Source organism: Loxodonta africana, chromosome 5 (genome assembly GCF_030014295.1).
Source record: "Loxodonta africana isolate mLoxAfr1 chromosome 5, mLoxAfr1.hap2, whole genome shotgun sequence".
NCBI lineage: Eukaryota > Metazoa > Chordata > Mammalia > Proboscidea > Elephantidae > Loxodonta > Loxodonta africana.
The window spans coordinates 15,819,324-15,947,516 of NC_087346.1; the positions used below are offsets into that span (position 1 = coordinate 15,819,324).

The following is a 128,193-nucleotide window of genomic DNA, read 5'->3' on the forward strand; positions in this document are numbered from 1 at the left end:
CTCTTCCAGTCAGTTGGCCAGGTAGCTGTCTTCCAAATTTCTTGGCATAGACGATTGAGCACTTTCGAGCACTGCATCTGTTTGTTGAAACATCTCAATTGATACTCCATCAATTCCTGGAGTCTTGTTTTTCACCAACGCCTTCAGTGCAGCTTGGACTTCTTCCTTCAGTATCATTGGTTCCTGATTATATGCTACCTCCTGAAATGATTGAACATTGACCAATTCTTTTTGGTATAATGACTGTGTATTCCTTCCATCTTCTTTTGGTGCTTTTCTGCGTCATTTAATGTTTTCCCCATAGAATCTTTCACTATTGCAACTTGAGGCTTGAATTTTTCCTTCAGTTCTTTCAGCTTGAGAAATGCCAAGCGTGTTCTTCTCCCATGTGTCTGTCAGTTTTTCATACTGTGGGGGTTTGCTTGTAGCTCTGATGCTAGAAGCTATGCTACTGGTATTCACCTATGGCAGATAGGTTTCAGCTGAGCTTCCAGACTAAGACAGACTAGGAAGAAGGACCCAGTGGTCTACTTCTGAAAATAATTAGCCAGTGAAAACCTTATGAATAGTAGTGGAACATTGTCTGATATAGTGCCAGAAGATGAGCCCCTCAGGTTGGAAGGCACTCAAAATACGGCTGGGAAAGAGCTGCCTCCTCAAAGTAGAGTCAACGTTAATGACATGGATGGAGTCAAACTTTCAGACCCTTCATTTGCTGATGTGGCATGACTCAAAATGAGAAGAAACAGCTGCAAACATCCATTAATAATCAGAACCTGGAATGTGTTAAGTATGCATCTAGGTAGATTGGAAATCATCAAAAATGGAAAACATAAAGATCAATATCCTAGGCATTAGTAAGCTGAAATGGACTGCTATGGGTCATTTTGAATTGGACAATCATATGGTCTACTATGCTGGGAACGACAACTTGAAGAGGAATGGCGTTGCATTCATCACAAAAAAAAATTTCAAGATCTATCCTGATGTACAACACTGTCAGTGATAGGATATCCATACACCTACAAGGAAAACCAGTTCATACGACTATTATTCAAATTTACCCACCAACCACTAAAGCCAAGGATAAAGAAATTGAAGATTTTTACCAGCTTCTGCAGTCTGAAACTGGTGGAATGTGCAATCAGGATGCAGTGATAGTTACTGCTGATTGGAATGCGAAAGTTGGAAACAAAGAAGAAGGATCGGTAGTTAGAAAATACGGCCATGGTGATAGAAATGATGCTGGAAATGGCATGATTGAATTTTGCAAGACCAGTGACTTCTTCATTGAAAATACCTTTTTTTCACCAACATAAATGGTAGCTATACACATGGACCTTGCCAGATGAACGCACAAAGATCAAATCGACTATATCTGTGGAAAGAGACAGTGGAAAACTCAATATCATCTGTCAGAACAAGGCTAGGGGCTGATTGCTGATCAGACCATCTGCAAGTTCAAGTTGAAACTGAGGAAAATTAGAACAAGTCCATGAGAGCCAAAATACAACCTTGAGTATATCCCAACTCAATTTAGAGACCATTTCAAGAATAGGTTTGACATGTTGAACACTAATGACGTAAGACAGACAAGTTGTGGAATAACATCAAGGACATCATACGTGAAGAAAGCAAGAAGTCATTGAAAAGACAGGAAAAAAGAAAAGACCAAAATGGATGACAGAAGAGACTATGAAACTTGCTATTGAACGTCAAGTAGCTAAACCAAAAGGAAGAAATGATAAAGTAAAAGAGCTGAACAGAAGATTTCACAGGACAGCTCAAGTAGACAAAGTATTATGATGGCATGTGCAAAGACCTGGAGATAGAAAAGCAAAAGGAAAGAAGACGCTCAGCATTTCTCAAGCTGAACTGAAGAAAACATTCAAACCTTGAGTTTCAATACTGAAAGATTTTATGGGGAAAATATTTAATGACACAGGAAGCATCAAAAGAAGATGGGAGGAATACACAGAGTCACTATACCAAAAAGAAGTGATGAACATTCAACCATTTCAGGAGGTAACGTATGATCAGGAACCGATGGTACTGAAGGAAGAAGTCCAAGCTGCTCTGAAGGCATTGGTGAAAAACGAGGCTCTAAGAATTGACGGAATATCAATTGAGATGTTTCAACAAACGGATGCAGCACTGGAAGTGCTCACTCATCTATGCCAAGAAATTTGGAAGACAGCTACCTGGCCAACCAGCTGGAAGAGATCCAGATACATGCTGCATTCCCAAGAAAGGTGATCCAACCAAATGCAGAAATTATTGAACAATATCATTAATATCAAATGCAAGCAAAATTTTGCTGACGATCATTCAAAAGCAGCTGCGGCAGTATATTGACAGGGAACTACCAGAAATTCAAGTCGAATTTAGAAGAAGTCTGGGAACCAGGGATATAATTGGTGATGTCAGATGGATCCTGGCTGAAAGCAGAAAATACCAGAAAGATGTTTACCTCTGTTTTATTGACTGTGCTAAGACATTCAACTGTGTGGAAAAAAGGATCATAACAAATTATGGATAACATTTCCGAGGATGGGAATTCCAGAATACTTAACTGTGCTCATGAGGAATCTGTACACGGATCAAGAGGCAGTTATTCAAAGAGAACAAGGGGATACTGCATGGTTTAAAGTCAGGAAAAGTGTGCATCAGGGTTGTATCCTTTCACTATATCTATTCAATCTGTATGCTGAGCAAATAGTCCAAGAAGCTGGACTATCTGAAGAACGGGGCATCAGGATTGGAGGAAGACTCATTAAAAACCTGCAGTATGCAGATGATACAACCTTGCTTGCTGAAAGTGAAGAAGACTTGAAGCACTTACTGATGAAGATCAAAGATCACAGCCTTCAGTATGGGTTACACCTCAACATAAAGAAAACAAAAATCCTCACAACTGGACCAATAAGCAACATCAGGATAAACAGTGAAAAGATTGAGGTTGTCAAGGATTTCATTTTACTTGTATCCGCAATTAATGCCCACAGAAGCAGCAGTAAAGAAATCAAAAGATGCATTGCGTTGGGCAAATCAGCTGCAAAAGACCTCTTTAAATTGCTGAAAAGCAAAGATGTCATCTTAAAGACTAAGGTGCACTTGACCCAGCCTGTGATGTTTTCAATTGCCTCGTATGCATGTGAAAGCTGGACAATGAATAAGGAAGATTGAAGAATTGATGCCTCTGAATTATAGCATTCGTGAAGAATATTGAACACACCATGGACTGCCAAAGAATGAACAAATCTGTCTTGGAAGAAGCACAAATGTTTAACATCTGCTTAATCCCAGTGATGGGTTCATGAGTGCCTATTATATTATTTAATATATATTTGAATTATAATTAAAGAAGGAAGATGTAAATGAATCTCCTCATGTAATTTCAGAACACAAAGAGAAAACTATATTAAAAGAGAAAAGGATAAGTCATGCACAAAAGAACTGGAATTAAAATGACATTGGAGTTTTTATCAGTAACTTTGAATGCTAGCAGACCGTGGACTATTGCCTTTAAAATTCTGAGGGAAATATGTTTCAATGTAGCAAATACTCTATCAAACTATCAATGAAAAATGAGAACAAATATTTTTTCAGATATGCAAGCTTCAAAATTACCTGTTATCCCATTCCTTTCTCGGGGGGCTACTGAAGGATGTGCTGCTTGCTCCTAGACTAGGGAGAAAGCCATGAAAAAGGCAGTCAGAGCAACCAGAAAACAGGGGAGCCAACACAAGGGAAGGATATAAGAAGTCCTAGTACCAGAGGAAAGAATGTTGGGAGAGAATGGGGAGAAGGAGGTTGCTGGGAGTAAAAATAGAACTGGTATATTATTTGAAAATCTGAAAAAATTATTGCTAAGCTTTCTGACCATTCTCTTTACAGCATTCAGGTAAAAGTAAAGTTTTAAGTGCATGTTGTTGTTGTTGGGTGCCTTTGAGACAATTCTGATTCATAGCAACCCCATGTGACAGAGTAGAACTGCTCTATAGAGTTTTCTCGGCTGTAGTCTTTACAGAAGATCTCCGGGTCTTTCTCCAGCAGGGTGGAGCAGCTGGGTGGATTCAAGCCACCAGCCTTTAGGTTAGCAGCCAAGCACTTAACCATTGTGCTACCAGGGTTCTTTTTTAAGTGTATATGAAACCATAATATACTTAGCAGTGAACGGCACTTACTTAGTCATAGTAATGTAAATGTTATATATTTATTTAACAAAAAACTAGTATAATTTCATTAGGATGATGAGGGTGAAGGAGAATATAGTCTGTAGTGTGTGAGGGCTAAATCTTCAAATACAATAACAAAATCAGTGTCTACAATTGATGTCAAATATAAGCATATTTGACATTATTTAGAATTATAGGGATAAATATGAAACGAACCAGCTAAAATTATGGAAAGGCTACATTTAAAGAACAAGACTGGGGTGGGGAAGGACGATGAGGTAAGGAAGCCTGTGGGACTGTTGCTGCCTTTTGATTTAGAGAGCGAGTGTAGCACATTGGGTAACAACATGGCCTGTGGAACCAGACTGCCTGGTTTCAAGTCCCATCTAAAATTGTTCCTGCCTCTCAGGGATTATTGCAAAGAGTAAATGAGCTGATATATATAAAGTGCTGAGAAGAATGCTAGATGAATAGCGTGTTGTGTGTGTGTTAGCTAGTATCTGTAGTAATGCTATTTATTTTAACTATCTATGTATATCACATTGCTAAATTTTTTAAAATTGATTTGGAAGGAAGGTATGGCAGTCATTCAGAGAAAAAGATAATGAAATTCTGAATTAAGGCAGTGGCAACGAGTTTGGAAAGAAACAGCAGATGACTGAGAAATGAAATCAGCAAGACTTGGGAAGTGAATATAGGGAGAGAAGGAAAGTGAAGAAAAAGGATGTTTCAAAGTTTTTTTTAGCATTTTTTTATTGTACTTTGGATGAAGGTTTACAGAACAAACTAGCTTCTCATTAAAAAAATAGTACACATATTGTTTGTGACATTGGTTACCAATCCCACAGCATGTCAACACTCTTCCTTCTTGATCCTGGGTTCCCTATTACCAGCTTTCCTGTCCCCTCCTACATTCTAATCTTTGCCCCTGGGTTGTTGTGCCCATTTAGTCTCATTTTGTTTCATGGGCCTGTCTAATCTTTGGCTGAAGGGTGAACCTCAGGAGTGACTTCATTACTGAGCTAAAAGGGTGTTCAGGGGCCATACTCTTGGGGTTTCTCCAGTCTCTGTCAGGCTAATAAGTCTGGTCTTTTTTTGTGAGTTAGAATTTTGTTCTACATTTTTCTCCAGCTCTGTCCCAGACCCCCTATTGTGATCCCTATCAGAGCAGTCAGTGGTAGTAGCCAGGCACCATCTAGTTTTGCTGGACTCAGTCTGGTGGAGGCCATGGTAGTTGTGGTCTGTTAGTCTTTTGGACTAATCTTTCCCTTGTTTCTTTGCTTTTCTTCATTCTCCCTTGCTCCAGATGGCGTGGGACCAGCAGACATATCTTAGATGGCCGCTCACAAGCTTTCAAGACTCCAACTTTTTTGAGGGGAGGCTTGGGTGACTGGATAGGTGGTGCTATCAAAAAAACAGGAAAGGAAGCGGGGCCAAGATGCCAGAATAGTCAGACGCTTCCTGTAGTCCTTCTTATAACAAAGACCCGAAAAAAAAAAAAAAAGCAAGTGAATCGATTATATATGACAATCTAAGAGCCCTGGACGTCAAAGGCAAAGTCGAGGAATCAGATTGAGTGGCAGAGGGAGGGAGAGACAGTTCAGAAGCAGTGAGGAGTTGTCAGACCTGACCCAGTGGGAACCAACACCCCACAGGCCAGATCCCCTGGTGCAAGCGCACTGAGGCAAGCAGTGGCATTTGAGACTCATTTTCCACATTGGGAGAGACTGAGCAGCTGAGAGTCCATTCATACCACCAAAATTAGCGAAAAGCGGCACCCTTGGCAAAAGATAAATACTTGTGTCTAATCTTTTACGTGAAGCAAAAAACACCCCTTTGGGAAAAAACTCTCTCCCATTTACCTGACTCCCCCTCGCTCTGCACCAGGTCCGGGGTTGGCTTCAGGGATAGCCGCTTTCCCTGGGTTGGAAGTAGGACGTGTCACATGCCCCAAGCCATTCTCCCGGCCTCGGAGAAGGAACGAATTAACGAATGGGAAAAAATAATCTGCCGGCTCCCCTAAGCCAAGAACTCAAGGCAGAATCAGCTCCTTTGCTAGGTACAGGCATAATGGGTCCACAGACTTTGAGTGCCTTTCAACCCTGCGTAGACCTGTGTGGGCCCATTTCAACTGCATAGGCCCTCGTTAGCACAGTACAACAGGATATATACCTGAAGTCTAACTTCAACTGTTTCAGCTATATGGTGAAGATTCAGGTTTGTGACATTTGACACTGCTCTGCCTATTAAACAGGGTCCTCACCTACCCATGTCAGGGGCCAGAGAACTGGTGGCTCCATGCCACCTAGCCACTTGCAACAGGGATCCAGGAATAAGTGGTGCCTCCCAGTCCTTACAGCCAACAGCATTGGGTACCTATAGCCTAGCTGCAAAACCCACCCACCTACACACTCTTGGGAAAAGGGACATGCTTTCCTCACACACTCTCAGGGGCAGCTGTCAGCCCTCTGCCTTGCTCAGCATGTAACCCCCTACTGCAGCCAGATACCTTTGCCTACACCAATCACCCCTGCTCATCTAAGACTGTAGGTGAGAGCCTGCACCACACACTTGGTGAATGACTACCTGGACACCTAAGCTGAATCCATTCAAGAAAAGTAAATGGACTCCTGGGCTCATATACTTAGTAGCAGCTCTAACTACCTGGTGACAGGACATTAGAGCTTCAAAGGTACCAATTATCAAACTAGCTCACTCAAGCAGCCTATTTGAGTATATCAAAACAAAACAAGAAGCTAGGACACAATAAGCAAACATGAAATAAATAAATACAATAACTTATTGATGACTCAGAGACAACAGTCAATATCAAATTACATAAAGAGGTAGACCATGATGGCTTCAGCAAGCCCCCAAAACAAAGATTCAAGGAATCTTCCAAATGAAGATAATTTCCTGGAATTACCAGAGGTAGAATACAAAAGATTAATATACAGAAATGTTCAAGAGATCAGGAAGGAGATCAAGCAAAACACAGAACAAGCCAAGCAGCACACAGACAAAGCATTAAAGGAACTTAAGAAGATAAGAGAAGAGCATAATGAAGAGCAAAATTAATAGGCTACAAGAATCCACAGAGAGACAACAAACAGAAATCCAGAAGATAAACAATAAAATTTCAGAATTAGACAACTCAATAGAAAGTCACAGGAGCAGAATTGAGGTAATGGAAGTCAGAATAAGTGAGATTGAAGGTAAAGCACTTGATACCAACATATTTGAGAAAAAATCAGATTAAAAAAATTTTTTAAATGAAGAAATCCTAAGAATTATGTAGGACTCTATCATGAGGAATAACCTATGAGTGTTTGGAGTACCAGAACAGGGGGGAATAACAGAAAATACAGACAGAACTGTCGAAGATTTGTTGGCAGAAAACTTCCCTGATATCGTGAAAGATGAGAAGATATCTATCCAAGTTGCGATCAAAACCCACACAAGGTAGATCACAAAAGAAAGGTCACCAGGACATATTATAATCAAACTTGCCAAAACCAAAGATAGAGAACTTTAAGGGATAAACAAAAAGTCACCTACAAAGGAGAGTCAGTAGGACTAAGCTTCAACTACTCAGCAGAAGCCATACAGGCAAGAAAGCAATGGGATGACGTATGTAAATCCTTGAAGGAAAAAAATTGCCAACCAAGAATTATATATCCAGGAAAACTGTCTCTCAAATATAAGACAAAATTAGGACATTTGCAGATAAACAGAATTTTAGGGAATTTGCAGAAACCAAACCAAAATTATGAGAAATACTAAAGGAAGTCCTCCGGTTAGAAAATCAATAACATCGGATAGCAACCCAAGACTAGAACACAGGACAGCAATCAGATATCAATCCAGATAGGGAAATCACAAAAATAAATCAAAGCTAAAATGCTCAAAACAGGGAAACAGAGACATCATTAGGTAAAAGATGAAACATTAAAATGAAAAAGAGGGACTAAAAAATGTAGTCATAGATCTTTCATATGGAGAGGAAGTCAAGGTGATATAAAGAAATAATAGATTGGTTTAAACTTAGAAAAACAGGGGCAAATATTAAGGTAACCACAAAAAACCAGGAAAATGGGACCAACAACCCAAATATAAGAGCCCAAACCATAAAACTCTTAGAAGAAAACATAGGGGTAACTATTCAGGACCTTGTATTTGGCAGTTGATTCTTAGATATAACACCAAAAGCAGGAGCAATGGAAGAAAAAGTAAAGTGAACTTTATTAAAATAAGAAACTTTGTGCATTAAAGAACATTATCAAGTGTTATGGACTGAATTATGACCCCCCATACTAAGTGTTCTAAATCATAATCTCTATGCCTGTGGTTGTAATCCCATTTGGGAATGGGTTTTCTTTGATATGTTAATGGACAGGATTAGTATAGGGTGTATCTTGAGTCAACTTCTTTTGAGATATAAATGACATTAAACAAGGGAGAAGAGCAGAGATGGGGGAAGAGATATGTTAAGCCACATGAAGGTTGCCCAGGAGCAGAAGCTCAAATAAACAAGGACCTTTCTCCAGAGCCAAAAGATAAAGAAAGCCTTCCCCTAGAGCTGGCACCCTGATGTCAGATTTCTAGTTTCCTAAACTGTGAGAAAATAGATTTGTTTTTTAAAGCCACCCACTTGTAATATTTCTGTTATAGCAGCCCTAGATATCAAGACACCAAGAAAGTAAAAAGACAACCTACAGAATGGAAGAAATAATTGGAAACTATGTATCTGATAAGAACTTAACACACAGAACATATTAATAACTCCTACAACTCAAGAACAAAAAAACAATGCAATCAAAAATGGGCAAAGAACTTGAAGAGACATTTCATCAAAGAAGATACACAAATGGCGGATAAGCACATGCTCAACATCATTAGTCATTGGGAAATGCAAATGAAAACCACAATGAGGTACACAGTAATGTTCTTTAATGCACAAAGTTTCTTATTTTAATAAAGTTCACTTTGCTTTTTCTTTCGTTGCTCCCGCTTTTGGTGTCATATCTAAGAATCCACTGCCAAATACATTAGTATGGCTATGATTAGAAAAATGGAAAACAACAAGTGTTGGTGAGAATGTGGAAAAATTGGAACACTTATCCATTGCTGGTGGAATTGTAAAATGGTGCAGCTGCTGTGGAAAACAGTTTGGTGGTTCCTCAAAAAGTTAAACAGTATTACGATATGACCCAACACTTCTATTCCTAGGTGTATTCCAGAAAGACTTGAAAGCAAGAACTCAGATACTTGTATACCAATGTTCATTGCAGCATTATTCACAATCTCAAAAAGGTAGAAACAACCAAAGTGTCCATCATCACATGAATGGGTGCCTTTTTCCTCTAGTGCTGCTATAACAGAAATACCACAAGTGGATGGCTTTAACAAAGAGAAATTTACTTCTTCACAGCAAAGTAGGCCAAAAGTCCAAATTCAGGGCTTCAGCTCCAGGGGAAGGCATTCTTTCTCTGTCTGCCTTCTTGGCCTTCTTATCAATCTTCCCCTGCACTAGGAGCTTCTCCACACAGGGACTCCAGGTCCAAAGGACCCGCTCTGCTCCCAGCACTGCTTTCTTCGTGGTATGAGGTCTCCCTGCCTCTCTGCTCGCTTCTTTCTTTTCTGTCTCAGGAGATTGCGTCAAGACACAATCCAATCTTGTAGATTGAGTCCTGCCTCACTAACAGAACTGCCACCCATTCTCCCTCATTTTACAACATAGAGGCAGGATTTACAACATATAGGAAAACCACACAATACCGGGAATCATGGCCCAGCCAAACTGATACACTTTTGGGGAGACATAATTCAATCCATGGGTAAACAAAATGTGGTATATACATACAATAGAATATTATCTAGCCATAGAAAGGAATGAAGTTCTAGTACATACTATGGCATGGATGAACCTTGCTAACATTATATTAAGTGAAATAAGCCAGGTACACAGGACAAATAGTGTATGATCCTATTTATATGAAATATCTAGAATAGAAAAATGCATAGAGACCAAAGTTTATTAGTGGTTACTATGGGTTTTTTTTTTTTTTTTTCCCATGGGTTAAGAAGAGGGGGACACAAGTTATTGGTTAATGGGTACAAAGTTCCTATTTGGGGTAACGGAAAAGTTTTGTAAGCTAATAGCGGTGACCATTGTACAACATTGTGTGATTAATGCCACTGGATTGTACACCTGAAAATGGTCAAAATAGCAAATTTTGTGTTGTGTATATCATACCACAATTAAAAAAAAAAAAAGTAAAATGAATAAAGAACAGATTGGGAGAAGCTGGGTAAATTCTGAATGGTAGAAATACTTTGATTTCATAATTTTGAGTTTTTAGATACTCCTAAATTGAACAAGGCCAGGGGGGCTGACTGTGGAACAGACCATCAATTGCTCATATGCAAGTTCAAGCTGAAACTGAAGAAAATCAGAGCAAGTCCACGAGAGCCAAAATATGACCTTGAGTATATCCCAACTGAATTTAGAGACCATCTCAAGAATAGATTTGACGCATTGAACACTAGAGACCGAAGACCAGACGAGTTGTGGAATGACATCAAGGAAATCATCCATGAAGAAAGCAAGAGGTCACTGAAAAGACAGGAAAAAAAGAAAAGGCCAAGATGGATGTCAGAGGAGACTCTGAAACTTGCTCTTGAGCATTAAGCAGCTAAAGCAAAAGGAAGAATTGATGAAGTAAAAGAACTGAAGATTTCAAAGGGCCTCTCGAGAAGACAAAGTAAAGTATTACAATGATATGTGCAAAGAGCTGGAGATGGAAAACCAAAAGGGAAGAACACACTTGGCATTTCTCAAGCTGAAAGAACTGAAGAAAAAATTCAAGCCTCAAGTTGCAATAGTGAAGGATTCCATGGGGAAAATATTAAACGACGCAGAAAGCATCAACAGAAGATGGAAGTAATACACAGAGTCATTATACCAAAAAGATATCCAGCCATTTCAAGAGGTGGCATATGATCAGGAACCGATGGTACTGAAGGAAGAAGTCCAACCTGCTCTGAAGGCATTGGTGAAAAAAAAGGCTCCAGGAATTGATGGAATATCAATTGAGATGTTTCAACAAACAGATGCAGTGCTGGAGGTGCTCACTCATCTATGCCAAGAAATATGGAAGACAGCTTCCTGGCGAACTGACTGGAAGAGATCCATATTTATGCCTATTCCCAAGAAAGGTGATCTAACCAAATATGGACATTATATAACGATATCAAAATTTTGCTGAAGATCATTCAAAACCGGCTGCAGCAGTATATCGACAGGGAACTGCCAGAAGTTCAGGCCAGTTTCAGAAGAGGACATGGAACCAGGGATATCATTGCTGATGTCAGATGGATCCTGGCTGAAGGCAGAGAATACCAGAAGGGTGTTTACCGGTGTTTTATGGACTATGGAAAGGCATTCCACTGCATGGATCATAACAAAGTATGGATAACATTGCAAAGAATGGGAATTCCAGAACACTTAATTGTGCTCATGAGGAGCCTTTACATAGATCAAGAGGCAGTTGTTCGGACAAAACAAGGAGATACTGATTGGTATAAAGTCAGGAAAGCTGTGCGTCAGGATTGTATTCTTTCACCATACCTATTTAATCTGTATGCTGAACAAATAATACGAGAAGCTGGACTATATAAAGAAGACCGGGGCATCAGGATTGGAGGCAGACTCATTAACAACCTGCGTTATGCAGATGACACAACCTTGCTTGCTGAAAGGGAAGAGGACTTGAAGCACTTACTAATGAAGATCAAAGACCACATCCTTCAGTATGGATTACACCTCAACATAAAGAAAACAAAAATCCTCACAACCGGACCAATGAGCAACATCATGATAAACGGAGAAAAGATTGAAGTTGTCAAGGATTTCATTTTACTTGGATCCACAATCAATAGCCATGGAAGCAGCAGTCAAGAAATCAAAAGACACATTGCATTGGGCAAATTTGCTGCAAAGGACCTCTTCAAAGTGCTGAAGAGCAAAGGTGTCACCCTGAAGACTAAGATGCGCCTGACCCAAGCCATGGTATTTTCAATCGCATCATATGCATGTGAAAGCTGGACAATGAACAAGGAAGAGTGAAGAAGAATTGATGCCTTTGAATTGTGGTGTTGGTGAAGAATATTGAATATGCCATGGACTGCCAAAAGAATGAACAAATCTTTCTTGGAAGAAGTACAACAAGAATGCTCCTTAGAAGCAAGTATGGCAAGACTGCGTCTTACATACTTTGGACATGTTGTCAGGAGGGATGAGTCCCTGAAGAAGGACATCATGCTTGGCAGAGTACAGGGGTCAGTGGAAAAGAGGAAGACCCTCAACGAGGTGGACTGACAGTGGCTGCAACAATGAGCTCAAGGATAACAACTATTGTAAGGATGGCACGGGACTGGGCAGTGTTTCGTTCTGTTGTGCACAACAGGGTCACTATGGGTCGGAACTGACTCGACAGCACCTAACGACAACAACAAAATTGAATTTAGCAGCCATTGAATTAAGTTACTCGTCAAAGTCAGCAAAGCTGAGAAGATACATCTCTGTTCTAAAAGTTGTAGCTACAGAATTTATTTTTTTAAGAAACACCTAGAGAGCTTTAAAAAAAAAAAAAAAAAAAAAAAACCTCAGCCAATTGAATCTGAATCGCTGAGGACTAAGCTTCTCTTAAAAAAAAAAACAAAAAAAAACTCCCCAGGTGATTTTATTGTTCTGCTGGGCTTGAGATCCAACCAGAGCAGTGAAGTGGGTCTCAAAGTGTGGGTGACCCATGGATACATAGGAAACTTGTTAGAAATGCAAATTCCCTGGCCCTACCCCCAGACTTATTGAATCAGAAACTCTGGGGCATGGTGTCCAGATCTGTTTTAACGGGACTTCAGGTGATTCTGATACAGTTTGAGAAGCACTGACTCTAGAGGAGTCATTTTCGAAATTTAATATTTGAATCATCTGGAGATTTGTTCAAGTGTGGATTCACTCAGTAAGTTTGGGATGGGACCTGAGATTCTGCATTTCTAACAAGCTCCCAGAGGATGCTGCCAATTCACTGACCACACTTTGAGTAGTAAGGTGCTGCAATAAACTTCTTTATTTCTTGGTGAAATTATTCAGGTACTGTACATAGAAAAACTATTTTACCTCAGTTGGGTCACAGGTTTATACGCAGATTAGGCTTTTACAGTTATTTACAATTTCTTCTCCTGATTGACACAATCTTGGTCTCTTGGTCCTGAGGAAAATCTTTTTGAGTTTTTGGTCTAGTATTTTCTAGTGAAAACTGTTTTCAAAGTCCTTCAAATAATTACGGGTGTCCTAGGATTCTGCCTGTGTGAATATTCCTAGAATTAGGTTACCCGACTCCTGTAAGATGCCCAAAGTATCCTTTTTTCCCCCTTTGTGTTATCTGCCATCTTTCCATATATTTTCAAACCTAGTTTCTACTGCAACCTCCACCCAGCCTCCCACCCCCCTATCTGCAGGTCTACCGCATCCTACGGTTAAGTTCACATCTCTAGACTTTAATTGTCACAGTGCATTAGTATAGATATAATCATATCCAATGTTGAGTTATACAAATTTCAGATAATTATGGTCTGTCAGAATATTGAATATACCATGGACTGCGAAAAGAACAAACAAATCTGTCTTGGAATAAGTGCAGCCAGAATGCTCCTTAGAGGCAAGGATGGCGAGACTGCGTCTTACATACTTTGGACATGTTGTCAGGAGAGATCAGTCCCTGGAGAAGGACATCATGCTTGGCAGAGCACAGGGTCAGAGGAAAAGAGGAAGACCCTCGACGAGGTGGATTGACACACTGGCTGCAACAATGGGCTCAAGCATAACTATGATTGCGAGGGTGGCGCAGGACTAGGCAGTGTTTTGTTCTGTTATGCATAGGGTCGCTATGGGTCGGAACCGACTCGACGGCACCTAACAACAACACGATCTGTCAGAATGCTTGTTTTCCTTTAGATCACACATATTTGGGGAAACCTGGGTTCTTGTTATAGATACTGATACTGTTCTCCTAAAGCCTACCTTGCTTATCTTCGGCCTTGTTTGGGGCATACACTCAAGTTTGGGTACATTAATCAAATGTGACATGTTTTCTGTACTTAGAATAATACATCTTGAAAAACCAAATAACTCTTTAAACAGACTTTTATTGTGAAGTATAAAATATTTGGAAATGATTTTTAAAATTTCAGTCACACTGTTAAGAATTCAATACTCTTTGAGAAAGCACCACATTAATTACATTCATAAAAAAAAAACCTAAAATGCATATGTTGAAATGATTTAGTAGTGATTATGGCATCAGCAAATCATGAAATTCAGAAAATTTTTCTAACTACAGATATAAATCAGGGATCTCAAACTCAGGTATCTTCAGGGGCTGGGTAGGAAATACAAAGTCATAAAGCAGTCCGAGATAAGAGGAAGTCTAGGAGACTGTGGAGGGCAAACTGGGGAATGCATGCCCAATCGAAAGTCTTTTCAAAATCGAAATTTTTGGAAACCTTACACTCACCAAATAAAACACAACTGACTGTGGGCCAAACTACTTACATGGACTGCCACTTTGCAACTCTGGTCTAAATGAATTTCTAGCAGGTTACGTACCTAATTCTCAAAACGGCAGACGAATCATCACTTATTTGACATATATATATCTTAAAGCTTAAGCCACTGTTTTGGGAGGGGTTAATTAAAAAAAAAAATTTAAGGTATTTTGCACTTTGAATTTTAGGCAGTCGTGTGGATATATTTTTAAAGCATCTGGTTAGGAGACGAAATTTTTATTTTAACAAGATCTTTCACACTTATTTGTGAAAAATTAATTATGCCTAAGCGTTAATTACAACTAAATGAAATTTTATTCTTTTAATATTAGAAACGCACACACCTTGGTATGTTATTGCTTAGTAAGAAATGTTTATGTGAAAAATAGTACTGGCATTACTAAAGCCATTGATTTAGGCAAAGTATTCAATCATATCACCTCAGTAAATACATAATATAGGAAAATACTTGTCAACCATTTGACAATAAATTTTACATTATCTTTCAAAAGTATTTTGTGGAAAAACTTTAGCAGATTTTGTACTTTCAGTTAAAACTAAAGGTTCTAGGCAACACATATATTTGCAGAGTAGTTCAAATGGCTGTACTGTGTTGGTGTGTTTATGCCAACGCAGTTTTAAAGAAGGTACTATACTTTGCCACCAAGGGCTTCACATTAATAATTCTTAATTGTTTCAAAAGAAAGTTAGATGATAGAGGCATTAGAGTGATAAAATTTCCTTCAAAAAGGCTGCAAAGGAATATTATTATTCAAATATCCTTACTAGAATGAGGATACATATTTAAAAATAATTTATAGACAAAACAGATTTCAAAAAATGAAACTCAAATACATTCACTCCAAGTCTTCACAAGATACCAAAAAATATTTTCTACTTTTTTTTTTTAAAAACATTTTAACTTGCTGGTTGAGAAGTTAAACATAAAAAGAAAGCACCAAATACAGCTGTATGCTCTCTCATTTTAAAAAGCTAGTAGTTATTACATAAAACTTTGCCTTTTCTGTAAAATAAAGTTAATATGGGACAAACCAACTTTATATGTGGCTATTATATTCTGAAACTAAAAAGCCAAAGTTGTTAAGTACCTGGCCTAAAGTTAGATGTTTAACACACCCAGAGTAAGTACGCAAGAAAATATTAGACACAGTATCCATCCATTATGCAGTAGGTTTCCTATTATTTCTATTTTGCCTGAATTGAAACTTTTCAAGTAGGGGAAATACGTTTGGCATTTTGTTTTAAGCTAATATTTGGCAAAGTTTTAAACTCTGGTCAAGTCTTACGTATTTTCTCTGCACTTCAGCACTCTATTAAAAGCACTTACAATCAGGACTTTTTAGAATTCAAAGTTAACACTGATTTTACACATCACAAGTATTTTCATAGCAGAATATTAACCAATGTTGAAAACAACATTATAATTTTACCATGAATCCAAAAAAGAAACAAACATCTTTCTCAAATCAAGTCAGTAACAGAAATTTCTTACAGAGTATACAATTCAGGCTGAAGTGTTACAAACTCTGTTTAATTTAGCAGTTTATTAAAACCTGTAGGAAATCAACAGAAACAGAACAAAGAGAATGGAAATAATGAAAATGGTAAAAACTGTAACCAATGGCATGGAACAATATATATATAAAATTGCTAAAGGGGAACCTAATTTGCTATGTAAATTTTCATCTAAAACACAATAAACCAAAACCAAACCCATTGCCATCGAGTCGATTTGACTCATAGCGACCCTATAGGACAGAGTAGTGCTGTTCCCATAGGGTTTCCAAGGAGCAGCTGGTGGATTTGAACTGCCAACTTTTTGGTTAACAGTCAAGCTCTTAACCACCGTGCCACCAGGGCTCCCAAATCACAGTATTATTTAAAAAAGAAAAAAGGCAGGGTTTCTGAGCAAATCTATTTAAAACTAATAAATTATTCATAATTAAAAATTTAAAGGTTTCATAAATAGTAACAATAGGCTAGATACTGGGTATATGAGATCCCACAAACAAAAGCAAAGTACTTCAACATTATCCAATCCAAATATTGGTTTAAAATGATTCAGTTATATTTAACATTTATAGCTAACTGATCTGTAACACTGAATTCCAGATTATATTGATAACAACCAGATGTATGGTGCTGTCTTGTTCTTCACATCAGAGGATGAAAACTCTTTTCTGTGAGACACATGATTGCCACGCTGGTAACATACAGTGATCCAATTAGTGAGCATATTTATGGAGAAAGCGTTCAAATGCATCATAGATGGCTTGTCTAAAAATTAAATATGAAAGAAAAACTGTAAGTAATTAGCAAAAACAAAAAAGGGACAGTGCCTTTACTACGATTTCCAAATTCCCTATAGCTTGTTCTCTGACCTCCTTTTAGTTATCAAAAGGGCAGTTACCTGAGGGTGGGTGTTCGGATCCATGCAACTTCACTACCACTACTGGAAAACCTCAAATTATTTCCAGCTGGTGAAGCACTTTTTTGTGCCTTAGAAATTTATATGCTTATATATAAAATAGATATAAGAAACCAAACCCGTTGCTGTCAAGTTGATTTTGACTCACGGCAACCCCACTACAGAACAGAGCTGCCCCAGAGGGTTTTCTTGGCTGTAATCTTTATGGAAGCAGGTTGCCAGGCCTTTCTTCCATGGCACTGCTAGGAGGATCTGAGCTGCCAACTTTTAGGTTAGTAGTCAAGCGTAAACAACCTGCACAGCCCAGGGATGGATGTCGATTTCAACGCATGGAGACTGCATGTGTGTCAGAGTAGAACTGTGTTCCGTATGGTTTTCAATGGCTTGTTTTTTTAATAACAGCTTTATTGAGATATAACTCCCATACCATGAAATTTACCCCTTTGAATTATACAATTAAATGATTTTTAGAATATTCAGAGTTGTGCAGCCATCACCACTATCTAATTCCAGAACATCTTCATCACCCTCGGATCCATCAGCAGTTTTCCCTACCTTCGGCCACGGGCAACCACTAACCTACTTTCTATTTGTGTGGATTTATCAGTGGCTTATCTTTGAGAAGTTAATTGCCAGGACTTTCTTCCAAGGCACTTCTGGGTAGACCTGAACTGCCAAACTTTTGGTTAGCAGCGGAGCACATTACCCATTTGTACCACCCAGGGACTATATATACGTGTTGCTGTGCACCATGCAGTTGATTCTACCTCACGGCAGCCCTTTGGGAGAGAGGAGAGCTGCCTCATAGGGTTTCCTAAGCTCTCATCTCTACAGGAGACATGAGCAGATCATCAGATCTTTTCTCCCAGAGTGGTTGGTGGGTTTGAACCACTGACCTTTCAGTTAGTAGCTGAGCACATAGGTATGTGTACACACACACACACACACACCCACACACAGCTATCCCCCTGCCTTTTGAAAATTCGCTTTGCCACTATGCTTTTACAAAAGACCTACATTAGTACCTGTTTTTGCTAACTGTAAGAAATCCGAGGAGGATTTCAGCTTTTACGAAAAAAGACGAATAGTGGAAACGCATTCAGTGTTTGCTCTGCAGCTAGCCATCAAAAAGGCAGCACGCATCCTGGGCAGCGAGGAGTGTCCTTGCCAAGCTTCTTCCTCTGGAACAACACTCAGCGTCTCAGCATCAAGCCGCCATACCTTTTGCTTTGTTAGTGTTACTTTAGGTTGTGTGTGTGATTTGGTGTGATTTGGTAGATCACCTTTTGGGTCTGTGAATGCTCAAAAAAATTTTCCCATATAAATTAATGGTACTTGCTTCTTTGCTTTATGCTATTTTGGCTTACGAAAGGTTTCACAGGAACGCTCTACTTTTGGATAGCGGGGGACGCCTGTATCTATACACACACATTTGATATATATAATGATAAATGAATGGAACTGCTTCTTTTACTGTCATTATTTTATCCCTTTGCTAAAAACTAAATGACTATGTAACTTCAGAATGTGGTATTCAATCTGTTTCACACCTTATGATATAGATGCTGTTAGTTTATTAAAAACATGTTCTAAGCAGTTGAATTTAAGATCAAAAGCCTTAGCTTCCTACATTAACTTCACCAGGTATTTTAACATTTCAATTAAAAAAGAATTAGACAAACTGATCTGGCATAGGTCCAAAAGAATTTTTTTTAAAGCTCATTTTGATTTTTCTATTGTACGATGTTTCATTGTAGAATATTTAGAAAGAAAAAAAATAGAACGGAAAAAGTCATAATCCTATTGCCCTAAAGCATCCACTGTTAATCTTTTCATAGACTTCCTCCCAGGCTTTTTTTTTTTTTTTTAAATGCATATGTCTGTATCTTCACTCTGTTTAAATAATAACCAAGAGATAATATTACTTTTGAATACTACTTGTTTGACTAAGCATTTCTCCACATCCTTAAAACAATTTTAAGATGATCCTTAAGACTGACGGCCTGCCAATAGACTATGATTTCCAGTATGTTGGGAAAATATTGCCTTCTGTCATGCATGCATTTCTTTGGCTCACGAATTTGCCCCATTAAAATGCAATAAACTGTGAGATGGGAAACAAACTGGTCTAAACACATAAAGAGATTCTCTTTTGAGGGCAGGTGTAAGCCCTCAATATTTGAATGCAGGTGAGAAGGAGAGAGGGCCTGAGATGTTTACCTATTGGACAATTTTTCCTCTGGGCACTTGATCTGGTGATAAATGGAGAAAATATTGAAGTTGTTAACAATTTCATTTTACTTGGATCCACAATCAATACCCAAGGAAGCAGCAGTCAAGAAATCAAATGACATATTGCATTGTGCAAATCTGCTACAAAAGACCTCTTTAAAGTGTTAAAAAGCAAAGATGTCACTTTAAGGACTAAGGTGCGCCTGACCCGAGCCACGTCAATCTCCTCACAGTCATGCGAAAGCTGGACGATGAATAAGGAAGGCCAAAGAATTGATGCCTTTGAATTATGGTGTTTGTGAAAAATACTGAATACACCATGGACTGCCAGAAGAACAAACAAATCTGTCTTAGAAGAAGTGCAGCCAGAATGTTCCTTAGAAGCAAGGATGGCGAGACTGCGTCTTACATACTTTGGACATGTTATCAGGAAGGACCAGTCCCTGGAGAAGAACATCACGCTTGGTAAAGCAGAATGTCAGTGAAAAGAGGAAGACCTTCAATGAGATGGACTGACACAGTGGCTGCAACAATGAGCTCAAACATAACAATTGTGAAGATGGTGCAGGACCAGGCAGTGTTTCGTTCTGTTGTACATACAGGATCGCTATGAGTCAGAATCGACTCAATGGCACCTAACAACACGATAATAAACATGATAATGATAAATATATGCTAGTAAGATCTGGCTAGAAGTAGAAATAATGCAGGATATCAGAAAACTGAAGATACAGCATAAAAGTTATTGTAAGTTCTAACTAAAATACTGAGGTCATATAAAATTGTTTATATTAAAACCAATATTTCACTTCTGATTTAAGGGTCAATATTCTCTAGCTAACTGAGAAACACTACTAGATTATTCCACAGATGCTCAGGCCAGTTTGAGAGAAGAACACCAGAGTGGAGTGAAAAACTCTTGATGCAAAGCAAGTTTTACAAACTGTAATGTCCTTCCTCACACCTGGCCATTAATGTATGAAGTGGGTAAAAGCATACAATAAAGTATGACTATGATATGCTATTTCCTCAGTTCTCTTGAAGAAAAAAAGATAGGATGACATAGAAAAGAGAAAAAGTACGATGAGATTTGAGGGAGGCAGGGGGGAAATAAGAGGACTAAAACATAAAATAAAAATACCTGATCTTTTATATTTGAGGCAAGAAACATAAAAAAAATCCAAAAAACTAACCAAACAACTAAACACCTATTTAGACCAATCGTCTTACCTAAAGAGTCCTTGTTTAAAAAGATAAGCACTAATATGACCCCCTTCCAGATATCGGACTTCACAACCAGGCCAAATTTCTTGCAGACTTCGAACTCCCGTTCGTGGAATATAGGCATCTTCTTTGGCTTGAACCACTATAATTAGGCTTGGGTCCACTGGAACTAGGTATAGGATTTAAAAAAAAGGCAACACACATACTTTTAAAACTTCTAAGATTTTTATACAAATACTATTATTATATGAGAAAATAAAACACATTATACAGTGTAGTGAAACATTTTAACCTAAAATTTTGATTATTACATTAAAAAATCAACTGTAATATATCATAATGTTCATCTCTAATAAAATGAGATGAATATTCTAAAGAAGATACAAAATCCAATGTGTGTTTTTTTCAATGTGCTTTTTAATAAACTAATCAATAATCTTAGATTTTCACAGATAAAATATGATACAGTTAAGTAACCAAATTGGAGAACACATTCTGGAGTCTATCATATAAAAAAAAAAATATGAAACATCCTTAAAAATATTTCACAAATATTTACATTATCAGCAAATATTCTCAATTTCATATAAAATTAGTACCTGAGAAATTTGCTACATGAGTACATTCATCCATGACTCCTTTCATAAATTTCAAAGATTCTTTCTGGAGATTATTTCTTCTTTGTTCTTTACCGAGTAGATCGTATGACTGACTACTGGAACCCCTGTAACTACTTTTGCTGGTTGGAAGTGGCTGATTGAAGCACTCCATCTTAGAGGTATCTTGCAACAAAAGTCCTTCCGATGGGGCACTGAGAGATGTTTTATTAGAACCATGGCACTCAGCAGATTTCCGGAACACAACTTGGTCTGTCAAATCTAACTTTAAAGTTCTAGAAACCAGATTAAGGTTAGTTAGCTTGTCTTCACTGCTAGGAAAACGTTTCACAAACTCTTGTCCCATTTTGAAAGAATCCGTCTGAATATATGAAAAACAAAACAAAAAAATCATTTAATATAAAATAGGATTTTATTTAACAACTTTGTTAAGGACTACAATAAATGACATATTTTATTGCTAAATGTTTCCTACTAAAGGGTATCATTTAGTCTGTATCATGTTTTTATTGCCGTTTTGAAATCTATGTTCTGCCTTAGCCTTAGAACGTAAATTCATGCACAACAGAAAATATTTCATTTTCATATTGACATCAAACCCAAAACCAAACTTGCTGCTGTCAAGTTGATTCCAATTCACAGTAACCCTATGGGACAGAGCAGAAATGCCCAGTAGGATTTCCAAAGCTGTAATCTTTAAGGAAGCAGACTGCCACTGCAGCATCAGGATTGGAGGAAGGCTCATTAACAACCTGCCATATGCAGATGACACAACCTTGCTTGCTGAAAGTGAAGACTTGAAGACTTACTGACAAAAATCAAAGACTACAGCCTTCAGTATGGATTAAACCTCAACATATAAAAAAAAAAAAAAATTGGGGAAAACAAAAATCCTCACAACTGGACCAATAAATAACATCATGATAAATGAAGAAAAGGTTGAAGATGTCAAGGATTTCATTTTACTTGGATCCACAATCAATGCCCACGGAAGCAGCAGTAAGAAAACAAACAACATAGTACACTGGGCAAATCTGCTGCAAAAGGCCTCTCTCTTTCAAGTGTTAAAAAGCAAAGATTTCACTTTGAGGACTAAGGTACATCGATCCAACTCACAATATTTTCAGTCGCCTCATATCTGAGTTTTTTTCATATGCATGGGAAAGCTGGACAGTGATTAAGGAAGACCGAAGAATAACTGATGTCTTTGAAGTATGGTGATGGTGAAGAACGCTGAATATACCCTGGACTGCCAGAAGAACAAACAAATCTGTCTTGGAAGAAGTACAACCAGAAAGCTCCTCAGAAGCAAAGATGGCAAGTCTTCATCTCACGTACTTTGGACATGTTATCAGGAGAGACCAGTCCCTGGAGAAGGACATCATGCTTGGTAGAGGTTCAGTTAAAAAGAAGGAGACCCTCAAAGAGACAGATTGACACAGTGGCTACAATGATGGGGTAAAACAGCAATGATTGTGAAGATGGCGCAGGGCTGGGCAGTGTTTCATTCTGTTGTATACAAGGTTGCTATGAGTCGGAACCTACTCAACAGAACCTAACAACAACAACAACAGTGTTTAGGGATACATATTTGGATAATAAAATTATTTTAAAAGACATAGGAAATAATTATAAATATCAAGATAATGATTACTAATTGGTGGAAGGGACTTGCAAATAAGAAACATGGAAAGGAATTATGGGGTAAGTGGCCAAGTTCTATGTCTTGACCTACATGTAGTTATAAGTATGCTTACCTTTTAATAAATTGACTAAGTCATGCATCTGGTTTGTATTACTCTCTGTATCTGTTTTATTTAAAATGCTTTTAAAAATGAAAAAAGTTTAGACAACTGATTTAAAAATTTTTTACTATTTTCTTTAAAAGCTTAAATCTTTTTTTTTTAATTAATTTTTATTGTGCTTTAAGTCAAAGTTTACAAATCATGTCAGTCTCTCATACAAAAATTTACATACACCTTGCTATACACTCCTAATTGCTTTCCCTCTAATGAGATAGCACAGTTCTTCCCTCCACTCTCTCTCCTCGTGTCCATTTGGGTAGCTTTTGGCCCGCTCTGCCCTCTCATGTTCCCTCCAGACAGGAGATGCCAACATAGTCTCATGTGTCTACTTGATCCAAGAAGCTCGTTCTTCACCACTAACATTTTCCATCCCATATTCCAGTCAAGAGTTGGTTTTGGGAATGGTTCCTGTCTTGGGCTAACAGAAGGTCTGGGGACAATGGCCTCCGGAGTCCTTCTAGTCCCAGTTTCACCATTAAGTCTGGTCTTTTTACAAGAATTTGGGGTCTACATCTCCTGTTCCCTCAGGGGTTCTCTGTTAGGTTCCCTGTCAGGGCAGTCATCAGTTGTGGCCAGGCACCATCTAGTTCTTCTGGTCTCAGGCTGATGTAGTCTCTGGTTTATGTGGCCCTTTCTGTCTCTCAGGCTCGTAATTACCTGTGTTTTTGGTGTTCTTCATTCTTCCTTGCTCCAGTTGGGCTGAGACCAATTGATGCATCTTAGATGGCCGTTTGCTAGCATTTAAGACCCCAGATGCCACTCTCCAAAGTGGGATGCAGAATGTTTTAATAGATTTTATTATGCCAATTGACTTAGATGTCCCCTGAAACCACGGTCCTCAAACCCTGCCCCTGTTACGTTGCCCTGTTACGTTGGCCTTTGAAGAGCTCAGTTTATTCAGGAAACTTCTTTGTTTTTGGTTTAGTTCACTTGTGTTGACCTCTCCCGTATTGTGTATTATCTTTCCCTTCACCTAAAATAAAACTTATCTACTATCTAATTAGAGAATCTCTCTCTCCTTCCCTCCCTCCCTCCCCCCCTCATAACCATCAAGGAATATTTTCTTCTCTGTTTAAACTATTTCTCCAGTTCTTGTAATAGTGATCTTATACAATATTTGTCCTTTTGCAAATAATTTCACTCAGCATCATGTCTTCCAGATTTCTCCATGTTATGAAATGTTTCATGGATTCATCATTGTTATTTATCGATGCATGGAATTCCATTGTGTGAATATACCATAATTTATTTATCCATTCATCTGTTGATGGGCACCTTGGTTGCTTTCAACTTTTTGCTAATGTAAACAGTGTTGCAATGAACATGGGTGTGCATATATCTGTTCGTGTAAAGGCTCTTATTTCTCTAGGATATATTCCAAGGAGTGGGGCTGCTGGATCGTATGGTAGTTCTATTTCTAGTTAAAAGCTTAAATCTTTCACACAATCAAATTTTTTCCCTAATATAGTGCAGAAATTAAAAATACTTACTCCACAATATTCAAGCATGTGAATAATTTCTTCTTCATAAACTGTTTGTGTATAATATTGCTTTTCCAGCTCCCTCCAATTAACTGATTTACTCAGTACACCCTGAAATAATAAGCCAAATTAAGATCAAATCACATCATAAAGTATTTGTCTAATATTTTTATTACTATTACTCTGCAGAAAAGAGTTATCATAGCAGGCCTGACATTACCTATCCTTAGAAGGGACTGCTTAAAAGGTTGGCCCTTGGCTACGTGCGGAAACTTGATTGGTAAACAGTTCCCTTACATTGATATAAAACGTTCCCTAGTAAGAGTAGGTCACTATGCCTAAACTCTTTGTAAAAACAATGTAGTTCCTGCTGAATATTTGCTTTCTTTCCTTCTGGATTTTGGAATATGCTAGGCCAAGAGTGCCTAAGTAACTAACCTCTGATAAAAACCCTGGACTTCCAGCCTTAGGAGAGCTTCCTTAGTAGGCAACTTCTGTAAATGTTGTCACAACTCATTGCTGGAGGAATTAAATGTGTGGTGTTAGATTCCACTGGGAGAGGACTCTTGGAAGCTTGTGTCTGGTTTCCTCTGGACTTCACACATTGTGCCTTTCCCTTTGCTGAGTTTGCTTTGTATCAGTTTTCTGTAATAAATCTTAGCCGTGAGTATGAATATATGCTGAGTCCTATGATCCTTCCAACAATCCCCAAATCTGAGGGTGGCTATAGGGACCCTGAAACATAATCTTAAATTATATATAGCTACCTAAATATTAGCTGCAATTAAATTACCGTAGTGAAGACCCCAGATGCTGTGGACCAAGACAGACAAGGAATCAATGGCATGGGCTTAGGCCAGTTGGATACTGCTAAGGAAGCCATCTGTAATACAATAATAGTTTAGAGAGTTTCTGTTTAAAGTTTCCATTCATTAACACAGAAAAAAAATGTAATATTACAAAATACTTTGTGCAGTAGTTGGTGATATAAAACATGAACACAGTTGCTGAACACTTGTGAGAATGTCTAGCAACCTCTTCAAACTGCCAAAATCATAAATTCGATGATAACATATAATCTCCCCCTTAAAAAGTAATAAAGTATAATAGAAAATTTATGTGACCCCCTTAAGACCCTTCACTGAGAGCAACTTTCTACTGGGTAAGTATAGAGCAAATGAGCTGAGATGCAGATGCTAGGCTGTAGAATTAGCACTCGTTACCTAAATGACTTGCTCATGTTCAACAAAACTACAACTATAAAACCTCAGACCTCTGAGGTTGACTGGAGTATGCCAAAAATTTGGTGAATTCCAGAAAGACTTTATAACTGGCATAAAATAATGTAATGTGTGTGTTCAGAACAAGGCTTTGAACTGGTTCTTCCCGGTCCAGTCATGGCCCAAGGAAGCGAAACCAGAACAGACCTGAATTTTTAAAATTTGGGTGTACCAGAACAATAACTGGAACGGGAAAAATTACGAGTCAAAGCACTGCTAGAAACCTAATCTCCCTCTTAGAAAACAAGGGCAACGTATGTGGTGCAAGCAACCAAATCCCTTGCCCGTTGGATTTTGATCAGAGTCACATTTTGAACAGAGTTGGAAACAGCAGTGCCCCACTCAAAGATGGCACCTGACCACCATTTTGAATGTTGCTCTCTGCAGTCCTGCCAATAATCCAATTTCACACATCAGGCTCCTAAAAGGGCTTACTACACCTTTTTGAGGTCTCCCATTCCAGAGATTTGACCCATAATTTTTCCTGTTTTGGTTACTACTCTGGTTCACCCAAATTGTAAAAATTCGGGTCTGTTCTGGTTTCTCTTCAACAGCCATGACTGAACCAATTCAAACTGGGTCAAAGCCCTGGTTTAAGGAAGGAGGGTTACTTTTGACTGGAGGAGTCAGAGAAGGCTTCATAAAATGGCTGAGTCTTTCAGGGAGAATGAAAGATAGGGGCTTTGTCTTCCATATAAAGTATGATCAAAGGCGAGATGGTGAGAAAGTATAGGGTATGGTAGGGGAACAGCCAATATACTTCAGTTTGGCTAGTCAATAAGGCACATGTGGCTAAGGGAATAGGGGATAGGTAATGCTGGAAAGACTTATCAGGATCAGATTAGAGGTCCCTTTGTTTTGAAGTTAATGAGGAAGTAATAAAGAGGTCTGAGTAATGGAATGGCATGATCAATCAAGTTATTTAAGGAAGCTAAAATGATAGTAATTTACAGGAGTGGTTACAGAGGGTGAGATTTTGAGACCAGTTAATAGGCAGTAGTCCAGGTGAAAGTAGAAGAACTTGACACAGGTCCTAACAATGGAAACACTAAACCCAAACCAAACACGTCACTGTAGGGTTGATTCCGACCCACAGTGACCCTACAGGACAGAGCAGAACTGCCCCATAGGATTTTCAAGGCTGTAGTCTGTACAGAAGTGGACTGCCACATCTTTTTCCTGTAGAGCTGCTGTGTGGTGAGTGGGTTCCAATCGCTGACCTTTAGGTTAGCAGGCAAATACTTTAACCACTGCACCACCAGAGCTCCTTATGGAAATGCTACTCATACCCCTTGCCATCGAGTGGATTCTAACTCATAGCGACCCTACAGAACAGAGTAGAAATGTTCCATAGGGCTTCCAAGGAGTGCCTGGTGGATTCGAACTGCTGACCTTTTGGTTAACAGCTGAACTCTTAACCACTACGCCACCAGGTTTCCCATGGAAACATTATTAGGTAGTAAAATAAATCCTTTTCCATCCTTCATTTCACTATCTGGTAGTTCTTTTGAATTTGAATAAAATTTTAGACTTAATTTTAAAATTCAAATGATCTACAGAGACTTCATATACTTATTTTTAAAAAAGTACTCTGTGACTAATATGTGCCAGGTAATGAAGCATATGGGCATATGCCTGGCCCTCATAAAACCTATGGCTTCACGGAGAAAACAGACTGCTAAACAAGTAATTACAGTACAATGAAATAAGCACTAATGAGAGATGAAGTGTAGTCTGGGGAAAGGATGGCAGTTAGGAAGAGCCCATAGGAAGGGGGCTGTAAACTGTGACTTGAAGGGCAGGCTGTTTTCCGGTTAGGTGAAAAAGGGATGAGGGGGGTACTAGAGGGATGCTAGCACATGGCAAAGGGAGAGCCCAATGTAACAGCAAATCTTTGGTGGGTTTTAAACAAGTGAGAGCAGAGACCAGATTTAGATCACTCTAGCTTTTTTTAGCTATGGGGTGGAGAAAAAATTGTTGAGAAAAAAATTAACGAGAGAAAAGACTAGAGGCAGAGAAACAAATCAGGACATAGTTTCAGTATACTCTAGAAGACAGATGAGGGTGAAACAGGTTGGTGGCACTAGGGGTGGGGCTAAGAGATAAATGAACAGTATTTTCCAAATTAGCTATCTTGACCAATTTAACAGTAAAATAAGGCATTTACACTTGAGATTTGAAAATTTAAATCTTATAATAAGTTTTTAATAAAATATTAAATGCAATATCTAAGGTTTAACTATGGAGTAGTACCATCAATTTATACATAAATCATTACTTCATAGTTGGAATGAAAGTTTAGAGTTTGTTTCTGCTTCCCACTTTCACCAAAACTAACAATAGTTCTATACTTAAAGCAAATCTTTAAAATAACAGATTCCCGAGCTATTATAAACATAATATAAATTGAAATAAAAGGCTTACATGTCCTCCCATGGATATTCCGGTCATTCCCAGAGGTCCATAACCCTCCCTCTCCAGCCAGTGCAGGAGAGCTGCAGATTCTAAAACAAGAGCTCCTCCCATCACAAAAAGGTCAGACACGTTTTTTAAGCTGGATCTTCTAGCTCACAAAACAAAATAGAAAATGATTTATTTGGTGCATTTACATTTCAATATATGCAAATTTACAACAGGCAGCCAGACTTCATGCTTTTCTTTTAAAGGGCCAGACAACTAAAGTAAAACAATAGAAAAAATTGATGAAATCAGAGTGCTGCTAACATTGTACTACATGTTAACCACTTAAAATGTTTTAAATAAATGTGTATCTGCTCTATAACATATAATCTTTATTGAATCTCTATAACAATAATAGCTTAATTGAATTTCACCTATTTAAATAACTATTTTAAAGTCCAGAAAAAAAATATTTATGATACCATTTAAAAACTGTTAAAATAGTTATGAGAAAATAATATTTCTTTATTGCTAATTTTTTTTAGTGAAATTATCAGTCAATAAAAGGAAAAACAAATTTACAGATTTTCCCCTTAGAAATCATTACAATAAAACTTACACCATAAAATTTAAAGAAAAAATGCAATGTAAAGGAATTTACTTAATGGAATACTGGGCTGACACACTACTAAAATCTTAAACAAGTTATTTTCATAAAATAAACAATTTATGAATATAATACTGGAAAAGTAAAATTTTAAAGACGTATCCTTTCAATAAATTTAAATAAAGGCCAATTCAACTGGTATTTTCTGTTTTAGAAAATGATTTATTTTACATAGAAATAATTTCCTTGTAAGGAGTACTAAATACCTCTTTTTAGATCCCAGAATCATCCTCATATAGTGATAAAAACTTATAATTATTATTATGTGCAAAGAACCATGTGCCATAAAGAACACCAAGTTGTGAAAAACAGAATCCCAGCCTTGAAGGAGCTTGTGTCCATTGTCCTACAAAGTCCCTCTCAGAGTTCCAAGTCCCAGGAACATTGCTTTTCTTTATGAAAACTATGTTATCTTTTTCTTTACTGTTGTTATCCTTTGTAAAATCAGACATACTCATGTTTCATCAGAAAAGAGCCCATTTATCCTTATCTCTGTTTTCTATCCTCAAGCTATTTTTCTATTTGTGATTGCATATTCCCCTGACTATTTTAGCTTGGTATGGAAGTCTTGAACTCTCAGGTTCATTCCAGTTTGCTCTTTTATACAGAAGTTACTGATATGAGACTCTGAACCGTGGTTATTTATGATGATGGATCCAGTCTCCACTTTTGATGAAAATAGACATTTTTTTTTTAAGAGAAAAGTAACTGCTTACGGTTTAAATTGCAAGCTGCTTCTTATGATGAATTAGTTTTAAAAAATTATATAAAATTCACATTCTATAAATGAGGTAACTGATAATCAGAGGCCAAGGTCACACAGCCAGTAAATGGCAAGTTACAATTCCAACCTATGTCTGTATGACTCCAAAGTTAGAATCTTTCTATTAAACCCCTGAAGCCTCTCACAACTTAACAAATTCTTTTTGCGTTTTAGCCACCTATAACCCAAAAAACCCAGTGCCGTCGAGTCGATGGATAGGGTAAATATCAACAAACCTAATTCTGAATTCAGGACTTGGTTCCAGAGTGAGAATTCTTGAACTATTTAGCTGAACTTTAATTTTTCACAAGGTTTCACAAAGTTCATTCTAAACTATCCTCTACACCACATAGGTGTGCCTCCCATCCACTTCAAATCTATACCTCTTCCATGTCATTACCACATAGAACATGTGAATTCCAAATCCATGTCTAAAGCACTTTCAAACTCCCTACCTGACTTCTCCACTTGAAGGTCTAACAGACATCACAACTTTAATATATCCAAATCAGAACTTTTGATTTCCCACCCACAATATCTAATTCATCAACAAGTCTTGTCCTTTCAACTTCCAAATTATATCCCAAATCCCTTAAAAATTGTCTCCATTTCCACTGTTACCAACCTAGAGTCTTCATTATCTCATTCCTGCATTACTGCAGTAGCTTCCTACCTGGTTTCTCTGCTGCTATTCTTGTGCCCCTAAGCCAAAATAACCTTTTAAAAACATAAACCAGACCACTCCTCTACATTTACAGTAAAATCCAATCCATGGTGGCCCTTCATAATCTGGCCCTTATTTACCTCTCTGACCTTACCTGTACTACTCTCCCACCTCATGCTTACTTTTCACTTGCTGTTCCTTCTCTTCCGCTGACCTTCCTCCAGGTCTTCACCTTACCTGTCACATCCTCTTATCTAATATTGCTCCTGCCCCATACCCTCATTATTCCCTAAGCCATTGCCTGGCTTTATTTTCTTCACATCATTGAAAAATATCTGAAATTATCTTACGGTTTTATCTATCTCCCATACTAGAAAATAAGCTCTGTGAGGTTAAGGACCATGTCTTATTGTTGCTATACTCCCAGTGTCCAGGCTCAAATATTTATTGAATGAACCAAAACCAAACACAATATAGATTGTGGAAATGCAAAAAAAAAAAGCCTTCAAAGTTCATTATAAAAGACCAGAAAGGGAAAGTTTATCCTCAGATTTTCTATACTATGCATTACAAGAGAAAGAGTAGAGTGTTTAACTTCATAAAGCAAGTAAAATGTACTTTACAAAGGAAAGTTTTATCATTTCTTCAGTTAGTCTTACAAATGAAGTATATTGTAAATTAGTCTACTAACATTTGTTACTGTATCTACTTGTCAGACATTAAAATACAAAGATCTTAAACTGAAAATTTAAGTAATTTCTACTACAGTTTTATAATAGATTTATCCCTCAACAACTCTAGGATATTAAACTTAGAAACGGTTAACTGAAAGGCTACCAAAATTTTACTATTGCTGGAAATTTGGTAAAATGACTAGGAAAATGAAGGTGATACTATACTTACACTTGGTCTTTGGGTTTCCTGCAGCCATTTAAGAATGTGTGTCAAAGAGAAAGTTTTAAAATAATTAAATATACTCTATATCTCAAAACATATTAATCAAAGTAATTAAATTGAAAGACTTTAATACTAAATATAATTTAAATACAAAAATAACCTTTCTAGTTATTTCAAGTAGGCTGTTTAGAAGGTTTTAAGTCATTCAACTTATTTTTCTTTTCCTAAATGCTTTAGTGAGATACTAGTACCTACCATACACTTCACCCATTTAAAGTATGCAATTCAATTTTTTTAGTATACTCACAGGATTGTGCAACCTTCAACCCAATTTTAAAATGTTTATTGGTTTGGTTTCTTTCATTTTATATAGTCATGTTTATTATAAAAAATATGAAAATACAGAAAGGTAGATTGAATAAAGACTATACAATCATTTTGATGTATACAGTTTGTTTTGGATTTTCTGTTTATAGATTTTTATGCATAACTATGTCATGTCATAGTTTCATACCCCATTTTTTGCATCATAATTACTTTTTGTACATTATTATAAACTTTTAAATAATAACTAACAATTAAATCTTACTGAATGCTTACTATTTACCAGACACTGTTCTAGGCAGTATTAACCATTTAATCCTCTGAATAATTTAAGAGTTTATTTCCATTTACCAACGAGAAAACTGAGGTACTAAAAGGTTAAATAACAAGTCCAAGGTCATATGGGTAGTAAGTGACAGGCCAATAAACGTAGCATTGTTAAACATTTAGCTATTTCTAAGCTATTTCTAGAGTTTAAGTATTTTAAGTAAAGCGATATAAATATCTTTAAGTTTTCTCTTTTCTCAGTATCTTATCCTTAGAATAAATATCCCAGAATCAAAATTACTCTGTGAAGGGATATGAGATTTTTTAAGGCTCTGGATACCTATGGTAAAAATGCTTTCCCAAAGGATTTTCAGTCAACAGTAATAAGAGTATCCATTTCACAACAGCCTCACGAGTACTCTGTTTTATTTTTAAAACTTTTTGCTAATTGTTGCTTTAATTTTACATTTTTTATTACCATCATTGTTGAACTTTTCTTTATATCTGTGTATCAGTTTCGTTTCTTCGTCTGTGAAAAGTCTGACGTCATCTTGAAAATTAAGTTAAGAACTGTTCTAAACCTTACTGATACTGTAAATGCATTTAAGACATAAGGGTTTCCTTAAATAATAAACATTTGACTTATTGATATTAAAATCTAGCATAACTCTTAGTGGAAACAAGTACAATTTATTTTTTTATAATCTTTGTTCATTTATAAAAGTCATGAAACATTTTTTCACTCTTAAGTATTTTCCGAACCAACCACTAAATTTAACTGGTTTAGAAATGTTGTTTACTATGTATCCTATCTTTTGATGATTAAGTAAATAAATAAACAAGAGAAAACATTTCTTAGTTATCACAAAAGGATATAATAAGGGTTTTCTAATAACAAAGAAGCCATCCGGGCTTCTTTAATCATAGGACGAGCCATTAGTGTTCTTCGCCTCCAATAATGCTAAGGAAAGAAAAGATGACATAAGTAAAGAATATAATAACCACGTCTGATAAAGAGGGTATGTTAACAAATTATTTGGGAATTACGGTGTTATAATGAAGTCTTACATGATCTCCTGTTCCAGCAAGATGAATACATACAGGTCTGTATTTGCTATTCCATTCTTTAGGCACAATAAATTGGAACCTATTTAAAAAAAAAAAAAACAGTGAGATTATCTTTATTAAGGCTTTCAACACAATGTTTGAAATGTTTTATAATGAAATTATTTGAGAGAAAAGATTATTCAGAATTTGAACACTCAAATTACAACTGACTAATTAAACTAATGTTTGACTAGAGGCTTCAAAGATATTGTACATTTGCTGATTAAGAAACTAGATTATATAAATGTTAATGTAAAGACATATAATACCACTTCCACTGCCATCAACTCGATTCTCTCTCATAGTGACCCTAAAGGGTAGAGTGGACTACCCCACAGGGTTTCCAAGGCTGTAATCTTATAGAAGCAGACTACCACATCCTTCTCCCAAGGAGAGGCTGGTGGGTTCGAACCACCGACTTTTTGGTTAGCAGCCAAGTGCTTTTAACCACTGCGCCACCATGGCTCCTTTGAAGACATATAATAGTCATTTAAAAAATTATAAGATGTTACCCTTTTATCTGTTTCTGCGCCGTCCCATTTTTTGTTATTTTTATTATCCTTCAGTACTTCTGGTTTAGTGACAAAGAATTATAACCCCCTATGAATGCATTTTGCCAAGGGCATATTTCTTAAACTTCATAATATTCTAAATTTGATTGATTTTCAACACTTAGATTCAAAATACAAAGCATGTAAAAACTATCATAAAATAAAAACCACAATAAATACTATTCATAGTATTTATTATGAGCCAAATACTGTTTTATGTGCTTTGGGTATACTGACTTATTTAATTCTCACAACCATCCCATGAGGGAGGTACTGTTATTATTACCAGTTTACAGATGATGAAACTGAAATACAGAAGGTTAAGTAAGTTGGCCAAGGTCTTAGCCAGAAATAGTGGAGCCAGAATTCAAACCTTGGCAGTCTGGTTCCAAAGCATAGCTCTTAAACACCATGATATCTATCTATCTATCTAGATATAGTCTCTTGTAATTACAGAGTAGAACGTAAACACTACAAACATCAACAATGTAAAGGTAATTTATAAAAAGGATGAGAAGTGAGTTAGGTGGAAGAAGGGCAGAGGAAGATGTAGGAGCACTAATTTTCTCATTCTAAACATGAGAAACAAAAGAGCCTGTCCAAAAACTAAAGGATCGGGAAATAAAGTATATTACTGATAGTCATAAAGATAACCAATAAAAGAAATAATTAAAAAATCTGACTGGCAGGATCTGAGAAGTGAGTGGGCTAAATTCCTTATCAAAGCAGAAATCAACTGATACTGTGTAACACTGGTAAAATGAGAACTAGAAGAAAGAAGTCCTGTATATTTCTAGAGTTATGAGTTGAATACCAAAAGAACTATAAGTTACTAGTTATAAGTGGTTACCTCCAGGGAAGTATTTAAAGCTCTGTTTTTTGATGTATTACATTTAGGACTGTCATATATTCTTGATGAATTGACCCTTTTATCATAATGAAATGTCTATTTCTGGTAACACTTTGTCAAGCTTTGTTATATTAAGCATGAAATCATAATATGAATTCTATGCATTTTGTTAGTAAAGTAATAATTTACTCTTCTTTGGTACAATTTGGAATGTCAAATAAAAATGACACTGATAGCACCTTAATGCTGACAACAAGGAAAGCTGGTTTTGTTATACACACACACACATACACATGCATACACATATTTCTATAAATGGAGTAAAATTTCATTAATGCCAGAAGCATTTTATTTGAAAATATGCATAATTTAAAATGAGTGACTTATCCCTAGTCATTAATAAAATTTTCAAAAATCTAAATCCAATTATTTAAAAATTACTTTTGACCTATAACATTGGAAAAATTAAAATTCTCATAGAAGATACGTTCCCTACAGAAATATTAATATTTCACCAGAAGACAAACATTAAATTTGCTTTAAATTTGAGCATTAAACTATATCATGTTAGTATAAATTTATTTAAAATTATTAAATAATTTACAAATTAGTGTTATGCTTAAAAATATCATAATTTAAAATTTTGGCTTAAGTATATTTCCAAAATGGAGTATCTACAAACACACGATAGCTAATCAGATATTTCACAATAAAAAAATTTTTAAAAATACACAGGGAAATTCATGTACCATGGTCTATATGCCCTGTATCACTACATGTGGATTTTCAACAGAATTAAACCACCAAGTAAGGAAAAAAGGAGCCCTGGTGGCACAGTGGTTAAAACATTTGGCTGCTAAACAAAAGGTCAGCAGTTCAAACCCACCTGCTGCTCCACAGGAGAAAGACGTGGCAGTCTGCCTCCACAGATTTACAGCCTTGGAAACCAGATGGGGCAGTTCTACTCTGTTCTACAGGCTAGCTTTGAGTAGGAACTGATTCAACAGCAATGTTTTTTTTTTTTTTTTAAGTAAGGAAAGAGAATGCTTGAATACGCTTGTTTTGTTTGCTTGGTGGCACAATGCTTAAGCACTCAGACGCTAACTGAAAGGTTCCGCAGGAGGAAGACCTGGTAATCTGCTCCCATAAAGATTACAACCAAGAAAACTCCACGGAGCAGTTCTACCTTGTCACGGAGGGTCACTATCTGAGTCTCGACTCCTTGGCACTTAACGACAATAAAAGCAGAAACTCTACCAGAAGCAGAGACAGGGTTATGGGTAAAAGACAAACGACAAAAGGACAAACAGGCTTCTCCCTGTGGATTAATCCAAGCTTTAGCATTTCTGCCTTTACTAACACTTTTCCTGCTTATACTTAAAAATGCCTGTTCTACTGGCAAAGATTTAAAAGACGCCAATACTCAGTGTCGGTGAAGGAACTGGGCGCTCTCTGAACCTCTGCTGTACGTAAATTAAACACATCTGTCATTTCACAAGTCTTAAAATCTGTGGAAATCTTATAAACCCAGAAACACTACTTCCAGAAATTTATGGCAAGAAAATAATCAGATAGTAGATGAAGAGGTGTATATAAAGATGTTCAGTGTGATACTGTTTATAATAATGAAAAATAATGCACTTTAAATGTCCACTATAAAGAATTAGTAAATTATAGTAGCCACAGCATGGAATACCAACTAGCCATTGGCATGGTGATAGACTACACAGTCACTGATTAATTATTAGGTCAAAAAGAAAGAGAAAACAAACAAATTTGTATGTGAATACATAAGAAAAAGACTAGAAGGCAATACATGAAGTGGGAGTTATCCCTTCTTGTTAGAAATACCAAATAATTTTATTCCTTTTCTATTTTCTAATTTTTTAATGCAATGAAAAAAATAATAGTAATACCCAAAAATGATAAGGGAAAAAATAGTTGCCATCTGCATGATTTGGAAATTTACAGAATTTCAACAAAATAAGCTATGCTGTAAAAATATGCCACTGCAGAGACAGGAAGTCACATGTTTTCCCATTCTTGTCACCGGCTAAAAAGAACCCTTCCTTAATGCCCAGTAGATGTTCAAGATTATTTAATAGTCTGGTTAAAGAACACAATTTTCCTCCTTTCTTTATGCTAGTAACATGTTTGGCTTTCCATATAAGGTGGAGGAGAATCCATAAGAATGGGATTTAAGTGATGACATCTAGAAATCTAAAATTTCTTTTCCTTCTACATCCTGTAGCTTTAGGCTACATCTAAGAGAAGAGCTACCATTTATTTACCGCTTTTTAGATTGCCCGCACACTATTTTCATTCCTTATCTCCTTTATTCATTTCAACAACCATACAAGTGTTTTTATTTCTACTTTATAAAGCCTGGTTCAGAGATTATGTAACTGACCAAAAGTCATTAGGCATACAAGTAGTGGATTCAAGGTTCAGTCCCAGTTCTGTTTAATTCCAAAGTTCTAGTTCTTTCCAGTACACGATACTGCTTGCTGACCTTTCATTCTGAATTCATTAATAGAAAGAAGTACAAATTTAAAATAATACCTTAGAGATAACAAAATAATAGGCAGCTGACTACCATAGCTGAAAATCAGGTCTATCAAATTGCTATTCTGTTATTTCACACTTAATAGGCTGAATAATTCAGAATTCCAAAGCACTCATATAAAAGTTTAGGTATGTTCCCACTACAAAATAATCTCTTCTTGACTAAAGGATTTTTCACATGCACATATATGTATCATTATTTTATCATCGCTTTTTCAAACAAAAGTCTTAAAAAGAGAAACCACTTGCTTACGAGAAGCAGCAAATGGCTTATTATCAACAATGCAGAGAAAAAAGTATCTTGTTCCTTTTAAATAAACAGAATTAGAAAAAAGCATAAAATAGAAAACCACAGAAAGACCTAACACTGATTTAGAACTAAAAAGAGTTAAAAAGCCCTACTAACAACAAGATGGGGCTAAAACTGACCTCTGTACTATTTGTGATGAATGTTTCAACAAAAGTACCCAAAACCCCAAGTTTCAACCCCCATATAATTAACTACTTAAGAAACTCAGATATTTTAGTATATCCACTTATATTCACAAACTCATGTGCTGATTAGAAATCATCCGGAGAAGCTCTACTTAGTAAAACTATGTAGTCTGTTTAGTGTAAATTACACGTTCTTTAGTTTCTTCAATTAAAAACAGCTTTTTTTCCCACTATAAAAGCAACACATTCTCATTGTAGAAAAATTTAAAACTGAAAATATAAGAGTCATAATCCCTCCACTCAGAGATAATCAGGATTAGCACATTCATAAATATCTTTTGGAAACTTTTCTGTGTTTGTGAGTATATGCTGTGTCTGACAAAAATAGAACTAAACAATCTTTTGTAATATCTTCTTAAACTTTCATATATTGTGACCACATTTCCATGTGAATAACAGTATCCATGGTATGGACAAGTAACCTCTCCCTTATTGGTGCAATTATAAACAATACTTCAGTGAACATCCTTGTACAGACACTACTATATGTTCTCAGAAGAAATATCTTGTAATTCTGCCTTTTCAATAGTTTAGGCCTGCTAATTTGGAAAAGAGCCTTGGTGGCACAGTGGTTAAGCGCTCAGCTGCCAACCAAAGGTTGGCGGTTTGAACCCACCAGCCACTCTATGGAAGATGTGGCAGTCTATTTCCGTAAAGATACAGCCTTGGAAACCCTATGGGGTAGCTCTACTCTGTCCTATGGGATTCCTATGAGTCAGAATCGACTTGACAGCAATGTTTTATTTATTTATTTTTTAGGTAATTTGAAATAACATGGAACTGCTATTATATTTTTAAAAGAACACAAATAACTTACTACTTTACCTTTCTGAACAAAAATTCTTACCTTGCAGTAACAGATTCAACTGGCATGATATCAGGCACATAATGGGCCATGGGAGAAACAAAGTGTCCGTCTAGGATCTTACAGTCTGACTGTTCCTCAATCTAAAAGAAAAGCAAAATCAAGACATATGGATTGGTCTATTATAGATGTTTACCTGGCTTCTCCCCATACACATTCTTTTCCTTCTACATTCTTTACTACAGTCTAGCTAGGAAAATAAACTACAAATGAATTTCATTTATACATTGAGGTGCAATAACAAAAAATGAAATACTAGTTAGAAGAATTCAACAATGTGCAATATAAAAAAATAATAAGAACAATTTATAAACAAATTATAAGAATAATTTACCACAATCAAGTAAGAGTTGACATTAATATTTAAAATGGTTCAATATCAGGCAATCAATTGATATAATAATGAATCATGTTAACAGATTAAAGAAAAATGAAACATTTACATAATATAGAAAAGGCATTTACTAACATTCAATATCTAAACTTACTTCCTCTCAAATAGTTATTCTTTAAAATAAAGTATATTTCGGGCCAATAGTCAAAATTAAATTGGCAATAAAACACCAGACATATTTATCAAAATTAGAAACAAATTACAAAAAAAAAAAACAAAACATTAAACATCTAGATTTTTTTTTTTAACCCAAATTGCTAGCTAGTTGTGCCAGCACCATTTATTGGATAATCCATATTTTCCAACTGACTTAAAGGTTGCCTTTATCATGTACTAAATTTCCATATTTGGTTTTATTAGCTTATCTTTTATTTCTGTTCATAACTGCAGTTTTATAATATCCATTGATATATGACTGAACTAATCTTTCCTTATTACTTTCTTTTTCAGAGTATTCCTGATCTGATTATACTTTCATATATTTTTCCAAAATAACTTAAGATCCTTTTAGGAAATTCAAAATTGAATCTTCTGATTGGGACTGTGCTGTATTTTTAAAAATGCTCAAGAAGTCTTAACATTTATATGATACTAAATTTTTAATCTAAGAAGTCCTTCCATTTTAGCCACTTCATGCCTCTTAAGGAGACCCAGTGGCACCGTGGTTAAGGGCTACCAAAGGGGGGCAGTCTGATTTCACCGGCCGCTCCTCGGCAACACTGTGGGGCAGTGCTACTCTGTCCTATAGGATTGCTTTGAGTCGGAATTAACTTGATGGCAGCAGGTTTGGGTTTTTTTGGCTTATGGCTCTTAAAATACTTTTAAAATTTATATATTATTTTGCAAGTAACTCCTCATGTGGTGACTTTCCAACTAGATTAAAAAAAAAAAAAAAACAGTTGTTGTGGAGTATATTCTGATTCACGATGACCCCATGTGTGTCAGAACAGATCTGTGTGCCATAGGGTTTTTTTTTTTTTTAACCATAGGGTTTTCAACAGCTGATTTTTTTTTGGAAACAGATTGCCAGGCCTTTCTTCTGAGGTGCCTATAGGTGAACTCAAACCACCAATCTTTGGTTAGCCAAGCACTTACCCACTTGCACCACTAACTTGATTATTCTCCTTTAATATTAACAAATCTTCTGTAATGCTGAATAATTTAACTCTCCTGAGCCTAAAGAGGAAACCCTGGTGGTATAGTGCTTAGGTGCTACAGTTGCTAACCAAAAGGTTGACAGTTCAAGTCCACCAGGTGCTCCTTGGAAACCCTATGGGGCAGTTCTACTCTGTCCTATAGGGTCGCTATGAGTCGGAATCCACTTGACGGCAACGGGTTTGATTTTGGGCCTAAAGAGAGAGGAACCCTGGTGGCATGGTGATTAACCCTCAAGGCTCAGCTGCTAACCAAAAGGTCAGCCATTCAAACACACCGGCTGCACTGCAGGAGAAATATGTGGCAGTCTGCTTCCATAAAGATTTACAGCCTTAAAAACCCTATGGGGCAGTTCTACGGCAATTGCTTGGGTATTTTTGGTTTCAAGCTTAAAGATACAAAATGATGTTCAGAAATACCCAGCTCTAAATACTTTCTTGTATATACCTAGGAGTTAAATTGCTGGGTCATATGGTAGTTCTATTTTTAGTTTTTTGAGGAACTGCCACACTATTTTCTATGACGGCTGTACCATTTGGCATTCCCACCAGCAACGGGTAAGGGTTCCAACCTCCTCACATCCTCACTAACATTTGTTACTTTCCTTTTTTTTTTTTTTTAATCTTAGCCATCTAGTGGGAGTGAAGTGGTATCTCGTGGTTTTGATTTGCATCTTTCTGATGAACACACATGTTTTAATATTTATTGCTGTTTTACTCCAACATTCAATCTATTTTTGCCATATATTTATGTTTAGCCAGAATTTCCATAACTCCATTTCTTTCTTTTGAATACCTTATCAATGTATACTGGATAATCACTTGAAACCAGATGCTGGCATCTTTCTCGATTTCCAATCAACTTTCTGAATTCAAATAGTCTATTGTGGGAAAGGAGGAAAAAAGGAAAAAAATTCGCCTTTTATACCCATTATGTTAAGACTGATGAAAAACGATAAACATTAGCAAATACAGTTTATAAATCATGTTCAAATTTAATTTTAATCACTAATAAAAAAGATTAGGTTTTTTTTCCCCCCAAACTGCACAGTCTGCCTCAGAAAATTGTGGGAAGTAACATTGTTCAGGAAGTAATTAACACATAAAATACTCAAAATTAAAGGAACCAATCCTGAAAATTCATCTTCTTAGATCTAGATTTTCCCATGAATACTGACTGCAGTGTGTCCCAGTTTTATAGCCATTTACAAATTCAGGTTACTACAGATAACTCAGTCTCTGGAAATTACATGCAACTCAAATCAGCTTAATTTTTGAAGTTAAAAATCTAGTTGACATTTCTGAGAGCTTTTTGCTTTAAAATCTGAATTATTTAAAAACAGTCCAACTTATGATTATATGTGCTAAAACTTAAGAGAAATAATTAAAAAGAGAAAAGGAAATAATTTCTTTTTATATAGTTTAATGCTTTACCTGCAGAATAATCTCTCTATTTGAGAATGAAGGACTTTATAACTAAAATAAAATTTTAAATATTTACTAACACAACAAAATCAGGACAAGTACTCAGGAAGAAAAAAAAAAAAAAAAAGCGTACCTTTTGAGGTCCTCTGGCCTTCCCCATCCTCTGATAAAAAGTTTTGTGAGGAGAAGTCTCCGGTATAGAACATCTAACTTGCTCACACCCATCAGTAGTAATCAAACATCTATGAAACAAAATTTTAAATGGCTTTAAAATATTTTATTTTTATCAATGCTGCAAGTCAACTTTCCAACCAATTCTTTAAATATCAGATCCATTTAAAGATTGAGAATAAACTATAAACTTTGAATTTATTCCCTTAGAAATAAGAGATGCGGAAAAAAAGAACCAAGATCTAAGTAGAGAAGTAGAACCCTGAGTTTCACTAAATGTCTTTAGGGCAACATCTTATCCTCAGCACACTGACTGACAGTACGTACCCAATTATTTGCTGGTTAACAATAGTAGTGGCTAATACTTATTATTATTATTGTACTTTACTTGAAGGTTTACAGAGCAAACTAGGTTCTCATTAAACAATTAATACACATTGTTTTGTGGCATTGGTTTCCAGCCCCACCACATGTTAATACTCCCACTTCTCGACCTTGGGTTCCCCATTACCAGCTTTCCTGTCACCTCCTGCCTCTCATCCTTGCCCCTGGGCTGGTGTGCCCACCTAGTCTCGTTTTGTTTTATGGGCCTTTCTAATCTTTGGCTGAAGGGTGAACCTCACAAGTAACTTTGTTAGTGAGTTAAAAGGGTGTCCAGAGGCCATATTCTTGGGTTTCTCCAGTCTCTGTCAGACCAGTAAGCTTGGTCTTTTTTTCTTTTTGTGAGTTAGAATTTTTCTCCAGCCCTGTCTGGGACCCTTTATTGTGATCCCTGTCACAGGAGTACGTGGTGGTAGCCAGGCACCATTTAGTTGTGCTGGACTTAGTCTGATGGAGGCAGTAATGCGATAAAACCTGCGAAAGCTGGAATCTGCCTAAGGCGGAAACCTGTCCAAGAAGGAAAACTCAAGTATTTTCCACTAAAACGAGGGACAGGGAAGTGGTAGACTATACTCTGTCAAAGGTGGAAAACTTGCGAGACCTGGAAAAAGAGGTTTCAATGTACAGTACTATGTTATCTGCCAGGCACCAGGCATTATTATTATTATTTTTTTTTAACTTTTATTGAGCTTCAAGTGAACATTTACAAATCAAGTCAGTCTGTCACATATAAGTTAATATACATCTTACTTCTTACTCCCACTTGCTCTCCCCCTAATGAGTCAGCCCTTCCAGTCTCTCCTTTCGTGAAAACTTTGGCAGCCTCCAACTCTCTCTATCCTCCCATCCCCCCTCCAGACAGGAGATGCCAACACAGTCTCAAGTGTCCACCTGATATAATTAGCTCACTCTTCATCAGCATCTCTCTCCCACCCACTGTCCAGTCCCTTTCATGTCTGATGAGTTGTCTTCGGGGATGGTTCCCGTCCTGTGCCAACAGAAGGTTTGGGGACCATGACTCCCGGGATTCCTCTCGTCACATCCAGACCATTAAGTATGGTCTTTTTATGAGAATTTGGGGTCTGCATCCCACTGATCTCCTGCTCCCTCAGGGGTTCTCTATTGTGCTCCCTGTCAGGGCAGTCATCGATTGTGGCCGGGCACCAACTAGTTCTTCTGGTCTCAGGATAATGTAGGTCTCTGGTTCATGTGGCCCTCTCTGTCTCTTGGGCTCTTAGTTGTCGTGTGACCTTGGTGTTCTTCATTCTCCTTTGCTCCAGGTGGGTTGAGACCAATTGATGCATCTTAGATGGCCGCTTGTTAGCTTTTAAGACCCCAGATGCCACATTTCAAAGTGGGATGCAGAATGTTTTCATAATAGAATTATTTTGCCAATTGACTTAGAAGTCCCCTTAAACCATGGTTCCCAAATCCCCGCCCTTGCTCCTCTGACCTTTAGAAGTATTCCGTTTATCCCAGGAACTTCTTTGCTTTTGGTCCAGTCCAGTCCCGTCCAGTTGAGCTGACCTTCCATGTATTGAGTGTTGTCCTTCCCTTCACCTAAAGCAGTTCTTATCAGCTAATTAATCAGTAAAAAACCCTCTCCCTCCCTCCCTCCCTCCCCCCCTCGTAACCACAAAAGTCTGTGTTCTTCTCAGTTTATACTATTTCTCAAGATCTTATAATAGTGGTCTTATACAGTATTTGTCCTTTTGCCTCTGACTGATTTCGCTCAGCATAATGCCTTCCAGGTTCCTCCACGTTATGAAATGTTTCACAGATTCGTCACTGTTCTTTATCGATGCGTAGTATTCCATTGTGTGAATATACCACAATTTATTTACCCATTCATCCGTTGATGGACACCTTGGTTGCTTCCAGCTTTTTGCTATTGTAAACAGAGCTGCAATAAACATGGGTGTGCATATATCAGTTTGTGTGAAGGCTCTTGTTTCTCTAGGGTATATTCCGAGGAGTGGGATTTCTGGGTTGTATGGTAGTTCTATTTCTAACTGTTTAAGATATCGCCAGATAGATTTCCAAAGTGGTTGTACCATTTTACATTCCCACCAGCAGTGTATAAGAGTTCCAATCTCTCCACAGCCTCTCCAACATTTATTATTTTGTGTTTTTTGGATTAATGCCAGCCTTGGTGGAGTGAGATGGAATCTCATCGTAGTTTTAATCTGCATTTCTCTAATGGCTAATGATCGGGAGCATTTTCTCATGTATTTGTTAGCTGCCTGAATATCTTCTTTAGTGAAGTGTGTGTTCATATTCTTTGCCCACTTCTTGATTGGGTTGTTTGTCTTTTTGTGGTTGAGTTTTGACAGAATCATATAGATTTTAGAGATCAGGCGCTGGTCGGAGATGTCATAGCTGAAAATTCTTTCCCAGTCTGTAGGTGGTCTTTTTACTCTTTTGGTGAAGTCTTTAGATGAGCATAGGTGTTTGATTTTTAGGAGCTCCCAGTTATCGGGTTTCTCTTCGTCATTTTTGGTAATGTTTTGTATTCTGTTTATGCCTTGTATTAGGGCTCCTAGGGTTGTCCCTATTTTTTCTTCCATGATCTTTATCGTTTTAGTCTTTATGTTTAGGTCTTTGATCCACTTGGAGTTAGTTTTTGTGCATGGTGTGAGGTATGGGTCCTGTTTCATTTTTTTGCAAATGAATATCCAGTTATGCCAGCACAGGCACTATTTTTTTTTAAATACACACACACACGTTCTCGTTTAAGTCTTCTAACAACTTTATGAAGCAAGATCTATTATTCCAATTTTACCAGTGCAGAAACTGAGGCACGGGATAGGTGATTTATTTACCCAAGGCCACAAAGCCAGTGGGGGCAGAGCTAAGATTTAATCCTAGGCACAGGGCTCAAGGACTCTTGGCTACTATATGATACTTCCTATCTACTACAGTATAGAAGTCCCTGGGTGGCACAAACACTGGTACTCTAGTTAGTGGCACAAACAGTTAATACTTGCCTGCTAACCAAAAGGCTGGAGGTTCGAGCCCATCTAGAGGTGCCACGGAAAGGTCTGGTGATCTGCTTCCAAAAAAAACGACCACTGAAAACTCTATGGAGCACAGATCTATTCTGACACACGTGGGGTCGCCATGAGTTGGAAATGACTCAAAGGCAACTGTCTTTTTACATTACACTACAGTGAATGAAAAGTAGTAGTTAACCAGTGCTACCACTTGTATACCACTTATCTTTTCCACAGATTCCTGATTTTTTAATATCTACATTGAATGCTATTGTTTTGATATGGGCATAAAATTTGATTCGGGTCATTTTACTTACATAACAGAAATTGGAAATTTGTATTTCCATCATTAAGCTTTAATAGGTACTTATCCACTGCATCAATTTTTTTTTTCGTAACCACAACTTATGTATTATATTTTTGCTCTTAAATCACAAGTCTAACTTAATGCTATTTTTTGTTTGCATAGGTGTACAATCTAACCCACCAACAACTGCGCTCGCACTTTTAATTTGTTTTTATACCTGGGTCAGGAAAACCAAGTCAATCATACTGCCTGTCACAATTATTAGGACTAAGAATAAGTATTTACTTGATCATATACTTGTGAGGTAATATAGTCAGAGTACAGTATCATTTTCTAATACCACTTTACCCCCAATTTCCATGTTTTATTCAATTACTTTTTTTGTTTTCTTTTTAAAATTTTTATTTCGTAAAACATATATGATAAAACATTTGCAATTTCAACCATTCTTTAAAAAAAATTTTATTGTGCTTTAAGTGAAAGTTTGCAAACCAAGTCAGCCTCTCATACAAAAACTTACATACACCCTGCTATATACTCCTAGTTGCTCTCTCTCTAATGAGACAGCACACTCCTTCCCTCCACTCTCTTATTTTTGTGTCCATTCAGCCAGCTTCTGCCCCCCTCTGCCCTCTCATCTCTTCTCCAGACAGGAGTTGCCCACATAAGTCTCATATGTCTACTTGATCCAAGGAACTCACTCTTCACCAGTATCATTTTCTATCCCATAGTTCAGTCTGATCCCTGTCTGAACAGTCAGCTTTGGGAATGGTTCCTGTCTTGGGCTAACAGAAGGTCTGGGGACCATGACCACCGGGGTCCTGATAGTCTCAGTCAGACCATTAAGTCTGGTCTTATTACAAGAATTTGGGGTCTGCATCCCACCGCTCTTCTGCTCCCTCAGGGGTTCTCTGTTGTGTTCCTTGTCAGGGCAGTCACTGGTTATAGCCGGGCACCATCTAGTTCTTCTGGTCTCAGGCTGATAACAACCATTTTTTAGGTACAATTCAGTGACATTAATTACATCCACTACGTAATGCAAGCATCATCACTTTTCCAAATTTTTTCATCACTCTTAACAGAAACTCAGCACCCTGTTAAGCAATAACTACCTCCCACTCCCACCATCCCTGGTAACAACTAGTAAACTTTGATCTCTGGGCTTATGCCTATTCTGTAAGTGGGCTCATACAATATTTGTCCTTTTGTGTCTAACTTATTTCACTCGGCACAATGTTTTGAAGGTTCATCAATGTCATGGCATGTGCCAGAACTTCATTCTCCTCTTTACATTTGAGTAGTATTCCGTTGTATGTTTTCTTAGTTTCCTAGTGCTGCCGTAACAAAAAATACAAGTGGGTATCTTTGGAGAGCAGAAATTTATCATCTCACAGTTCTGGAGGCTAGAAATCCAAACCAGGGCATCAGTTATAGGGAGGCCTGAGGATGGTGGCCCCAGGCGTTCCTTGACATTCCTTAACTCGTAGACAGTTCCTCACATGGTCCCCTCACCCTGTATGTATGTCTCTTTTCGTGTTTGTTTTCCCTTTTTATAGGATACCACTCAGAAGGGACTAGGTTTAGGGCCCCCGTTTCTCAAACGAGGTTCCAAAACCCGGTGCCGTCGAGTCAATTCCGACTCATCAAATGAGGTTATAGTCCCATTAACTTATAAATGAAACCCTTATTTCAGGGTCAGATTTACAGGTTCAGGGCTTAGGACTTCACTCTAAGTTTTTGACGGACACAATTCAATCCATAACATACGTATATACAACATTTTATGTATCCATTCATCTGCTTGTGGATAATTGGGTTATGTCTGCCTTTTTGCTACTGTGATTAATGCTGCAAAGAACATGGGTGTGCAAGTACCTGTTTGAGTCCCTGCTTTCAAGTCTTTTCAGTATACCTAGGAGTGGAATCACTGGGTCATATGGTAATTCTGTGTTTAACTTTTTGAGGGATTGCCAAACGGTTATGCACAGCAGCTGTACCATTTTACAATCATACCAGCAATGGATAAGAGTTCCAGTCTCTCTATATCCTCACGAACACTTGCAGTTTTCCACTTTTCTTGTAATAGCTATCCTAGTAGGGTTGAAGTGGTATCTCATTGTGGTTTTCATTTACATTTACTTAATGACTAATGACACTGAGCATCTTTTCATGTGCTTATTGGCCATGTGTATGTTTTCTTTGGTGAAATGTCTCTTCAAGTCCTTTGGCCATTATTTGATTGGGTGTTCGTCTTTTTGTTGTTGAGTTGTAGTTCTTTATATATTCTGGATACAGGCATACCTTGTTTTATCGCAATTTGCTTTATTGTGCTTCACAGATACTACTTTTTTTTTTTTTTTTTACAAATTGAAGGTTTGTGGCAACCGTGCATCAAGCAAGTCTGTCGGCGCCATTTTTCCAACAGCATATGCTCACTTCATGTCTCTGTGTCTCATTTTGGTAATTCTCACAATATTTCAAATTTTTCAGTATTATATCTGTTATGGTGATCTGAGATCAGTCATCTTTGATGTTACTACTGTAATTGTTTTGGGGCACCACAAACTGCACCCATCTAAGATGGCGAACGTAACAGATAAATGTGTGTTCTGACTGCCCCACCAACTGGCTCTTCCCTGTCTCTCTCCCTCTTGTCAGGCCTCCCTATTCCCTGAGACACAACAATAATGAAATTAGGCCAATTAATAACCCTACAATGGCCTCTAAGTGTTCAAATGAAAGGAAGAATCACACGTCTCTCACTTTAAATCAAACGTTAGAAATGATTAAGCTTAGTGAGGAAGGCACGTTGAAAGCCAAGGCAGGCCAAAAGTTAGGTCTCTTGAGCAAACAGCCAAGTTGTGAAAGCAAAGGAAAAGTTTTTGAAGGAAATTAAAAGTGTTACTCCAGTGAACATACGAATGATAAGAAAGCGAAACAGCCTTATTAATGATATGGGGAAAGTTTTAGTGGTCTGGATAGATCAAACCAACTACAACATTTGTTTAAGTTAAAGCCTAATGCAGAGTAAGGCCCTAGCTATCTTCAATTCTATGAAGGCTGAGAGAGGTGAGAAAGCTGCAGAAAAGTTGAAGCTAGCAAAGGTTGGTTCATCAGGTTTAAGGAAAGAAGCCATCTCTATAACATAAAAGTGCAAGGTGAAGCTGCAAGTGCTGATACAGAAGCTTCAGCAAGTTATTCAGAAGATCTAGCTATGATAATGGTGGCAATACTAAACAACAGATTTTCAATGCAGATAAAGCAGCCTTATGTTAGAAGAAGATGCCATCTAGGACTTTCATAGCTACAGAGGAGAAGTCAATGTTCGGCTTCAAGGCTTCAAAGGACAGGCTGACTCTCTGGTTGGGGGCTAATGCAACTAGTGGCTTTAAGTTGACGCCAGTACTCAGTCACCATTTTGAAAATCCTAGGACCCTTAACAATTACGCTACATCTACTCTGCTTGTGCTCTATAAATGGAACAACAAAGCCTGGATGACAGCACATCTCTTTACAACACGGTTTACAGAATATTTTAAGCTCATTGTTGAGACCTACTGCTCAAAAAAAAAGATTTCTTTCAAAATATTACTGTTGTTGTTGACAGGTGTTATCAAGTCTGTTCTGATTAATGGCGACTCTATGTACCACGTGTAGAGTTAGCATGAAACCCTGCTAAAACCTGCACCATCCTCATAATCACTGTCATGCTTGAACCCACTGTTGTAGCCACAGTGTCAATCCACCTTGTGGAGGGTCTTCCTCTTTTTTGATGACCGTCTACTTTACCAAGCAAGATATCCTTCTCCAGGGACTGGTCCTTCCTGATAACATGTCCAAAGTATGCGAGATGAAGCCTTGTCATCCTTGCTTCTAAGGAGCATTCTCACTGTACTTCTTCCAAGACAGATTTGTTTGTTCTTTTGGCAGTCCATGGTATATTCAATATTCTTCAGCAACATCACAACTCAAAGGTATCAATTCTTCTTCAGTCTTCCTTATTCACTGTCCAGCTTTCACATGCATATGAGGCGACTGAAAATACCATGGCTTGGGTCAAGCACACCTGAGTACTCAAATTAACATCTTTGCTTTTAACACTTTATAAAGAGGTCTTTTGCAGCAAATTTGCCCAATGCAATGAGTCTTTTGATTTCTTGACTGCCGCTTCCATGGGTTTTGATTGTGAACCCAAGTAAAATGAAATCCTTGACAATTTCAATCTTTCCTCTGTTTATCATGATGTTGCTTATTGCTCCAGTTGTAAGGATTTTTTTTTCTTAATGTTGAGGTATAATCCATACTGGAGGCTGTAGTCTTGGTCTTCTTCAGTAAGTGCTTGAAGTCCTCTTCACTTTCAGCAAGCAAGGCTGTATCATCTGCATAACGTAGACAGTTCACGAGTCCTCCTTCAATCCTGATGCCCCATTCTTCTCGGATTATTTGCTCAAAATACACTTGAAAGGATACAACCCTGATGCATTCCTTTCCGACTTTAAACCACGCAGTATCCTCTTGTTCTGTTCGAAAGACTTCTTCTTTGTCCTGTACAGGTTCCTCCTGAGCACAATTAAGTGTTCTGGAATTCTCGTTCTTCACAATGTTATCCATAATTTGTTATGATCCACACAGTTAAATGCCTTTACACAGTCAATAAGACACAGGTAAACGTTTTCCTGGTATTCTCTGCGTTCAGCCAGGATCCATCTGACATCATTCCTCGTCCCACATCCTCTTCTGAATCTGGCTTGAATTTCTACCAGTTCCCTGTCAAGGTACTGCTGCAATTGCTTTTGAGTGACCTTCAGCAAAAGTTTACCTGCGTGTGATATTAATGGTATTGTTCAATAATTTCCCCGTTCCATTTTATCATCTTTCTTTGGAATGGGCATAAATATGGATCTTTTTGAAGGCTTTGTGACACAGTGATTAAGAGCTTGGCTGCTAACCAAAAGGCATCAACTCGACAACAACGGGTTTGGTTTTTTTTTTCCCCCCAATCGGTTGGCCAGGTAGTTGTCTTCCAAATTTCCCAGCATAGACAAGTAAGCACTTCCAGCACTATTTACTACATCTATTTGCTGAAACATCTCAATTGGTATTCCGTCAATTCCTGGAGCCTTGTTTTTTACCAATGTTTTCAGCATAGCTTGGACTTCTTCCTTCAGTACCAACTGTTCTTGATCATATGCTACCTTACGAATTGACTGAACATCGACCAATTCTTTTTGGTACAGTGGCTCTGTGTATTCCTTAATGGGTTTTTTTTTTTTCTTTGGATGCTTCCTGTGTCATTCGGTATTTTTGCCCGTAGAATCCTTCAATATTCAACTCAAGGCTTGAATTTTTTCTTCAGTTCTTTCAGCTTGAGAAATGCCAAGTGGGATCTTTTTGGTTTTCTAACCCCAGGTCTTCGCACATGTCATTCTAATACTGTCTCGTAGAGCCGTCCTTTGAAATCTTCTGTTCAGCTCTTTGCCTTTATCATTTCTTCCATTTGCTTTAGGTACTCTACTTTCAAGAGCAACTTTCAGAGTCTCTTCTGACATCCGTTTTAGACTTTTCTTTCTTCTCTGTCTTTTTAATGATCTTTTGCTTTCTTCATGTATGATGTCTTTGATGTCATTCCACAACTCGTCTGATCTTTGGTCATTAGTGTTCAACGCATCAAATCTATTCTTGAGATGGTCTCTAAATTCAGGTGGGATATATACTTTGGCTCTCATGGACTTGTTCTAATTCTCTCCAGCGAAAGCTGAACTTGCATATGAGCAATTAATGCTCTGTTCCGCACTTGGCCCCTGACCTTGTTCTGACTGATATTGAGCTTTTCCGTTGTCTTTTTCCACAGATGTAGTCAATTTGATTCTTGTGTATTCCATGTGGTGAGGTTCATGTGTAGAGTTGCCATTTATGTTGGTGAATAAAGGTACTTGCAATGAAGTCATTGGTCTTGCAAAATTCTATCGTGTGATTTCCGGCATCAACAAGATCATATTTTCCAACTACCGATCCTTCCTCTTTGTTTCCAACTTTTGCATTCCAATCACCAGTAATTATCAACGCATCCTGATTACATGTTCGATCAATTTCAGATTGCAGCAGTTGGTAAAAAGTCTTCCATTTCTTCAACTTTGGCCTTAGCGGTTGGTGCATAAATTTGAATAACAATCACATTAAGTGGCCTTCCTTATAAGCATATGAATATTATCCCACACTGACAGTGTTGTATTTAGTATAGATCTTGAAATGTTCTTTTTGACAATGAATGCAATGCCACTTCCTCTTCAATTTGTTATTCCCAGCATAGTAGATCATATGACTGTCCAATTCAAAATGGCCAATACCAGTCCATTTCAGCTCACTTATACCTCAGATATTGATGTTTATGCATTCCATTTCACTCTTGATGACTTCCAATTTTCCTAGATTCGTATTTCTTACATTTCCACATTCCTATTATTACTGGATGTTTGCAGCTGTTTCTTTTCATTTTGAGTTGTGCCACATCAACAAATGAAGGTCCTAAAAGCTTGACTCCATCCATGTCATTAAGGTCAAGTCGATTTTGAGGAGGCAGCTCTTCCCTAGTCATCTTTCACATGGCTTCCTACCTGAGGGGCTCATCTTCCAGCACTATATCAGACAATGTTTTGCTGCTATTCATAGGGTTTTCACTGGCTAATTTTTTTTTACAAGTAGCCCACCAGGTCCTTCTTCCTAGTCTATCTTAGTCTGAAAGCTCAGCTAAAACCTGTTCACCATGGGTGACCCTGCTGGTATTTGAATACCGGTAGTATAGCTTCCAGCATCACAGCAACACGCAAGCCCCCACAGTATGACAAACTGACAGCACATGCAGGAAAATATTATTATTCATTGACAATGCACCTGGTCACCCAGGAGCTCTGATGGAGATGTACAAGGAGATTAATGTTGTTTTCATACCTGCTAACACAACATCCATTCTGCAGTCCTTGGATCAGGGAGTAATTTCAACTTTCAAGACTTCTTATGTAAGAAATACATTTTGTACAGTTATAGCTGCCATAGATAAATGATTCCTCTGATGGATCTGGGCAAAGTAAATTGAAAACCTGGAAGGGATTCACCATTCTGGATGCCATTAATAACATTCATGATTCATAGGAGGTCAAAATATCAACACTTACAGGAGTTGGAAGAAGTTGATTCCAATCCTCATGGATGACTTTGAGGGGTTCACGACTTCAGTGGAGGAAGTAACTGCAGATGTGGTGGAAAAAGCACGAGAACTAGGATTAGAAGTTGAGCCTGAAGATGTGACTGAATTGCTGCAATCTCAGGATAAAATTTCAACAGATGAGGAGTTGCTTCTTATGGATGATCCAAGAAAGTCATTTCTTGAGGTGGAATCTACTGCTGGTGAAGATGCTGTGAATATTGTTGAAATGACAACAAAGGATTTAGAATATTACATAAGCTTAGTTGATAAAGCAGTGGCAGGGTCTAAGAGGACTGACTCCGATTTTGAAAGAAGTTCTGCTATGGGGAAAATATTATCAAATAATATCACATGCTACAGAGAAATCTTCTGTCAATCGATGTGACAAACTTCATTCTTGTCTTATTTTAAGAAATTGCCACACTCACCTCACACTAACCTTCAGCAACCACCACCCTGATCAGTCAACAGCCATTAACATCGAAGCAAGACCCTCTACCAGCAAAAAAGATAATGACTCACAGAAGGCTCAGATGATGGTTAGCATTTTTTAGCAATAAAGTATTTTTTAATTAAGGTATATACATTGTTTTTTAGACTTCATGCTATTGCACTCTTAATAGACTACAGTATAGTGTAAACATAAATTTCATATACATTGAGAAACAAAAAAATTCATGTGACTCCCTTATCTCAATATTTGCTTTATTGTGGTGGTCTGGAATGCAACCAGCAATATATCCAAGGTATGTAGTAAACTCTTATTAGATACATGGTTTCCACATATCTTCTCCCCTTCTATAGGTTGTCTCTTTATTTTGTTGATAAAGTCCCTTGATGCACAAAAGTTTTTTATTTTGAAAAAGTAAAATATATACATTTTCTCTTTTGTTTCTCATGCTTTTGGTGTCATATCTATAAATCCCTTGCTGGAAACTAGGTCCCAGAGCATTACCTCTATGTTTTGTTCTAAGAAACTTATGGTTTTAGTTCTCACATTTTGGTTGTTAATCATTTTGAGTTCATTTTGTATATAAAACAAAAAAACCAAACCCATTGTCACTGAGTCAATTCTGACTCACAGCGACCCTATAGGACAGAGCAGAACTGCCTCATAGGGTTTCCAAGGAGTGCCTGGTGGCTTTGAACTGCCGACATTTTGGTTAGCAGCCGCAGCTCCTAACCACTATGCCCCTAGAGTTTCCAATTTTGTATATGGTGTGAGGTAATTCAATTACTCTCGATATAATTTTGGTTTTGGCATAAGAATGCTAGAAAAAATTGTATTGCATATCCAACTTTGTTTATTATACTATTCACCTCTAACACTACCCGTGTACTCATATGCTAATTACTAGAAACCTATGAATTATCATCAATCAGTTCATCATAGCTCAACCATCTCTAGATGGCCTAATAAAAGTCAAGTTTCTGAACATTTAAGAATGTGCATTATTTTATTCATTCATTCAACCAATATTTATTGAGTGCTTAATGGTTTTTTTTTTTTTTTTTAAATGGTTAAGCACTTGGCAGCTAACCAAAAGGTTGATGGTTTGAACCCATCAGTGGCTCCACAGGAGAAAAGATCTGACAACCTGCTCCTGTAAAGATTTCAACCTAGGAAACTCTATGGAGCAGTCCTACTCCGTCCTATAGGTTCCCTATGAGTCAAAATCAACTCGACAGCACACAGCAACGACAACCACATGCCAAGCATTATTTTAGGCCCTGAGCTACAAAAATGATCAAGGCACATTCTTGGTCTCATGGATCATATATTTTAGCAGAGCAAAAGAAATTATTAAAAACAAACAAACAAAATAAGCAGGAGTAGATAATGACAAGCACTATGATGAAATTTTTTGTTTTGATGATGAAAGTATAAGGAGACAATGTGATGATGACTAGAGGGTTCCTTTGGTTGTCAAAGAACACTTCGTTTACCAGAGAGGTAACATTTAAGCCAAGACCTACTTAACAAGAAGGAGCAGCCAAGTCTTTAAAATCTCCTCAATATTAGATGCCTCCTGAACTCTACTTGTGATGGTTAAATTTGTGTGTCAACTTGGCTAGGATATGGTGCCCAGTAATTTGGTCAAACACTAGTCAATACTCTGTTAGGAAACAGTTAAACCAAAAAACCAAACCTGCTGCAATCTAGTTGATTTTGACTCATAGTGACTCTATAGGACAGAGCAGAACTGCCCCAGAGAGTTTCCCAGGTGCACCTGGTGGACTCGAACTGCCAACCTTTTGGTTAGCAACCACAGCTCTTAATTGCTACGCCACCAGGGTTTCCATGAAGTAGTTACATGTGACTAAATCAGGGGCTTTAAGGAAAGCAGATTACCTTTCATGATGCGGGTGGGCCTTCACCAATCAATCTGGTCTTGTTTTGGCCTTAAGAGCAAAAAGGGCATTTCTCTAGGGTATGGTCTGCCTCTAGACTGTAGACATTTTGCTAGAACTTCCTCAGTCTTTACTCTTCCCATCACCTAAAGGTACGGATTTTAGGACATAAGCCTGCAGCAATTTCCAGCCTGTCACCTGACCTTTCTTCTGAGATGCCTCTGGGTAAACTCAAACTGACAACCTTTTGGTTAGCAACAGAGCAATTAATCGTTTGTGTCACCCAGGGACTCTCTCATATGTCATTAGGGAATTGCAAACGAAAACAACAATGAGATACTACTACACATCTATGAGACTCGCTAAAATTAAAAAAAAAACTGACAACGCCCAATGCTGGCGAGGATGCAGAGCAACGGAAACTCTCATTCATGGCTGGTGAGAATGCAAAATGGTACAGCCACTTTGGAAGACAGTTTGACAGTTTTTTACCAAGCTAAACAGTCTTAATTATAAGATTCAGTAATCACGCTCCTAGTTTTTTACCCAAATGAGTTGAAACCTGATGTCCACAGAAAAACCTGAACACAAATGTTTATAGCAGCTCTATTCATAATTGCCCCAAACTGGAAGCAATCAAGATACTCTTTCAATAGGTGAATAGATAAACTGTGGTAAAGCCATACAATAGTACAATTCTTGTATGAAGATATTATTATCATATCACACTTGATGGCACTGGGTTGGGTAGTAATATTGTTTTTATCATATATTATTTTTATCACACATTATTCAGTGATAAAGAGAAATGCACTATTAAGACATGAAAAGAACACTAAATACAAATTACAAAGTGAAAGATGCTAGTCTGAAAAGGCTATATACTGCATAATTCCAACTATATGACATCTGGAAAAGGCAGAAATACAGAGACAATAAAAACATCAGTGGTTGCCAGGGGCTTGGAGGAAGGGGAGATGGATAAATGGGCAAAGAACAGGGACATTCGGGCAGTGAAACCATTTCTCTAGAATGCTGTAATGGTGGATATGTGACATTATACATTTGTCAAAATCCTCAGTATTGTACAACAAAAAGAGTCAGTCCTAAGGTAAACTATGGGCTTTATTTAATAATAATGTATCAACATTGATCCATCAACTTGTAACATATAGCACACTAATACAAAATGTTAATAAAAGGGAAGCTGTGCATGGGCGAGAGGGGACATATGGGAACTCTGTACTAGCTGCTCACGTTTTCTGTAAACCAAAACTGCTCTACAAAAAAAAAAAAGTCTATTAATTAAAAAAAAAAAAACCAAGCCCCCAAAGGATTTCCCTTACAGATTTTAAGACTAGTTTTAAAATATCTTTAAATGTGAACAAATTACATAACAACTCCACACACAGCTCTGTCATCATTACTGTATCAAGATATTATTAGCATAGTACTGTAGCAATACCGGAAACCCTGGTGGCATAGTGGTTAAGTGCTACAGCTGCTAACCAAGAGGCCGGCAGTTCAAATCTGCCAGGTGATCCTTGGAAACTCTATCGGGCAGTTCTACTCTGTCCTACAGGGTCGCTATGAGTCAGAATCGACTCGATGGCAGTGGGTTTGGTTTTGGTTTGGTAGTGATACTGGAGCCCTGGTGGTGCAGTGGTTAAGAACTTGGCTGCTAAACAAAAGGTTGGCAGTTCAAATCCACTAGCCACTCCTTGGAAACCCTATAGGGCAGTTCTACTCTGTCCTATAGGGTTGCTATGAGTTGGAATCAATTCAATGGAAAGGGGTCTGTAGAAATGTTGTTGTTGTTGTTGTGTGCCATTCAGTTCATTCTGTCTCATAGCAACCCTACATGGCAGAGCAGAGCTGCCCCATAGGGTTTCCTAGGCTGTAATCTTTTATGAGAACAGATCACCACCAGGTCTTCTCCCACAGAGCTACTGGTGGGTTCAAATCGCCGACCAATGCACCACCAGGACTCCTTGTAGCAATATTAATATTCCAATATTGTTGAATGTATGAACCAATCTATCAAATTTCAATCATACACAATGAATTCTGCAGACTTTATTTCTGTGTTATAGTTTATAGGAGGAAAATCAATGCCATTAAGAAGGCATAAGAAAAAAACAATCTGAAAAATCTGTACTTATTTTTCTGCCACCTACTCTAAAAAAAAATTAGAAAATTCTCCTAAGACACTCTAGCAATTTTAGTAGGTTTCAAAACCCAAGGTACTTTCAAAGTTAATCCAGAAATTAGAATGAAAAAGTTCCCAAGTATCTTGTATTTACAAATGATGGTAAAAATTTTGTGGCTCATTTTAACCACCTTACAAAAGTATAGGCAATTTTTAATTATAAGCATAGTCAAAATTTAATATTAATAAAGAAGAAATGTAAATAATCTTTAAAAATTTCTATGATTTTTCTACTCAGTTGCTTTACATTCCTAATCATAGAGGGGAAGCCCTGTTCTTGATTTTTTGTGGCAGCAGTGAAAGTGTTTATAAGTTACTACTTAAACCTAGCAACTCTTTTTTTTAATTTAATCTTATGGGGGGGAAAACAAAAACAAAAACTAAGAAAACTTTCACCTTAATACATTAACCTCTTACATGACTCTCTCCCGCTGAACAACTTTTACGGATTTGTCATGAAATTATATACTATTTACAAGTTTTCTTCTATTACACATGTTCACATATTTTACAACTATGTGATATTCTAACGTATTACCACACTATTTGCTTAACAATCTTCAGCTGTTGCCTTGTGGCGTCGAAGTGTGAGTACCACAGTATTACCCCACGAGGTGTGAACATCCAGATCTGAACAGCCAGCAAAGAGCCAGGATTTTAAACAGCTACATCAGCTGAACATTTGGAGAGGCTTAAAGAAAACTGTAGGAAGGTGAGGCTTGGAAAAATTCCCAAGGTTTAGGAGTTCCCCACAGCCTTGTTATTGCTGTTGTTGGCTGCTGCTGTTTATTTTTTTAAAAATTGAACTATGCCTCAACAGTGTACAAATCCTAAGTGTATAACATGATAAATATTCACAGAGTGAACCACAGCCTTTTAGACAATGTGACAGTTACAGTTAAAGGCGCAAGGAAAGAGCAAGAAAGGCCTTAAAATCGAAGTTTAAACTGAGTCTTCAAGGAAGAATAGAGATTAATCAGGCAAATAGAAGATAACATGAACACAAAGAAGGGAGATATGAAAATTCTGAAAGCATGTACAGGGGGAACTATCAACATTTATGCAGTGGAGACTGGTTACTGACTTTATAGATTCATAGCAATTCTTCATAAACTTAGAATTTTAAGCCATTAGATTTACAGCGAAAATCTTTTACCATTACATTAATTTTGTATTAGTTTCAGGTGTATTCTACATGTTTTCTTCTGTTTATGCAACCAAACCAATCTACCTTATTACTTACAATAGAACTCCCCAACACACCGCAGTAAGTGTACAATTCGTTGTTTTTTTTTTTTTTTTTAATGTTAAATTTCTCCTTGGTGGTCACTATGAAATACAATATTTTCTTATCTTTACTATCATTATTTGCTTTCCACTATTTCCTAATTTCTATTTTTTTAAATCTAAAAATATTTTATAAATTTAGATCTAGTTCTAAAGCCTAAATGCCATTTTTAAATCCCATTTCAAAGAGCTCTTCCAACTGTTGCTTTAGTGTTTAAAAGTCTAATAAGATCAATTCCTTTCTGATACGATTTTTTTGGTGATGAATTTTTCATATACATTCCATTTATGTTTATCATGGCTTATAAAACATTCCATTTGCAATTTAACTGATAGTATGTTAGACCCATGAATTCACTTGGGTAGCACTGTGATTATTATTATATTTTTGTATTCTTCTCATCAATAGGATACACCTATTTATTCATTTACTGAAGGTGTTCTTTATTTTCTCCATTAATGTTTTATTCTATTCTTTCAGTATATTACACGTTATGCTACAATAAATTCTCAAGTATTTGTGCTACCTATGAACAGAATTCCTTCTTTTCTTTATATTTTCTCTTTAGATGGTTATTACTAATACATATAATAGCAATTTAATCGAGATTTTTCTTATATCCTACAACTTTTGTATTAGGATTACTTTCCAGGAATGAATGTATGAAATATTCAGGAGACTTAAGCCTCTGTGGTGAAATATAAACCTCTCCACCATGCCACGCTGCTCCCCAGATTTCTTCCAAGCTAAGATCGCAAGTCATTAAGTGAAAAATTTCAGACATTACCACCCTTACAAGATTAGGCTTCTCAATCCATACTACCATAAACATTTTCATAATTCTTCCTTTAAGACAGATTTCTGGTTATATTTGAATAATGTTTTATGAAGACATCCTAGTTGGGAAAGATTATTACCCTGAAAATGAAAAAAAAATTTTTTTTTTTTTTAACAATTTGTACCAAACATATCTAATTACTGGCAGGAACTACACAAATAATACCTAGTAGAACTGCCTCATGGAAAAATATTAGGCAGATGATATCAGCATAAAATTTTAGCTTCTGTTGTAATGTTTCCAGTGTCTCAAAAGAACAATGTTATAGATAGACTAGCGGAGAAATCCTGTAAATTTTTTCTATATAGGATCAGATAGTAAATATTATAGGCTTTAAGGGCAAGCAGGCAAATAGAGGATATTATATAGGTACTTAGGTAACAAGAGAGAAAGCTAATTTCTAGAAAAATTTTATGGAGAAAATTCAAAATATAATAATTCAGTATAATTTTTTGGTAATACAGATCTATTAATGAGAAGAATGGAATTCTTTTTCTTGAATAACATTTTGCTTAATTGGGGTTAAAAGTTATTGTCCCCTATCATCAAATAAAGTACAAATGAAAAACTATTCTTAGCTCACAGGCCATACAAAAACAGGCAGTTTGGTCCATGGCCACAGTTTACCAACCACTGAACTAGAAAATCAAATAAATCACAGGTATGTCACACATGCAAACATACTACTGTAAAACACTATACTTATTAACATTATAAGTTATCCAAATCCTACAGGCACAAAAACAAAACAACCTTTGCCGTCGAGTCGGTTCTGACTCACAGCGACCCTATAGAACAGGGTAGAACTGGACCATAGGATTTCTAAGGCTGTAATCTTTATGGAAGCAGACTGCCACATCTTTCTCCCATGGAGTGGCTGGTGGATTCAAACCACCGACCTTTCGGTTAGCAGCCGATTGCTTAACCATTGCACCATCAAGGCTCCCAAATCCTACAAAATGGGTATAAATATAACGTGGATATTGACTTTAAGGGACTTCAATATGACACCGGATAGATTTAAAACTAGTATTCTATCTAAAATAAACACTAGTTATTTAACTAGCCATGCTTTTGTTTGCCTTCTTAAAATTTAGAATTTAGGGTTTATTTGATAGTCCTTATAAAATTTTTAGAGAAAAAAAAAAACTGATGCTTTCTTTTTCTCTTGACAACATTCTTGGTAAGCAGAAGTGCAGGTAGTCCCCAACTTATGATGGGATGACTTATGGTGGGGTTCCATCCCGATGGCTCTGTCATCAGTCAGTCTGAAATAAGCTGAATTTTTTTTTTTTTTAATTTTCATTATTATTGCCTTTTATTATCACTATCTTTATAAATCCAATCTTTGTGTTTGGGGGCTAGAAACGTTACATATAAACTTATATTTTAATACATAAAACCAAAAACCAAATCCGTTGCCGTCAAGTCTATTCCAACTGATAGTGACCCTACAAGACAGAGAAGAACTACCTCGTAGGGTTTCCAAGGCTGTAAATCTTTTCAGAACAGACTATCACATGTTTCTCCTGTGGAGCAGCAGGTGGGTGTGAACCACCAACCTTGTGGTTAACAGCCAAGCGCTTAACCACTGCACCACCAGGGCCCTATTTTAACAAAAAAAATTTTAATACATACATTAAAAAAAAAAATACACAAATCATGGGAAAAAAAAGGACGGTCTTAAGTGTGTCTTCATCAAAATTCAAATACATCATAATCTGGGGACTACCTGTTGTTCATTATTCTATTGACCTTAGAGCAAAACTCAAAGCTAGTATTATTCTCCTCAAAAGAGGCCACTGCATAACTTAAATATTTAAAGGGTTTGCTAAAGCCTTTAAGAATTTGAAGAACAAATCTCTTGAATCTAGTTCGTTTTTCTCCATCCCACCTCCCTTTTTCTTAACATTAAGAATAGTTTTCCAAGAATCCCTGAAGAAGAACAGTAGAAGCTGGGTATATTAGTTATCTGTTGCTGTCTTAGTTATCTAGTGCTGCTATAACAGAAATACCACAAGTGGATGGATTTAACAAAGAGAAATGTATTCTCTCACAGTCTAGTAGGTTTGAAGTCTAAATTCAGGGTGTCAGCTCCAGGGGACAGCTTTCTCTCTGGAGGAAGATTCTCTGTTATCAATCTTCCCCTGGTGGAGGAGCTTCTCAGGTGCAGGGACCCCAGATCCAAAGGATGCACTCTGCTCCCGGTGCTGCTTTCTTGGTGGTATGAGGTCCCTCAACTCTCTGCTTGCTTCCCTTTCCTTTTGTCTCTTGTGATATAAACAGTGGTGCAGGCCACACCCCAGGGAAACTCCCTTTACATACATTGAATTAGGGAGTGACCTCAGTAAGGGTGTTATAATCCGACCCTAGTCCCTCTTTAACATAAAATTACAATCACAAAATGGAGGGCAACCATACAATACTGGAAATCATGGCCCAGCCAAATTGATACACACATTTTGGGGGGGACATAATTCAATTCATGACAACTGCCATGTAACAAATTACCAGAAACTTTGTGGCTTAAAACAACACACATTTATTATCTCACAATTTCTGTAGGTCAGGAGTCTATGCTAGCTGAGTTTTCTACTCCAGGGTCTCACCTGGCTACAATCATGGGGTCACCTGGACTTCACTCTCATCTGGGGGCTTAAATGGAGAAGAACCCACTTCCAAACTCACTCAGGTTATTGGCAGGATTCATTTCATTGTTGTCTGTCAGCTAGAGGCCAGCCTCAGCTCCTCAAGGCTGCCCACAGTTCCGTGCCACTTGGCTCTCTTCATAGGCAGTTTACAGCTTACTTCTTGAAGGCCAGCAGGAAAACAAGAGTGAGTGTGCTAGCACGAAGAAATCTTATATAATTTAATATAACCATGGGAGTGACAACCATATTCTATTAGGAAACAAGTCATGGGTCTGCTCACACTCAAGAGGAGAGGATTACGGAAAAGTGTGAACAAGACAGGGATTATGGGCGCCACTTTAAAGACTGTTCAACATACTGGGAGAAATCAATTGTGCTTCATATTCTTCGAGCAGAATGTCTGGGCTGACACCCTCAGAATTTTCAATACCAGGTAGCAATTACCTTCTTAACCTTTCTCCCTCCACAATGGGGTGGGGTGGGGGTGGGGGGTCCTTAGGACTTAGACCTGAATAAACGTTTGTTTATAAGCAAATGAGGAGCCCTGGTGGCACAGAGTTCAGCTGCTAACTGAAAGGCCAGCAGTTCAAACCCACCAGCCTCTCCATGGGAGAAAGATGTTGGCAGTCTTTTCTTAGACCTGAATAAACATTTGTTTATATGCAAATGAGTTCTTACAAGTTTGTCTAAATGAGGTTTATATACTTCCACTCACTTAAAACTCATGCCTCTTAGTATTTTGTTCTTTAATCACTGAACAAATAGTAAACGGCAAATTGGCTTCTGAAATGCTGTCTTCATTATACACATTATCTAGCAGTTGCCACAAGGATTCTGACTCAGCCACCCTATAGGACAGAGATTACAAAGCCGTAATATTTACAGAAGCAGATTGCCACATCTTCCTCCTGCAGAGAGGCTGGTGGGTTCGAACCACCAGCCTTTCAATTAGCAGCCGAGCACTTAACCACTGTGCCACCAGGGCTACTTATACTTATCTACATTAGTTCAATTATTAAAATCAAGTATATGTAGTAAAGGAGCCAGGCACAAAGTATGTACATATGTTAAAGTGTCCTGACTAGCATTTTCTTAAAGGGTAAACGTCAGTTTATCCCTTACCTAATTGTCGAAATTCTAAAATACTGTTACGTATTCCAAATATGAAGCCAACTCTTTGGATGTATTTAGATATGCAAGCCCCTTCTGGGGGATTCTATAGCATAAGTAGAGAGTTCTGAGTAAAGAATTACTTTGTTTTGTAAATCCCCCTGGGATTGTGAAGATATATGCAATTGATACATTTTTTGGTGTATATTTATTAAACAATGACAGGAAAAGGACCAAGGCACTTTAATATCCATGGCATCAACAGCAATAGGCAGATTCCACGTTAGTTTTTTTAAAAAAAAATTCAAACACTCATATTTTACTGTAAGAAGAAAAGTACTAACCTGTTCATAAGACATTCCATTTTCCTAAACTGTAATATTCTTTCAGGTCAGTAGTAGATTAAAATAAAGGAAGACAAAACATACAGAAGTAGAAAGTTGCAATGGAAGCAGAAAGGATCTGAAAACAATGAATTTTTCAAATATTCTGTAAAGCGCTACATTATATGTATCATGCACCTAAACTTCTTAGTGATTCCTAATTTTAAACTCTACACTGGAAAAGCTTCCCAAATAACTTGAATTCCATATATTATGGGCCAGAAATGTCAGTTCTACAAATCTAGAGCCAGCATACTCCTTGCCGTATTTCCCTGCCAGTAAACCTGACCAATGAGGAACAGAAGGCAAATCAAAAACACAGACAGCTCACTATAAAACTGGTTCCAGTGAACTCTGCAGGGTGGGGTTACATCCCATTGCTGTTAAGACACTATAGTCCTTCTTAAATCCCATTTCAGCCCAAGAACAACATGAAAGACCAGGTGTTTTGGGACCTTCTAACACATAGCTCCTTCTAGGCAGGACTAGCTGAGTTCAGGGTATCCAGTGCCACCAAAGACAGAAAATAATCCAAGCCAAGAGCAAAGACAAAGTTGTCAGAAACAACTCAAGTTTCCCCCAACATGCCAGATACTTAAAGCCCCCACATCAGTCTGGACTGACACCGATGAGTTTCTGCAGAAATAGGACCCATTTTTGAAGTATGGATGAAGCCAAACTGACACGACTGTAACCTATGTGAAAGGGAAAAACAACGTGAAATAAAAATAGAAGGTGCCAAGTCATTCCTAGAAATGAGCTCTATTGCTAAAGTGGTGCTCAGTATCCATTATATCACCTAGTACTTTTATTTCCTATCACTCTGGTACCCAGAATTTAAACAATTCAACCCTAAATTTTTTTCTGCACCTGTATCCTCATACTAAAAACAAAAGCAGTTGCCACCCGCCTGGGGTCCTAAATGCCAACAAGCGGCCATCTAAGATACATCAATTGGTCTCAACCCACCTGGAGCAAAGGCAAAGGAAGAACACCAAGGTCACACGACAACTAAGAACCCAAGAGACAGAAAGGGCCACATGAACCAGAGACCTACCTTATCCTGAGACCAGAAGAACTAGTTGGTGCCAGGCCACAATCGATGTCTGCCCTGCTAGGGAGCACAACAGACAACTCCTGAGGGAGCAGGAGGCCAATGGGATACAGACCCCAAATTCTCATAAAAAGACAATACCTAATGATATGAATGCGACTAGAGGAATCCCAGAGACAATGCTCCCCAGAACTTCTGATGGCACAGGACAGGAACCATCCCCGAAGACAACTCATCAGGCATGAAAAGGACTGGTCAGCGGCGGGGAGAGAGATGCTGATGAAGAGTGAGCCAATTAAATTAGGTGGACACTGGAGAGTGTGTTGGCAACTCTTGACTGGAGGGGGGATGGGAAGATAGAGAGAGAGGGAAGATGGCAAAATTGGCACGAAAGGAGAGACTGAAAGGGCTGATTCAATAGGGGGAGAGGAAGTGGGAGAAGGGAGTATGATGTATGTAAACCTACATGTCACAGACTGATTGGAATGGTAAATGTTCACTTGAAGCTTAATAAAAATTAATTAAAAAAAAAAAAAAGCAGTTGCCACATCAATTCCAACTTACAGCAACCCCCAAGTGTTTTAGAGTAGAACTATGCCCAACAGGGCTCTCAATGGCTATGATCTCTGGGAAGCAGATTACCAGGCCTTTCTTCCAAGGTGTCTGAATGGATATGAACTGCCCACCTTTCAGTTAGTAATGGAGTACTTAACCATTTGCACCACCCAGGGACTCCTCATATAGCTGGTATCTATCTCAAAGGCATAAAAAAAAAAAAAAAAAAACCCCACCATGTACAACAACTTCACCCTACAAAAAAGCAGACCTTTTTTTATTTTATAACCACTTTTAAATCGCTTCTTTTCAATACAAGTTTAAGTAGCTGAGAAAGAGTTTAGATATCTACTGTTAAAATCTACTACCCCAGCTCAACAGATTTAATTCCTTTTACCTTATATTGGAGAAAATACCTATTTGTTCATTTGTGGGGTGGATATCTATTCTGAGCAGTCATCTAAGGAAATCCAACAGGTGGGCTGTCTCATATCCTTGTGTGAAATATTCAGCAAAGACTCTCTTTTCAAACTTAGCTCCTCTTTTCCATGGGCTTAAAAAAAAATTATTAATTTTTTAATGTTGATTTTGTTTGAATCCTATCTGTGCGTGTTCCTCAGGAAAAAAATTTTTTTTCTATTATAATACACAGAGCTTATTTGTGATCTGAAATCATCACTTGGAAGCAGCAATGGAAAATAACAGTGTTAGAAGACCTGGATTCCTCCACTAGCTCTGTGACCTTGAGTAAGCCTTAACCTAAAAGGGAAATAATATCTGCTCTAATACATAACAGCAAATTACTTCATTTACATAAAAATTGAAATACCTGTTTTGATTTTTTTTTAAGATATATGGGGAAAGATTCTTCTTGTCATTCTTTTCACAAGAAGCCTGGTGGTAAAGTCAGGAGACCTGTGTTTCTTGGATTTTAGCTCTGTTGCTTGTTAGTTGGGTAACCCTAGGCAGGTTATTTAAGCTCCCTGCACTTCAATTTACTTGTGAACTTGAGACAATCCCCACCTCACAGGATTGCTGTAAGGATGAAAAGAGGTAATTCAATAAGCATACATTCAACATATATTTATCTAGCAACCACTCTGTGGATGCTATAGTGGTTAAATGTCCTTTTGCCCATTATGTGCCATATACTGTGCTAGACTCCAAGGATTAAAAGAGAAGACAGCCAAGACATAGTAAAGCTTTGTGCAAAGCTATGGCAAGAAAATACTGTTTTCTACCCATGTACCTCCTTGGAATCAATCACAGGAAATCTGATGTGTTTTTTTGAGTTGTTACAGATGAATTTGCAAGACTCAATCCAAGTACAAAATGTCAGATCTGTATCAGAAGATGATTCTCAGCTAATAGAAAACAGATTTCAAGTTTAGCTGTTCACCAGTGAAACGTGCCTGATACACACAAGATCACAAAGGAAACAAAGATCAGAGGTGATGGCATACTATGCCACACACAATATATACCTAGTACAGGACCTGGCATAGAGTAAGTGCTGAAAAATATTCACTGAGAAGAACTGAGTTTGAATCCCAACTCTGTCACTTCCACACCGAGTGACTGTGGGTAAATTATTAACTTCTCTGGACCTAGTTCTCTGTAAAATAGAAATGTGTCTGCTTTACCTACCTCATAGGACAGTTGTGATCGAATGAAATCACATCAGAACGTATCTAGCACTAATAAAACAGTAACTACGCGACACGATGAGTACTGCCACTAACAGCTAAAGCCTACTTGTTGTAGAGGTAAGAAGTTAATAATGAAGCATCAGGAAAGGAACAGCATCGAGATATGGGGAAAAAAAAAACGCCCATATTTTCTAAAAATGCCATCTTCCCTAATGAAAGGAGCTGGTCATTGCAGGTGCTGTGCCTTTTCTACTCCAGGTTTTCTGCCTCAGGCTCCGCTGAGAAGCATCTTCCAAGACTGAGACCGCAGCCGGCGCAGCCGAGTGCAGAACGTGGGTCCAGCAGGTTAGAGAGGCCGAAGCCCACCTTCAGCCCTGGCGCTGAGAAAGCGCCACGGTTAGGTGCCTCTGCAGTCAGCCGAGCAAGAGGGCGAGGACGCGCGATCGCCGCCGCCTTCCACAGCGGGAAGCGACCGTCCGCACGCCCACCTCACCTCAACCCGCGGGAACGCAGCCCGGACTTCGCCTCACACCTCCAGCCTCGCCCTGCGCTCCGGGACCGCCGCGTCCCCAGCCTCGTCCCGCTCCCCAGTCCCTTCCTCCCCGAGCGAAGAAGAGCGGGAAGCCGGGCCTAGGCCAGCAACTTACTCACTGTCCGCCCGGTGGGCGCCTGCTGCGGAGTCGGCCTAGCCTCCGAGCGCCGCCGCTCCCAGGGCTCTCGGGACTTGTGTTCCCTCCGCGCCCCACTCGCTGCCGCCGCAGCCTCTCCAGCAACGGACGTGAGTGGCAGGAGAAGCGAAGCCGAGACACGCGGACGACCCCGGGGGGGCGGGGCGACCGCTTGGACACGCCCCGGGCCCGCCACCGCTCTCCCTCGAGCGAAGGACGGCGGGGAGATGAAACCAAAGGAGGAACACAGGGACTAGAACAGGCCCCGGTCCGCAGCGGCGGCCCCGCCCCCGGCCCCTCCCCGCCGCACACCGCCTGGCCTCCGCGTAACTCCGCCTCTGACCTCGGGGCGCCCAGCTCACTTTTGGGAACCGGGCGCGCACGCGCACTTCCAGGTTTGTCCGACAGCTTCAGGCTGCGTAGTGTAGAAGGAGGTGTCGCGAGAGTTGGGCGCGCGCCACCCCGTGGGGATTGTAACTATGGCGAGCCTGGGGACTGAGGCTGAAGAGGAGCCGCTCTTAGGCGACCGCACACCCGGAAGCAGGTGAGCGGATGCTGATGGAAGGTCTCTCACTCTCCCCACGCTGTTGAGATTGGCCCTTTTCCGGGCGTCAGCTCACCGGATCAAACTCTCACTTCCCGTGTGGTGCCGGGGTATTGCGAGCGGGAGGTGGGTCGTGCAAGCCCGGAAAGTGCGCTCCCAGTGCTGGAGAGGGCGTCGGACGGCGTGCGGCGCGGCACGGCGCAGCGCTGCGAGCCCACCTGCTCTTGTGCAGATGTTGGAGAAGCCGTAGCCGCTTCTGAGTCGGAATCGACTCGACCCCAACGGGTTTGGGTTTGGTTTTTTAGCCGCCTGTTTGACACGTACTTTGACATTGTTGCGGCACCCAAGCCACTGCTTTCTGTAATTGGCCTTTTACAGCTGGTCACTTACTGTCCACATTTCACTAAGGTTCCAAAATAATGGTTTTAATCTATAGTACTGACCTACCCAATTGCTTGCTGACTTCTAGATACTTTGTTATCAAGTAAACCTGTTTAAAGTGGGTTCACCTTTGTCCTATGCCAAATGTATAAATAAAAACTAATTTTTAAGCATTTAAGGGATGACGTGCCAGATTTTTTTTAATATAATTTTATTTTGTTGTTGAGAATATACACAACAGTTGGTACATGTACCATTTAGTGGCATCGATTACATTCTCTGAGTTAGTGTAACCATTCTCACTATCTTTTTCTGAGTTGTTCCTTCCCCATTAGTGCAAATTCACTGCTCCCTAAGGTTCCCGTCTATTTTAATTTGATCACATATTTATAGTTCTTAAAAGAGCTTGATGCTCAAGGCAGACTTTTTTTTTTTTTTTTTTTTAACTAGTTAAGCTAAACTATTGTTTGGTTTTAAGAAGACTTCAGGGAATATTTTTGGTTTCCAGTTTAAATATTTTCTCAGGGCAGTAGTTTCAGGGGTTCATCCAACCTTCATTGCTCTAGGAAGTCTGGAGTCTGTCAGCATTTGAAATGCTATTCCGCATTTTCCCCCCTTTTGATCAGGATTTCTCTGTAGACTCTTTGATCAAAATGTTCAGTAATGGTAGCTGGGTGCCATCCAGTTCTGGTCTCATGACAAAGGAGGTAAAACTGGTTCATGGAGGCAAATAGAGCCACACATTCTATTTCCTCTTCCTGTTCCTGACTCTGCTCCTTCCTCTGGCCCAGACAAATAGACACCAATTGTTGTTCCTTAGATGGCCACTTGCAAGCTTTTAAGACCCCAGGAAGGAGTAGGAGGTAGAACATAGGCACTAAACATGTTATTAGGCCAACTAAGTGGGATGTCCCATGAAACCATGACTCTAAACCTCCAAACCAAAAAACCACATCCCATGAGGTTTTTGGTTGCATGTAATCAGACTCAGCACCTATTCTTTTTTTTTTTTTATTTTTGTCATTGTTGTAAATATATCTATCACAGCTTTTTACAGGTGTGCAATTTATTGACAGCCATTACAAAAATTGGCTGCACAACCGTACGCTTGATTAATGCAATATTTCCATCACAGTTAACCCACCCTTTCCCCCTCCCTCCCACTCCTGGTAACCACTAATAAACTTTGTTCTCTGTACATTTGTCTTTTTATATAATTGAGGTCCTACAATATTTGTGCTTTTGTGATTGGCTTATTTCACTCAGCATAATGTCTTCCAGTTCCAGCCATATTGTAGCATGTATCAAGACTTCATTTCTCCTACTGGATGAGTAGTATTCTATTGTATGTATGTACCACATTTGGTTTATCCACTCTGTTGGTGGACATTTAGGTTGTATCTATCTTTTGGCTATTGTGAATAGTTCTGCAATGAACATTGGTATACAAGTCTCTGAGTCTCTGTTTTCAAGCCTTTTGTGTATATACCTTGGAGTAGAATTGCTCAGTCATTTGGTAGTTCTATTTTTAGTTTTTGAGGAACCACCACACTGTTTTCCACCTTGGTTGTACTATTTTGAATTCCCACCGGTAATGGGTAAGAGTTCCAATTTCCCCACATCCTCCCCAATATTTGTTGTTTTCTATTTTTGTATAAGCCATCTTAACCCATTGCCGTCGAGTCAATTCCGGCTCGTAGCGACCCTGTAAGACAGAGTAGAACTGCCCCATACAGTTTCCAAGGAGCTCCTGGTAGATTTGAACTGCCGACCATTTGGTTAGCAGCCGTAGCTCTTAACCACTATGTTACCAGGGTTTCCAAAGCCATCTCATTGTGGTTTTGATTTGCATCTCTCTGATGGTTGAGCATCTTTTCATGTGATTGGTGGCCATTTGAATATCTTCTTCAGTGAAATGTCTATTCAGGTCCTTTGCCCACTTTATGGTTAGTTTATTTGTATTTTTGTTAAGTTGCTGAAGTTTTACATATGTTTAGATTATTAGGTTCTTGTCAGATATATGGTTTCTGAAGATAATCTCCCAGTTGGTAGCTTGTCTTTTTACTTTTTTGGCTAAGTCTTTTGATGAACAGAAGTTTTAATTTTTATGAAGTCTCATTTATTTATTTTGTATTTTGCTGTTTATGCTTTTATCATATTAGATAATTCATTGTTAAAAAGTAGGCCTGAGAGCATTGCTGTTGCTTTTTCATCTAAGAATTTTATAGTTTTAGTTTGCACATTTAGGTCCTTAATCCATTTTTAATTTGTTTTTGTATATGGTGTGAGGCATGGATCCTGTTTGATTTTTCTGCATGTGAAGATCCAAACATGCCAAATTTTGACCCTTGTAATTCTGTTTATTTTGATGCTAATTTATTTATGGGCAATGGTCTAGAATTGTTACAGTCTGTCTTTTACCACAGAATTAGATATGTAGTTTTACCTTTTAGGAAAATGGATTTCAGTGTCATTTTATTTGAGACATATAATAATTATATCAAGTAAATAATAAATACATAGTTATACTACCGCTGTCTGGGACAATGCTAGTTTTTTCACATTTGTTTCCCTTAAGCTACAAATCTTTATTTTCACAATTTTATTTGAAACCCTTTGGATAATGTATTTCTCTGGTCCCTGATTTACTAAACAGAATATACAGAATGCAATCTTTATGTGATTACTCAAGATCATTAAAATGAATATCAGTACTGAAAAATGTTGTAGTATGTAGATTGATGTCTTCAGGGCTTATTGAGGAACTTGAGACTATTTGCTTTTATAATAATTGATTCTACACTGCTATACTTTTCATGTTTTATGTCTGTTTTTTAGTTTTTTGTGCCTATTCTGTTTCTGACTTTCATATTTTGTTATTGTTATAGTTGTCAGCAATCCCTCTTCTAATTTCATTTTGGGGCTTCTAGTCTACTGTACACTTGAAAACCATGTGTATATGCTTAACAGAATTGTGTGTAGTTACAATGTGAGACTCTGACTGAGGGCTAACCTCTCTTGTGAATGAAGTGCCTGAGCTTGCGTGTATGGACTTTGTGATATTTGGATTTCTCAGAAGACTTCTTCCTGGCTCTTGACTGTTTTCCAGAGAGATTGTTGTTCTGTGCCATCAAGTCGATTCGGACTCATAGTGACCCTGTAAGACAGAGTAGAACTGCCCACATATGGTTTCCAAGGAGTGGCTGTTGGATTTGAAGTGCTGACCTTCTGGTTAGCAACTGTGGCTCTTAACCACTGCACCACCAAGGCTAATTAATAGACCATTAATACAGGTCTATTAATGAGAAGAATAGAATTGGGGGGGTAACATTTTACTTAATTGGAATTCAAAATTAGTGTTTCCTATCATTAAATTGATTGCAAATATTGATCTATAAAAAAAGCATTCTTAGCTCAAGTACCATACAGAAACAGTGCATCAGACTTGACCTCTAGGCTGTAGTTTGCTGACCTTTTTTGCCTCTGAATATCCTAAAATGTTTGGTGGTACAGGTGCTTGCAAATTTTCTTTGCAATTCTAGCCTGTTGTTGTTGCGTGCCATCCAGTTAGTTCTGACTATAGCGACCCCATGTGACAGAGTAGAACGGCCCCGTATGGTTTTTTTGGCTGTAATCTTTGCAAAAGCAGATTGCCAGGTCTTTCTCCTGAGGAACTGCCAAATGGGTTCAAACTGTCAACCTTTCAGTTAGCAGCCAAGAACTTAACTGTTGTATCAGCAGGCTGCTTTAATTTTAGCCTAGTCTGTGTAAAAATAATATTAGTAGGGTTTCTGTAATTATAAAGCATGTCTTTACAGAATATTCTTGGTTTATTTCTGTCTTCTTTTTTATTCTATGACTGTTACACCATTATGCTGTTGTTATCCACCTTGAATATGGACTCTTTTTGCTCTTCAGCAGTCCACTGAAGCTCTCTCTGGTAAAAGTGTCATTTTATTGTCCTTCGGGAAATCCAGAGTGTTTTTTTTCTTTTTTGCAAATAATCAACTGCTGCTTGTCCAAGTTTCATTGTATTAGATCTGTTGTAGTAGATCTTCTACTAGAACTACTGAACCCAAATGCAGCATTTTTTATTTGATCTTATTAAATTTTATCCAATTTATTTTGGTGATCAGTTCACTCCAGTATACTGTGTATCCCTCCTCGTTTTTAAGTTACTTAAAATTTTGATAAGTATGCCATCATTTGGGTTATAGTAATTTGTAATGAAAATGTTAAACAGAACAAAACCCTCTAGCATTACAATTTTACTTGGAGAATCTCAAATGGAGAACTAATGCCAGAATACAGTAGTGGTAATACAAAATAATCAATAGTACTAAGTGAATCACCTTGGAAGTGCAGAATTCCTTCCTTGCCCTGGTGATAGAAGGAAGGAACCTCACCCACGTGACACTGCTTTTGAATCATCAAACTTAAGACAATTAATAAAAACGGTGACTTGATTGAAGGATAAGTACATTCTTTGTTCCAACTGTATTTAGCATGGTAGAAAAATAAATTTCTTCACTAAAGTTTTACTTTTTTAATTAAAAATAAGGAAGAATTAAAATTTTATTTTTTTATTTTGAAAAATTTCAAGCCCACGGAAAAGCCGAAAGAACAGTATAGTGAACACCTGTATGCCCTTATGATTAACTGTTGTTAGCCCTTTCCACACTGCTTAAATCTCCGTTTCATCATACGCAGACACGCACACATACACACGCATCTACACCTACCTTTTTTTGGCCAAACTATCCAAAAGTAATTTGTGGACATTGTGACACTTCATCCCATGTACTTTAGCCTGTGTCTTCTGAAAACAAAAACATTCTTCTGCACAACCACATCACTGTTACCACACCTAGAAACGTAATACTAACTTAAGAATATTATGCAACACGTGGTCTATACTCAGATTTTTCCAGTCGTAGCACTTAACCACTACACTACCAGGGTTTCCAACTTATATACAATATGAGCAAAAATAATTATTTGAAATTATTCAGGATGATTTTAATGATAGTTCTTAGTGAGCGATTGTAAGTTTAATTTCTGATCATCAGAAAATAACAATGGGTTCTTGTCATGGATTGAATTATGTCCGCTAAAAAGTGTATCAACTTGATTAGGCCTTGATTCCCAGTATTGTGTGGTTGACCTCCATTGCATGATTGTAATTTTATGTTGAGAGGATTAGGGTGGGATTGTAACACCACCCTTACTCAGGTCGCCTCCCTGATCCAAGGTAGAGGGAGTTTCCCTGGGGTGTGGCCCGCACCATCTTTTATCTCTCAAGAGTTTAAAGGAAAGGGAAGCAAGTAGAGAGTAGGGGACCTCATACCACCAAGAAAAAAGCACCTGGAGCAGAACACGTCCCTTGGACCCAGGGTCCCTGCACATGAAAAGCTGCTCAACCAGGGGAAGTTTGAGGACAAGGAATCTTCCTCCAGAGCCAACAGAGAGAGAAAGATGTCCCCTGGAGCTGACACCGTGAATTTGGACTTTTAGCGTACTTTACTGTGAGGAAATAAATTTCTCTTTGTTAAAGCCATCCACCTGTGGTATTTCTGTTGCAGCACCAGTAGATGACCAATAGAGTTCTTTAAAAATATAATACTAACCTAGTGCCTTAAAGTTGTATGTGAATGCAGCACTGTGGGATTGAATAGTACTGTGGTATCTAATTATCTGCATTATGTATTCCAAATTCCAGCATATTGAATTCAAAATATAGGCATGTGTGTTGAGATATCTTCAGGCATGCTACCTTACAGACTAGGAAGAAAGGCCTGGCAATATGCATCCAAAAAATCAGGCAGTGAAAGCTCTATGGATCAAAAAGGCTGTGTCCTGTAGTCATGGGGTTGTTATAAATCAAGGGCTGACTTGACAGCAGCTCACAACATTACAGTTAAAGGTTTGTTTTTATGGAATGGCATACACAGTATTAAGCACTCTCTGTACATTAGACCAAGAACTATGGTATATACCATGCCTTACACATAGTAGGTTTAAAAAAATGTTGTTTCCCTTCTTCCTTTTCTACCACTCTCAACTGCATCATCTTTGAAATATAGGTTTCTTTTGTGAAGACTAATATCACAGCTCTGAGGTTTATTTTTCTACCACTTGTCTGTCAGTTGTACTGTGGTGGCTTGCATATTACTGTGGCCTTGGTAACGATGCCATCAGTATTTTGAATACCAGCAGGGTCACCCACGATGGACAAGTCTCAGCAGAGCTTTCAATCTAGGACAGACTATGAAAAAAGGCCTGGTGATGTATTTTCAGAAATTAGCCAATGAAAACGCTATGGAACATAGCAGAACGTTGTCCAGTATAGTGCTGGAAGATGAGCCACCCAGGTTGGAAAGCACTGAAAAGACACAGTGGCTGCAACAATCGACTTAAGCATACCGATGATCATGAAGATGTCACAGGACCGAGCAATGTTTCATTCTGTTGTACATGGGGTCTCCAAGAGTCAGAGCAGACTGTACAGCAACGAACAACTGCAACAACAACAAGGTCTATTTTAGAAAATAAACTTGAAACATAAGGCATTTAACCTGTTGTGCTTGTCTTAATTATTTGAAGACACAATGCTCAAATTGAGGTAAATTTGTTAACTCTCTGTACACATGTGAAAATGTAATGAGTACATGCACTCATGTATCACCTGAAAGAGGCAGGATTTCTAGTTAATATACTTGTTCTTGAAACAATGGCTCTATTGACACGGTGGCTACAACAATGGCTCAAACATAGCAATGATTGTGAGGAGGGCGCAGGCCTGGGCAATGTTTCGTTCTGTTGTACATAGGGTCATTATGAGTCAGAACTGACTTGATGTCACCTAACAACAACAACAAGAGCATACCTGATCTTGGTCTAGGTCAGCCCAGTCTGGAGTGGCTTTGGTTCCTCTTTGGTTGGCTAATAGAACTGGTAACACACTTTGGAGCAAAGGCAAGTGTTACAGTAGGTCCCAGGGCTAGAAATGTCTTAGGTCACATTAAGCCTTCCTGCTGTCACTTCTACATTAACTGAGGTAAAGTTCATTTGTTGTCCTCAAATGGAGCATGTTCGTAATAATGAATGATTACCTTTTAATAATAATGATTACCTTTTAATGCTTAATAACTGTATATCCCCCACCACTCATTCCATGAAATAAAATGCATAAAGTTTGATATCCTAGCATTAGAGAGCTGCGGTCGACTGGTGTTAGCCATTATGAATCAGACAATCGTATGGTCTGCTATGCTGGGAATGAGAAACTGAAGAGGAATAGCGTTACATTCATTGTCAAAAAGAACATTTCAAGATCTATCCTGAAGTACAGTGTTGTCAGTGATAGGATAATTTCCACGTGCCTACAAGGAAGACCAATGAATACAACTTTTATTTAAATTTACACACCAACCACTAATGCCAAAGGTGAAAAAAATTCAAGTTTCTTACCAACTTCTGTAGTCTGAAATTAAACATGCAATCAGGATGCATTGATAATTACTAGTGGTTGGAATGCAAAAGTTGGAAACAAAGAAGAAGCCTTGGTAGTTGGAAAATATGGCCTTGGTAGTTGAAACAATGCCAGAGATTATTGATAGAATTTTACAAGAGCAAGGACTTATTCATCGTAAATACGTTTTTTCAACAACATGAATGATCACTATAAACATGGCCGCAACAATGGGCTCAAACATGGCAATGATTATGAGGATGGCACAGGACCAGGGAGTGTTTTGTTCTGTTGTACATAAGGTCACTATGAGTCAGAACCAACTTGACGGCACCTACAACATCAACAACAATACGCATGGACCTTACCAGATGGAATACACAAGAATAACATTGACTATATCTGTGGAGAGAGACAATGGAGAAGCTCAATATCATCAGTCAGAACAAGGCCAGGGGCCAACTGCAGAACAAAACACCAGTTGCTCATCTGCACGTTCAAGTTGAAGCTGAAGAAAATGAAAACAAGTCCATGAGAGCCAAAGTACAATCTTGAGTATACCCCATCTGAATTTAGAAGCCATCTCAAGGATATATTTGATGCATTGGACTTTAATGACTGAAGACCAGATGAGTTGTGGGATGACATCAAGGACGTCACACGTGAAAAAAGCGAAAGATCATTAAAAAGACAGGAAAGAAAAAGACTAAAATGATGTCAGAAAGATTCTGAAACTTGCTTTTGAACATAGAGTAGCTAAAGCGAATGGAAGAAATGATGAAGTAAAAGAGCTGAACGAGGATTTCAAAGAGCAGCTCGAGAAGACAAAGTATTATAATGAAGTGTGCAAAGACCTGGAGTTAGAAAACCAAAAGGGAAGAACACACTGGCACTTCTCAAGCTGAAAGGACTGAAGAAAAATTTCAAACCTCGAGTTGTAATATTGAAGAATTAGAGGGTCACTGTGAGTCAGAATTGATACGACAGCAACAGGTTTGGTTTTTTGTTTTTTTTGTTTTGTTTTGTTTTGATAGGCAAATATTGAATGACACAGGAAGCATCCAAAGAAGATGGAAGAAACACACAGAGTCACTGTACCAAAATCGACAGGGAACTGCCAGAAGTTCAAGCCAGATTCGAAGAGGATGTGAAACAAAGGATATCGTTGCTGATGTCAGATGGATCTCGGCTGAAAGCAGAGAATACCAGAAAGATGTTTACCTGTGTTTTATTGACTGGCAAAGGCATTCAACTGTGTGGATCATAACAAATTATGGCTAGCATTGCAAAGAGTGGGAATTCCAGGACACTTAATTGTGCTTATGAGAAACCTGTACATAGACCAAGAGGCAGTTGTTCAAACAGGACAAGGGGATACTGTGTGGTTTAATGTCGGGAAAGGTGTGAGTCAGGGTTGTGTCCTTTCACCATACTTATTCATCTGTATACTGAGCAACAGATGTCAGAAGAGACTCTGAAATTTGCCCTTGAAATTAGAGTAGCTAAAGTGAATGGTAGAAATGATGAAGTAAAAGAGCTGAATAGAAGATTTCAAAAGGCAGCTCGAGAAGACAAAGTATTATAATGAAATGTGGAAAAACCTGGAGATGGAAAACCAAAAGGGAAGAACATGCTTGGCATTTCTTAAGCTGAAAGAACTGAAGAAAAAATTAAAGCCACAAGTTACAATATTCAGGATTCTATGGGCAAAATATTGAATGACACAGGAAGCATCAAATGAAGAGAGAAAGAATACCAGTATACTTATTCATCTGTATCCTGAGCAGATAATCCAAGAAGCTGGACTATATGAAGAAGAATGGGGCATTAGGATTGGAGGAAGACTCATAAACAACCTGCGTTATGCAAAAGACACAACCTTGCTTGCTGAAAGTAAAGAGGACTTGAAACACTTACTAATGAAGATTAAGGACTGCATACAGCCTTCAGTGTGGATTGCACCTCAACATGAAGAGAACAGAAATGCTTAGAACTGGACCAATAAACAACATCATGATAAACGGAGAAAATATTGAAGTTGTCAAGGATTTCATTTTACTTGGATCCACAATCAACGTCTATGGAAGCAGCAGTCAGTAAATCAGACGATGTATTGTGCTGGGCAAATCTGCGGCAAAAGCCCACAAGAATGTCACTTTGAGGACTAAGGTGGGCCTGACCAAAGCCATGGTATTTTCAGTTGCCTCATATGTTTGCGAAATGAATGAAGAAGGCTGAAGAAGAATTGACACCTTCAAATTATGGTGCTGGTGAAGAATACTGACTATGCCATGGATTGCCAGAAGAACAAACAAATGAACAAATCTGTCTTGGAAGAAGTACAGCCAGAATGCTCCTTAGAAGCGAGGATGGTGAGACTTCGTCTCATGTATTTTGGACATGTTATCAGGAGGGACCAGTCCCTGGAGAAGGACAGCATGCTTGGTAAAGTAGAGGGTCAAAAAGGAGGGAGACCCTGAAAGAGATGAATTGATACAGTGGCTGCAACAGTGGGCTCAAACATAGCAATGATCGTGAGGATGGTGCAGGACCAGACGGTGTTTGATTCTATTGTCCGTAGGGTCACTATAAAGTAGAACTGACACGATGGCACCTAACAGCAACAACAGCTGTATATCCCACATGGCAGTGATCTAGTTATTGTAGCTAGTTTACTTGATTTATGATGATATACTTTATTCATTTTGATTGTCAGTTTAACAAATTTCAACACTCTTGATTAATCTACTTTGGCAACATTTTTCTTCTTTCTACCAAGTTTCTATGTAAAATGATGCATAAATACAGTACATGGAAACGCTTTTAAAGAATAAGGCTTATTCATAGATGAATTATTGCAGTAAAAATCCCAAATTAGTAATCTCACTATCATATCAAGAAGCCCTGGTTGTGTCGTGGTTAATGCGCTCCATTGCTAACCTAAAGGTTGGCGGTTAGAACCCACCAGCTGCTTTGTGGGAGAGATATGTAGCAGTCTTCTTCCAAAAAGATTACAACCTTGGAAACCCTATGGGGCAGTTCTGTTCTGTCCTATAGGGTCACTATGAGTTGGAATTGACTCAGAGGCAGTGGGTGGATCATATCGTCTTATGATTTTAGGAGAGAGAAAGATAAGATTGTGCCATTTAACAATCCGTACGTAATAAAATAAAATTATACTACTTTTTTTATCTTTGCATCTAGAGAATGGGATGTTATAGAAACGGAAGAGCATTATAAGAGCCGATGGAGGTCTATAAGGGTTCTGTATCTTACTATGTTTCTCAGCAGTGTAGGTAAGTATTAGAAATTATACATAATTTTAAAATTTTATATAAAGTATTATATGTTTAACCTCATTTTTTATTGACATAACATAGAAACAGTAAAATGCATGAGTCTTAGTTTGTATATCTTGATATATTTTAAATAACTAATATTTTTGAATATGTAGTCACTAAAAAGTAAAATTTTATGAGAAAAGTGTTTCAAAATGTTAATATCTATATGTCATTAGCATGTTAAAAAGGATAAGGAATGAAAATAAATAATGATTATTAATACAGTGATAATTTTTAAAGGAATGTTTGAGGTGATTAATTTTTTTTTTTTCTCTGTTTTGGCCCTCTCAGTCTATAGGCCCTAAATTTTTTTAATTTTATTTATTTTGTTGTTGTTGAGAAAGTACACAGCAAAATATATACCAATTCGACAGTTTCTACATGTATACTTCAGTGACACTGATTACATTCCTTTAGTTCTACAACCATTCTAACCCTCCTTTTCTGAGTTGCTCTTCCCCCGTTTATAAACTCGCTGCCCCCTAAAGTTATTGTTTAATCTTTTCAGTTGCTGTTGTCATTTCGATCTGATACATATCGTTCCTAAAAGAGCATAATGCTCAAGGCAGACATTTCTTACTAGTTAAGCTAAATTATTGTTTGGTTTTGAGAAGATTTCAGGGGATATTTTTGGTTTAAGGTTTAAAGATTATGCCAAGGCAATAGCTTCAGGGGTTCACCCAGCCTCTATGACTCTAGAAAGCCTAGAGCCCATGATAATTGGAAATTCTGTTCTGCATTTTTTCCCTTTTGATCAGAATTCTGCTATAGAATCTTTGGTCAAATTTTTTCAGTAACGGCAGCTCGGCACTATCAGTTCTTCTGGTCTCTTGGCAAAGGAGGTAGTTGTTCATGGAGGCAATTAACCACTCATTCCATTTCCTTCTCCTGTTTCTGACTCTCCTTCCTCTGTTGCTCCAGGCGCATAGAGACGAATTGTTGTATGGGTGCTAATTTTATAAGTCGTTTCTTTCCCTGAAACTAGTGAAGGTCATTTTCTAAACTGTTTCTTATTTACTTTCCATTTAGCCTAGTTACTCTCCTATTTTCTCTTACTTGGCAACCTTGTGCATAGTTTAACACTGGGTAAAACACATTTTAAATAAAGGTAAAACTAAAGTACAAGATGAAGGATATTTTCAACAATCCTCTGTAATATAATTTCATTTTCCATTGTTTTATCGATTAGGATGCATTCTGCAAATATCAGAAAAAGAAGTTGATCGAAATTGGCTTAAGGAGTAATACAATTTATTATTTCTTATTATTGTTTCTTATATTTCTTCTCAATAACTTCTATGATGTTGCCCCTTCTGCACATTAGCTTTGTCCTTAGGCTATAGCATGATAGCTACAGTGCTTCCAGGTATCACATCTATTCACAGTAACTTCCATTGACCAAAAGGGACTTTTTCAGGGGTGACGAGTCCTTTCCCAGAGGTCCCCAAGTAGACGTGCCCTCACTTCTTATTGGTCAGAACTGGGCAACCTGTCAAGTTCTAAACCTATTATCAACTAGGATATTGAGGTTACCCCAACTGAATTTTTCAGTCTAATCAGGATCTACCCTCTGGAGTTGGGAGTGGGACAATTTCCCCTAAAGCCTGTAGCTTTATGGAGGAAGGATGGGCACCTGAATAAAACTGGAATTCCCTTAGGAAGATAAAAGGAGGTAAATGGATTCTATTAGGTAACAATGTCTGCAGTAGTTTGGATTTTTTTTTTTCTTTAAAATATTTCTAAATTTTAGTATTATATAAAGTTTATAAGAAACGACTTCAAATAAATTTAACAGCAAAAAATTATTTTTAGTTTAGATTTTAATTGGCATATTAAACATCTTATTTGTTTTTCAAGTTTCTTGATTGCAAAATTGTAGCCTTGATTTCAAATATTAGTTGGCCTTTTCAGTCCTCTTTTCATCAATGTGCCAATTAAAAATATATTAAAATGATTATGTTGCTGGTTGTGGAATATTTTGGAAAAGGATAGCAAGAATAATGTTACAACATGAAAAATGTAATCAATGACGTTGAATCATAAATGAGGAAGTTGTACTGGCAAATGTTTCAGTGTGTATGTTTTTAGCACGAACGAGCAAGCAAAAATATGCCAAAATGAAAATAATGATTAAATCATTTTTAAAATAAACTTTATAGAAAGAATGAGTTACTGATACATGCTACAACACGGATAAACCTTGGGAACATTATGCTACGTGAAAGAAGCCAAACACAAAAAAACCATGTATTATACAATTGCATTCATACGAAAGCTCAGAATAGGGAAATCTAGAGAAACAAAGTAGATTAGTAGTTGGGGGTATTGGGTGGACATAGGAGACAGGGAGTGATAGCTAAAGGGTGGCATCCTGGTGGCACAGCTGTTAAGAGCTCGGCTGGTAACCAAGAGGTCAGCAGTTCGAATTTGCCAGCCGTTCCTTGGAAACCCTATGGGTAGTTCTAGTCCGTCCTATGGGGCCGCTGGGAGTTAGAGTTGACTGGACAACAGCGGGTTACAGGGTATCTTTTTGAAGGAATGGAAATGTTTTAAGGTTGACCGTGGTGATGGTTGTACTTATCTGTGAATATATTAAAAAGCATTGAATTGTATACTTTAAATGAGTGCATTGTATGGTATGTGGATTATATCTTAATAAAACTGTTTAAAGATAATAGGCTTTATAGACTTTCTGATTGGTTGCACCTAACATTTAAAATTGGCAAATAACATAGGAATTTGTTATTACAGTTCTCAGGAATAAAGGCTAACAAAGATAATGAATTTTCTTTTAAGGTAGGACCACCTTGAAATATCCTGGTTCTGTTTTGTATAGCCACTGCTTCCTCTAAATGATCATTGTCCTTCTTCCTTGTCTTTCCTGTAGTCAGTTGTCACCCCCAAACAACACAGACTTGAGGCCTAGCACTGCCTCTATAACAAAATGGCCCTTCCTCTATTAATTTCTGCTATAAAAAACTAAACTTTCAACGTTCTGCATCCCACTTTGAAGAGTAGCATCTGGGGTCTTAAACGCTAGCAAGCAGCCATCTAAGATGCATCAATTGGCCTCAACCCACCTGGATCAAAGGAGAATGAAGAACACCAAGGACACGAGGCGATTATGAGCCCAAGAGACAGAAAGGGCCACATGAACCAGCGACTACATCATCCTGAGACCAGAAGAACTAAATGGTGCCCGGCTACAACTGATGACTGCCCTGATAGGGAACACAACAGAAAACCCCTGAGGGAGCAGGAGAGCAGTGGAATGCAGACCCCAAATTCTCATAAAAAGACCAGACTTAATGGTCTGATTGAGACTAGAAGGACCTCGGTGGTCATGGCCCTCAGACCTTCTGTTGGCCCAGAACAGGAACCATACCCGAAGCCAACTCTTCAGACATGGAGTGGACTGGACAATGGGTTGCAGAGGGATGCTGGTAAGGAGTGAGCTTCTTGGATCAGGTCGACACTTGAGACTGTGTTGGCGTCTCCTGCCTGGAGGGGAGATGAGGGGATGGAGGGGGTTAGAAGCTGGCGAAATGGACACGAAAAGAGAGAGTGGAGGGAGAGAGCGGGCTGTCTCATTAGGGGGAGGGTAATTGGGAGTGTGCAGCAAGGCGTATATGGGTTTTTGTGTGAGAGACTGACTTGATTTGTAAACTTTCACTTAAAGCACAATAAAAATTATTTTAAAAAAAAACTGAACTTTCAGTAGTTTTCATTTATCACAGAGGTATGTCAGTAAGGAGAAAGGTCTTCTGGTTTTTTTTTTTTTGTATTGATCATGGTATTGGACTGTAATTATATACTATTTTCAAGCTTTTAGTATTTACTTTCCTTCTGTTAAATAAAATCCCATTGCTTGATAAATTAAGCATTTAAGTACATAAATTTTTCAGTTTAGAATGATAAAATCCATGCTGTAGTTAAAAATTGTATGTGTGTAATAGTGAAAAATTATTATAACATAAATAACAAATTTTGCCTCTTCACAGGGTTTTCTATTGTGGTAATGTCAATATGGCCATATCTCCAAAAGGTTTGTACATTTCTACTTTTCTCTTAAGTAGCTGTAGTAAGAGTTTTCTAGAGAGTCTCTTTGGTATTTTATTCTGTACTCTTTACTAGAATAACTTGAGATAATAGTTCCTTGAAAGAGGCTTTTAAGTAAGATGGTCATATGATTTATTGTGCAAACCAGAGCACTTTTGAAGTGGAAGGTCTGCTAGACCAGGAAAATAGGGTTATACCAGGACAGTCAGATGTATGGTCACCTAATTATAAGCCAGTTTTGCATCCCATTACTACTTCCTCCCTAAAAAAAGTAAACTAACATAATCTGAATTCCCCAAAAGTGCAAATGCTATTTCTGTGGAATAATCTCACATTTTTCCCATAAAATTAATTTGGGGCACCCAATAATATTGTAAAAAGAATAGATAATACATATGTTTTGATGCTGTGATAATTGGGTGCAAAGGAGGGAATGACAACAAGTTGCAAGTTTAGTGGGTACCTTGACATCGATTGATCAAGTCCTGCCAATTTTATCTTAAATATGGGGAATGAACTTAATAAAAAGCCGTATGTAAGTTGGAGACTTATTCATTTAAACCATAGGTTCTTGAAAGAGTCCCTTTGTACTTCCTAACACCCCCCCCCCCCCCCGTTCACTCCCTAAACTGCTACAATCTGATTAAATCTACTCTGAAATTGCTCTTGTTAAGGTCTCCAATGACTCAGTTGCTGACTGGATATATACTTACAGCCCTTGCTTAGGTGACATTTTGCGGAGCATTTGACATTGTTGCCTTCTCTCTACTTCTTGAATGAAACCCCTTAGCTTCTGTGAAAGTTCTCTACCCTGGCCTTCCTCTCAATTTTTGTTACTTTTTCTCAAAACTTCTTGTGTATTCTTTCTCAAGTTCCTTCTTAACTGTTGGCCTTTCCAGAGTTTGATGTGTCTCTGTGTGTATCTATATTTTAGCCTAGATCCTGAGCCTTGATCTATACTAGATGTATAAAGTCAACAATTTATTAGATGTCTCCACTTGGATGTACCCAGGCTCCTCAGGTCTTCACACATTCTTCTTTGTTTTTTGGAATGTTTTCCCTCCTTCCATTGCTCTTTTCCTTCCTTCTTCCCTTTCTGTCTTCTTGCCCACTATCTTTTATTCATCCTTCAAGGCTTAGCTCCGGTGTCACCTCAGAAAGCCTTCTCTGACTGCCCGTCATTCCAGACTGTCCATCACTCCAGTTTGGGTTAAAAGGTCCTCCTGTGTGTTTCCATATCCCTTTATCATTAGCATTTATCAAGGAGTGTTGTAACAATATGTTTACAGAGAGTGTACTGAACTCCCACACTAGGTTGTTAGGATGGTCAGATGGTTTCAACAAAAATACTAGACATAGGCTATGAATACTTAGAAAATAAAAATAATGACTATGCTCTAAGAAGTTTTTGACATTTTTCATTTTAGATTTTTTAGCTCTTGTCCCCAGTTTTTTACTTTTCAAAAATGCAATTCTTTACTCCTGAAAGATATTTAAAAAGGAATATAAGAATAAAAAATACAAATTTTACTTTTTACTAACTTTGTGCCATATTCTCATTGCTGTTTAAAAAAAAAACTCATTGCTGTCGAGTTGATTCTTATAGCAACCCTAAGAACCGTGTAGAACTGCTCCATAGGGTTTCCAAGAAGCACCTGGTGGATTCGAACTACCAATGTTTTGGTTAGTAGCCTGAGCTCTTAACCGTTGCGCACCAGGGCTTCTTGTAAAAGGAGCAGTAGCCTTAAATTAAGAATTAAAAATTTTATGGTAGTCGGTAACATAGCATTGTAATTAAGAGTCATATTTTTATTTCAGACAGACTTGGCGTCACCATTTTCTAGCTGTGTGACCTTGGGCAAGCTACCTAACATCTCTGAACCTAATTTTCTTTTTCTGTCAAAAAGGAGTGACATTAACCATCTCACAGGGTTGTTAGGAAGATCAAAAAATGATATATGTGAAATGTTTAGTACTGTGCCTGGGTAAAAGTCTAAAAGTATGGTTTGTATGTACGTTTGTGTATTTGCATTCATGTATGGGGTGTGTGTGTGAGAGAGAAGAGGCAGACACTCAACAGGGTTAGGGAAGTACTGCTAATTCAGAATAAAGAGATCCTGGAAGACTTTCCAGAATCAGTAACAACTGGCTAAGTTTTCAAGGCCTTTAGAAAGTAGCCACCTGAAGAAAAGGCCAGAGAGTAGAAAGTTGGGAAGGCATACTTGGTGGAAGAGGCAATAGGGGAACCTGTGCAAATGCCAGGAGGGAAGGAAGAACTTGGCTCATTTTGGAAGCTTCAACCTGTTCTAGATGTCTGGAACTTACAACTGGGGAGAGCATGCAGAGAGATGAGGGTAGAGAGCTCACAGTGACCAGCTTTTGAGCTAATTTTTCATAATAAGGAGATTAGATTTATCTGGTAATATATATACACAGAGAGATAATCAAAGGTAGCCAGAAGGCCAGAAATGAGATGCTCTCATCGCTGTCAGAAGGAGAGCGACACACAGAGCACAGATGGTTCAGTTCTTGGAGTGACAGTTTCTGTTATAGACGCCCATACGTCCCAAACCATTTTACTTTACTGTTAAAATCCCAGCTTTCCAGTCACTGTATAGTATCTAATGAAAATAAAACTTTCCAGGGGTCTCTAACAAATTGTGAAGAATCAGCTCACTTTTGTCCATGAAACTGATACTTGACTATGATCAACTGATGTCCTGAGAAGACACTTTTATCCTTTTACTTTCAAACGACTGTATATTTAACATTAAAATTGGGCTTTCACTGCTAATTTGAAGATTTTAAAATTTCTATGACATGACATTATTATTTTGTATGCTAACAAGAAGACTAAAGGAAGTAAAGATAATACTTAGGGGTAGAAAATGAAAACCAGAATGTGTACAATGAGAGAGATTTTTAAGTCTAGAACATATGATAACATCATTTAATTTATTTGTTCTTATTTCTCATCCACCATAAACAAAAAGGTACCTAAATATTTCCATTTTAAGGTATTTTAATGTAACTTCAGGAAAGAAAAGGACATGCTTTGCCTTATTAAGTTGTTCTACTACCTACCTGTATTTGCCTAAGCTTATTTTCTAAAATTTAATGGTTCTCATTTTTCCAAACCATTTTATAGCCTACCATATTAAAAAAAAAATCTGTTGATTTACTCCACAGTCTCTTTTCTAAACTAAATGTTTGTACTTTTGTGAAAAATATTTTATTTCCTGAATTTTAATCATCATTTGGCTTGCCCCCCAGCCATCATCGTAGTCTCTAGTAGTAGAATCTTGAAATATCTATGTAAGAAGGAAAAATAATCAGTGTAATGAAAGAATTGTCTTTAGGTTTCCATGTTTTTATTATCGTTTTTAAGCATATGACTCTTGTGCCCACTTAAAAAAATAGATTTACAGTGTTAGTGGCTGTTTAGCTTACGGGAGAGCATTTAAGTTTAATGTATTATATTTATTTTATAAGAATTAAATCAGGAGAGAGATGCTGATGGAGAGTGAGCTACTTGTATCAGGTGGACACTTGAGACTGTATTGGCATCTCCTGACTGGGGGGGAGATGGGAGGGTAGAGAGGGTTAGAAACTGGCAAAAGGGTCATGAAAGGAAAGACTGGAAGGAGGGAGCGGGCTGACTCAGGGGGAGAGTAAATGGGAGTATGTAGTAAGGTGTATATAAGCTTGCATGTGACGGACGGACTTGATTTGTAAACTTTCACTTAAAGCACAATAAAAATTATTTTAAAAAATTAAATCATGCCTCATTACTTGTTTATGGTATCATTGCTGTATGTAGTATGATTATATATTCAACAAAATTTTTATGAACCCTGAATTTCCATAATCTTTCTAAAAGATGAGGCTTCTTAAGCATTTTTTCCTTGAGTACAATGAGTTGTTAGCACAGTAATTATAATGCCAGAAGTTTGACTCTCTTACTGTGAGTAATAGTGCTATAAAACCTATGTGTTAGACTTGTTGTTCTTCTTTTTTTAATAGGAAATGTTACATGATCAGACAATTGTATTTATGTTTTAAATTTTGCTTTTCTTGAATAACAATTCTTAAAGCATTATACTTTTTTTCTGCAGATTGATCAGACAGCCGATGCAAGTTTTCTGGGCTGGGTTATTGCTTCGTTTAGTATTGGCCAAATGGTAGCTTCACCTATGTTTGGTTTATGGTCTAATTATAGACCAAGAAAAGAACCTCTTATTGTCTCCATCTTCATTTCGGTGGCAGCCAACTGCCTCTATGCATATGTCCACATCCCACCTTCTCATAATAAATACTACATGCTGGCTGCTCGTGGACTGGTGGGATTTGGAGCAGGTAATATGTATGTATGTATACGTTTGATTGTGTTAACTTCACATTCATCCTGACATTTAAGCACTCTATCATCTGACCTCACCCCTCCCCTTTAACCTAATATCCTACAGATCTCTCATTGAAATCAGACAAGTATCTTTCCTATTATTTTGCCTTTGTTCATATTCCTATAACCTAGAATGTCTCTCTTCCATTCCCGTCATTGTTCATCCTTCAACGTTCAGTTCAAGTTCCACCTCTTCTATGAAGCTTTCTCAGGTTACCCCACCTCTCATGGATCTTGCATTTCTCTGGCATGTTTCTGACACTTGCTTTTGTACTGTCCTACACAGTTTTCATCCGTTCTCACTACCTAGATGGTAAACTTTTTGCAATAAGAGACAATTTAGGATACTTTTTAATATCCTATGGCCCCTGGTAGTTTCTTGAACATAATAGCTGCTCAATAAATTTTTTTCTATTAAATTGGTAGTGGTTTTTTTTTTTTTCCTATTTCTTATATTACAGTTCTATGCATACAGACTTTGTGACAGCTTTCATTTAAAAACGGTTGAAGCAGTCAGAATTCACTCAGTGCTTTCTCAGTATTTCACGATCAAAAATAGTTTGACATTCCTATAATGCCATGTCTTCATTCATCTACATCTTGAACTGTGTTTTCATATTACTAAAAGTAATATTTTCCATTAATTGATGCATTTGCTCATTAAAATTATCTTAAATGCTTTTTATGTTCAGAAAGAATATAATATAATATGATATGATATGTTATGATATAATATGATATAATTAATATGATAAAATTAATATAATATAATTAATATAATATCATCAACCAATATTTATTCTTTCATATAAAGTCAAATTAAATTGATTTTTATAAACCAAAGGTCATTTCCTTTTCCTTTGCATTGTTGTGTCTTTTCTTAGGAAATGTGGCAGTTGTCAGGTCATATATTGCTGGTGCTACTTCCCTTCAGGAAAGAACAAGTGCCATGGCCAACACAAGCGCATGTCAAGCATTAGGTTTTATTCTTGGTCCAGGTAGGTGTTCACCTGTTATTACTTGAATTCGAACTGGGGAAACTTTTGGGATTCAAATATTAAATGAAATCTAATTATAACATCTATTGGTAAAGGAAAAGTGAGGGAAACTAATATTTTTGGATCTAGCGTCGAGCTCTGACTCTTTGTATGTCTTAACTCTTTTAAGTTTGCCAATAGTCCTCTAAATTAAGTGCTACTAGTCACATTTTACAAATGAGGATACCAAGGCATAGGGAACTTACGTAAATTGTCTAAGATAGTCCAGACCTGTCTTGTCTGACTCCAGAGTACATGTTCTATCGAACAGTCATTTAGCTTGCCACTGTGCAAGAGTTTACTTTCTTTTGCCATGTTTATTAGAAATAATAAGAAGAGTTGAAGGAGTGTTATAGAAGGTTATCTTTTTGCCCTTTATCCATACCTTTAAGACTTCTCTGAGGTCTTCTTTTAATGCTTCTATTTTTTCTGTATAAAAAAGATGTTAATAAGATTTAATACTTTTAAAAGCTAATTTATTTTCTGCTAAATGGGTAGGGAAATTAATAACCTTTCTATGTCTGGAATAACTTTAAAAACTAGACATAATTATTACAGTTGGTCCATGTCTCAGATATTGTAGTTATGAATATCATCAGTATGAATCTAACTCAGTTAATTTCATCAACCCTACCTCCCACATCCCCTGCCAGTTTCCATTACTTCTTTCTATTCAGCCAATAAAAGACTTCAATAGAAGGGAACCTAGTTTGTTATTCACCAAAATCTCATATTTCAGTTTAGTAATCTGGAATAAATATAAACACAAATGCAGAGTAATTGACTTTTACCACCATATTGTAAAATACATGAGAATATGATATGTTTATTTTATTTACTACTCTACCCCCACTACATAGTAACAGTACTTGGCATAGACTTAGATTCTCAGTAAGTATTTTGTTGTTGTTATTGTTATGTGCCGTTGAGTCAGTTCTGACTCATAGCGACCCTATGCAGAGCAGGATGAAGCACTGCCTGGCCCTGTGCCATCCTTACAATCGTTGTTATGCTTGAACTCACTGTTGCAGCCACTGTGTCAATCCACCTCGTTGAGGGTGTTCCTCTTTTCCACTGACCCTGTACTCTGCCAAGCATGATGTCCTTCTCCAGGAACTGATCCCTCCTGACAACATGTCCAAAGTATATAAGACACAGTCTCGCCATCCTTATTTCTAAGGAGCATTCTGGTTGTACTTCTTCTAAGACAGATTTGTTCGTTGTTTTGGCAGTCCATGGTATATTCAATATTCTTCGCCAACACCACAATTCAGAGACGTCAACTCTTCTTCGGTCTTCCTTATTCATTGTCCAGCTTTCACATGCATATGATGCGATTGAAAATACCATGGCTTGGGTCAGGCGTACCTTAGTCTTCAGGGTGACATCTTTGCACTTCAACACTTTGAAGAGGTCCTTTGCAGCAGATTTGCCCAGTGCAATGCGTCTTTTGATTTCTTGACTGCTGCTTCCATGGCTGTTGATTGTGGATCCAAGTAAAATGAAATCCTTGACAACTTCAGTCTTTTCTCCGTTTATCATGATGTTGCTCATTGGTCCAGTTGTGAGGATTTTTGTTTTCTTTATGTTGAGGTGTAATTCATACTGAAGGCTGTGGTCTTTGATCTTCATTAGTAAGTGCTTCAAGTCCTCTTCACTTTCAGCAAGCAAGGTTGTGTCATCTGCATAACGCAGGTTGTTAATGAGTCTTCCTCCAATCTTGATGCCCCGGTCTTCTTCATATAGTCCAGCTTCTCGTATTATTTGTTCAGCATACAGATTAAATAGGTATGGTGAAAGAATACAACCCTGACACACAGCTTTCCTGACTTTAAACCAATCAGTATCTCCTTGTTCTGTCCGAACAACTGTCTCTTGATCTATGTAAAGGTTCCTCATGAGCACAATTAAGAGTTCTGGAATTCCCATTCTTCGCAGTGTTATCCATAGTTTGTTATAATCCACACAGTCGAATGCCTTTGCATAATCAATAAAACATGGGTAAACATCCTTTTGGTATTCTCTGCTTTCAGCCAGGATCCATCTGACATCAGTAATGATATCCCTGGTTCCACGTCCTCTTCTGAAACCGGCCTGAATTTCTGGCAGTTCCCTGTCGATACGCTGCTGCAGCCATTTTTGAATGATCTTCAGCAGAATTTTGCTTGCGTGTGATATTAGTGATATTGTTCTATAATTTCCACATTCAGCTGGATCACCTTTCTTAGGAATACGCATAAATATGAATCTCTTCCAATGAGGTGTCCAGGAAGCTCTCTTCCATATTTCTTGGCATAGATGAGTGAGCACCTCCAGTGCTGCATCTGTTTGTTGAAACATCTCAATTGATATTCCATCAATTCCTGGAGCCTTTTTTTTCACCAATGCCTTCAGAGCAGCTTGGACTTCTTCCTTCAGTACCATCGGTTCCTGATCATATGCCACCTCTTGAAATGGTTGAATATCGACTAATTCTTTTTGGTATAATGACTCTGTGTATTCCTTCCATCTTCTTTTGATACTTCCTGCGTCGTTTAATATTTTCCCCATGGAATCCTTCACTATTGCAACTTGAGGCTTGAATTTTTTCTTCAGTTCTTTCAGCTTGAGAAATGCAGAGCGTGTTCTTCTCTTTTGGTTTTCCATCTCCAGTTCTTTGCACATATCATTGTAATACTTTATTTTGTCTTTTCGAGAGGCCCTTTGAAATCTTCTGTTCAGCTGTTTTACTTCATCAATTCTTCCTTTTGCTTTAGCTGCTCGATGCTCAAGATCAAGTTTCAGAGTCCCTTCTGACATCCATCTTGGTCTTTTCTTTTTTTCCTGTCTTTTCAGTGACCTCTTGCTTTCTTCATGTATGATGTCCTTGATGTCATTCCACAACTCATCTGGTCTGTGGTCACTAGTGTTCAATACGTCAGATCTGTTCTTCAGATGGTCTCTAAATTCAGTTGGGATATACTCAAGGTTGTATTTTGGCTCTCGTGGACTTGCTCTGATTTTCTTCAGTTGCAGCTTGAACTTGCATATGAACAATTGATGGTCTGTTCCATAGTCGGCCCCTGGCCTTGTTCTGACTGATGATATCGAGCTTTTCCATCGTCTCTTTCCACAGATGTAGTCAATTTGATTTCTGTGTGTTCCATCTGGCGAGGTAGTCGCCGTTTATGTTGGTGAAAGAAGATATTTGCAATGAAGAAGTCGTTGGTCTTGCAAAATTCTATCATTCGATCTCCGGCGTTGTTTCTCTCACCAAGGCCATATTTTCCAACGACTGATCCTTCTTCTTTGTTTCCAACTTTCGCATTCCAATCGCCAGTAATTATCAATGCGTCTCGATTGCGTGTTCGATCAATTTTCAGACTGCAGCAGCTGATAAAAATCTTCTATTTCTTCATCTTCTTCCAGCACTATATCAGACAATTTTCCGCTGCTATTTTTTTATTCATAAGGTTTTAACTGACTAATGCTTTTCAGAAGTAGACTGCTGGGTCCTTCTTCCTAGTCAGTCTTAGTCTGGAAGCTCAGCTGAAACCTGTCCTCCATGGGTGACCCTGCTGGTATCTGAATACCGGTGGCATAGCTTCCAGCATCACGGCAACACACAAGCCCCTCCCGCCCCAGTAAGACAAACTGACAGACATGTGGGAGAGTAAATCTTTTAACCACCCGAAAAGCATTAAAAGGTGATCTCGTTTAAACATTTTGCGTTATATTTGAGTAGAAGTAAGCCTGAAGAGATTATATGACTTTTCCAATGAAAATAACTATGTCAACAAGCGCTGACATTTATTGAGTGCTTACCATGCACTAGGCACTGTTTTGAATGCCTTAGGTAGTACTGTCTCTGACTTAATCTCGACTCTGAAGTTATATACAAGTTATTGGCAGAGTGAGATAACGGAATTCAAGACAGGACAGCAAACCAGTACTCTTCTAGTCCAAGTTTTACCACAGATTCTAATTTAAAAATGGTATTAAATACGTATAATTTAGGTGACATATACATAACATACTTTCATATAATGAAATTGATTAATTTTTCCTAATTGATTTATGGAAGAAATTTTATAATTTAAATTTCTTTCAGAGGTATTTTTTTAAAAAAGGAGATGTTGACAAGTTATTTAAGGTGTTAATCTTTGTGCATGCATGTAGATCCGTATTTCTCAACCTTTCTTTCATCACTGTTCTCCTCGGGTGGCTTTGTAGACATTTATTTCCTAATTATCACACCATGAAATTTTACTACCATAAATGTTCTATGTACTATGTGTATTTATCTGTGCTTTGTAAAAAGAGTAATCGTTTTTTGTTCTACCCGCTCACCCACCAAGAACCAACTAACTCCCCTTTAGGGTTATACTGCCCCTGTTGAGAATGCATGGTGTAGGTGGGTGTTTCCATAGTGTTACTTCTGATTTTGTGGTAAACTTCTTGCACATTTTTTCTAGCCTGCCTCATGTATAATGATTCATCTATATGTAATTCATTTTACTAAGTCTTTCAGACTTGTTTTGCACTCATCGGTGAAAAGGGCGTGACATGGGATGCCATTGAACTGCGTATAAACATGTACACAGCACCTGTTTTACTTGGCGCCTTCCTGGGAGTTTTAAATATTATTCTGATACTTACTATTTTAAGGTAATTAGACAGAAACAATAAAACTGCTTATGTAAATTATGAAGTTAAGTGAGCATTATCATTGTTGAATGATAATTATACCTAGGAAGCGTTTACTTGGTTTTTGATATCTATGGTTGTGCTCGTATTTTTCATCATATAATGCATGTAGTACGTAGAACTAAAATTATAGACAATCTGATGAATGAGAACATATTATGAAGGTCTTTGAAGATTTGAGGTTTAGACTTGATTTACTAACTGTAGGTTTCTAAGTAAGGCAGTGGCATGGAAGCAGCATTTTAAGTAGATGAATGGATTAGTACCAGCCTTAAATAAAAAAGTTACTTGTACATATCTTTTATACAGTAGAATTTTCTAAAACTACCAAAGTTTTGTTACCTTATATTTCTTTTTTTAATTTTTGTTGTGCTTAAGTGAAAGTTTACAAATCAAATTAAAAAAATATGGAATACTTCACGAATTTGCATGTCATCCTTGCGCAGGGGCTATGCTAACCTTCTCTATATTGTTCCAATTTTAGTATACGTGCTACCGAAGCAAGTACTACCTTATATTTCTTTAGAGTACTTTACCCAAGAGTCCAAAAACATTTATAACTGATGTTTGAAATGACTGGAAATCACCTTACTAAGTTAGATCATGTACGCTTTTAGGTGAATATTTTAAAAACTTTATATGATAATATGATAAGAATTATAACTTCTGTCTTTTATTTTATTAATTATATTTCATTGATAGTAATTTTATTACTCAGAAGCTAGTAAAATAAATTATATCAGAATATCAAAAAATAGACTGCTAGTAATAAATTTAAACCATTTCTTTATTATACTAAGCCTTTCATAGGTATAATGTTTATAAACAAATGGATTTATAGAGTAACTTATGTTAATCTACATTATCTATAATGTAGACACACTGTAACATGGAAAATAATAAGGAAGAATAAAGCAGTAATGTTAATTGAAATACAGTTAAATGTTTCATGTTTTTCTTTTTAAGAGAACATCGTGTGGATGACTCAGGACGACTGTATAAAAGTATTAATTTTGGAGAAGGTACTATTAACCTGTTTGACTAGATTATTATAACATTATCAAAATATTTCTAATGATTCTGTCTATTTAGCATTGACTTGGATTTTAGCTTCTGCAGAAAATACAGTGGGTAAATGGGAAAGATCTTCAAAGTTGAAAGCTGCCTAAATTGATTTAAAAAGAAAATTTAAGGCACACCCTTATCAGTTATTTGGTGTTCACAACTGGCAAGGCTAAAACACTGTTAACAATCATCTTGTCCTGTTTCAAAGAGCCAATATTTTAAACCCCTTAAGATCTTTGGAATGATTTCAGTAACTTTGCAACCAAATGTATCTTTCAAGCAGTCCTCTGATCCCTTAATTGTGGAAAAAGGCATGGTTTCTCTCTTGTATTTTTATTCTTTTGATACACTGCAGATGTACATTGTTATGCTCTAGATTTTTTCTTTGACTCATAAATAGATACTCAATTTGGGAAATAGAAATTTTTTACCAAATAAGCCACTATTTAAGTACTAATTATGTCCCTCTTGGGGAGCATCTTCCTATACAAGAGACTGCAACTCAGTCCTTACCCTCATGGAGTTCATAAAGTTATAGAAAATATACAGTGTTATTTTACCAACTACTTCCATAGATACTTAATTCTCACAACAAAAATAGTAGAAGGAAATTTAAATGTAGTGGGGTAGAGGACAAAGTAGGGAGGAGCTATAGTAACTTTTTGAACAGAGGAGAGTCATGACAATGGTGAAATTCAGTAGGAGGCTAATCTATATGTGTGAAGGCCTGAACTAGGGTGGCAACTGAGAATGGAGAAGGGATAAGTATGACTTTTTGAAGGAAAAATCAAGATTCTTAACAGATTAGATAGAGAATATTAAGGATTACAGGGAGTTGTTGAAAATGAGTACCAAGTTTTGAGTCTAGAGTGTTGTCAGGAGACAGGAAAACCAGAATAATGCAGTATTGTCCAAGCCAGCAAGGAATGAATACATTGGCAGGTTAGATGATACATACAGGTCCAAGGAAATGAAGATGTTAAATGGCTGACAGATTTGAGGACTTTGGTGAAAAGGCCATCAGTGACCTCCAGGATAGTAATTTCAGCTGAATAGTGCTGGCTGGATGATACTTGCATAGGTAAGGAGTGTTGACAACAATCCTCCCAGAGACAAGGACTATTTCAAATGGCAGTTATTTGGGGTATACATTCTTAGTGGGATATATTCTAAAGACAAAAAGAGTGCCAAAGGAATTTAAAACTTAGTAATCTTATTTTTAGTGGTAATATTGTTATTTTGAAAAATTTTAATGTATACTACAGGGTAAAAGAAAGAAGTAACTACTGTTAACATTAGCAACCAAGATTTTCAGTGTAACTGAAAAGAAAATCAAATACAAAATGAAAAGTTAAATTTAAACTCTGTAATATAAAGTTTGAAATGAAAATATTATAAATTTGATTTTTTTCTTTTGAAAAATATGTATTTTCTAGCACCAACCAGTGAAAAGTTTTAAAGCACTGAAAACTAGTAATAAAGACTACCACTAATACCCAGATTGTAGCCACAGAATACTATTTCCTTGTAAAGGAAACCATAGCATCATGGAGAAATGGCTTATTTCATGTCTGAGGCGGTAAATATACTAAGATGAGCCTGGTGTGTCTGGTGCAGGAAGGCAAAAGAGATATTAAGGGAAAAACGAGTTGTGTCAAAAGGACACAAGCCAGGTTGAAAGGGTTTCCACTGGCTAAAGATGGGACAATTTGAGTATCGAATGACTGCAACTGATGGAAACTTTTTGAATACTCCTAAAAAGAGAGCAAACAAAAAACCTTAATGGTCACCCATGGTGGTTGCTAGGGCATACGTTATGCTGAAAGTCAATTTAAATAAAGAGGAACTATCAAGCATTTCTTCTGTCTTTCCTATATGAATTATATTTCAGGATAACCAAATAGTTGATGAGGGAAAGTTCTTTTTTATAGAACTCCAGCCAAGAAATGCAAAAGATATCTTAGAACTAGAAAATCATTTTACAATTTCTAATGAGATAATGGATCTAGGCAGCAAAATTATTTCATGAAGGTTAACAGGAAATTGTATAATGGAGAATCATTCTGATAATAAATGCCTGAATTCATTGATCAATTTTTTTTTTTGAGAATATACACAGCACAACATACACCAATTCCATTGTTTCTACACATACAACGCAGTGACATTGATTACATTCTTCCAGTTGTGCAACCGTGCTCACCCTCCTTTTCTGAGTTGTCCCTCCCTCATTAACATAACCTCATTGCCCCCTAAGTTTCCTGTCTAATCTTTCCAGTTGCTGTTGTCACTTTGATCCCGTATAGATAGTTCTTAAAAGAGCATAATGCTCAAGGCAGACATTTTTTACTAGTTAATCTAAACTATTATTTGGTTTTAAGAAGACTTCAGGGGATGTTTTTGGTTTAAGGTTTAGAGATTATCTCAGGGCAATAGTTCCAGGGGTTCATTAAACCTACATAGCTCCAGGAAGTCTGGAGTCCATGATAATTTTAAATTCTGTTCTGCATTGCCCTCCTTTTGATCAGGATTCTTCAATCTTAATATCACTAAAAGTAGGCAGCCAGACATTATGTGCCTCCTTGATGTGATGCGATACGAAGTATACATCACTATATAGGAAATATTCATACTCAAAACACTGAACCTAAGTTTATTCAAACCTTTAGATCTAATTATCTAATTTCCAGCTTTCAGCAAATACAGGGAATAGACCAAAAATGAAACCAAACTCATTGCCGTTGATTCCAATTCATAACAACCGTATAGAGGAAGAAGTTAAATAGCACCATGAAGAGCAAAGGCTCGTTCTACAGGACAACTGTATGAGACCAAAAGGGCAAAATCTGTCTAAAAGCAAAGATGAGAAGTCAGAAAGGGGTAGGAAAACCAGATGAAAGGTAACGGTATACCCAGGGTGGAAATGGGGAGGGTGCTGACATGTTCAGCAGACTGTGACCAATGTCTTAGAACACTCTGTGTACAAATTGTTGAATGAGAAACAATTTTGCTCTGTAAACCTTCACCTAAAAAAAAGCACAATAAAATACTTAAAATAACAACAACCAATACAAGGCCCACAGGACCAGGATCTAGCCCCAGGGAAGAGGCTGGACAAATGTGACTAAATCCCTTTAGATTCCTTTAGAAGGGGGGTCACAGCGCTATGCTGAGTGTTCAAGGTGTTTAATTCCTCCAAGTATAGCAGACTATTTTGAAATCCCACTTATTATTAGAGAAGGAACTCTCTCTTAGGAGTCCTGAGATAGAAAAACAGGCACTATTATAAAAAAAAAAATTATAGAAACACTTTGGTTTAGGAAAGTAATTTCTTACCCAGTTCCATATTCCCTTTATGCATTGACGAATCTGTTTTTAAACTAGATTTGTATGTTTGAGTCTCTAGTGATAACAAGCTTGATAATGGCTATATATAAAGGTGAGAGAGAACAGGTTTTTGTTTCTGCATATTTATATACAGGGCCGGGACCTTACTGCCCCAAAAGTGCAAAATTTGGAAAAAGTAAATTACTGGGGTAAGAAGATATGTGAGGATAGGAACAAAGAGGAATGGTCAGTAAACACAAAGAATTTAAAAAACTGCCTCTCCAACTTATGAAAACTTGAACATAGAGAAAATTTGAATGAACTATATAATGGAAATCCCTATACCTTCCACTTAGATTCAGTAATTGCTAACATTTAGTAATCCATCTGTTATTGAACTGTCTTTGTATTTGTCTGTTTGTCTGTAGCCTATCTATTTTTTTGTTAAACTTTTTGAAAGTAAATTGCAGGCGTCAAACTTCAGCCCTAAGCAACAGTATGCATTGCCTAACAATAAGGACACATCCCCTGAACCCTCCTAAAATAAACAATAATTCTTTAAAAACATGTAATATACAGATCGTACTCAAATTTCCCTAAGTGTTTCTTAAAAATGTCTTTTATAGCTAGTTTTTTTTTTTTTCCTATTAACTCTGATCCTATCAGACTATGCATTGCATTTGGTTGGTTTTATCTCGTTAGTTTCTTTTAACCTAAAACAGTTTTACCATGACATTAACTTTTTTTTCGTTGTACTTTAGATGAAAGGTTTACAGAACAAAACTAGTTGTTCGTTAAAGAGTACACATATTGATTTATGACAGTGGTTAACAATCCCACGACATGTCAGTACTCTCTCGACTTTGGGTTTCCTATTACCAGCTGTCCTGTCCCCTCCTGCCTTCTTGTCCTTGCCCCTGGGCTATTGTACCCCTTTAGTCTCGTTTTGTTTTATGGAACTCTCCAATCTTTGGCTGAAGGATGAACTTCGGGAGTGACTTCATTACTGAGCTAAAAGGGTGTTAAGGGACATTTACTTTTTTAAGAGAATAGGCCAGTTGCCTTATAGGATATCCCACATTTTATATTTCTCTGGTTGTTGCCTCATAGTGTTGTTTAACTTGTCCCACTATTCCCTATCCCTTAACTTGGAAATTAGATCTCTATGCATGATCTGAGTCAGGTTAAACATTTTTGGCAAGACTACTTTTTAGGTTATGCTGTATATATAATTTTGTATTATGTCAAGGCATATGATGTCAGGTTGACACCATTATTACTGATGGCAACTTAGATCACTTGGATCAGTGACAGCCACATCTCTCCACTGTAACACTTTGCTTTCTGCATTGTAATAGCATGTAAAGCTGTGGGGTGATGCTTCAGCATCATGCAAATAGCAGACTTTCACCTTATGGTTGTAATATCAACTGGTGACTTTCTGAATGAGCTATTTCATTAGGATTGCAAATTGTGATTTTTCTAATTCTGTCAGTTCTTCCACATTTGTTAGCTGGTGTTCTTCTGTAAAGAAGAGCTGTCCCTCAGCACCTGGAGATGAACTACAGAAAGGCAGGGTAAATACTTAAATGTCTCCCCTTGTTACCAGTTTCAGAGTAAGGAATTAATGTCATAGTAACAAAAGCTTTTTCAATGAAGTTCTTCTAGCTATGAGCAGTCTAATACTAGGAATACACAACCTTGCCTTTGAATGTCCTGTAAGTGCTAATAACTATCCTGTAAAATAATTGAAAAAATATCTCCCAACTTGTTTAACTATAACTCTTTCACCTCCAATGAAGTGCCTACTTAAACTGATTAATTCATATAATCAGGTTATCCTTTGATGGTTTAACATAAGTAGAAATTTTAATTTTAAAATTCTTCTAAAAATAAATATCAGTATTGTGAAGACTATATATTGAGTTCTATCAGATAATGCAAATGTACCTTTTTACCATTTTTTTTCTCTTGTTTTTCTTTCCTCTACATGTTTGTAAGTATTGATATACATAAGAGCAGTCTGGATGATGGAGCATTGATTCATAATAATAGAGTTATTATATATTGAAAATTAAGCAACTAAATAGTAAAATTCCCCCAAAATTACAGAAGACAGATGAAATCACAGAAGGGCAGCCTAAGTGCAATTACAGTATACTCCTTGCAGACAGTGACAATGGTTTTTATTTTTTATGTTTTTGCCAGTGGCACAGGCTGTAATGTTATGTGTGCTTAAATAAGAATTTGTTGGTTGCAGTTTTAAAAATACACTAGTTTGGCGGTTCCTTAAAAAGTTAAACATAGAATTATCATATGATCCAGAAATTCCACTCCCACCTATATACCCAAAAGACTTGAAAGCAGGGACTGAAACAGATACCTGAGCACCAATGTCTGTAGCAGCATCAGTCACAATAGCCAAAAGGTAGAAACAACTCAAGTGTCCATCGACAGATGAATGGATGGACAAAATGCAGTAAGTGCATATAATGGGATGTTATTCAGCCCTAAAAAGGAATGAAATTCTGATACATACAGCAGGGATGAATCTTGAAAACATTACTTTGAGTGAAGGATGGTAGACACAAAGGGACAAATATTACATGATCCACTTATATGAGTTACCTAGAATAGGCAAATTCATAGAGGGAGAATGTAGGTTAGAGGTTATGGGTGGGGAGTGGGGAGTTATTGGTTAATGGTTATAAGGTTTCTGTTTGGAGTGATGAAAGGGTTTTGGAAGTAGATAGTGGTGATGGCTATACAACATTGTGAATGTAATTAATGCCACTGAATTGTACACTTAAAATGGTTAAAATGACAAATTTTATGTTATATATATTTTACCACAATTTCTTTAAAAAGTACAGTAGTCCATAAATATTTAAATTTGTATCTGGTCCTCCAGTATTCTCAACATACCCCCCATCCCAACATACACACACACACTTAAAAATAGTATAAATGAACACAATCTTATATTATTACCTGGTTTACTCTGAAAACGTGGATAAATTACAAAATAGCATGATGAATGTATATGAGTGGATGTATGTATATGGCCTCACACTCTTCTCAATTATATCAACAATAGCTTATATTGAGTGTGTAGCTTAACTATGTAGTTTAAGATGACAAGTCAATACACTTTATATAAAACCACCATCAAATCCTGGCTATTTCTTTGTAAAAGTATAAATGATAACATAATGATTTTTACTAATACTAATTTTATATAGCAATGAAATTCAAAATATCAATTGAAATGAATATAGAACTGAGAACCTATTAATAAACTAGTTGAGGTCTTCATGCAGTCCTTGTAAATTTAAGATTTAGGTAAGGTAGAAAAAATCTGCAACTGAAATTTTAAGCAAATGGGTTTAGTTTGAGGTCACTTTATTATAGAATTCTATAAAATCCATTTTTTTTTTTTGTACTTTAGATGAAAGTTTACAGAACAAACCAGCTTCTCATAAAACAATTAGTATATATACATATAAAGTTTTGTGACAACCCCACGACCTGCCAACGCTCTTCCCTTCTCGACCTTGGGTTTCCCCATTACCAGCTTTCCTGTCCACCCCGCCCCCCGCCCCCCCACCGCCACCACCACCACCTTTTCATCCTTAACCCTGGGCTGATGTACATATTCAGTCTCATTTTGTTTTAAGGGCAGAAACTAATCTTTGGCTGAAGGGTGAACCTCAGGAGTGACTTCATTACCGAGCCGACAGGGTGTCTGGTGGCCTTACTCTCAGGGTTTCTCCAGTTTCTGTCAGACCACTAAGCCTGTTTTTTTGTTCTGTTTTGTACAAGTTAGAATTTTGTTCTACATTTTTCTCCAGCCCGGTTAGGGAGCTTCTATTATGATCCCTGTCAGAGCAGTCAGTGGTGGTAGCCAGGCACCATCTAGTTGTGCTGGACTCAGTCTGGTAGAGGCTGTAGTACTTCTATAAAATACATTCTTATTTTGGATTGAGAGACACCAAATAGAAAGGGGGAAAAATCAGAGTATATCCTGTAGTTAACAGAATTGAAATGTATCTTCTGGGAAGAAAATTCAGTTTACTTTTTAATGCCATTTAAAAATTACTTTTGTCATATAAATTTTTTGTTACTTTTAAACTGCTTTGAAGCCTAAAAACTGTTTGAAATTTTTATTCACAGAATTTGCTAAATATAATTTCTATATTATTATAATGTCATAAGACAAATTAGATATGTGGGTAATTTAATTTTTCTTCTATTTACTTATAGCAAGTACGGATGAAGTTCAAATTCCCCAAGGAAATATTGACCAAGTTGCTGTTGTAGCCACCAATATTCTATTTTTTGTGGTTCTATTTATCTTTGCCCTTTTTGAAACGTAAGTTTTACTCTGTCTTCATCTAAATCAGATTATGTATTAACCTTTATTAATGCAGTATTATTCAGGTATGTAGATGTTATTGAAAATCTTTATGCAAGACATATTTTTTCTGGTCATCATGTAAAAAGCATATATAAATTTTGTGATTTTTAAGTTGAATGTAGTTAATTCTGTAGACATAATCTTACTATCTTATCTTCCTCATAAAGGAATCTGTTTCACTAGTCTTTTCCCCTTTTATTTGAGTTTTATGATAAATACGGTTTTAAACTTTAATGCCATAATTTAACTATAAGCTATATAACTCCCTGCATGCATATATATATTTATATATATATACATACACACAGTGTTCAGCCTAGCCATTTTACCTCTATTTAAGTCCTGATCCTGAAAAAATACTAGTGAAATATATTACAAAATATATTACTCTGCCTTGTTGACCTTTATCATGACGCGTTTTTTAAATACCTTCCCATTAAATTATAAAAATAGTGCATTCTTGTTATAAAAATTCCAAGCAATACAACTTTATTTCCACATCTACTCCTTTCCTTAGAAGTAACCATTTCTAATACTTCTGTGTGTATTTTTTTGACATTTTTTCTATGCAACTGTAAGTATGGGCATATGTGTGTGTATATGTCTATTAAACCAACACAAAAGATGTGATATTATCATTTGACAAGTTGGTTTATTCACTTATCAATACATTGTGACATTTTTATGTCAGTGCATGTATATTTGTGTCTTTATTTTTAAAATTATAGAAATACAGGAACACTTCAGCAGGTCTGATTTTAAATTTTAAAATGGCAATGATTTTTTTTAGAGAAATAAATATTTTAAATATATTTCAATTCTGTTATGTAAGTACTTAATAGAATGAGACAGAAAGTAGAAAAAGAGGGTTGGACAAGGAAGGAGAAAGCCACGTAAAGGAAGAGAGACATTCAAAGGTGTGGAGGACAATATACACATTCAAAGTAGGGATGGAAGAGACTGAAGAAGAGAAAAAAATAGCAGGTTCTAATAATCTAACTATAGTAACATTTCATTGAAAAGAGACCAATATAACCATAGTTAGTAATGTTAGAATGGTAGGAGTTATGATTGATTTGTTTTCTTTTTCTCTTTTTCAAAGTTTCTGCAATGTGACTATATAATTAAAATAAATATGAAAAATAGAGACACAAATAGGCAAATTTAGTAGCTTTTATATGTAACAAGGAAACCCTGATGGCGTAGTGGTTAAGTGCTAGGGCTGCTAACCAAACAGTCAGCAGATCAAATCCACCAGGCGCTCCTTGGAAACTCTATGGGGCAGTTCTACTCTGTCCTTTAGGGTCACTATGAGTCAGAATCGACTTGCTGGCAATGGATATGTAACGACAAGGAGCCCCCGTGGCAGTGGTTAAAGTGATAGGTCTGAAAGGTCAGAGGTTTGAACCTACCCACCACTCAGCACAAGAAAGGTGGCAGTCTGCTTCTGTAAAGATTATAGCCTTGGAAAACCTATGGGGCAGATCTACTCTGTCCTGTGGGGTCAGTATGAGTTGGGATAGACTCGACGGCAACGGGTATCTGTAACAACAAAATGTGCTTAGATTTTTTTTTTTGTATAGGTCTGGTGTCATTGTTAAAAGGGATGCAAATTCTTGAATGTGTAGGTATCATAATTAAAGCTTATATTTCAACTTTAAGCAACAATGACTATGATCTAAATAAAAATAAGAATAGCATTGTTCCTTTTTTTGTTTTCCTTAGCATCGTTACTCCATTAACAATGGATATGTATGCCTGGACTAGAGAACAAGCTGTTTTATATGGTGGAATAATACTTGCAGCCCTTGGAATTGAGGCAGTTCTTATTTTCATGGGGGTTAAATTACTTTCCAAAAAGTAAGTCATATATTTTTGGTTTTCTTTCAAGTCTGTTTTTTTTTTTTTTTTTAAGTGAAATATAAAACAGAGTTAACAATGTAAATAAGAATGCTAATAAAATAATTTAGAATTTTTTTCTCATTATATATTAGTTGTAGTCCTTGAAAGTTTGCAAATAGATTTGCAGTGTATTAAGGGAGCAAGGTATTCTACTGTGTATTCTTTGGTAAAACAAAAGTATCTTACAAACAAAATAATTGTCTCCTAATTTTTTTTGTTTAATGTATCTTTTGGAGCCCTGGTAGCACAGTGGTTAGGAGCTCAGGTTGCTAACCAAAAGGTCAGCAGTTGGAATCACCACCCACTCCTTGGAAACCCTATGAGGCAGTTCTGCTCTGTCCTATAGGGTCACCATGAGTCAGAATTGCTTCGATGGCAATGGATTTTGTTTGGTTTTTTGGTAATGTATCTTTTATATATTATGCTTTTCTGAATGTATTTCTAAAAATGTACGTCACAAAACATTTTTCTGCTGTATGGTAATAGATGTTAAGTGATAAAAAGTTTCAGTGGTTAATTCAGTTTGGAAATTCTTGTTAAAAGGACTCAACTCATTGCTCTAGAACTCTGAAGTCTTCAGTATACATACTGTGTCACCATCATGGCAAATGTAGTGCGTAGCATTTCTCATAGATACTTGACTACAAGAACGCTTTTTAAAGAAACATTTTATAAAAGCTCGACTGTATAAGGCACACACTTTGGGGGAAATGCTTGTATAAAGAGGTTCAATCATACAGTTTGGGGTCCACCCATCATATAGTTTGGGACATTAGCTGATAAATTTTGACAGTCCTTCTAAGATTTAATTATTGTTAATATATTTTAATAAATTTCTGTAAATCAATCAACAAATGTTGAGTTAATGTATATGGTTAAGTGCTATAGGGGATACTACAAAGATACCTGCTCTTATGAGGCCAAGTAGAAGGGCTGATATAGATATAAATATTCAAAGTTAAATAATAGTAAATACATTACATCTTGCTACATAAGTGATTTTCAGATACCTGCTGATATACATTCTCATAGAATGTCTAATTCCTTACCTTCAAAGAGATTATATTCTAGTGGGAGGCAGGGGGAAGCCAATAAAATAAAAAAAAAACAAATGTGATGTGCTGTGAAGGATAGAGCAGAGGAAGAGACTAAAGAGTGACAAGCTTTGGGTAGGTGGGGTGGGGAAGTGTTATATTCGATAGACCGGTCAAGGAAAGAACATCTGAGGAAGTTACATTCAAGCAGAGAACTCGAATTCCATGAAGTTAGAAAACAGCCAGGCAGTGGCCTGGAACTCTCCCCTCTCCCCTGAGGGAGGGTATTGTAGAGGTCTTTGGTACTGAGCTTTTGTATTTAAGGAAGAAGCAGGAAGGCCCTTTTGGCTGGAGTGAAATGAGAAATGGGGAATGGTAGAAATCAGGCTAGAGAAATGTAGAGCCTTGCAAGTATTCTGATGGTGATGAAAAGTCTTTGGTTTTGTTTTACTTTTTATTAAGGAATATTTCCAACATATACAAAGGTGCAGAGAGCACCATGTACTGAGCCTCTGATATCCATTACCCAGCTTCAACAATTATAAACCCTTAAAAAATATTGTTTCATCTAAACCTCCGTCTACTCCGTGCTCTCTTTCCCTGGCACCTGGATTATTTTGAAGCCAATTCCAGATATCATTTCATGTCTTCCATAAATATTTCAGTTTGTGTCCCTTCAAGTTAATGATGACATTATCACACCTAAAAAATTTAACAGTGATTTCTTAATATCATCAAATATCCTAATAGTGTTCACATTTTCACCTCTCTCAGTTTTTTTTGTTTGTTTTATATTGTTTCACAGTTTGCTCGCTTGACTCATGATCTTAAGTTTCTTAAGACACTTTTAATCTATAGCTTTCTCTCCTCTTTCTCCTTACAAATTAAAGAAACTAAGATGGAATGTTTGTCATTGTACATTTACCAAGTTTCTCACATTTTGAATCTTGCTGGTTGTATCCCTGTGGTGTTTTAGAAAACATTTTCCTCTGCTCACTATATTTCTTGAAAATTGGTACTTAGATCTAACAGCTTGATGAGATTTGGGTTTGTTTGTTTTTTTTTTTTTTTGGCAAGAATATAGGTGGTGCTATATGCTTACATAGGAGAAATATGTTTTGCTTATCTCTTTTTATGATGTAAGGGGCTATTGATCATTGCCTAGAAACATTAATTCACTACAGAGTACAAAATGCTAGTGGTCTATCATTTCTTTATCTGCTGGACTACTTTCTATAAAGAAAACCTTCGCCTCACCAAGTATTTAGTTATCCTGTTTGCATAGGAAAAGCAGAATAAATGCTTGATTACTTCCTTTTCCTAACTGGTTTTTAAAATCAAAAGTAGGTTCCCTCATCTTCTGAAAGTGACCAGTGAGCATTTTATTTTGCTATAGTGTGAATTCATAGGTTATATTTTTATGTGTTTCAATCTATTGTAGTTATTATTGTTTTTTGGTGTCACACTGTTGCATTTTTTTGGCCAGTCCTTTCAAATTGGCTTCTGAGTCCTTTTGTCATGGCCTGGTAATCACGGATAGCTTCTTTGGTCTCTGATATGACAAGATGTTCAGGTTGATCTTATACATATTCTGTCCCAGACCTGAAAATTAGCCATTTTTCAGAGGATTTCTAGTTCTTTTTAGTGGGAAATTATATTTAGCATTTATATTAATTGACATGTTACCAAAAGTATCAAGATCTTATTTATAGTTTTTTAATTATAAAATATAATTATAGACTATACTATAATATTTCATTTTAAATTACAGTTTCTGTTCTTTAACAGGATTGGCGAGCGTGCTATTCTACTGGGAGGACTCACCGTTGTATGGGTTGGATTCTTTATCTTGTTGCCCTGGGGAAATCAGCTTCCCAAAATACAGTGGGAAGGTATAGCCATACATAATTCTATAATGTTAGCTCCTGTTATCCATCTAAAATTAATAAGTAATATGCTGTACCAATTTTGTTTTTACAGGTTTACATAATAATTCAATCCCTATTGTCACGTTTGGGGAAATTATTATTAATTTCTGGATGTCTTCAAGAGAAGATCACTGTGAAGAACCAACTGGCTGCCCAATTGAACAAGCCTGGTGCCTTTACACCCCTGTGATCCATCTGGCCCAGTTCCTCACATCAGCCATGCTAATTGGAATGGGTTATCCAGCCTGCAACGTTATGTCCTATACATTATATTCAAAAATTCTAGGACCAAAACCACAGGTGAGCCAGTTACCCTGACATTGCAATTCTGTGAAGTATGTTTGTAAGCATTCACATGTTTTGCTACCATTTTGTATTTTTAAACAGGTAACATAGGCATTTTTATTATATTTAGTGTTTTAATTTTTAAAAGTCTACAACTTTTATAAAGCATTTGTAGAATTTACATGCTGAAATTTAATGAACAGTACTGTAGTTAGAGCTCAAAGATGACTTGAACTCAGATTATCAGCTCAAAATAATTTTCACAGGAAAAAATATCTGAAACATAAATTTCTGAAACTCAGTCTTTAGGGAACCAAAATCAATAGCCAGATTTCCATTTCATCTGGTTTACTTTCATCTGCTGTAAAATCTGTAAAAGACCGCTTTTAAATGTTAAAAAGCAAAGGTGGCCTAACCCAAGCCATGGTATTTTCAGTTGCCTCATATGCATGCGAAAGCTGGATAATGAATAAGGAAGACCAAAGAAGAATTGACGTCTTTGAGTTGTGGTGTTGGTGGAGAATATTGAATATACCATGGACTGCCAAAAGAACAAACAAGTATCCACAGAAGTGAAGATAGTGAGACTTTGTCTCACGTATTTTGGACATGTTATCAGGAGGGACCAATCCTTGGAGAAGGACATCCTATTGGTAAAGTGGAGATTCAGTGAAAAAGAGGAAGACCCTCAATGAGATGGATTGACACAGTGGCTGCAACAATGGACTCAAGCAGAGCAACAATTGTGAGGATGGCGCAGGATGGGGCAGTGTTTCATTCTGTCGTGCATAGGGTTGCTATGAGTCGGAACCCGCTCGAAGGCACCTAACAACAATTTCATCTAGCCCTAGAGAAAATTACTAAGAGAGGAAAACTCAACAGTCTTAAAAGTTTATAGCAGCTATGTGTATTTTAAAATAACGTTTATTATAAAAAAAAAATTCTACATTATATAAAAATTAGAAAAAATATAGAAGCAAAATGAAGAAAAATATCACACAGATGACTACTACTAACATTATTCTTCCAATTCCAGTTTTATGTATGCCTGTCTGAACGTGTGTGTTTTTTACACGAAAATAGGATTACATCATGTATACTATTTTGTAATCTAATTTAAAAAAAAAAATATATATATATATGTTGTGAATATTTTCCCATGACATTTAACTTTCTTTTAGAGAATTTTTTTTAATGGAGACATTGTATTTCATTTTATATATGTACCATCATTTATTCAGTCATTCTCCAACTTAATGCACATTTAGGTTATTTCCAGATTTTGCTTCTCTTTTTTTAGTAGCAGTTATTTAAATGTCCACAAAATAAAAATGTTACCTTCCTCTTTAAAAATTAAATTGATACCTCAGAATATATCCTAGAGAAATAAGAGCCATCACATGAATAGACATATGCACACCCATGTTCACTGCAGCATTATTCACAATAGCAAAAAGATTGAAACAGCCTAAGTGCCCATCAACAGATGAATGATTAAACAAACTTAAAACAAAAAAAAAAAAATGGTACATACACACAATGAAATACTATGCAATGATAAAGAACAATGAAGAATTCTGCAAAATATCTCACAACATGGATATATCTGGAGGGCATTATGCTGAGTGAAATAAGTTAATCACAAAAGGGCAAATACTGTTAGGAGATGACTATTATAAAAACCCAAGAAAAGACTGACACACAGAGAAAACAATCTTCGGTGGTTACAAGGGAGGGGAATGGTGGGAAGGGGAAATCACACACTAGATAGTACAAAAACCCATTGCCATAGAGACAATTTCAACTCATAGTGACCCTATAGGATGGTAGAACTGCCCAACAGGGTTTCCAAGGAGTGCCTGGTGGATTCAAACTGCCAACATTTTGGTTAGCGGCCGTAGCTCTTTTTTTTTTAAACAAGTAAATGAATATATATAATATATATATGTATGTATGTATGTATAGTGCTTTACGTGAAAGTTTATAGCTCAAGTTAGTTTCTCATACAAAAATTTATACACAGATTGTTATGTGACCCTAGTTGCTCTCTCTGTAATGTGACAGCACACTCCTCCTTTCCACCGTGGATTTCCTGTGTCCATTCAACCATCTCCTGTCCCTTTCTGCTTCCCATCTCGTCTCTGCCCATTTAGTCTCAAGTATCTACTTGAACTAAGAAGTGCACTCTTCACAAGTATTATTTTATGTCTTATAGTCCAGTCTAATCTTTGTCTGAAGAGTTGGCTTCAGGAATAGTTTTAGCTCTGGGTTAACAGAGAGTCCGGGGACCATGTCTTACAGGGTTCCTCCAATCTCAGTAAGACCGTTAAGTCTAGTCTTTTTACTAGGATTTGAGTTCTGCATCTCACTTTTCTCCTGCTCCATCAGGGACTCTCTGTTGTGTTCCCTGTCAGGACAGTCATTGGTGGTAGCCGGGTACCATCTCGTTTTTCTGGTCTCAGGCTGATAGAGTCTCTGGTTTATGTGGCCCTTTTTGTCTCCTCGGCTAATATGTTCCTTGTGTCATTGGTATTCTTCATTCTCCTTTGCTCCAGGTGGGTTGGGACCAATTGATGCATCTTAGATGGCCACTTTCTAGCTTTTAAGACCCCAGATACCAGTCACCAAAGTGGGATGCAGAACATTTTCTTAATAAAATTTGTTATGCCTATTGCCCTAGATGTCCCCTGAAACCATGGTCCTCAGACGTCTACCCCTGCTACTCTGTCCCTTGAAGTGTTTGGTTTTATTCAGGAAATTTCTTAGCTTTTGGTTTAGTCCAGTTATGGTGACTTCCCTTGTATTGTGTGTTGTCCTTCCTTCACCTAAGATAATTCTTACGCCTCTCCTTCTCTCCGTACTCTCATAACCATCAAAGAATGTTTTGTCCTGTGTTTAAACCTTTTCTTGAGTTCTTATAATAGTGGTCTCATACAATATTTGTCCTTTTGTGACTGATTTCAACTCAGCATAATGCCTTCCAGATTCATCCATGTTATGAGATGTTCTGCAGATTCATCATTGTTCTTTATTATTGCATACTATTCCACTGTGTGAATATACCATAATTTGTTCATCCATTCTTCCATTGATGGGCACCTAGGTTGTTTCCATCTTTTTCCTATAGCTGCCGTAGCTCTTAACCACTATACCACCAGGGTTTCCAACTAGATAGTAGACAAGTGTTAACTTTGGTGGAAGGCAAAGACAACATACGATATAGGGTAAGTTGTACAACTTGACCAAGGCAAAGCCATAGAAGTTTCCTAAATACATCCAAACACCTTGAGGGACCGAGTTACTGGGGCTGAGGGCTGGGGACCATGGTCTTGAGGGACATTTAGGTCAATTGGTATAACAGTTTATAAAGAAAATGTTCTACATTCTACTTGGGTCAGTAGCATCTAGGGCCTTAAAAGCTTGTAAGCAGACATCCAAGATATGTTTATTGGTCCCATCCTGTCCAGAGCAAACAATGAAGAAATCCAAAGACATAAGGAAAATATTAGTCCAGAGGACTAATGGACCACATGAACCGCAGCCTCCACCTGCCTGAATCCAGAAGAATTAGATGGTATCCAGCTACCACCACCAACTGCCCTGACAGGGATCACAATAGAGGGCCCAGGACAAAGCAAGAGAAAAACATAGAACAAAGTTCAAATTCACAAAAAAGATCAGATTTACTGGTCTGACAGAGAATGGATGAACCCCCAAGGATATGGCCCCTGGACACCCTACTAACTCAGAACTAACACCACTCCCAAAGTCTACCTTTCAGCCAAAGATTAGACAGGCTGTCATGGATTGAATTATGTCCACCCAAAAATGTGTGTATCAATTGTGCTGGGCCATGATTTCCATATTAAGTGATTTTCCTATGTGTTGCAAATCCTGCCTCTGTGATGTTAATGAGGGAAGATGGGTGGCAGTTGTGTTAGTGAGGCAGGACTCAACCTACAGGATTGGATTGTGTCTTGAGGAAGTCTCTCGAGATATAAAAGATAGAAGCAAGCAGAGAGATGGGGGACCTCATACCACCAGGAAAGCAGCACCAGGAGCAGAGCACGTCCTTTGGATCTGGGGTCCCTGCACCTGAGAAGCTCCTCAAGCATGGGAAGATTGAGGACAAGGACTTTCTTCCAGAGCTGACAAAGAAAACCTTCCCCTGGAGCCGACACCTTGAATTTGGACTTTCAGCCTACTCTACTGTGAGGAAATAAATTTCTTTGTTAAAGCCATCCACATGTGAGTATTTCTGTAATAGCAGCACTAGATGACTAAAACAAAATTTAGTACCGAGAGAGTGGGATGCTGCTCTAACAGATACCGAAAATGTGGAAGTGGTTTTGAAACTGTGACTGGATAGAATTGCGACAGCGGCAGAGGACCAGCGCAGCAGAGAATCTGCAGCAGCAGAGAAGTGGCAGCGACAGAGAAGCAGCAGCAACAGAACCAGGAGAGCCAACCAGAGCAAGAGAGCTGAGAGCCTGTGCGCAGGAGGCTTCCTGGTAAAGTGGGGTGCCTTCAGGCACTTATTGGTGGAGCTACAGAGCTTCGAACACTTGCCTCAGCAGGGCAGATGCAGGCTGGGCGTGAGGCCCAAGAAGCTGAGAGGCCAAGAAACCAGGAAACAGAAGCTGAAAAGACAAGAACACAAGAAGCTGAGCTGCCTCAGTTTCAAAAGGTAAGTCCAGTGACCTCAGGGCTTTCAAAGGGTGGAGCCATGGCCTCTGATGTTTCTAAGGGTGGAGCTGCCACTAGATGGACTAGGAGAATTATGCACCTAAAGCCGAGGGAGCAGAATTGCTGTCCCAGTGGGCCTGGAAGGCAGAGCCGAAGCCCAGGGCCGAGGGGCCTCCACTCAAAATCTGGAGAGTGTGGCCAATACCTAGAGCCTGGAGGGCAGGGTTATTGTGTAAATCGTCTCAGAGAACAGAGGATTATTTTCAAAACCTTGAGGGCTTATGTAGTGTGTTCTGCTGACTTGCTTGGTGCCTGTTCTCCCTTCTTGTCCTCCAGTTCCTTCCGTTTGTAATGGAAATGTCTAGCTTGTGCCTGTTTTGCCATTGTACCTTTGGAAGTAGATAACTTGTATTCTAGATTTCACAGATGAAGAGGAATTTTTGGACTTTGGATTTGGAGTTAAGACTTTTGCTATGATATGATGGGGTGAATATGTTTTGCATGTTACAAGGATGTGATTTTGGGGGGGCCAAAGGTAGAATGTCATGGATTGAATTTTGTCCTCCCAAAAATGTGTGTATCAGTTGGGCCGGGCCATAAGTCTCAGCATTGAGTTATTTTCCTATATGTTGTAAATCCTGCCTCTATGATATTAATGAGGGAGGATGGGTAGCAGATGTGTTAGTGAGGCAGGACTCAACCTACAGGATTGGATTGTGTCTTGAGGAAGTCTCTTTAGATATAAAAGATAGAAGCAAGCAGAGAGATGGGGGACCTCATACCACCAAGAAAGCAGCACCAGGAGCAGAGCACGTCTTTTGGATGTGGGGTCCCTGTGCCTGAGAAGCTCCTCAACCAGGGGAAGATTGAGGACAAGGACCTCCTTCCAGAGCGGACAGAGAGAGAAACCCTTCCCTTGGAGCTGACGCCTTGAATTTGGACTTCTAGCCTACTTTACAGTGAGGAAATAAATTTCTCTTTGTTAAAGCCATCCACTTGTGGTATTTCTGTTATGACAGCACTAGATGACTAAAACACAGGCCTATAAAACAAACAATAACGTACTTGAGTAACGTGCTTCTTAGTTCAATCAAGTATAGGAGATCAAATGGACAACACTTGCCCAAAAGCAAAGATGAGAATGCCGCAGGAAGGGACAGGAAAACTTCATGAATGGTTAATGGGGAACCTGGGTATAAAGGGAAATGGGGAGAATGCTGACATATTGCAGAGATTACAACTAATGTCACAAAACAATTTGTGTATAAATATTTGAATGAGAAACTAATTTGTGCTGTAAACTTTCACCTAAAGCACAATAAAGTAAAACAATTAAACTTACTTTTTTGGGCAGGAATTAGTGTTTCTCTATTAAAATAAGGCAAAGAAACAATTTTTTTTTAATCCTTATGTTTTGAACCAAAAACTATAAATAATAGGTAAAACATTTTGGTAATTATTTTGAGTTTGTTTTTTAATCTAAAAGATTGTATTTTCAGTTATTCCAAAATAAGAATAAAAGCAAATTAATTACAAAAGCAGTACTTGATGGTTGTAATAAAATTTAAATAATTTAGAAACATTTGTAGCACAAAATGAAGGCTCTTCTTAGCCCCACCACACCAAAGTCAACCACTGTTAACTTCATTTGTACCCTTCAAGACATTTTTCCATGCCTATTCAAAGAGATACTCATTCACTTTAAAATAGTTTTTAAGTAAGGAGCTTTGGCTGAGTATAATATGGAGAAAGTAATTCTTGTGAATCTGCCATAGTTTGGTAATAGCAGCATCATTTTTTTTTAGTAAATAACCCTGAATATCAATCTGCTTATCTTCCACTCTCCCCCGTACAGGGTGTGTACATGGGCTGGTTAACAGCTTCTGGAAGTGGAGCTCGGATTCTTGGACCCGTGTTCATCAGCCAAGTGTACACTTACTGGGGACCACGATGGGCATTCAGCCTTGTGGGTGGAATACTGGTACTCACCATCACTCTCCTGGGAGTGGTTTACAAAAGACTTGTTGCTTTTTCTCTAAGACATGGGAGGATTCAAGAATCAACTAGCTGAGACTGCAATGGAAAGTACTTGCTGCTTGGAACTTCCTAGTCTAAGACTCTCCTAGAAAATTTCTATGAGCCAGTCTCCAAAAGCCAGATTGTGGGTATTGAATATTTTGAATAACAAGTACATATATTGAATAACAGGGAATTCCACGATTCTGTGTGTAATTATGAATAGTAAGATAATATGAAAACATTCCATATCCTAATTTCCTTATCCCAAAAATAAAATATTCCTCTTATAACACTTTTTTGGGGTTACATGAACTAATGAGTGAATGGAAAATTGCCTATAAATGTAAAGTTGTACTCTTAATACAAGGAGTTTGGTGGTGCAGTTGGTTAAGCACTCAACTGCTAATCGAAAAGTTGGTGATTCGAACCCACCAGCCACCCTGCAGGAGAAAGATGTGGCAGTCTGTTTCCGTAAAGATTACAGCTTGGAAACCCTCTGGGGCAGTTTAACCCAGTTCTGTAAGGTCACTATGAGTCCAAATCAACTCGAAGGCATTTTTTTTTTTAACTCTTCATATAAACTACAGAGAGGCTCTTAAGGTAGCTGGAGACTGTTGATGCAGTGAGACCACAGGAGAGTTCTGTGTGAGTTAGCGATGACAGAACACATGTATAGAAATTTTTACCAAAATAAAAGTATTTTTATTCCAGGATATCTACTTATTATTTATGAAATACGCATTTTTCGATTACTGTCAGGTTTCCTTATAAAAATCATGACTGTTAAATTTTCCATTTACCATGCCTGCCATCCTACCATCTTCTTCTTTAAGTTCCTATTCTAATACCGTAATGTCCACCTTATTTTAGTTCAGGATCTTACTAAGTAACCACTAAGACAGTAAGGGTAAGAATAATGCTAATATTGAGCAATGTAAGAGGAAAAACAAATCAAGATGGATTTCACTACCTTTAGTAGGGCTAACTACTTTTTTGTTTCAAGTACTAACAAAGAGTTCACTTCAGGAACATAGGCCAGATATGTGTTATCATATGTGTATAATGAATAGCAAATGATTTATCAAAATTATTGGGATTTTTTGATGCCATTAAATTCTGGAGAGATACTATTTAATTAAATACATTTCCCATCCATCAGTAGTGGCAGGGAGAAAGACATACTTTTCAGTCTATCTGTATAGCTATTAAAAGCTGTGAATTTTAGCTAGATATTAAATTTGGATGAGACATGACCTCCACAATCCAGCTAGGCTAATAACTGTTTGAGGCAAAAAGGCTTTAACAGTTTACTGAGTTTACCTGAAGTTGGCTAAATTACACTATGTATACATTTCTACCTCTATGTAAGTTGAATGCTGATGACATAAACTGGTATGAAACTGTGTATACTGGTAATCAATATTATCAAAAAATACAAAAACACTTATACTTTTCCCAATGTTTCCTACTTTATTACAAATATTTTCAAATCTTAGAGTAAATACTTTCATCTGTACTTTATATTTAGTTTGCTGTGCTCTTAAACCCACTTTCTTCAGCTCTAATAGAAAGTTTAGTCTGACAGAAATCATCCTATAATTAAGTGTTAAGAGTTTTTTTTTCTTTTTTCACTCTTCTTTACCTCTCATAGCAAAATTCTACTTCAGTTAGGTTTATCAGAACCATAGCCAGGTTTCTACCAGTTTGATCAAATCCTGAGATCCCTTTTACCTGATGTTTTCCAGCTCCTTCCTCTATTGTATTCTTTAGTACTGCTAACCCTAAAGAGTAAACCCTTGGGTGGTATAGTGTATATGACAGTAATAACAATAATGGTAATGATGAAAATGATAATAGCAAGTATCTACAGAGTTCTTTCTATATTCCAGAGAATATTTAATGTGTAGTTAATTCTCATAGCAACCTTACAGGGCAAAGTTATTATCATTCCTGTTTTACACATGAAGAAATGGAGGCACAAAGAAGTTAAGGAACTTGTCTAGGTAACAGTTTACCTTAAGAGTCTACACTCTTAACCACTATATTTTTCATAGTGGGGAAAATAGCCCAGAAAGTTGTTGTAGCAGTTAGGTAAATGCAAACTTATGCTACCTGTATCAGTGACTTCTACTAGCAGAAATATTTGAGAAACATAATTTCAAGCCAACTAAATGGGGCTTTTATGTTAGCATGATATTTCGCCTGTTTCCAGGCAAAAATAAGACGTACAGAAGTTTCTCAACTTCTTAAGATTTATAATATTGAAGAAAATTCAGATAAACTATAACCTTGCCAAAATGACTGCCACCTTCCTTTTTATTGAGAGCACTTTCTTGGAAAAGAACACAGAGATTATACCAGTGAACATCTTGGCACAAGAGAAGACAAATAGGAAGTTACCTGGGTATGGGGAGAGGACAAGGATGTAAAGTTGGAGAAAAAAATTTCCCAGTTGAGGGCTTTAGTGGGACAGGTTGAATACAAATCAGAAAAGATGATAGGAGACCTTAAAGATAGGAAAAGCTGATTAAAAAAAAAAGTGTGTCTTTAAGAAAAGATACATTTTTAAAAATTGAACTTAAACTCAAGAAGGGTGATTTTCATGCTTTGAAGGGATTTTATAACTTCACAAAATCATCTCTATGCTTCCCTGCAAATCTTAACTACATTTAAAATAAACTCCTCCAGCTCATGTAAAAATTTTCTCCTAAGTGAAATAAATCTTTATGTAACTTATCTGCATCTGTTCAAGAATAGATTGATTTATTTTGAGAAGAAATTTTGGGTACCATTTTTAATGTAGACTTATTTGTAACTTAATGTCTATTTTATATTGTAAATGTACATTTAATAATAAATAAGATTATTATGCAAATGTATCTTAAGCCTTAAAACTTTATTCATACTTTCAACACATATTTAAGGGGCACCCACTATGTGCCAAGCACTATGTAATTTGGGGGGATAGAGCAATGCACAAAAATAAAAATATTGCTGTCAAAGCTCAGGAAATAAGAAATTTTAAAAACGATTTCAGAGTGAAGGCCAAATTAGAAGTAACACAAGAATGAGCAAGGCAATGGAAATAATGTAGGAAAATTAAAATAAACAAAAATGAAGACATAAAAATGATTCTGGAAAAAGTGATAAGATATAGGAACTAGGCAAAGATGATCGAACATACATATAATAGGAGTCCATGAAGAACAACATCAAAACAATGGAAACAGAACCAATTCTAAAACCTATGAAACAAGAAAAGTTCACTAAAATACAGGAAGGCTTGAGGCTACATATGGAACGGGCACTCCATATACTAGGGGAAACTGACTCAGAATGGTCTACACTGACACATATTCAAGTAAAAATACTAGATTAAAATATAACTTTGGATATCTAGGCAAAATGACTAACTCATAAAGAAAAAAATCAGATTACAATCAGACTTCTTAATGACTTCATGACAGAAGTCACTATAATAACATATTTAAGATATTCAAAGAAAGGTAATGTGAGCAAAGTTTTTTTATATCCAGCCAAGCTGACCTTCAAGTATAAAGTCCAAAGACAAACTGTTAAAATGAAATAACTCAAGGAATATTGTTTCCTTGAGCCCTGACTAGGAATCCACTAGTGAACAAGTTTGGAACAACCAAGATGATAAGAGAAGCTTCAGCATAAGGACTTATAGTAAACACTTAACCACCTATGGAAGTAAGGAACTATGGAAATAGGGTGACAACATAATATAAAGAGTTATAAAACGGTGGTCCCCAAGCTGCAGAAAATTCCACAGCCTCAAACAGCTTGCTTGACAAGCCCCATAGCTTTACATTAACACCCTGGTTCCCCATAACTGCTGCCCAGAACTAGATGAAACTGGCTGAAACTGGTTTAGGCTCCATATTGACATCCTGGGTAAACTTTTAGCTCATTAAGTGCCTCATGTATAGTAACTTCCCAGCCTTTTGGGCAGAGACAGGCTGCCATTTTTAAGCATGTGACGTATGAAGCTATCTTACCCTTACTGTGCCTACATTACATAATTAATAACGTTGCTGATGTAATTTGCATGATCTCCTTGCTCGTAAGCCCTATAAAATTGACCTCCCTAAATCATATCCCTGAGAAATCTTGGAGGCACCAGCCCCAACTGTTTCATTCCTTGTGCAATGAAACAAAGCTGCCATTCTGATCTCCCACCTCAGCCTCTTGTTTATTGGCTGTGACGAGTCTTGCTGAGCAGGACCTGTGGTACCCAGTAACAAATTCTGCAAGCCAGCCAGGGGTCACCTGCTCAGTTCTGAAGGCAGATCGAACAACAGACCAGCCCTGACATCTGGCGCCATCAGATTTCTCCCAGAGACCTCGAGGCAGTTCCAGAGGCTGACCCACCTCTGACTCAACACTGACTCAGTGGGAGATGTGAAATCACTTGAGGTGTTCCCCAGGAAGGGGGATCATACATCCTCAGTAACAATCTAAATCCTATGTAAAGCCTTAGAAGAGTCCCAAGAAGTGGAAGGAATTGGCCACTGAGGACATAAAAGGTCTTAGGTGTTTGTTACTTTTTTGTGTGGTCGTCAGCAATGAGAGGTACGGATAACACACAAAGGATCCCTGAATGTAGTCTGTCAGGGTGCATTCTAAAGAATTGGTCTTACTTTGGGTCAGACCTATGAAAACGAAGAAAATGATTTTCGTTTGTAATATTGCTTGGCCCCAGTACCAACTAGGGGATGGTGAGAAATGGCCCCCAAACAGGTCTTTGCACTGTAACACTATCTTCCAACTTGACCTTTTTTGTATGTGTAAAGGGAAATGGGATGAGAAGATGTATGTTGAAGACTTTATGGTTTTATACCAGAAAAAAGTAGAGTTGACCTTAATGACATGGATGGAGTAGAGCTTTCGGGACCTTCATTTGCTGATGAGGCATGACTCGCAATGAGAAGAAACAGCTGCAAACATCCATTAATAATCGGAACCTGGAATGTACAAAGTATGAATCTAGGGAAATTTGGAAATAGTCAAAAATGAAATGGAACGCATAAACATTGATATGCTAGGCATTAGTGAGCTGAAATGGACTGGTATTGGCCATTTTGAATCGGACAATCATATAGTCTACTATGCTGGGAATGACAACCTGAAGAGGAATGGTGTTGCGTTCGTCAAAAAAAAAAACAACATTTCAAGATCTATCCTGAAGTACAACACTACCAGTGATAGGATAATTTCCATACACCTACAAGGAAGACCGGTTAATACGACTGTTACTCAAATTCACGCACCAACCACTAGGGCCAAAGATGAAGAAATAGAAGATTTTTATCAGCTGCTGCAGTCTGAAATTGATCAAACATGCAGTCAAGATGCATTGATAATTACTGGTGATTGGAATGCGAGAGTTGGACACAAAGAAGGATCAGTAATTGGAAAATATGGCCATGGTGATAGAAACAATGCCGGAGATCGAATGATAGAATTTGGCAAGACTGACGACTTCTTCACTACAAATACCTTTTTCACCAACATAAATGGAGACTATACACATGGACCTCACCAGATGGAATACACAGAAATCAAATTGACTACATCTGTGGAAAGAGACGGTGGAAAAGCTCAATATCATCAGTCAGAACAAGGCCAGGGGCCAACTGTGGAACAGACCATCAATTGCTCATATGCAAGCTCAAGCTGAAACTGAAGAAAATCAGAACAAGTCCACGAGAGCCAAAATAAGACCTTGAGTATATCCCACCTGAATTTAGAGACCATCTGAAGAATAGATTTGACTCATTAAACACTAGTGAATGAAGACCAGACAAGTTGTGGAATGACATCAAAGACATGATACATGAAGAAAGCAAGAGGTCATTGAAAAGACAAGAAAGAAAAGACCAAGATGGATGTCAGAGGAGACCCTGAAACTTGCCCTCGAAAGTCAAGCAGCTAAAGCAAAAGGAAGAATTGATGAAGTAAAAGAACTGAACAGAAGATTTCAAAGGGTGGATCAAGAGGACAAAGTAAAGTATTATAATGACATTTGGAAAGAGCTGGAGATAGAAAACCAAAAGGGAAGAACACGCTCGGTGTTTCTCAAGCTGAGAGAACTGAAGAAAAAATTCAAGCCTCGAGTTGCACTAGTGAAGGATTCCATGGGGAAAATATTAAACAACGCCGGAAGCATCAAAAGAAGATGGAAGGAATACACAGAGTCATTATACCAAAAAGAATTAGTCAATATTCAACCATTTCAAGAGGTGGCGTATGATCAGGAACCGAAGGTACTGAAGGAAGAAATCCAAGCTGCTCTGAAGGCATTGGCGAAAAACAAGGCTCCAGGAATTGATGGAATATCAACTGAGATGTTTCAACAAACAGACGCAGCACTGGAGGTGCTCACTCCTCTATGCCAAGAAATATGAAAGACAGCCTCCTGGCCAACTGACTGGAAGAGATCCATATTTATGCCTATTCCCAAGAGAGGTGATCCAACCAAATGTGGAAATTATAGAACAATATCATTAATGTCACACACAAGCAAAATTCTGCTGAAGATCATTCAAAAGTGGCTGCAGCAGTGTATCAACAGGGAACTGCCAGAAATTCAGGCTGGTTTCAGAAGAGGACATGGAACCGGGGTTATCATTACTGATGCCAGATGGATCCTGGCTGAAAGCAGAGAATACCAGAAGGATGTTTACCTGTGTTTTATTGACTACGCAAAGGCATTCAACTCTGTGGATCGTAACAAATTATGGATAACATTCTGAAGAATGGGAATTCTAGAACACTTAATTGTGCTCATGAGGAACCTTTACATAAATGAAGAGGCAGTTGTTCAGACAGAACAAGGGGATACTGATCAGTTTAAAGTCAGGAAAGGCGTGCATCAGGGTTGTATTCTTTCACCATACCTATTCACTCTGTACGCTGAGTGAATAATCTGAGAAGCTGGACTATATGAAGAAGAACGGGGCATCAGGATTGGAGGAAGATTAATTAACCTGCATTATGCAGATGACACAACCTTGCTTGCTGAAAGCGAAGAGGGCTTGAAGCACTTACTAATGAAGATCAAAGACCACATCCTTCAGTGTGGATTGCACCTCAACATAAAGAAAACAAAAATCCTCACAACTGGACCAATGAGCAACATCATGATAAACAGAGAAAAGACTGAAGTTGTCAAGGATTTCATTTTACTTGGATCCACAATCAACACCCATGGAAGCAGCAGACAAGAAATCAAAAGATGCATTGCATTGGGTAAATCTGCTGTAAAGGACCTACTTAAAATGTTGAAGAGCAAAGATGTCACCTTGAAGACTAAGGTGCACCTCACCCAAGCTATGGTATTTTCAATCATATCATATGCATGTGAAAGCTAGTCAATGAATAAGGAAGACTGAAGAAGAGTTGACGCCTTTGAATTGTGGTGTTGGCGAAGAATATTGAATATACCATGGACTGCCAAAAGAAGGAACAATTCTGTCTTAGAAGAAGTACAACCAGAGAATGCTCCTCAGAAGCGAGAATGGTGAGACTGCATCTTACATAGTTTGGACATGTTGTCAGGAGGGATCAGTCCCTGGAGAAGGACATCATTCATGCTTGGCAGAGTACAGGGTCAGAGGAAAAGAGGAAGACCCTCAATGAGGTGGACTGACACAGTGGCTGCTACAATGAGCTCAAGCATAGCAACGATTGTAAGGATGGCTCAGGACCGGGCAGTGTTTCGTTCTGTCGTGCATAGGGTCGCTATGAGTTGGAACTGACTCAATGGCAGCTAACAACAACAACAACCAGGACAAAAATCTACAGAAACAATGTAAAATTTTAGCTCAGACAGACAACGACAAAGGGAAACCACCAGTCTTAGCCCCAGATCCAGAGGATGATTTCCTGATTCTGACCCTACACCCTCCATTTCCTCCTCTGGTTTTGGCCCCTCTGCAGCTACTGGCGCTGCAACCCCCTGCTTCTGCCCGCCTTATGCCCTGAGCTGCCTAGCCCTTCCACACAGCCAGTGGGATCGCCACCCCGTACGCGGAGTGGAATGGCCTTTGTGGTGTCCCAATTCGGCCGATGGGGAAGGCTCTGAAAGAGGGGGGCGGGGTTCTCAGGGAGGCCATGGTTTTGAGGGCTGCGATCCCAGGCCCGAAAGGAAGCCTGATGGCATACACCCCTTACATCAGATCCCAGCCTGAGATGCCAGAATGGTCCGGGTTACTCAGCCCTTCACAACAAGTGGTCTTTGTAACTGGAAGAACAACAGCCTCAGGTATAGAAAGGACCCCAAGCAGACGCAAAGTCTTTTTGCCTCCATTTCCCACACTCACAACCCCACTTGGGCGTATTGCCAGGCCCTGTGTGACATGCTTCTCACCCTAGAAAAGTGCCGCATGATGTTTGAGAAGGCTCGTGCTAAGGCATGAGTTACAGGCTGTAAATTGAAACAGGGCTGATGCTTTCCCTGCTGCTGATCCTGGCTGGGACCCCAACACTGCAGCAGGGCAGATGCACCTTACTTTTCAGAAGAAGTGTCTTCAAGAGTTTAAAGAAAGGGGTACCCAAACAAAAGAATTCAAGCAAAGTGCATGAAGTTAAACAGGAGTCTAACGAGGACCCCTCCTGGTTTTGGGAAAGAATTTATGCTGCTTTCAGGTAGTTCACTGTATGAAGAACCTGAGAGTCTTGAAAATACCCAAATGGTTAATATGATCTTTACAGGGCAAAGTGCTCCCCATGTTGGAAGAAATGTTCAAAAAGTAGGAGGTATGGGATTGGGATTGTTTCAGCTAGTGGAACTAGCCTACCAAGTTTCTCTAACCAAGATAAAGAGCAAGAAAGGAAGAAAGTTGCAGACCCGAAGTGCCAGACAGCCTTCCTTGTGGCCACCTTGCAGGACGGAGGCCAGACCCCCAAAGAACAAAGAAAAGGGGGAAGCCAAGGCTGCAGGAGCTGGGAAGGCCCCATGTCCCCTTAGAAAGAGACCCAGTGCACCCGGTGTAAAAAGAAGGGACACTGGAAACAAGAGTCTCCAAAATACCAAACAAAGGAACAAAAATGGAGAGAGGCAACCCAGTGCCTGGCCATGGCACCGGAAGTTGAGTCGGACTGAGGGGGACCAGAGGCTAGCCCTCCGCCGGAGCGCCTAGTTATAATGAAGGTAAAAGGAAAGCCCATAAAGTTCCTGGTAGACATGGGGGCAACTCACTCTGTGATGATAAAAAAGGCAGCCCCAATAACAGGAAGGACCATTCCAGTAGTTGGTGTGTCAGGAAAAGAAGTACTCCCCCCCACCGCCCCCACCTTCTTGTAGCCTTTAATCTGCTCTAGAGTGCGGGAGAGGTGTCTGACTCATTCCTTCCTATGCATGCCGTACTGCCCAGTACTTTTGCTGGGCCAAGGCCTGCTTTGCAAGTTGCAGCCACAGATAACCCTTGAAAACAGGCAACTGCATATCCAAGTGCCACCTGGCTCAGGTTGGAAGCTGCAAATAGCTCTTTTAAATCAAATACAAACCAGTTCACCAACCAACTACTCAAAGGGGGTCCTCCACCGAGGACTGGTAGACTCTAAAGTCATGGAAGCAGTGCTGCCTTGGGTTTGGGCAGACAAAACCCCTGGAAGGGCCAAAAACTTGCCACCGTTCTCACTAACCTCTTGCCTGATACTACCCCACCTAGCTTAAAGCAATATCCTATTAGAATTGAGGCCTGCTAAGCTCTTGCATACACCATCAACAGGTACATAGAACATGGACTGATTCGACACTGCCAGTCACAGTTTAACAATTTTTTTTTATGCTTCCAGTGACGAAAAAGACTGGGGAATACTGCTTGGTGCAGGATGAGGGCAGTAAATCAAGTAACAGTCACAGTTCACCAGTGGTCCCAAATGCCTACGTACTGCTCTGCACACTCTCCCCTGCCTTCACTTGTTATACTGTGTTGGACTTGAAAGATGTGGGTTTTTTTTTTTTTTTTTGAATTCCAGTTAAAGAGAAAACCCAAGTGATCTTTGCTTTTGAGTGGGAGGAGCTGCTCTCAGGACTCAAACAGCAACATTGATGGACAGTTTTACCCCAAAAGTTCAAAAACAGCCCAACCCTGCTTGGGGCAGTGCTGGCACAAGACTTACACCAGCCGATCCTCACCAACAGCATCTCGTTGAAGTTTGTGGCTGATCTCAATGCAGCAAAGATAAGCTCCATTCACTTCAGAATGCCCCTGAGGTTCTTAACTTCCTGGGCAACTCAGGGTACAGGGTACAGAAAGAAAAGTCCCAGATCACTCAGCTAGAACTAATGTACTCGGGGTTTAAAATTAGGGCTGGTGAACACGAATTGCTACCAGTGATAAAGGATGCCATATACCAACTGGCTGCCCCCACCACCAGAAAGCAGCTAAGAGGCTTCTTGGAATGCCAAAATTTTGCCACATTTGGATCACAAACTTTGGGCTCATTGCAAAATCTCTTTACCAGGGTTTAGAAGTGAAAGAAACAGAGACTCTGAACTGGACTGCTAAAGAGGATCAAGCCTTCAAAACCTTAAAAGTAAAATTAATGGAAGCTCTCGCACTTGGGCTGCCAGACCTGAGTCACTGTTTTGAACTCTTCATTCATGAATCGGTGGGGATTGCAACAGGGATCCTCACCCAGACCCTGTGAAACTAGAAGCAACCCGTGGCATACTTTTCAAAGAAGCTGGACACGGTGACGGAAGGCTGGCCTGCCTGTCTACAGGCAGTAGCACCCTCTGTGTTAGAAACCAAGAAAGCTGAGAAGCTGACTCTTGGGCAGCCCCTAATGGTCACAACACATCACTCTGTTATCACCATCTTGGAACATCGCAGGTCACAATGGATTTCCCAAGGATAAATGGCCAAATGCTAGGCAGTGCTCCTGGTTAACCCATCTGTTTTGCTCCAAGAAAGCCTGCCTCAACCCTGCCACTCTCCTGCCTTCCCTTCCCCAATGGGAGAAGTCCTACAAGTGTTTAATGACCACAGACCTAGCCTATGCCAGCAGACTAGACCTGACTGACAGGCCTCTGGAGGACCCTGACTTGGAATTGTACACTGATGGAAGCAGCTTTGTTGAGAATAAAGAAAAGCTGGTTATGCAGTTCTAACGCCGGATGAGACATTGGAGTCAGGGTCGCTCCATCCCGGAACCTCAGGGCAGAAGGCTGACCTCATCGCCATGCTCCAAGCATGGTCACAATTTACATGGACTGTAAGTACATTTGGGGGGTACTTCATGCCCACAGAGCCGTCTGGAAAGAAAGGGGGCTCCTCACTGCCAACAGAAAAGACATTAAGCATTCACAGAAAATCTTTTAATTCCTTTGAGCCATCCTCTCAGCGCAAGTTGCCATAGTGCACTGGCAAGAGCACCAAAAAGGAGATAACACTGCAGCAAAAGGCAATCGAAAGGCAGACGCCGCAGCCAAGGAAGCTGCCCGGCTACATTAGTATTCTGGCTACAGCTGCCCCTACTGACTTAAAACCCTGCTACTCCCCCACAAGATAAGGCTTTAGCTCAAAACTGGTGAGCCACAAAGAAAAAGAATGGATGGCTCTACACTGAACATGGAAGGATCTTCATCCCATCAAAACTAATGCATCTTATTCTCCTAAAAAGCTCATCAGTCAACTCGTTATGGTAGAGATGGGCTTTATGATTAGGTAAAAAGATCCCTGGTGGACCCAAAGCTTCTGTCCACCATTGAATCCATTATAAGGGCCTGCACAACCTGTGCCAAAAAGAATACAAAAAATACCATCAGTGCACCTCCAAGGCATAAAAGACAATGGGCCATGCCCAGAGAAGGCTGGCAAATTGACTTTGCTGAAATGCCAAAAGCCCCCGGGAACTGTAGATATTTGCTAGTACGTATAGACACTTCTACCAATTGGATAAAAGCCTTTCCTTGCCAATCAGAAAGGGCCACAGAAGTAGTCAAACATCTCCTAGATGACATAATTCTTAGGTTTGGGCTTCATTCTTCCATTGGGAATAACAATGGACCTCACTTTATTGCTCCAATAGTTCAGGCATTGGCGAGATCGTTAGGTTTTAATTGGAATCTACATTCAGCATGGGCACCACCCACCAAAAACCAAACCCACTGCAGTCGAGTCGATTCCGACTCACAGTCATACCCTACAGAACAGAGTAGAGCTGCCCCATAGAGTTTCCAAGGAGCGTCTAGGCAGATTCGAGCTGCTGACCTCTTGGTTAGCAGCCGTAGCACTTAACCACTACACCACCAGGGTTTCCATTGGCACCACAGTCCAGTGGAAAGGTAGAAAGAGGTAATCAAACTCTGAAGAGACATATAGCTAAGCTCTGTCAAGAAACAAAGCTAGCTTGGACTAAAGTACTACCCGTGGCCCTCTTGAGAGCTAGAGCTACCCCTCCAGAAAAACTAAAAATCAGCCCCTTTGAGCTGCCCCCTCCTGATTAACCCTGACATGGAATTAAGTGTTAACTCAGCTGTGTGACTGGGAATTTACAAATCATAAAGTATTTGCGGTCTCTCCTGGCGACTCTGTCTTCTCTCCACAGGTATAATCTCAGCCAACAACCACCTGAGCCAGAGGTACTGTTCACCCTTCCCAGCCCGGTGACTGAGCTCTAAAGGCCTGCAAAGCTGAACCCCTCCAGGAAAAGAGGACTGGACCTTTTGAAGTGCTGCCTGCCACACCCATGGTGAAATTCATTGGTCTCAAGGCTTGGATCCACCACACCCAAATAAAGAGGACAGTCCCACCAGACATCGAGGGACAAACCCACCAGAACTGTGAATACTGGACCTGTGAACCTGTCAAGGACCTTAAGTACCTATTTTCCAGGCATCCTCCTGCATGGCTATAAATATGCTGATGGTACTAGTGAGTTCTGGCGAAAAAGGAGAAACCCCAGTGCCTGCTAAGCCTTAAGAACAGCTGGCCACCCAAGAAAAGTATCCTTACAGGACACACCAAACCCGATTTTCCATAGCACAGTGGTTTAGGGCCAACGCTGGCCATGGGTGACCAATTTCTAAAGAAAGGGAGGGAGTAAGGCAGAGGTCCCCAGGCTATGGAAAATTCCACTGCCTCAAACAGCTTGCTTGACATGCCCCGTTGCTTTACATTAATATCCTGGTTCCCCCTTCCTTTAACTGCTGCCCAGAACTAGATGAAACCAGCTGAAACTGGTTTAGGTGCCACACTGACCTTTTAGTTTATTACGTGCTTCATGCATAGTAACTTCCCAGCCTTTTGGGTGGAGATGGGCTGCCATTTTTAAACAATGTATGAAGCTAAAGGTTACCCTTACTGTACCTGTGTAGCATGATTAAGAATGTCGATGTAATTTACATGATTTCCTTGCTTGTAAGCCCTATAAAAACGACCTCCCAAAACCCTATCTTTGAACAGCCTTGGAGGCACCAGCCGCGACTGTTTCTTTCCTTGCACAATGAAACAAAGCTGCCTTTCTGATCTCCCACCTCGGCCTCTTGTTTATTGGCTGTGATGAAAAGATTGAGAAATACTACATCAACCAAATGGAATATGTGGTCCTAGTTTGGAACCTGATTCAAATAAACTTTTTTTTTTTTCCAGTAAGACTACAGAAGGAAAGTGAATATTTTATATTTGATGTTATGAAAACTTTCCTCTTGGTACAATAATTATATTTACCATTATGTTTATTGATGGTATTTACAGACTCAGTGATATGATGCCTGGGATTTGTGTTAAAATAATCTAACTGGAAGAGAATAAAAAGCAGTATAGTGACACAGGATTTGCCACATGCTGCTAATAGTTGAAGCTAGATGATGGGTACACAGGGGCTTATTATACTAATCTATTTGCATTTGCATGAAACTTTCCATAATAGAAAGTTTTTATAAATAAGGGACTAAAAAGCTAATTGAGTAGGGCTGGCTTACTTTAAATATCCTCCTAGTATGATCTGGGTAGGCCATTTGTTGGGAAACACCCCATCAGTAACTTTAGGTCTTTCCTACTGGGCTGGGCAGATTCTTCTGGTAAGAGTCTCCAACCTCCTGTCTGGAAGGGCAAAGTGTGGCTGCCTGAGTCTGGGAGCTATGTAGGAGGAGGCTGGGGAACAGATTGGAGGTCTCTGTATTCAGCATTAGTGTATACAGTCATGTAATCCCTGTTTTCAGAATGCTACCCACATCCTCAACTGTGTGGTTATCTCCCAGTCAGTAGATTCCATATGGATTTCTGTCTGTCTACCTGTTTTATATATATATATAACACATATATAAAACAAACCTGTTGCCATCCAGTCAATTCTGATTCATAGCAACCCCACAGAAGAGAATTGCCCCACAGGGTTTCCAAGAAGCAACTGGTGGATTTGAACTGCTGACCTCTTGGTTAGCTGTGAAGTTCTTTAACTACTGTGCCACCAGGCCTTTCCTCCCAGGTGCCTGAGGGTGGACTTGAACCTCCAATCTTTCAGGTGTGTTAGCAGTTGAGTGTGTTAACTGTTTA

General features: G+C 37.9%; 2 protein-coding genes and 1 non-coding gene across 27 annotated transcripts; 1 reads left to right on the plus strand and 2 right to left on the minus strand.

The window, feature by feature from the left end:
- Positions 1-14,248: 14,248 nt before the first annotated feature.
- Positions 14,249-67,303, minus strand: ABHD18 (abhydrolase domain containing 18). 19 transcript variants are annotated; one of them, XM_064285338.1, is made up of 14 exons: positions 67,055-67,303; positions 61,694-61,815; positions 52,287-52,359; positions 41,396-41,504; positions 38,272-38,372; positions 32,925-33,003; positions 32,731-32,817; positions 31,272-31,297; positions 28,299-28,437; positions 25,388-25,477; positions 24,604-24,705; positions 21,291-21,669; positions 20,698-20,860; positions 14,250-17,084 (listed from the first exon to the last, which is right to left on the minus strand). In XM_064285338.1, exons 2-14 carry the CDS (start codon positions 61,713-61,715, stop codon positions 17,033-17,035), a joined length of 1,422 nt encoding a protein of 473 aa, XP_064141408.1. In that variant the 5' UTR covers positions 61,716-61,815; positions 67,055-67,303; the 3' UTR covers positions 14,250-17,032. The 19 variants fall into 19 exon arrangements, with proteins under 19 accessions (XP_064141423.1, XP_023404427.2, XP_064141408.1 ...); XM_064285339.1 differs by lacking the exon at positions 67,055-67,303 and adding an exon at positions 63,111-67,048; XM_064285342.1 differs by lacking the exon at positions 61,694-61,815 and adding an exon at positions 40,634-40,718 and having other exon boundaries at positions 14,254-17,084; positions 67,055-67,301.
- Positions 67,304-67,475: 172 nt separating this feature from the next.
- On the plus strand, positions 67,476-116,552 carry MFSD8 (major facilitator superfamily domain containing 8). Of its 7 annotated transcripts, none has more exons than XM_064285332.1 (14): positions 67,605-67,619; positions 78,676-78,767; positions 81,700-82,255; positions 82,814-82,857; positions 86,987-87,227; positions 88,158-88,271; positions 92,813-92,957; positions 93,963-94,018; positions 101,652-101,760; positions 103,531-103,665; positions 104,054-104,107; positions 106,530-106,633; positions 106,722-106,969; positions 113,496-116,552. In XM_064285332.1, exons 3-14 carry the CDS (start codon positions 81,937-81,939, stop codon positions 113,709-113,711), a joined length of 1,785 nt encoding a protein of 594 aa, XP_064141402.1. In that variant the 5' UTR covers positions 67,605-67,619; positions 78,676-78,767; positions 81,700-81,936; the 3' UTR covers positions 113,712-116,552. The 7 variants fall into 7 exon arrangements, with proteins under 7 accessions (XP_064141405.1, XP_010588843.1, XP_064141402.1 ...); XM_064285336.1 differs by lacking the exon at positions 113,496-116,552 and adding an exon at positions 107,391-111,530; XM_064285337.1 differs by lacking the exon at positions 113,496-116,552 and adding an exon at positions 110,422-111,530.
- LOC111750824 (U6 spliceosomal RNA) lies at positions 93,398-93,504 on the minus strand. Its single transcript, XR_002785876.1, has one exon. It is a non-coding gene; the product is annotated as a U6 spliceosomal RNA (small nuclear RNA).
- Positions 116,553-128,193: the final 11,641 nt, after the last annotated feature.

What these genes read in the sequence shown, in the direction of transcription:
- MFSD8 (XM_064285332.1), top strand. Translation starts at nt 81,937, where the DNA reads ATGAGCCCAAGAGACAGAAAGGGCCACATGAACCAGCGACTACATCAT. An exon ending in TGGGTTGCAGAGGGATGCTG is followed by an intron (nt 82,256 to 82,813) that starts GTAAGGAGTGAG and finishes GCCTCTTCACAG; the next exon opens with GGTTTTCTATTGTGGTAATG. An exon ending in ACTGGTGGGATTTGGAGCAG is followed by an intron (nt 87,228 to 88,157) that starts GTAATATGTATG and finishes GTCTTTTCTTAG; the next exon opens with GAAATGTGGCAGTTGTCAGG.
- ABHD18 (XM_064285338.1), bottom strand. Translation starts at nt 61,715, where the DNA reads ATGAATCCTGCCAATAACCTGA. An exon ending in TATTAGAAAACCCTTATTAT is followed by an intron (nt 31,298 to 32,730) that starts ATCCTTTTGTGA and finishes ACATTCTTAAAT; the next exon opens with GGCTGCAGGAAACCCAAAGA. An exon ending in TCATGTAGCAAATTTCTCAG is followed by an intron (nt 20,861 to 21,290) that starts GTACTAATTTTA and finishes TCCTATACCTAG; the next exon opens with TTCCAGTGGACCCAAGCCTA.